Raw genomic sequence first — 144,179 nt, forward strand, 5'->3', positions numbered from 1 at the left:
AGTTGGATTGAATTTGGATCTGTACTCAAAATAAAATAATACACCACGTTCAACAAATTCAGTCCTACAGATTGTGCTTTTAAAGCTTAATAAAACGAAGAATAAGGTGTTTTAACGAAAGAGGTGACGAAAGATCACTGACGAAAAGAAGATGCGAGGACGAATATAAGGAAAAAAGAATATAAAATCTTTAGATAAATTTCAGCTTTTCAACAAATTAAAAAAAACATATAAAAATTATTACGAAATGATGCTATTTAACAAGGGATGACAGTTATGGTAACTTATTGGTCATGAAGACAGAAAGTACAAGGTCATTATTATTTGCCTTATTTGTAATGGATAATTCTTATCCATTTTCGGTACTTTTTTTCCTTTTTTATTAGCATTTGATCCCTCACTCTCTCTCTCTCTTCTTGGCTTAATGACCTCTAAGGTCAAGCCGGCCATTTATGGCTTAATAGATTTGTTTTGCAAAGCCGGACAGTCAGTCCTCCGGGAGACACGGTCCGGATGGGATTTGATACCCGGTCCTGTCGTATGGAACCGGCGCCATTTATCATATACACCCCCCCCTGTGCATAAATTATTTATTTTGGTTATTATAACCCGGTTTTTATTAATGTCATTAAAGATAGATAATGTAGGAGAAGCTATAATGCTATAACAAAATGGACAAGTTAAATAAAATGAAGCCAAAATACGTTTGCTACCTACGCACTAAATTTAATTATTTAGTTCTATATTTTTAAATAATTATTTACAATAATACGAATTATGAAAAAGAAATACCTACTGTTGATCATTTTTTTAATCTTTTTTATTTCAAGCATACGGAGGATATATCAGAAGACTTAAATGGCATGAGACATGAAACCCGCAAAAAGCTGAATATTTAAAGTCATTAATATTTATCAGCTCAAAAAAGAATGTAAACGTTTATGATCTTTAGAGAATTACAATTAGTACTAAGTAATAAAAAAACCCAAATAAGTGATTTAAGTTAAAATTAAATACGTAAATATGTACAGTAGAAGTAGTGCTGCTAGTAGAAACCACCCTTAATTCAACTAGATCTCTCTCTCTCTCTCAACTAAGCTTCGGGGGTTTTCCACGCGGTTCTCTCAACAATTCACCTCTTTCACCGCCACTACACAGGGTTCAATCAGCTATAGTACACATTAATTCACTATTTAACTACCCAGCCTCTCTCTCTCTTCTCGCTCTCACACCAGCCCACCAGGGCATAAATGCGTTTGGCGCGCATAAATTTATAGCACCGTGCGAGCGAACAGATTTTTACTCTCGTTTTCGTTTACCCTGCGCAACTAAAGTGGCCAAAGCTTTAACCAACCTTTTTTTTACAAATAAACGATCGTATCACAACCGAACTGCCGAACTGAACCGAACCGATTCGGTGTGTATGTGTACGTTTTATGGTAACCGTCAGTTTGAGATTTTTAAAAACGTGCGACGGGCCACATTGCTGCACGAGCGGTTCGGTTTTTGATCGTTGGTGGGTTTTGCGCTTTTTTTAATGCTTATGCTATACGGCTGTTGTTTCCCTCCGTGTTTTACCGCTACCCGGGCGGCGTTGGGTGCCGAAGAAGAAAACCTCGGTTCGGCTCCGTCAGACGGTGCGGGTCGTGGAAAATAAGTGGTCCGCGTATAAAACGGAGCAAACGGATCCGTTTCAGTCACAGTTCGATCTTGGCTTCTTGGCACGCACAGCGGGTGCTGAGAAACTAGACGCACAACAGCACTGCTTTCGTCCTTTTTTTCCTTTCCCAACGCACATACACATACACCCATATATCTGTGCTTTTGGTTTCCTGTGTTTGTTTTGAGAGTGATTTAGAATTTGGCGAGTGTTTGCAGCGGGCCAAGTGTTAACTAGTGCCAGAGTAGCGCGGATTTCCCCTACGTATACGACCAAGGTGAGCGGACGACAATTCTTCAAAACAAATTCTCAAAAAAAAAAACGTTAAAGTTAGTTTTGTGCACAGTAATAAAAGCGATACATGAAGTGTGAACTATACAAATCTAGAAGAACTAAAAGTGATAATTCAGCCGAGGGTGGATTGAATATAAAAGTTTACAAAAAACCCCCAATTTTAAGAGACTGCAAAAGAACAAAGCTGTGAAATAGAAAAAAAAGAAGTGTATTTGTTTATATTGTTAAAAAAAAAAATACGATAACATACGAGTCAGTGAACCAAGTCACGAGCTCAAAGTCAATGTGCGCTGTTACATTGAGCGCAGTTCAGGAACAATCCCAAAGCTGAGCAATCGCAAGGACGCCCAGAAAGCAATAAGGAACTAATTTTACGATCGAGTGCACCAAATCTGAACAACAGATTTTAGCTAGAATGGAGTACAATTTGGCGAAACATATGAAGAACATGTTTTCGGTATGCTCCATTGACCCGCTCCGGATTCTAGTGTAAAGCGGCTGAGGCTGAGACTTGAACTTGATCGAGGATCGCTGGGATCGTCTTGTAGCGTTTTGTAGCCTACATCGTTCGAATGTTGTTTGTTCATTGATGCGTGTTCGGCGGGAGTGAACTTCTAATGGAAAACTGTTGTTTCGTACAACGTGAGATGCAAACCTCAGAGGGGAAGTTTTGGGTGATCAATTTTAGCACCTTGTATGCAATTGTGCTCTTTTTGGCCAAGATGCCAAGAACTAATGAGAGCATCACCTTTCGTTGAAGGATGTGAAATATAATTTTATTGAAAGTGGAATTTTTGGTATGGAATATTTAAGTGGCAATGGCTACATTCTAGACGACATAAGAGAACTCCAAAGTCCGCTGTCGATCCAATACAATGTAGTTACTAATGTGACCCTGTCACATACAGCAAACCACGCTGCAAAACAGCAGGTTCTCTTGAAGGGAGCAGGTTTAAACCTGATGGCGGAAGTGTGATAAATTCATGCTCCTAAGTCTTTAACAACCTCAAGAAAAAGTGAAACCACACCAACAGACCGGATCTTCGTACCCGCCCCTGCTTCCGACCGTCCGTCGTACGATCGGTGTAATTTGCTGATCATCAACGACGAGTCACTGACGGAACGATTTGCTGCCACCAGCATGCCATCCGCCATCCACCTTACGGGACGGGTATGCAATCGGGACGGGCAAGTACGTGAGATGTCTGGGACGATAGCGATTACCTTTACCGTTTTCACAACAATAACACCGCAACAGATCGGCAGATCGTAGGTGGAGAAGATGTTGAAGCTTTCTCCCTTAAACTTTGGTAGCATGCGCGGCGGGGAGAAATTATATCATCGCTTTAATGACCCACTGCCTGGTTGTGTTTCCTCGATCGCACATGCGTGTGAAAATTGAAATCCAAAAAAACAAAAACAAAAACACGTTTTGACGACCTTCCTGTGCGTGGTTTGAAACGATCTCACTAGAGCTGGACTTTCGAGAACGGCTTTCATGACTCATCTGGGCAGTTGCTGTTACCGCACTACAAATCCTCGACCCAAGAACAACTTTCACTAGCATCTGCTGGGTTGTGTTCTGTGTGGAGACGATTGCCAAAAAACCGGTTAAGTGCTTTTTTCAATACTTTTCACCAAGCTGACCAAGCCGGTGTAAATGGTTTTTCGGATCATTTCCGAATCGGTTCTGAACGTTCGAGTGAAACCCGAAACCGGATGGTTACGTCGATCGACATACGGCCGCAGCGTATCATATACGCGGCCGTGCTCTCGCGCAATGACCAATCACTGTCGCGCGATCGGCCCTGTCAGTAGTAGGACCTTGGTGTGGCAAGGCCGACGCTTTTGTGCGCTTTCACTCGGCCAGACAAGTGGGTACGATGTACGGCTACCGTTGCCACCGCGTATCTTTCTCTCATTCCATTCCACCATTCCAAGGTCCTGTTCTGGAGTTTGGATATTCGCGAATTTCACAATCCATCGAAATAAGGGTTTATTTTTGTGGATTCTTATTGCAATGGTGCCGGGATTTACGAGAGTTGAAGATGTGGCATGGCGAAATGGGCTAGCGCATATTGTAAGGGTTACAATGTGGACGGCACAGTACGTCCTGAACCCGAACGTAATTAAACGCACGAATGTGGCAACCTCAAGAATGACATGTTATAAATGAGGGTCCAACACATGAAGGAGTGTAAATAAACAAACAAATTCACCCTCAGGGTGGGACGGGTTTTAATTTTTTTTTTTTACCACATGAACAAAAACCATGAACAGTTGTGCATGAGGCGGGTTCAATGTTGTTTTATTTGATTTATTTTAGGAAACGTTTTGTTAAAGGTGATTTTGAGATGTGTCGTAACCTAAATCTGTCAATCAGATAAATTATTATTCCATTAAGCACATTTTGTCTTAACTTGCACGCAACAACATTGCGTAATAGGAATGCTACTGCTTATCTCCTATCAGCATGTTTTTTTGTTGGAGTGATTGTGTCGTAAGCAACTACTCCCAGACATGCTTTATCAAAGTCTCAAAATTCAAGCAATCTTGCTGGTGTGTGAATCAAGTCAAGCAAATTCTATACTGTGGTGCATTTTTAATTATGGTTTCCCTTCTCCCGGAACGTCAAACACTGCATCTTTCGGTGATTAGGTGCTATCGCACCAAATCGTTACATTACCCACTAATAATGCTGTGCTTATGTAAAGGAGCAAAGTTGCCCGTAGTAATTTCTCACTGATTAGCCAAACTTTCTCATCCGCAACCTGGTCCACATTGCTACCACTTCACATTCCTTGGATGAATGTCAATTTGTTCAATCCAAAACATTTCGGTTCGAAACGCAACACCGTACACACGGCCGAAGGTCTATGATTTGACCGAGCGACATAATCACAGTGTCCGTCGACAGTGTGATGAAGGTACGAATGGTTTTGTAGTATGTCAGTATAAAGTATGCACCAGGGGTAACTATTTGGCCAGTGGGTTCGATAATCACTCAAAAGCCTACGCACTTTTGACAACGGATAGAAATTAGAACTGCTCGGGTCTGGGTGTAATCGGAGCACCCGGCAGTTAGCAAATCACTGTCTCTAAATGGGTCGGTGAGGATGTAGAAATGAGCTATTAGTGGAGCTTGTGGAGGCTCGCCAAACAGGACGAGGCTTTAGCTCATTTCACAATTAATGGAAACACACATAGACACAGAAGCGACACGATTGCGTCACTGGTCGTAGCGGTCGATTCTTGAACTTTTGCTGGAACTAAATGTCGGTTCGTTTCAGCAAAGCGTTCGATTTATGCGGGAACCGTAAACAAGCGTTTGTGACATCGTTCGATGCAAATTGAACTGTCGCAGGGTGGACTATGGTAAAGCAAATTGCAATGTACGCCAAACCTGGGCTCGTTACGCTCATGTCCAAACCGACTAGGTACAGATGGTCTTTCGATCGATTGTGACTTATTGGACGGTTAGGTTGCTAGGGCAAATCCTGCCTTTAATATCCAGCCCAACCACACTTAATGCTTATTCTGCTGTGTGTACGCAATCAAAATACTCGACAAACATTTTCCTACAAGAGACTACTACTAGCGCTCCTCCCCTACGGTACCAATTAAGGGACACTGCATAGCACTTGACGCCTATCAATTAGATCGTCAATTGGAAGAACTTCACCGTAACGTGGACCGCACCGCGGAAAAGATGTACCAGCACAGTTAGCCTTGGATGTGGACGGGACCTAGCCCACCGGGTTTTTTTTACTCTCCACAATTTTCATCAGATTTTGGTCGTCTCGTTGTGAGCGTACCTATCGCTTACTGGTAGCACACTCGCTTGCTCTCCTCTGCGTACGTTAGGAGTTCCCGGAATGTTGAAATCATTTCAATCATTTTCATAATAACTCAATTTGAAATGCAGCTCTAATGAACTGCAGGCAGCGTTAATTAACGAAACATTCCACCGTTTAATGTACCGCGGGATCGCATGCAGACGGTTGTGGTGGCAGATCGGTTTGGGAAGCGAAGCTGACTTGAAGATCTCCAGAGTTGCGTACAAGGCGGGAATCACTGTACAAATTGGAATGTGTTTTGTATTCACCTTTTTTGGAGAGAATCAAACGCACCAGAAGGTACACAATTTGAGGTTTGAAATCAATTTTCTTCTTCAATGCTATTAATTCTGATAATCAAGTCAATTAACGAGTGATCACAATTTCTTCGGATCTCTATCGATTTCACAGCCGATGAGGGTTCGCCTCAAAGTAGGTTAGTAGTTAACATTTTCGTAATCTTTCGAAGGCACAATAAACGACCCAGGTACGTCACGCCCTGCTTCTTCAAACCAAGAACGTCAACCACTAGCAGGTTTGTGGACTACTACATCAATCAACGATGTATGGTCGGGACCGTGCACCCGTGAGACGGAAGCATGCTTCATTTTGCTGCTAAATGCGCAAGCATTCCAAGAATTCTCGCATTCGCCCCACAGTTGACAAACTGTGTGTGCTCGGCATCGGCAAAAAAAAAATGATTGCAATTGCGCCAACCATTGGCGCAGGTTGGTCACCGCGTGATAATTACCACTGGCAACACAATTGCCCACCGGCCCCAAAGCGGGTGGGACACACTTTGTCTAATGAAGAACGGGGCCCGTTTGGCCAACCCCTCCCCGCGGTATCCTTACGGCCCCCCGGGGGGAAGGAAAAAACCGAACATTCTGGGCGGGGAACTAACGCGTTTTGCTTCGTGATTTCGTAAAGAAAAGTACGCAAAAAGGGCTCACACGAAAAAGCAAACGTAATGTGTCGTATGGGCACGCGGATTGCTTAAGATAGAAGCTGTGGCGACTCACGACGACTCCACTGTTGTGGTGTGAGCCTTTTGTCAGTGTCCTACAAAAGCGATGCGTGCGGTGTAGCACCGACACGCACCAAGATTTCCCCCCCAAAAACGTGACGTCTTAAGCAAGCGGTGAGATTGATTAACGGATTGGTTTTCTATCGTTTTGCGGCCAGAAACGTGTTGAGGGTTAGATTTTTCGGGAGGTCAGTTTGCTCGCGTTATTTCGCAAACTACACATCTATCACCGTTTTTTTCTTTAATGATCGATCAATTTATTTTCAAAGGTAAATGCTTATTCGAAACCACGTGCCACAAGCTTTCCCTTCCGCTGATGGGACGCACGTGAGCTTTGCTCGCTCGCAGTGTAAGAAAATAAGAGATCGGAGAATGTGACAGAAACCGTTGTGTAATAATTAGAGCAAGTGCTCCCTAGGTGGGCGGCATTAGTCACTCAACGTTGATCGATCCATTCAAGAGAAAAATCCCTAACTCGTTTGCTTCCTGAACCGTGCTGCAGCATAGACAAATTGTTGGGTCATTTTTTTTCTCTTCACCCCGATGATATGATTGACATGACGGCTATTCATCTTCCGTCAATCGTGTTGGTAATTGAGCAAGCAAAAAAAAAAACGATAAGAAAAAGGTAAAACTTTCACATCCCAAATCACGGTGCAGTCCGCTTTCATTATTACACACACTCACCCCCTCGGCAGTGTCCGCTCGATGGAATGCGATATGATTTATTGACTTATAAATTTTTCAACCAATTTTGCGCCTGCAAGATGTACGATTTCGCTTAATGCAGCTTTACAAATAAGACACCACGCTTGGCGCAGATGCAGGGTACAAACCTGGTTTTCCCGGTACGATCGAACCACTCAACCCTTTGGCCGTACGGTATGGTGTGGTTTTGCTCCAATTGATCTCGCAAATGTAAGCCCCCGACCTGTTACACTCTTTTGCTGCTTTGGTATAAGGTTGATGATTATGGATGCAGTTTTTTTTTCGTTTTTGCGCACTTCATACATTTTTTATAAAGCTCCAACCTGGCCGGTACCGCGTTGGGTTGGGTCAATCGAGTGACAGTGATCGCCCAAATTTGCCCATTTTAAAAGTGCTTTGCTTTATGCCGCTGGCACGAGATGGTTTAACGGATCGATGCACCAACCGAATGCCACGACATTGCCACGCGGCACCGTTCAATGTGAAGGGCGATCGCGTGTGTTTGGGAGGTGATGATAAAATAGCTAGTTACATCAGGATGATACCAACCGCATCCTTTTACCACGTTGGATGGATCAATGCATGATCATAATTTAATTAGATGCTCTCTATATTCAACCAGCAGCGTATCATTATTTATCTGCGTGTTTTTAATTTTTGTGATCATTATCTGGATCTGAGGATCAACTACTACCGCACCCATGGTGGTAGTTAATTGCTTGCTTTTGTTCATCAATTCCGTAAGAAAAAAAAGAGAGGCTCTTGTTTAACGAAAAAAAAATTATACCAAAAAACAAAAACGCGAAGCACTCTTAAATTAGCTCAATACCACATATTTAGGTTGATACTATACCCCTTCTCCATTTGGAAAATTGATTAATTCTACGCGATCACTTAACAGCTAGAATTTTTCGCCTTCAGATGCTACATTAACGTTAATTAACTTCAATGCCGTTCCCGGTACGGCACCACGCTAGACAAACACTTTCACACGACCTCAACCCAATCACAAGAAGGTAGTACAAGCAAACAACATGAGTATTTAGCAAAGCAAAATAACAACAAAAAAAACAAACAAACACACTCACACTCAATAGCAAACCACAAATTGATCGTTCAAGTTTATGTTTCAACGCGTTCCCTGTCTTTTCACGCATTGCAGTCTTTTGTAGTTACCCTTTTGTAAACCTTCAAATCATACATCGTAACAATTTACCATCACAACAAAAAAAGAACGATCGCGATTCATATCGCAATTCGGAAGAAGCTACATACAGTTTGCCATAATTTTTCACGGTTTCCGCAAAACATTGGGCGCATGGCTCGTGGGTTTGCTATTTTGGGGCTAAATTTTTGTTTTCGGGCCCCTCCCCATTTTTTGTTCGTGCCATACGCGATCATGACATTCATATCGTGCTACTAGCATCATCTCATCCGTGGATGGTGTTTTATTTCAATTTTGCGATTGATGCACGTGCTGATGCCCCTTCTTGCCCGTAACCTTTTCCATCATCACTTCCAAATGCCAAAACGGATGGAAAAAGATGCAGTTTTGCGGGAAAAAAAACAATACGCGAGTCACACGCGGAGGAGGTTAGCATCTGCACCCGTAGCTGACCGTAGCAAGCGCGAAGCGTGCTTTTTCCTTGTTACAATTCACCTAGAAAGCGTAAAACAATAAACATAAATTTTACGAATGCTATCATTCGAAAGACTGCAATGCTTCATCAAGCGATGAACCCCCGTTCCGTGCGAAGGAAATGCGATGCCCATTTCATGCCCGGAGTGTTTCGCGTGGAATAGATACGAGCAGGAACAGGGAGTGTGCGAGAAAAGCATCGCAAAATTCCGCATCGCAAATTGATTACCGGTCCCGCTGGCCGGTGGTAGCGGGAAAGTAAAAGCGTTGCGAAGGAACCTTGATTTTGAATCAATCCGCGTTGCAATGTTATGCAACTGATTCGACGCTACCTTTCCTTGGTTTGCAAGCTATTTAGCGTCATATTTTGTGTGCCATACCGGGCCAGTATAAACGCGATGGCATTAAAAATGTGCCACTGTATTATGTGTGAATTTTCTATGCTGAGGGTTGTTTGTGAAGCGGCGCTTTAGCTTCCTTTAGGTACGGGGTGGCAATAATTGAGCCATTGCCGTGATGATGATTCTGCTGTCCGTCCGGGGAGGGTTTGGATTGCTGCAATTGAAATAATAATTCCTTCCGGAGCGTTCTATGGTAACGAACAAAATGTCAATAACTGTGTTAACCAATTTAAAAAGCGAATAAAAAGTGAAGGGCACAGCTGTGATGCTCTTCGATAGTTATAAAAAGAGGTAACCGCAAAAAAAACACTAAAAGAAGAAAAAGGTAAACGATAAATCATAAAGAAATGGAATAAAAATTGGAACAAAATTGGTAAAGAAACATGATACAAAATGAAAAAAAAACGATTTAAAATAATTAAATAAAACATCAACATAAACAAACATTGACATAAGAAAGGTGTTTCATAAACATTGGCAAACAATAATTTTCCACTTTAAAAATGCATTAATTGTGCAAACGCAAAAAAAAACCATTGCACAAACACAATAAATGCGTGTGTGTGTGTGCGCGCTATATGTTGCCTTTCATAAATTTGGCTACCGAGTGGACATTTCGTTCCACCCTAAATGATGCGTGTTTTTTCGGTGGCGTAACGTCGGTATAGCGCTACCCGACAAAATAAACCCTCCCGATGTAAAAATGCTGTGTGCTAAATCACAACTAATTAAGTTCATTTCTTTCCATTCGGTTCATGATTCGACGGTGAAGGGAACTGTGATCAAGCGATGTTTAAGCCGAACCGATTGCGGTGTGTAAACGTTAACAAGCGTGTATTAAACATTTATGGTACTTTTCACCAAAAAAACTTTCATCGGGTGTATTGAACATTGGCTGGTTGAGACAGAAAACCCAAAGATGAGCAACTCCGTAATAAAAAAAAGAAAAGATTTTAACGTCCAGAATAACTGTACCAAGCAATCTAGCATAGGAAAGATGCCTGGAGGCAATGGAGAGCCAGTGTCATAAATGTTATTTAACGGTATGCACCAGTTTTGATTCGCCTTTTAAAACAAACCGTTTCATTGGGAAGGTGCGTATTGCATAATGCACTGCAAAAAACCACCGCATTCGAAACGGAAACAAAGCCAGTTGCCAATGAGTGTCTTATTAGCCCCGGCTAAGCCTACGCCGTGATGCCCCTGCTTTCTCTGCAAACGCTGCAAACGCTACTCCGTGCGGAACTCGCAGATCAAACTTTCTCTGATTTATTACCGCGTTGGGTCGCTCACCGTGTGGCACCTGCTGCCACAGTTTGTGCCACGAAACGTTCAATCGCGTACGGTGCGTGGCAACAGTATATGACACGGCCGGTAATGCGCGAAGGTGGATTAAATAATAATCGAACACAGCACACCGGAAAGTGTCTATTTGTCTCAACTGTTGCATTACTTCTTTTTGCCCTTTTTACCGGCCGCCTTTGCCTTCTTGCCCGGCTTTTCACCATCATCGGCTGGCGGTGTTGCCCCGGCCGGTCGTTGCATTTCTCCGGCCGGTTCAAACTCTTCCTCGATCACCTGCATACCACGCGATACCTTCGGCCGTATCTCATGCGCTGGGCCGCGCGGTGTTCGCAGTTCAATTTCCACCTCATTCCGTGGATTACCTTCGGCCGAGGTGCGCTTGTTCTTGCCGAGTTTGAGCACAAACACGTCCACGTTTGGGTCGTGCCAACCTTTGCGACAGATTTCGATTCCGGCACAGTCGCGTTCCGGCTGTTCCGGCAGTGCCTGTAGGCCAACGGTACGGTTCCGGTCGGGCTTTTTCCGGTAGTCTTCCACCGTGACTGGAGTGGTCTTTTTCTCAAGCATAAAATCCCCAGACCAGTGATAGGCTGGATATTTGAGGGTACCACGAATGACGGGTAGTCGACACCCATTTGCTTGTTGGGGGATATATTCTTCCTTCAAAGCGTATACTCCATCCGGGAGTGTGAGAGAAGCCTACAATGATGAACAAATCAGATTAGTTAGGATATCCTCAATAGTGAACAGAAAACATTCTCACACTTACCCAACATCCTTTCGTACATTCGTTGCTTTCCTCGCCATCAATGCTAACGGCAATATTGGCATCCTTCTCCACACGAATGCATATGGCATTTCCGTTCAACTCTGCGGCATACTCATCATACGGCTGTACTTCCGGCACTATTTCCGTCCCCACAATACTAGCAAGACTACCCTTAGGACCGACCAATTCTGGCCCATCTTGGTCCCCCATCGTCACACACTGTACGATAGGTTCGTTCTCCATCTTGTAGCACGTGACGGGCTGTTGCTGTAGATCTTGCCCACCGAACAGCACTTTTTGATTAATGGCAGAACCGAGGCAAGATATTCGGATCGTGAGTATAACCACTCCAACGACCGTAGTTTCCGCTTCCTTTACGAGTGGATACAATACCTTGAAGGTGTTGGAAACTGGTTTGTTGTTGCGTTGTGTGACAGGCTCCACTTCACGTGATAAGAGCGATTCTTTTGAGCTTTCCTCAACCGATGTTGAGACATTCTGAAGGTCGTAAGCTTTAGCAAGTCCAACCAACATTTCTTGGCTCGGTTCTTTCCAGCTGCCGATTAGTTTTTTCGTCCCATCCGCAACCTTTTCGTGAGCTGAAACTTGCAGTTCAAGTTCCCGTTCCAGTTCCATCGACGGGTTGTATGCGAATAGACAATTTTCTCCAGTTTTGCGTACCTCCATGTTTAGCGTGGAACCGAAATCTTTCTCACAAACTTCACACCGTACCAGGTTGGATAGCTGCAAGCGAACGCAGAGCTCTTTTCGTCCCGTACCGGTATCATCCTGTTCCACGGTACTTGAATTTTGTACGTCCGAAAATAGCTGCAAATCATCGACGATAACTTCAAACAGAAAAATGTACGCCATCGGTACAGAAATTTGGTGTTAGGGAGATGGCGAAAAGAAAAATGGCTACGAATTTCGTGGAATAAAAATTTGGAGAAATTTGACACAATCCACACGAAGCAAAAACTAAACTGAACAAAAATGTTTTTAGTTAACCAATGACTGCTTGATGTGAAAAATGTGAAACGCTAATTGCCATGTTTGCTTTTTTTTCTTTTTTTCAAAATAATTTCCATTTAAAAATTTAGCTCTAAAAAGTTGTTTTTTTCTCTTTATTTTTTTCCTCATTTCAGGTAAATAAGAGACAGAGAGGCGGCCGTGTCACATAATGCGTAATTTGGCGTAATACTGTCACCGTAATCACACACGTGCTAGTTCAACAAATCAACATGTCATAAATCTCCCTATCATGGCCCATGGGATTAGCTTCATACGTGCCGTTTTGGTTGGACCCAAAACGAATATAATACACCAACCGAACATGCCGGAAGATTAATCAATTATACAATCACCTCTTTTTCCCCCGGCGCCAATGATCGAACTATGCTATCCCCGAGACTTTCCCTCATATTCCCGGGCGACATGTGACATGCACACGTGAGGGATGAAATTGCTCTAAATTACCGTCTCACCTGTTACGACCAATACACGCGATATTATGCAGAGCCGTTGCTACAAAGTCTTAAAATTCCCACAGAAATGAATGCAACGCGAGCAGAGATGATGAATTAAGTCGAGAAAATAGGCGACTAAACATAAAGTCCCCTGCAGTCGATCAATTTCCCCGTTGCACGATCTGATTTGTTGCATTTCGCGAGTCATCATGCATTTTTGCATGGACGCGAATGGACTTTTTTTTACATCTCATGCCACGAATAATGTGCCGCGTCACGGCAAGTGATAGTGTGACACGATGGATGGTTAAAATTGGAGCTCGTGAGTGATTGATTTTTGCATGTCCGCAAACGGGGACATGTCGGTAAAGGGAGTTTAATTTGTTATCTTATTAAAAATCCACCAGTTGTCTTGTGGAATGACATGGGTTTTGATTTCCAATATCTTATTGTTTGTATCGATTGCAAACTGTCATATTAAACTCCTTATTTGGATGGACAATCGACATTCTTCAGTTACTTACAGCTCCCTTGACACAGCTGAACTTGTCAAAGCTTGTCTTTTGCTTTTTGAAATATTATTATACTTGATTAATGGAAGCAAAACGAACTTCCAATTTGTTGTACACTTCCTACCATTCGGGGACACATTTAATTGTAGTAGAATTTATAGTTTTTAAATCAAAATTCCACCCCATTTATCCGCTGTGAGGCGTTTCGAATTAATTCCCCTTCACAATTATGAGACCAAAGCAAAGTGGGGTGGATACTGTCGACGGCCCAACGTTCATGGAGTGGTTCACACTTAAGCGCTGTGCTGCTACTATTCTAATCACGTTTTCTCACTAACCATCCGGTAACCATTGGAGGGCGCTACTTTGTTGCAAGGAAGTGTCCAACTACAGGGTGGACCAAACTGTAGTGTCTATACCGTAGCGAACAAGATTACCACCCAGCAGAGATCGTTAGTCCGGTTCGGTCATTGAGATCGATTAATTGGTCGTGCGTAAAATGTGACCCCCGACTGGCAACGCACGGGAAACCCCCCGCTGTAGGATGACAGCTCGACAGCTTTAACAAACGTTCGCAAATCGATGATTTACATCTGCGTGGCTTCAACGAAAATGAAGCTTTCAAAAGTTTCCACCTATTGGGTTCGTGGCTTATAACCAATCTGGTTGCCTTTCGCCCTGAAAGTAAAAAAAAACCCAAGGTTAAGTTTACTTTTTGCGTACGAGGACATTGGAATTATCGTACGCCCGACGACATCATCCGTTTGAAAATTGTATCCGTTTGTCATTTGTCTAAATTTTTGTGACACAGCTTTTTAGGTTTTTTTTTTACTCTTTTAAAAAGCACTTTTTGATGCAATATTTGATGTATTTCCCTTTCCCCAAAATCGACCGGAAACCTACGGTTTCCGATGGTTCCGATTATTACGATCCGGTCCAGTTTGGGTTGAATGAGTCGAAATAGAGAATCTAAACTCGTTAGTTACGCAAAACTGAAGTTTTGATGTGAATTCAATTGAGAGAGAAGAAAAAAATAATTATTACCGGAGGCACATATAGAAATGGTGAAAAAAAAACCTTTAACCTCGGGCAATTGGTAAGTTTTCCAAGGTGTGGTACTGCAATATGCAATCGAATAGGGCGGAAGTGTGCGTTTTTTAAGTTACGCGATCGTTTGACTTGACTTGATCGGAATGGGCCTACATTTTGCCCTGCACCAAAACGCTGACTACGGTCGAAACCCTGTAATCTAGCGTTCGGAAGGAGCACGGCACAGCGATAACAGCGACGCACTGGGCCAGACACTTCAAACGGTTTGTACGGTCTTCTGTACGCGGTACATAATTACTAGCAAACGATCGAATAAGGAAACAGAGAACCGACCATCCGGTCCATGGTGAAGATGTTTGGTAGCGATTGGTGTGTTGATGTTAATGATAGACATTAGTCCGTTGATGGATAGGTTGAATTTCTTATTTGCCCCAGACGTATCACAATACATCACCGTTTGCCGTGAGTTACCTGTTGCAATTCTGCATGACTCTTACCAGCTCAGGGTGGCAAAATAAACCCACCACGCGTAATGAGATCCGGAGAACGATTGTTATGCGTGCGGCATTATATCGATATTGCATTATAAAGTTTAAACAAGAAATTATTGCGCTTATCGTACCGTTATCTATATCTTGGGCAATCTTGGGAATGGGTGTGACTTTTCTCACCGTTCTCAACGTGGCGGTTTGTGGTTCTTCTTGTGGCGAAACTGTGGCACACACCGATCATTGCACTGCGCCACAACACACGTGTGTGCATCTTGTGTGAAAGCAAATTACTTTCCACCCGTCAGCGCCTAACGTTTGAATCAAAGTTAAACAATTACCATTTGTTTCTTGGCTTGGCCTGTTGCCAAATCGTACGCACTGAACACGCGAGCATGTGTTTGATTGGTGGGGGTTTTTTTTTTGTTTAAAGACTCCTCAGCCTTCCAAATGGATTGCAATGTCTTTCGGCAACGTTTTTACACCGCGTGTTACTACTCGTTTTGTTTCAAAGGTTTGTTTGCCCCAAAAGGGAATGTTCACAATGTACACCCGGTGCAACATGAAAACCACTCCGGTTCCGAACCGGGCAGGTGGGTGGAAGCTTTTATCCGGATCATAGCGGTGTGTGTACACGGGCCTATTATGACATGGGACCGGAATGCCGCCGTTCCCGGGCCAGTGTTTGACTAAGCACGATTAGTGATTTTGTTTACATTGGCCTTTGTGCATCGGGCGCTGGGAACGTGGGCATGTGGTTTTGGCAGTGGAGAGTGTGCAACAATGTGCCGATTGCAGTACATTTGAATAGGTATGTGGCGTATGATTCGTGTGCAGGTCACTTCATGTCATTAGATGTTTTGCTAGGATTTGATTTCCGTGAAATTTCAATTTCGCGTCCTGTGGAAATGTTGCTTCCGGTACGAAGTGATCTCATTTGTGAAGTTATGTCAAATTTACAATCTTATTTGTGCAATTATTATTTACTCTTTTTATGGAAATTTATGGAAATGTTAATAATTAACTGATCAACATAATTCATCTTAAACGCCGTATATACACACAGACTTGGGACATTTGAAATACGTGAGAAGCTTCTCCGTCAAGGATTACTTGACAAAAGAGGAGTTCAATTTTTCTCCAAGATTTGAGGCACTTCACGAATCGAGAAGTAAATCAGGTCATCAGATCATGAATCACGGACCTCAGTAAGTAGTACTTGGAAGAAGCGCTGGAATAAGGAAAGAATGTCCTTATTTAAGCATTTCTAGGGATTTTTAGAGCGCCTTGGGGTTAGAGAGCTGATGTGGAGCAATCTGATCTAGTCATGTATTTGCTTGAATTGAGTTCATGTTGAGTGCGTCAGTTGTGCCCTGTGTAGGATTCCTCATAATATACAACTTTCAATTGATCCCACTAGATAGACAGCAGTAGTATAATTGTTGTAATCTGAAGACCTGGGACCCAATAACGATATCCCTTCCTTTGGTGTTGCTGAAACAACTCCACACAAGGAATAGCTAGTACTCTATATCTTTTCATCACGATCAGAGGTGATCTGTTGAACAATAACCAGTTCCACGCTCAGATTAAGTTTAAGAACCTTGTTTAAGTTTTGCCGTCAAATCTTCATATCCTTAAAAGCAAGTTTTGGGCATACTTCAAAGTAAGTGAAGTATTTTCAGAAATTCATGAACAATTTGATTTGAAGCACAAGATTTCTAAATACTTCTAGCTTACAAATTTTGGTAACGCCATTCATGAAAAATAGACGAAAACTAACCAAGAAATCGAATGTTCAAATCTTCTCTACAGAAGAAGTTAATTTATGTTTTATAAGAAAAATGAGGATTACAGAAAATCTAACAAAAGCATTCTTGAAAAGCATGATAGAAAACAGAGAATAATTTTAATATGAGAACATTTTTGTAAATCTGCTCGCAAACACAAACAAATAGAACCAACAGAATCTTGCAAAAAAACCCTCCCCCATTATTGGCATTGTGCTTAATTTCTTTACAATTGCCATTTAACCAGCAATGGCGTCACAAGACGTGGCATCCGCCACAAAACAATACGCACCCGATTTGCGGCCCGATTTTCTATTTCCACAAAGCAACAAAAAAGGGCGCAAAATTTGCACAACGCGATGCTCGACGCGTTAACAAGCCATGTCCGCCCGGCATGTATGTGTGTACACACACACACGCACGTACGCAACAATCTTAAAAGCGGCTGTCGCAAAACGGACTGCATCTTCGACACAAGCGACACAATGTTTTGAAGGGGCGTTATTGTGGCAATCCTTTCATCCTTCGTTAATTTTCACCCACTGCTACACCGAAAAACCCAAAGCCAGCTTTTAAGCTCTCGCGCAAAAGTGAACAAATATTTTTTGGGGGGCATTTTCTTTTTCCCTTTTTTTTTCTTCTTTTTGTTCGGTATGCCCTAAATGGTTACAATTGAGTGGTACCTACTGCTTGCGTGTGCATGGTGGCTTTTGTCTTGCGCAACTTGCGCAGCACCCGAAGAAATCAAAGGAGCGAAAGATCCGACCACGGGGACCATTTGAACACCTACCTGAATGGGAATGGGTCTGCTGCCCAAAAGTGGCGACCACATCGTGCTCTAATGAGTGAGCATAATTTTTTTTCTCTGTTTTATTACACACAGTGAAACGAAGGGAACGAACGGTAGTACCGAACGAGAAGTAATGCCAATGTCAGGTGGCCAATCGTCTCTAATGGCAGCACACGGGAGGTACGCTGGGTTCGATACACGAGTGCGCCCACAAGCGGAGACCTTTGGATTTTACATCGATCGTCATCGAACGTCGCTGATATTGATCTTCGATGCGATTGAAACATAAGCACCGAGCCATATCGGTGTGACGGCAGCTACCCCCAGAAGCCACGCTGTTTATCGTGGCAATTATGAAGACGATAAACATCATCACACCGTTCACCCGCGGTTGGTTGTTTGACGTACTGTTGTCGTCTTCGACACATCATTAATGGGCACCAGCATATGGGAGAGGGATGCTTGATAAGTGATTGATCGCAATTGAAACGCACCGGATGACGGCGTACTGTTTTGATGTCTTAATGGGAAGCGACCGTGACGAAGATGACATGGTTGATGTGTGTTGGAAAATTGGCACTTTGCAATAATTTACCGCACTGGCGATCGTATTCAATAAAAATGGTGGCAAATTGGAGCAGAATTTTTTCCCTTGTTACTGTACTTTTAATATTCAAATGATTTGAATACTACTACAATAACGATCACTGAACGCAAACCGTTTGCATTATTGTGATGCAAATTGAATGCGCAAAAAGCACAAAATAACGAATCAAATTTAACTTCACTGGCAATGTGTCGAGCAAGGCCGTAAGGATTGATTTATAGCTCTCTGCATACACTTGACGTACGTAGTGACCTCTCCGTACATTACAGCCCACATCGACACTAGCTCTTTGCTGTACCGAGAACCTGTTAGCCAACCCTTAAAACTCCAACCAAACTGCCATTAACATTGGTTTTATTGACGAACGAAAATAAACCTTCGTCCAGCCTCTTTCAGGTGGTGTTCACATACGCGAACGTAAGCGGTTTAGCAAAACATTCGTACCCAACATACCAGCAAAACCGACTGGCATTGGCGTGAAAGCGTTGTGCGTGGATTTGCAACATAATTTTTCTTCGTGTCCCGATCCGACCGATGGCGGCAAGGTCGTGACGAAGATTTTACCTGTCCTGCAAAATCCGGACCAGATTGGTTTGTGTAAATAGAATTTACCAATCGAGATCAATGGATAATGCAAAAAAAAAACCTTTGCCTCAAACACTCAGGAGACCGTTACTCAATCGGGTCGCTAGCGATGATCCATTTGGATCCACAACGAAGCTTGCATTCGTGATCGTGAAAATGTGCTCGAAAGTGGAGCTCAAACTGAGACATAACTAGTGAAGCGTACCGTAACATCATCACCGTTCATCGAATGTGCGCAGCATCAGTCCGACTGTCCGATGGATGGATGATTGTAGAAATTTGTTACATCAAAATTGAACAATGCACCAGCGGTGATGCAATTCGGTTTGCATTTAAATCTCTTTCGATGTGGGGGAGTGCTGTTGGATGCGCAATTGCTACTCGGTGGTTTCATCCTGTGTTCGATTGTAAAGCAACCGAAATTTGTTGTGAACTTAACATTGAATTCGAGAAAAAGGTAACATTGTGAGAAGTGAAGATTTTCCTTTTATTTTGGTCGGTGGCAATGTGGTTATTGGAATCGTTGACTAAGCTAAATTGAAAAAAAAATAGGAATAGAACGGAATAGGGTTTTTTCCGTTCCAATCGTTCTTATGTTTGCTTTTGGTTCCTGTTTTTCTCTTTCATTTCTATTGTTTTTTTTTCGTTTCTTTTCTTAAACTTTTACTCATTATTTTTGTATCATTCTTTGTATCTTTTCGTTATATTATTCACTTTTGTTTTCCCATCTTGTTTCTTTATTTTCATTTTTCATTTCATACTTTATTTATCTGTAATATTCGCTTTTTTAGTTCATTTCATACCTTTCAAATCTTTGTTTTCTTTCTTCGTTTCCCTCTTTGTTCTTTTGTGTACTTTCTACGTTTCCATTCCTTTGTATTTCTTTTGTAATTTGTTTTAATTATTTCTTTTACTTCACTCTTATCCATTTCCTTTGTCCCAGTTTTCTCATCCTTTTTCAAACCTTTTTCAAAATACTATTGAACTAAAATAAAAAAGAAAAGAACTGTTTCCATTTAAGGAAAGCAACAATGCAGACAAATTTCGGAAACAGCCAACCTTAACCACGAATCTCTACAGGGTAATGACCTGCTAAAAGAAATAGCTACAAAAAATCACCTCCAACTTGCATTTGCGATAAAAAAGAGTTGGTGTGATATTCACGCACCAAGTGTTAAGCACACTCATTACTTCATCGTCATCACCATCATCGTTCAAGATTATAACCTTAAGAGCACGACATGAAGCAAACCACCTGCCGAGGTACATGCATCACCGTACCATAATGGTGTAAATTACAGGCTCGATACTGTGTGCGATCGAAAACGGTCGAAATAACCCGGCGTTGGATCGATGATTTGTTCGCAACACTCATTAGCGTCATAATACGACACATTTAGCGGACTGTGCGCTGTGTTTCGCACAGTTTCCAGACCACCCCGCAAGCAGGACTCTCAAAATACTACAACCAATTTGCGAAGCATTAGAAACTGTCCAATACTTGAGCTTCCATCGATTCAGTTAACCAGCGAACCCACCGAACGTTGCAATCAATGTTTAATGACATGTGATAATTGGATTTAAGTGCCGCCGCAGCGATACTTTTGGTAGATACGCTCACGAACTGGTAAAAGATGGCCCCCTCGGGGAGGCGAGTAATTAATAATGCAACATAAAAATGTCTATCTATGCTCACGATACTGCCCCGCAGTCATTATATTGATGTGAATGTGCAAGGGATGGTTTCTGGCCGGTTCTTGAACGATGCTAAACCACAAACTCGTACGTGGTTCACGTACGATGTACACCAAACTGTCCGTTACCGGTAACCGCATACCATCCGTACGCCGAACAACGTTAACGATCGCGCGAAGAAAAAACATACCAGCACCCCATTGGGTTTGCTTTCGTTTTGTAAATCACTGTTCGTCACCTACAACGGTGCAAGGTTGAAGTGGTTTGGTGCGCTTCGGGCTAGCCTGAAGGTTTGTGGAGCTTAACGCTAGTCGCACCAGCTGTCATTATCATGTCCTAGAGAGGAAATTGACGGTCGCCACGGCATGCAACGCACTGCTGCTGCGTGATGTAAGCGCAGAGTAGGGCTTTGGCTATTGACTATTGTCACACTTTCGAGATGTGTGAAGACCGGGTCGGAAAAGCATTTCTACAACCGTGACATTGTTTTATATTGGTTTAATATTTAAAAGGGTTGCAGGACAAGCCCCCAAGGCATAACGGGGGCATATTATCTTAATCTGTAAATATTGTTAACAATATATTAGAAAGCTTTGCTTTGTGCCTTGATGTGAAGATAAAACACACAAAACATAATTGTACTGAAGTTTGAAAAAAGAAAAACAAAACAAATCAAGATTAATAGCATCTGTGTTGACTACCTGGATATTCACGTATATATCCTTTAGAAGCAGGTGGAGCTTGCAACAGCGCTCGGTGCGACTACCCGCTTTCCCAGCAGGTTGTAAGCAATCACTTAAACTTCCATTAGAGCTGTCAACTACTAATGGACCCGAAGGAATGAAACCGGATCACACACACAGTGCGCTGTAACCTACTCGAATTATTATCAAACTTCGATTGCGTGCGATGGAACCTTGCATGTGAAAGGATGTCTTTTAAAATTACGTTGTTCGCTATCTGATTTGTTGGACTGTTATTTTCGGTTTTTTTTGGTGCTGTAGTGTAAAGCTGCCGCTAACCGAAACTAGTTCATCAGTGATGAAATTATCTTCTTTCTATCTTTCCCTTCACCGAACAATCGATTTGTGAACAAAACAAGTTGAAGGTTAAGCTAGTGAAAGTAAACCTCCGTGTACTGTAAGTAGTGGTATTCCATTAAGAATGCATCAGTCCGAGTTCTCGTCGCTGGATGACATTAGGTAGCCTTCGTTGAGATAGCCCGGTTACTGCTGTACAGACTCCGACGCGATACCTTTCCACCTTCGTACCCGGGTGGAAAGAATCAGCTACGAGACATGAGAAAATTCAATGCCCGATAGCATCTAGAGCGGCCTGATCGTGATCAAGATTTGTGAGCAAACCGTCGATCACCATCCGTCATTGCCGGAACCCACCGGGTATTGCGGTCCAAAAGCGCCACCTTTTACTAATCTGACAGTTACTAGCTGCGATCGTATCGGTTCCACAATCCATATCCATCGGCTAATTGGTGGTTCATACCTAACTACCATCACACATTGAGCGCACATTAGCATTAGTCTCTAGACAGATAAACTGTTTTATTTCATCTAAGCTCACTTCGGAGACATGATCTCATCCAAGGTCGTAAAACATCATGCCTTATGGTCTGGCAGCAGCGCGCTGATCTACTTTCCGTGTCTCGGAAATTTGAGAGATCAATAATAACGGACTGTTTTAACTCAATTTACCAGGCACGTTTCTAGTGATCGGTATATAAGTTTGAAAAAGGCGGATAGATCTATTATATCGATTCGTCACATCAATAAAGATACAAATAACTCTATTGAATCTCCGCTTGTAGGAAGCGGAGAACAACTGAAAAAAAAAAACAATCACCACCATTCGCCCCAGGATCTCGCTGCCAAGCGTGGCCGGTGTCCGGTTCTCTTCTTTCATGCACGGTAGCGCAACCAATCCGCTTCGCTACGATTTACAAGCTGCGGAAAAACTTTAAATTAATTAAATACAGCGCAACAGAGGCGTCAACACGACCGTGCACGAGACGGGACAGTAAAGAATGCAACAAGCAGAAACAATATTCCACCATACCTCAGGCAGGGTCTAAGAAGCATTTTTTAAAATGGTGCCTCTCAATCGGTGGATTTTTTTTTGTTGTTGTAATTTTTATTGCCCTTCAGATCACCATACCGAGAAGGTCTTACACGCCAGTACGAGACCTGTAGACTTTACCATCGTAAAACTAATAAACCATACCCAACATACGGCTAAGAATGCTTTCCTTGCCTGGAGTGTCTGTGCTGCGTGTTCCCATCGAGTATTACATAATTTGTGTCCCCGCCAGTTGTGATCTCTCGGTCACCGTGCATCATTCACGATTCCCCTTCTGGCACGATTCACCCGGGCAAGGCTCTGGGTATTCTACGGCTTTGTAAGTTACCATTGCATTGCCATATTTCTTTGTCGCACACTTTAGCAGGCTTCTGGGGGAAGTTTTGCACTACTTAAGTTCGCCGAGAGCCTTCCTGAGTGCCTCACGGAATTGAATTGAACGAGCCGGGGGTGTGACAAGAGTAGAAACCATCGGAGGAAGCATTGTGCATGGGCACGAAATCGCAAGCAACCAGATCACCATCCCAACTGAACCAGAATGCCACTGTGCTGATCATCGAATGTAGGTTGAGCATGTTGGTCGCTGACGGGGTACCTTCTCTCGTCACTACATCTTGGCATGCCTTCTAGTATGCCTCCAGCGCTTATGTAGCAGGGAGGTTTCGATACCTCAAGTACCAACCTCGCGATGCGAGTGCACTGATAAAATGTTCTTTTCTCCAGACGGTTACGAGAAGCGAGTTCCCTATTTTGAGTCGCTTTAAATACATTGCATATGCACGAGTTGCACTTTTGCATTTTATGTCTCTGGTGTCCGTTCATGCTTCTCGGCATCTGACTAACTCCGTGGAGACCTTCTAAGGTTGCTGAACGTAGCGAGCAAAACCACGCGCATTTTGAATCAGTGAGTAAGGTCAGTCTAAAGTTGCAAGTTTCCTGAATTTGAAACGAACCCAACTCCGGTTGTCCGAACCGGTCAAGTAACTATTGCCAGTTGAGGTAGTAATTCTTCGATTGATGTCATTATCTGCCTAACTAATAACTTCATACAACAAAGCCAAACAAAGCATAAACCACAGGGAGGGGGAATGAGAAAGAGCATAAACAAGAATTAATCATAAAACCACAATCCCAATCATATCTAAGCCTTCGATCCAAACAAGCCAACACCCTGAGCGCAAGAATAGAACCGCCTGAACCGGACTACTCAATGGAAGTAAATATAATGGCATCTAACTAACTCTGTACACCTCAGTACGTCCTTGGCGTGATACAGTCAATACCGTACCATTATTTGGTTGTTTGCTCAGGCCTGGCAATTACTAGTACCATTCTTACTTGATGATAGACCAAAGAATCTCGTCAACGGTCAACTCTTCATCATAGAAAAAAAACCACCAACGGAAAACGGGCGTGAATCACGCAACAGCAATGAATACAAAAAAAACATTAAAATTAAATTCTTCCCTTTCCCGCCGGGCTACCTGAAGGTGGGATGAAAGTGTTGAAGGTCGCATGTACACAACAATCGCCCATATTGCATTGGGGGCTATTAGAGATAATTTTAAGTGTACGCTCCATTTAAGGAAGGAATGCGCTTTGTACCATTTTCAAGTAATTAAGCATCGAAATGATAGTCATATTGGTTGAGTGTCGCTGGTGTGTGACGACATCGTAGTATGTACGACATGCAATAAAATGTGTACATTATTGTGCACCGTGACCTTGCGGAAGCGAAAAGTAGCTGAAGTAAATTAAGATAGTCCAGTCGAACGTAAGGTATGGGAAGCTTTTCCGATGTGCTAGGTATACAGAAAAAAACGATATCTTTATGGATGTCATTTTAAACCCATTAATGGTGTCTTTAAGCTTGCTCTTAATTCGCGCTATTCGTTACCTGGATAGGTTTTAACGTAAGTCGAATTGGAAGTCTCAGTGGTTGCGTGGTACCGCTGCTAGTCGTTGCACCACCGTATCGGTACAAAATCGCAATCAGACTCACGTGTTCTCTCCTCTTACGCGCTATTATAGTTTTTGGGAGGAGCTCTGTAAAGACGAAAAAAGGCAAGAAAAGACTCAAAATTGGTGGGGCAGGTCACACATAATTCTTTTCTGAGGAGGTCATAATCAGGTCCACAACACCTACAGATGGTTTCCCATAAAAGGAACATTTTTTTGGGTGGTAAAAAAAATACACACTCACGCAAATCAATTCCACACAACTAACCTTAAAACACATAAACCGGATAGCGGCAATTATATTTCACAAACGGGGTAATTGATAAAAGCGCACGCGAACGAAAACGGTTAGCAAACGGTGAGTGTGTGTTCGCGCCCGCAAAGCTGTCGACATTGAATAAACATGAACTCCTTCGAACAAACAACCCTTCCACGCTGCTGCCAACAAACACCTTCCACGCTCTGTGACTTAGAACGAGAGAATAGGAAAAAAAATATATTCGCCTACCACTTCAAAAACGGCGGTTAGCGCCCTAAGTCTTGGGAGCCAACTGTCGACACACTGGTTGCAGCTGGTGCGTGCAGGTTCAGGTTGTGCTCAGGCAGCTTCGCAAAAGCCGGTAGAGATGAATTATGAATTTTGTTTCCATTTTGAAAGAATGCGCCAAACCACCGGCATTGGCGGCATCGGTACGGGAAGCACGTGATAGTGGAATTAGAATTGCTGCAGGTTAGTAGCGTTGGTACCCGGTTTTCTTGTCTGTGGTCCAGCCCGTGCTCAGCTGATTAGTGTGTAAAATGGATCACAGCAAACAATCAATTTGCGGCCGTGCGTGTGGCAATCATTTTGACATTCCGAGGTCAACCGTATGCTCATGTATGGGAAAACAAAAGCTTAGCAAATCGAACTCCTGCCTGTCTGGGAGCGAACTCCATTTTCCATGTAATTGTGTTTCCAATATTGAACAACGCGGTCTAATTGAATGTATTTTTTTTCTCTCTATCTCCTCCCGTACAGATGATGCTGTTTGTAGTAGCATCAGCGTTGATCGCCCTTAGCCAGGTCGATGCAGTGAATGTGGCTACCTCGTACAGTGTGGTCCATCACGATCAAACGGCCGCACAGCCGCGTCTGCTGCAGAAAGCGTCCCACGTGTACGCACCGTCAGCTCATGTCGTTTCTGCCAGCCACAGTTACAGTCATGCCGCAGCCCCACACTACGCGTAAGTAGCCGCATCTCATCATCCGTGCCGGGTATTGAGCTTAAACTTGATGATTTTTTTTTTTGCACCACTTGCAGCCCACTGGTTAGCAAAACTCGCTACACCGTACCGTTCCTGAGTGCACTGCAAGCGCAACCGCAGTGTCCGGCACCGCCGTCCTGCCTAAAGTCGCGCTACCGTACGCTGGATGGTTCGTGCAACAACCTGCAAAACCCGACCTGGGGTACTCCGAACCGTCGTTACGGTCGTCTCTTGACGCCCAAGTACGGTGATGGTATTTCCCAGCCGACGGTTTCCGTTACCGGACAGGAGCTGCCGAACTCTCGCGTCGTGTCGCTGGTTGCCTTCGGTGAACAGGACATCCCGGATCCGGAGTACACGCTCGGAAACATGCAGTGGGGACAGATCATGACGCACGACATGAGCATGCAGGCCGGTGGTACCCAGTCGAGTAAGTGTTAAACACGGTAGGTTGTGGATGAGCAGTTCTTACTCACGGGACGAGTTTTACATCTTCACAGAGAAACACCCAACCAGATGTTGTACCGATGAGGGCAAGCTGATTGGCAAGGAGCGCGCACCGAGCAGCTGCTACCCGATCATTGTCCCGGAACACGATCCGGCCCACTCGCAGACGGACACCGAATGTATTAACTTCGTCCGCACGCTTACCGATCGTGAGGATCAGTGCACGCCAACCCATCCGACACAGCCCGCCGAACAGCTGACGACGGTCACCTCCTATCTGGATCTTTCGCTCGTTTACGGTAACTCCGATCAGCAGAATGCTGGCCTGCGTGCCTTCACCGGTGGCCGTATGGCTGTGGTCGAACGTGACGGATATGAGTGGCCACCGAACAACCCGAACGCAACGGCTGAGTGTGAGAATGAATCGCGCGACGAGGTGTGCTATCTGGCCGGTGATTCCCGCGTCAACCAGAACCCTGGCCTGACGATCATGCAGATTATTCTGCTCCGCGAGCATAACCGCCTTGCTGACCAGCTGCAGAAGCTGAACCCGCACTGGGACGATGAGCTGCTGTTCCAGGAGGCACGCCGCATCAACATTGCTCAGTATCAGCACATCAACTACTACGAATGGCTGCCAATCTTCCTCGGCTGGGAAAACATGGTCAAGAACCGTCTGATCTACCGCGTGAAGGGAGGCGAATACATCAACGACTACGATCCGAGCCAGGACCCTTCGGTGTTGAACTCGCATGCTACTGCCGCCTTCCGTTACTTCCACTCGCAGATTGAAGGACGTCTTGAGTAAGTACAGTAACCATGATGTAGAACTGATGCTGCGCGAGTAACGGAGTGGAACTAATTTTTTCGTCTGTGTTTTGGAAATAGTTTGGTATCGGAGATCCGCAAACCGACTGGATCGCTGCGTCTGAGCGATTGGTTCAACCGTCCCTCGATCATTGAAGCCGGCGACAACTACGATTTCCTGACGCGCGGTCTTGCCACTCAACCCGAGGAACTCACCGACACGAACTTCGATGCCGAGATCAAGCACTTCCTGTTCCGTCGTGGACGTCCGTTCGGTGGTGATCTGCGTGCTATCGACATTCAGCGCAACCGTGATCATGGTTTGGCCGGTTATAACGATTACCGTGAGTTCTGCGGTTTCAAGCGTGCCTCCACCTGGGAAGATCTGATGGATTTGATTTCGCCACAGGTAAATCATTCGTTAGCTTTTCTCCCTTTTTTTGGGAACAAAGGTATATTGACACCAGGTGTGTTTCACTCTGCATTTTTTTTTTGTGTAGGATGTTTCGAAACTTCAGTCACTGTACGCTAGCATTGATGATATCGATCTAACTGTCGGTGGTTCGCTGGAGGCTCACGTTAACGGTGCCCTTGCCGGACCTACCTTCCTGTGCATTCTGACGGAACAGTTCTACCGTACGCGTGTTGCTGATCGATTCTTCTACGAGCGTGGTGATAAGGATTTGGCCTTCACCCGCGAGCAGCTGGCAGAACTACGCAAGGCCAGCATGGCCCGACTGTTCTGCGACAACGGTAACCACGTCGCGTCCATGCAGCCGAAGGCATTCCTGCGAATTTCCCACAGCAATCAGGTGGTACCGTGCTCTCAGATCCAGGAAGTTGATCTATCGCTCTGGAAGGACCTTTCGTACGATAACAGCTTGAACTCGTTCCACTATTTCCACAACTACAAGAAATAGGTTTGAGATGAATGAACGCGAATGTGTGTAGTTCCGCCGCACCAACTCACCTCACAAGTTTTCTTCTCACCTCCAATGTTTCTTTCGCACCCTGCGCCTGTGCTCACCCTTACAAGTGCGAACGTACGTTTATAGCAAAAACGCGTATAAGGTTTGTTAGAATGTTTTTGTAATTTTTTTTTTTGGCCAGCTCTCTATTCCCCATTTAATCTCCAAAATTGTTGTGTACTTGCGGTGACGCAACTGTTCACACGTGGGGGAACGCACGCTTTTTTGAGTGATATTGCATGTAGCGAAAAAAAATAAGAATACTCCTCCCTTTAGTGCACGCTCACATCGTCGTTGATCCACACCCATACCTTCTTACTCACATCCTTCATCGACGCACCTTAGCATACTGTGCACTGAACCCTCTAATCCGCCCAGATAGTTTATGCACCGTCCGTGATCGCATCGTGTGACATGTCCACAATTTTTGTTTTGTTGGGATGCTTACCCGCAGCATGCACGGAACTCTGCGCATACCAGTACAGTCACGCATTTTCGCACCCTCCCAATACCAAACAATCGATTGCCAGTGTGTATGTAAGAGGAAAACCACTAAAAGGAAAACATTGTTGTCGGTTTTGTTTGTATTTTTTTTGCCATATTCGTTTTTCCCGGCCGCCAACTCGGTACCTTACCGTTTCACGTTGCATCGCAATGCTCCACAATGTGCACTTTTCGTTATATCGTTTTTTTTTGTTGTAATTTTTCAAACAATCACACCACATATTATCGTGCCTCATATTATTTAGCCTCAAAACAGCATCCAACGTAAACGCGACCAAAACGCGAGTAGACTCCAATCGATGTAAAAGAAGAAAAAAACCCTTATACCATCCATTTTAAACTTCCAAACTCTACTTTCTGAAGCATTCATCTACCGATCAACCATTCTCATTCTCCTTTCTCCGCCCACCTCCTGCTCCTCCGTTTAGTGTAGTGGTAAAACGAAATAGTGTTATTTAAAAACAAATGAAATTATATTAGCTGTAGCTGTATGTTGTTTTGTGAATAAAGTTTCCTAACTTAAATTTAAAAAATGAAAAAAATATTTTTGCGTGTCTTTTTAATGTACATATCTCGAAAAGGGGTGAAATGTCACAAAATATTATACTAGTTTTTGAAAAAAACCTTGCTTCTATATATTATTGATTAAGAAATAAAATTAACAACAAATGTTATTCATTTGTAGGAGTTACACATCTCTCTTCATTGAAACTGTCATGAGGATATCCTCATCACAAATAGCTGATCTATTTTGTTGGAAATTACGAATGAAATGGGCTTTCAAGGTTTTGAAGATTGCGCTGCAAACGCGATCGTTTTAAAACAGAAAGTTACTCCTAAAATTATTTGATTTGTTCCACTTAAGCTTCTGAAATAAAATGCTTCTGCACCTTTAAACATAAAAGACTTTTACCTAAACCTAGCTTTAAATCCAGTGAATAATTGGAACCACCTTCTCAAGAAAACTAATCTACAAATACGTCCGACGAAAGGTAACAGAGAACTGTAAAATATTAAGAGACTTAGTGGCAAATTTATTGAAAAGTGCAAAACCAATACTATGATCCCATGGAAACAAGGGAATTGAAATTATTTTCCTGATGAACTTGAGTAATGCGAATTACTCGCATTGCTACACAAAGACGCATTTTAGTCCGGATCAGTCCATACTAATTGGATTATTCGAGAGAAGTTCGAAGGTATCAGAATATTCCAGGGACAGTCCGGAGCAGTGTGGAGTGATCAGAAGGATCGAAGTAATTGGAGTAGTTATTTGGATCACTTTTGCCAGCAATAAGTAGACGTGTTTTGATTTGTTTTTTCCAAATTCAATCAAAATGCACACGCTACAGCAACTATCTGGGTGCAGACACAGAAAGTACACAAGTTTTTAAAGTACAAGACTAGACATGTATTACAAATCTTTGAATAATTACCAAACATTGTTTGCAAGACACTTTGAACTGAACTGACTGATAGATCAGTGAGAGGAGTGATCGAATGCATCGACAAGTTGTTTTCTTATCAGTACCATTCCATTTATTAACGACAATACAGACTTAATAAAGGTGTTAAGTATCTAGAAACATCAACTGCTCAAACATAGAATCTGACTGGTAAGCACATAAATCGATATGAATAGCATCCACACAGAGTTCTTGATGTAGTGCAGCTAGTTGACCTTGCAACTATAACTAATCTTCATACGGTAAAAATCGTCGGATGCAGTCACCAGATTTCTTCGTTATTATTTTTTGATAAGAAAAATAATTGTTCATTAAAAAATAAAACTGTACATGAAGAAAATAATAAGGAAAGATAACATAACATTTTCGAAGACTTTCAAACCAAAATGTTCAATAATGTATCGTGTCAAATTAAAAACAACCTACTGACACGTGATGCTTCAAACGATGGGATTGTAGTCACAAATTGGAACAATTTGCAATGTTTGGCAGATAGTACCCATCCTTCAAAGGAAATCATTGTTGTGAATGTTTCCTTTACAAAACATAGCACACTTATCGCATTGCAAGCGATACAAATATGTGATCGGTGTTGAAAAAGGTGGCACGTATTTGAAGATCAATACTAAGTATTGTACTTCGCAGTAATAGAAAAATGTAACAGCTCTACACATTTATCATGCGATGCGAATGTTTGCTAATGTAACTGGAGTAGAAAATATCACATCCGTCTCATTCTTGATCACGATCAGTATAAAAGAAAGTCTTCTTCGATCGTACCGATCCAATGCTAGTTTGATAATCCTGTGAGGATCGGCACGATCAGCATGATGTGGTTCTTTGTGCGCACATTCGTTGTGTTCGGCATGGTAGTGCGGGGTGCTTTGGGACAGTGTGACGCAAGTTCACCGTACCGTACATTCGATGGTACTTGCAATAATTTACAGAATCCGTCCTGGGGTTCGGCCAATATCCCGTACGGTAGGTTACTAGCAGCAGAGTATGGAGACGGTGTGTCTACACCTCGTCGTTCACGAACCGGAACCGAGTTACCCAGTGCTAGATTGCTTTCCTTGACGATGTTCAACGAGCAGAACATCCTCGATCAGCGGACCACCTTGGTAAACATGCAGTTCGGACAGCTGGTGGCACACGATATGGGTTCGAGGGCGGGAGGTGAGTACTTAACTAAAGATACATTTAGCCCTGTTTGACCATCTATTGGGCGTGATGTAGGTGGTGATACTGTACCTTGCTGCCAAAATGGACGAGTCGTCCCGAGACCTGACAAGCGCTGTTACCCAATTCCCGTACAACCGAACGATCCTGTCCTGTCCGCCGGTCAGATACAGTGCCTAGATCTTGTGCGCACTCTCAACACCTGCGACTCTAATCCAGCAAACTGTGCCAATCGGCAACAGGCGCAGCAATTGAATGCTGCCACCTCGTTCTTAGATTTGTCTGTCGTGTACGGTAACAGTGCACAGCAAAATGCTCAGCTGCGTGCATTTGTCGGTGGTCGCATGAAGGTGGACAATCGCAACGGAACCGATTGGCCCCCGAGACATCCGCAGGCAAATACTGCCTGTACGCTAAGCAGTGCCACAGACACCTGCTATCTGACCGGTGACGAACGTAGCAATATTACGCCGGAACTGACAATCCTACACATAGCGTTCCTGCGGGAACACAACCGTATCGCGCAACAGCTGTGCAAAGCTAGACCATTGTGGAACGATGAGAAAGTGTTCCAAGAGGCACGGCGCATCAATATTGCACAGTATCAACACATCGTGTACTACGAATGGTTACCATACTTTCTCGGACCGGATCAGATGGCTCAAAGGCGTTTGTTGGTGCGGACGCGTGACTACGTAAACGATTACTCCCCATCAGTAAACCCTACTGTGCTGAATGCTCACGCTAATGGTGCCTTCCGGTACTTCCATTCCTCAATTCTGGGCAGTCTAAGGTAGGAAGAACACAAAACCATAAATATTGAGAACAGTTTAAATAACAACTTCTCTCTCAAACCCACAGTCTTTACCAGGAATCGCGATCATTTGCCGGTGCGATCAATATTAACGATCATATGTTTAATCCGACGGTTCTGGAGCGAAACGATGGCTATCGGATGCTGACCCGTGGCATGACCACACAACCGATGGGACGTAATGATCCGAGCTTTGATCCCGAGATTAGACACTTCCTTTTCCGAAGTGGGCGCTTTGGAACCGATCTGAAAGCATTAGATATCCAGCGGAGTCGAGATCATGGAATAGCGGGCTTCAATGCCTTCCGACAGTACTGCGGATTGGGACGGGCCAATCGTTGGGAGGATTTCGTTGAACTTCGAGGACCAAGAGTAACTATTATGTTTGTTCGCCAAACAGACTTATTTAAACTGTCCATACGAATGCTTTTCTCTCACAGGACCTTCAACTCCTAAACACGCTCTATCGAACCGTGGACGATGTGGATCTAACCGTGGCCGAGTTCTTCGAACGTCATCTTCCCGGTACTCAGGCTGGGCCTACGTATCATTGCATTTTGATGGAGCAGTTCCTTCGCACAAGAATTGGCGATCGGTTCTTCTATGAAAATGGCAATAGACCAGGATCTTTCACGCCACCGCAATTGAACGAAATTCGAAAGGCTACCATGGGGCGTATATTGTGCGATAATTCACCGGGTGTGTTGCAAATGCAACTTCGCGCTTTCCAACAGATAACGAATGATAATCCTTTGGTACCGTGCACGATGTTACCCGCCTTTGAGCCACGTTTATGGTAAAATTAATGAATCCGTGCCTGTGCAAGCATCGAAGTGATACTGAAGAAATGCGTTTAAATAAATAAATGTTCTTTAGTTTAAACAAAGAAAACAGATCTTGTTGGTTTTATGGATCTTCAACACAGTTGAGAAAATTACGCATTATATTCCTATTTTTTAAATAACAACTTAGATACTTGCTGGATTACTTGTAACAATGAACAATGAAGCTCGATGTAAATTATTATGTTATTATGTTACTATTTTCACTTTATCGAATAATAAGGAAAAGATTGTACAGTTTTGTTCATTAATTTCTGGTCACTTATTTCATCAAAACATTATTTTATTAATTCAATCTTTCAAAACCAGATGTTTGTTACCTACTATTAATAGGTAATAATAATAATACATAATAAGATACAATAAAGTTTCGTTATTATTTTAAAAAAATATGCAAAAGTTTTACAAAAGTATGCAAAAATATAGGTATAATTTTAATAACTATGTTTTTAAAAAAGCAAAAGGAGTTATAATTTGTTTATATTCGTATTTCAATAACACTTTTACCACGTTTATAATTGTTTAAAAATAATTCAGATGGAACAAGCACACAAAACATAACGAAATATTTTCAAAACAATTTTCAAAACCATTGTCCACATTCCGTGCGATGTTTTACAAGCGACATCACAACGGGACGGTCCTCGGACACCGATGTCCTACAGTACATATCTAAAAACAGATTTTTTACCTTGAATAAATAATAGATTACAATTATTCAAATTTTACCTCACACGAACAATAAATATAATAGTACAAAAAGAAAAAAAAATATTTCCAATTTAAAAAACAAATTGTTTCGCGGTTTTAATAACTTTAAAATGCACTTAAACTGACAAGGGAAACAATTTTTTTTAGCATTGATGTCTATCGTTCTGCTGCTCGTGGTCGAGAGACGCGAACCCTGCCCCAAATAAACCTCACCAACACATGAGCAATCGAAACATTCCTTACTGTTGCTACGCAACTTAGCACACACACACACACACTTGTCAAGCGCACGCATACAAATTTCACCCCTACTGATAGCTACGCTATAAACAATGAACGCTATAGCGTTCAGGTTTCAAAACATTCAAGCGCCGTGCAGGCGAAGAAGCAAGCGTAATTGTTGTTTACGCGCGATGCAGATGTGCAGCATCGCCGTGACGGCTACAAGCAATGAGGTTTGATCCTCTCGCCACCGTATAACGATCGTGTGAAGTGTTGCTGCGTACGCCGTTCAAGTGAATTCGGTAGCTGGGTAAAAATAAAACCAATCCCACCAACCCCGGAGGCAATAAGACATGATGTTTCTCAAGTGGCGCGTACGTCGGTCGATTGATGGACGAAGGAAGTGCACATTGTGAACAGTCGTGCAGTTGTGCCTTTCAGCTTAGTTTAGCTGACGCGTGTGCGATAGATAGGAGGCATATAGTGCAGTGCCGTGCATCATCACAACGATCCTGTTGCTTTGTATGTTCCGTTGTGCGGTTTTACAGTGTGTGGTCAACATAGCTAGATCGTTTTGTGCTTCACTGCATCCGTAAACGCTTCGATGTGGCCAATCCCGCTGATGTGCCGTTGCGTTGAGGTAATTTGCTTATCGTTCGGTGTCCTGCCCTGCAAACATCCCGCTCACAGAACGATGTACAATTTGGTGCATTTGTAGCAAAATTATGACGTAGAGCGCAGAGAGTTAGGCTCAATTGTGTAGGCAATTTCTTTATGTTTTTAAGTGCGGTTGTATGTGCGTTCATTGTGTGTACGTGTGTTCAATCAATGTATAGCAGAAGTGCAGTGTAATATTAAATTTCCGTAGCAAATAATGTGCTACGATCGAAATAGCAAGTTAATGCTTGTAGCCACTACCATCATCTCATCGACAAGAGATACTTTAGCAGTAGTAAATACAACGCAATCAATCAAGGAAGGAATCGGGTGTGCTAATCGGGAAATCTTTCCCATTTGTGTGTTTTTTCTTTTTAAAGGTAAGTGTAATATATTCCCCACCTTCTAACCCTGAACCTTTTTGAGCGCATTGGTGTCCCTGAGCTGGTGCATCCATATGCCGCTGGTGCATGTGCTGCTGAGTGTTCGGGAAAATGAATAAAACGCGCATCGAACATTGTAATGGTGTGGTGGTAGTAGTGGTGCTGCATCGTATCGCAAACAAAGAAGCGAAGCAACACATGCTCGCCTCACAAATGCTAACCGTTTTCCAAAGACGGGTTTCCTTACAGGGAAACACACATGATTTGCTGCGGAGAGCCCACTTTTGGAAATCGGGCAAGCGAATATGAAAGTAGGAAAGGTTGATACGGAAACACCCAATATGTTAGCAAATCTCCCAAAATAGATACGAAATCGCGTGCAATTGATATAAAATGTCAGATTGGCGAGGCGGATTGAATGCTGGGTATATACTTGTCGGTTCAAGAGTTGAAAAATGTAAACAAACATTTTAAAAATAATTTTTAATTATATTACGTAGTTTGTGGTACGGTGGCGGTGGCCCGCGTACCTTTCCGAGATCGTTCTTTAAGCGTGCGCATTAAATCCAACTTCGCGCGCCACGCCATAAAATTGTGTGGCGTACATTTTCCGATCCTCGATGATCGTCGGTGCGTTACGCCGCTCCGGTATTAGCTTCACCATCTTCAAGGGGTAATTGAAGCCTTTTATTTCCCTCGCTATGGTGGCACTCGCACACCGTGTTCCTGCAACAATTTTTGTGCGAGTGATTTTAGCGTCACCGTACAATCGTCGTTGATCCAGCATTGAATATCGCTTATGGCTTGCTGCGATAATATTTTCTGCCCATTGCCACCACGTTTCTTGGCTTTGACCTGAAATGCTGTTTGGTATTTTTTGACAATACCTTAAACTGTCGTTAGTTTTATATTCAGCATTTGGCTAATGGCAGCATGAGTTGCTCCATTTTCATACGTTGTTACCACGCGCTCTATCTTCGTTGCTCGTAGCTTTCGACGTCGTAGTGCTTGCACTGCCCCATTCGCACTTTGAGCTAGCTCAGAGCTTTGGCTAGAGCTCATGTTTGCTTATATAAAATTAAAAATTGCCGATTTTAGTTACAGTTAGTTTGCCTCAGTCCTTTGCTCGATTGTAACTTACTTTACTCTTACACGGTACGTTCTTGAAGCAAAAATTCATCGGCAAAGAAATTACTCCTTTCGTACTCAAGCGCCTGCAAGACATGAAAAGGCACGGAAATTTTAAACTTTTACACTATTTTAAATGAACTATTGAACTATTTTAAACGTATACATACCTTCGGGGGCATGATTGAATACACCAAAAACTAACGTACGTTATGCTATTTTGTAAATATCCACAAAGCACACAAAATTTGCCAAAGATTAATCCGTAAAACTGTAGACGCTTCGCTTTTAGACCAATATGAAATATTTTCTTTATCCCAACGAATTTTAGCCTTCTCAACAGAACAGTTTTGAACACGGGTGTATATAGGCACTGGTTTAAATCTCCAATTTGAATTTTAGCATGTTTTTGAAATACAGTCTACAGTTATAGTTCGCAATTTCAGTTTGAGTGAGATAATATTATAATTATATTATTAAACAATAATTTTGATACGATTTTCGAATGCACCAACTACTTAATTTAATTAAAAAATTATTTAAAAAATATTTGTTTACATTTTTCAACTCTTGAACCGACAAGTATATACCCAGCATTCAATCCGCCTAGCCAATCTGACATTTTATATCAATTGCACGCGATTTCCAATCTATATTGGGCGATTTGCTAACATATTGCGTGTTTCCGTATCAACCTTCCCTACTTTCATATTCGCTTGCCCGATTTCCAAAAGTGGGCTCTCCGCAGCAAATCATGTGTGTTTCCCTGTATTGCCACCGCCACCGTCTTGTTTTCCTCTCGCGTTCTCGCTTTTCGTTATGCTGAGGTTTACCGAATGCAAACCGACACGCTTGAACGGCCGCTGGCAGCTGCATGTATGTAGAGCCCAACGCATACACGAAGGCTAAGGCATGGTACGATATGCATGTTAACAGATCGAGTAGACTGATGAGGATCATGCTGTTATTAGAAGAAGAAGCAAAAAAGGACTGATCGTATCGTACGTCATGTTACAGTAGCAGAAGAATGCAAAGCAGCCGATAGTTTATGTGAGCGTTTTATGTGGTTTCTTGCACACACATTCATTTCCTGTTTTTTTTTTTGGAAACCGTTGCATTTCCACTTGTTCCACGCGCTTTATTGAAGGTGTTTTGTAAGGTAGCGTCCCTTTTCAGTGCGCATCGACGAACAGTGCTGTAATTATGTATAGAAAAAAAGAAGGAAAACACACCTATACATATAGCCCAGCGCAATGGAAGGCGTTGCCCATGACAACGGAACGTTTGCCACACACAACTACACGATGCGAAAGGATGCGCGTCTCGCGCGTAAACAAACACACACCTTTGCCGCAGTCCTGTTGCGAGTGCAACAGATTGCAGCTGTATGTGTACACCTCAGTATTGTGTATATCTCTCTCGCTCTCTCTCTCTCTCTCACTCCAAAGAATGCACGCGAATGGTATGCGGTTTGACCCGTACGGTGTAATCCTGCCTGAGCATGTGCTAGTGTTTTAGGTTCCTTTTTTTCACTAGTCTAATGGCTATGTAATGTGCGAGAGCAACTTCCTAACCTTGACTTGCTGGAGGAGATGCTGCCACTTATGGTTCCATTGCCCATGAACGGAGAGGCACAAACGTAAACCGAACAATGAAGGCAAAATCGTATCAATGTGTGCTGTTGCTGTGTGTGTGTGTGTGTGTGTGTTTTGTAAGGAAATATTGCCCCGTTTTGACCCCGTCCGGAAGCAAAAGATTTTGCACAAAGGGATGGTTTGAAGTTTTTTGCGAACTCTCCCGCTTATCAGTAACCTGCAGGAGGCATGCTTCTACCTGTCCTTGCAATATATTGCAAAGATCCTGCCTTTGTTGCAGTGGCTTGTTTCATGACCTCGACAGTTGTCGAAATGCGTTTTTGACCCACAGCAAGGCTACAGCTAAGACAAAGTCTTTTGCCTGTAGTTGAGGAAGGATATGGTTTCGAAACTTAAACATATCCTTATCGTTGCTATATGCTCTTTCCAGTGTGCCGAGTCTTTTACTGCTGATCATAAAGCAATTTATTTTTACTTCCCCTAATGGGTTACCTACTTCAAGAGTCACACATGCCTTTTTATTGAGAAAGCATTGCCGTTATTTGCCATTATAGTGGTGCCCCACTTCGTGATCGATTTATGTGCAGTAAGTGTAAAATATCTATTTTCAACTTTTCTGTAACCAAGACGCAACATAACTAAAAGTTCTGGGTTCTTTTTATTTTTGTTCACCATTCAAAAGTTCACCATTACGATGTGATAACAAACACAAGGAAAAAGTCATAAACCAGTACATTCAGTTGCTCTGGACTTTAACACCAAGTAGCACCAAGTAATTTAGCATCGGCTATGCCTAAGTAACAATAAATATATAATCGACCGTATGAACGAAGAATAGGATGGCATACCCGATGGAAAACATATTTTAATAAAATATCATCGGAAACGGTCAGGATTCAAACACAAAGATTTGAAAACTATCCAGCATAAGATAACTTAAATCATTGAGAGTCAGTCATGGCAATGTCTATGACGGGTTTCGTCCTATCTAATACAGTTTCTGTCATCAATAAACAGAGATATAATAGTGGGGCAAGAAGAGAGAAAATTATTATAAAAAATCGTCTTTTCAGTCAAAGAATGTAACAAGGAATTACGACACGCTTCGGAAGCTTCTCTACCGTATGGCTAGTGATAAGTCGTAGGAATCGGAGTCGAATGCGGTTCTATTGCCATTTTGGATCAAAATTTTTTGATTGAACTTTTTTTGGTTTTCGATATCAAAAATCGTTCGTTCATTCGTTCTTTTGAACAAATGGCTTCTAATTGCAGGCTTGAGTCATTTTCCTTGTTCTCATCGTTTTCTTTCCCATAATCATTTGAAGTAGACATTTAACCTCAATCAAGAATTATTTGTAACAAACTTATTTTATTGTCAAACTTGCTAATATTGTGTATGCAGCATGTTGAAAGCACATACAATTCTACAAATAAATGTAGTTGGGATATCTTTGCTTCCTGAGATGGTGTCAATTAAAGTACAAACACCCGTATTTTCCATTAATTTTGCCGTTAGGAATTATGTCAAAAGTTAAGAAAGATAGGTTTGTCTCTGATCAAACAATGAGCCTACGCAATTCTTGCAGAAAGTTATGCGAATTGATGAACCTATGCTCCTCAACTACACGAGCCATCGAAACATCCGGCCGTCTGGGCATTAACTCTTCGAGAATAGATTTAATTCTGGGCATATCACGCTCATCAACCTCCTCCAGTTTGTGCCCTAGCTCGTACTCCAGCAGCATCTTTGATAGATCGTAATCGTTGCAGAACAATGACAGTAGGACATGATCGTCCTGCTTGTCTGCTTGTGTAATACCCTGAATGTTGTTTTCGATAGCATAGTTAAGCAAACACTTGGCACACTCGATGTGTTTCTTCACGATAGCCATGCCAAGCGCCGTCATACCATTATGGCGCAGAAGCAAATTCGGTTTGTATTTTAGCACCAGTTCCACCAGTTCTAACAAATTGAACCCGACTGCACACTGTAGAAGGGTACAATTCATTTTGTCTACCTTGTCTATCTGGGTAGAGTCGTAATCAAGAATCATTTTAACTATGTGACATACGTTGTAGAGCCTAATACTCCCAGCAAGATGGGCTGGTGTTACACCGTCTTTGTTCAACACCCAAGCATCAACGCCAATCTCCAGCAACCGTTGTACGATATCTTGTCGAGCGACCATTATGGCGGTATGGATTAATCTGTCACCGGAATTGGGATTATAGGCTTTCCGCACGGAATAACCATTTTCATTGCGTAGATCGTGTTTAACACACTCTTCGAGCAGATACCGTGATACGGAATAGTCCAGTGTTCCCACCAGCGACATTTCGATGGAAGATTCGCCGTTGCTATTCCTCAATAATGGATTGGCACCCTTCTCTACCAATAGCTTTATCATTTCAACTGTATGTTGTCGACCGCTATGATGCAGCAAAGTTTCACCATGAAAATTTCTATTATTGACTGTATCCGTTAAATCAACACCTTTTTCTGATGGTGGAAGAATGTCGTACATGCAACTAATTTCCTTGATTTTCCAGAAATATCTATTTGCTCCATTCATCCATTCAGAAAACTTCGCATAAATGATTGTATAGTTGCTTAGTGCTTTATTCACGAACCTTAGGAATTCCTCCAAATTTTCCTTCAATGACGCTGCAACACTCATAGCAAAAGTTGAATTTTGAGGAGGCTCTACGACTTCATCCTCTGTAGTTAAAACGTAGAACGTGACCGGGGTGGAGGACTGAGCGTTTAGTGTAAACTGTTGCCATATCATCTCACCCAGCATTGCACATTTTTCCAACCGGCTGATCATATCTTTGCAGTTGTCCCATGTATTGCACATCCTACACGCGTCGTTTATTTTACCAAAACAGGTGAACACTCTGTTCCGTTCAAAGACGATACCGCCAAGAATGCTTTGCTTCTCGATCGTACGCATTTGACCTGCCCAGCTGAGCAACTCTTGTACCATTTCTTTATCATCTATCGCTAAAGCATAAAACAGCGAACCATATCCGATCGATTTTGATTCCTCAACGAATGAGATCATTTTCCAGCGCTGTAGCACAATTAAGGCGTGTCGAAAGTGATCAAGTTCAGTAGCAGGATTCACTGCACAATGATCGTTGATAATTTTCTGTATCGTTTTAAACACATTCTTGTTTTTGCTTTTTATCGCTGCATACAGTATTGATGAGCTATCGAGCCAATCGAACCCGAAAGTGCGCAGCGATCGGATCATTCGTTTCGATGCCCTACGATTTTTAACCGCCACAGTTAAAGGATGTTCTGTATCCGTACCGAACATCTCGAGCTTGATGGATTTGATTTTTGGAATCAATCCACGGCGACCATACTCTACAAGCGTAAGAAGCGTGAAATGTTTCGCTTTCAGGAAATTCAAAATAGCTTCCGGAACATCGTGCTCCAATAGTAGCTGTATGCAGTGCCACTGCTGGTTTAGTGCTGCTTGGTGCAGGATGGTATCTAAGTTGTTGTTAACAATTGATGTCGTGGGGCATCTCTCAAGCAAATGCTGCAAAATGGATTGTTCACCAATGGAAGCCGCTGTTTCGCAGCAATCCACAAATGCGTAGGGAATGAAATTTGTAAATGCCTCATTTTCCAGCAGATAAACCGCGGCGGTATAGTTTCTCGCCTGGACAGTTGTTTTGAGCAAATATGCAAATGTAAGCTGGTTAATTTCTGCTCTTTCCATCATGTTCGTAAAGATATCATCCCAGCGTAAAATGATGGCAAACAACAGTATCGTTTGATGAGGTACCGAATATGGTAACAATAAATCCGCAATTGAACGAACACAGAAGAACATCGCTTTGCCTAATGGGCCACAACCGTTCGCAGTGTGGAAGTTTTCAAAGTACGGTAGCATCTCCTGCACACCTGCTTTGTTGCCGTGCTCGATAAACTTTTTCAAAATGGTGTCCCTATTAATGTCCGCTACCAGATAGACAAACAGGTCCGTTTTGCGAACGTGAACCATAAGCTCTTCCCAATCAAACATCTCATCGGGTATCAAACAACCACCACGAGCAACTATTGTACGATCATAGGCTGCCTGAAAGTCGCGAAATTTTAATGCCATCGATAATTGATATTCAGGATCGTTGCATTGTTCGAAAAATCCGACAAAGTACTGATTCAGGTATTGTACAACTGACACATCAGCAATGCAAGGATTTATCACCTCAGGAAGTTGAACGAAACTCGTAGGCAGGTATGATGCGTTCTGCGTACAGCAAAATCTGGCCTTCACTTCTCCGCCTTCCTGTCCTATCATGTGCATCCCTTGGACGTCGTTCGTTTTGAATGCTTCCAGCAATCGTTTCTGCAGATCAACCCAGTGATTCGTTTGAGACAACGTCGGAACGTTAATATCCACCTTGTTAGCACCAGTATTTCCGAACAGTTGTATCTTGGTGTTGGAGAACACAAATGCATTAATTACGATCTTCTCCATCGAGCTGTCCGTTAGCAGATTATAGGATAGGGCGTCATGGGCCAATAAGTTGCGATAGTTTAATCCCTGTATCATAGGAATGCGACTCTTCAGGTAATGGAAACTATCGCCAAAGTAACCGACTGCTCTCAGCATCTCACAAAGCTCCAGTTGGATGTATTCGATAGCGCTTAGCATATGGGTTGGAAGCTCGTGTAACCGCGTAACCAATCCGTCAACTGTATCTAGACGATACGTTTTCAGAATTCCTCGCAACTGATTGCGACTGCTGTCGTACAGCTGCTGCAAAACTTTCTGGTCACATTTCTTCAACTCACGGGTAAGTTCCGTGTTCCAGGGTGTTTTATTTTTGTAAAACTTGTTCAGCATGTCCCACTTCTTGTCCATGGCGAAGATATCATCATAGTAAGGCTTCAAGCACAAATTGAGATCCTGTAACTCTTTTTCATCGATCTTTTCTGCGATCTTGAGATCTTGTGTCAACTGACGCGTATGCTCAATGTATTCGAATTTTTCGATGGCCTGCTGTATGATAAATCCATTTTGAAGAATACTGACATTTATGAGAGGAAAGTACTTTAGAAAACGTTTGTCGTCGCAATTCCATGTTAAACATTTCAAGTCATCATCTGACCACCACGAGCGCGATTTCTGGAAGAATTCGTGTGCCCATCTATTTCTTAGCTTCCAATTCAACAACCTTCGAACGGAAGCCAAATCGTCACTAGACAAACATGCTCTCCGTATTTTGCTATAGGTAATGTCATCGTTTTCGTTGAAATATTCGCTCATTTCGCTTACGATATCACATTGCTGCTTTAGACGCTTGTGCACTTGGTCAAAGTTTTGCGTTTTGCCGAAAGGTTCTTTTGCTAGCTTCTCGAACGTGGTTTTTGCTTCATCGTAATACTTCGTCACCTGTTTGTAGCAATCGAACTGACGCTGTTCGAATTCCTTCATATCTTCGACGTACAGTACCAACGAGCGCAGCTTCTCGAAAGAGTCACATTGGCGCATATAGCCGTAGAACGATTGCAGCACATCCTCCACGGCGATGACATAAAGCAGCTGAACTACCATTCTCAGGTTGTTGAAATTCGAACGAAACGCTTGAAACACCCATTTATCAAACAACTCTCCTAAAAGCTTCTTTTTTAAGCTGAAACTGTGCGAAAACGCCTCCCGGTAGGATTTGCTTATGATGGGAAATTGTGCGGTCAACATTGATTCCACAGCATTCTTCGTCTTTCCCGGCATATTGGGAGAGTTGGTCGTGTTCTTGATGGCTTCTCCAAATACCTGCACCGCCCGTTTCATACATGCCATTTCAGAGTAAGTGGATTGCTCGCCTTCATTCGAGTTCCGTACTCGCTCGCAGTACAACACGGTCTTGCACAGTGAGTAATATTGCTTGGTTTTGCTGTAATATTTAAGCAGCTTGCGTTTGATGCGACGATCTTTACCACGCATCAGATGAGACAGAGTGAATGTTTCACCGGACACGATGTCTGCGACGATGGTTTCAGCCGTTCTTCCCTTTTTCCAATCGCTCATCAACCCGTTCACAACATTTTGTGGATGAGACACGTAATGTAAACATTTCCTGATCTGCTCAATCAATTGCTCACTGTCCTTCTTATGTAACAATTGTACGTTCACGACCTTGTCTTTGGTCCACGCTTTATCGATTCTTTTCACCTTTTCTAGCATATCCATGATTAAGCTGTCCTTATTCACGGCATTAGCCATTTTCGTACGTTCCTCTAAGTTCCTTATCTCGTGCGCTTTGTTCGGTAGATTGGACGATATCATTTTTGCAAACAGATCCTCGATCAGTTGGTTTGCCTTTTCTTCAGTCCACGGTTGATCGAATTTATCTACCTTATCTAGCAGTTTTTTGATTAAGGTATGATTATTCACGGCATTAGACATTTCCTCTAGTTGCTCCATTACCTGCGCTTTGTTCGGCAGATTGGAACATTCGATTCTTTCCAAGAGTTTATCAATTAGTTCGTATGCCTTTTCTTCGGTCCACGATTTATCGATACTTTCTGCCTTATCCAGCATATCCTTGATTAAGCTATGCTTATTCGTGGTATCACCTCTTTCCGCACGATCCTTCAGTTGCTTGATCACGTATGCTTTGTTCGGCATATTGGACGATTCCATTTTCGCCAACAGATCCGCGATCAACTCGTCTTTCGTGATTGTATTTGACGTCAAAATGCTTCTCATTATCGACAATAGTTCTGTTTCGGTCCGTTCCATATACGTTTTCACTATTGCCAACTGTTCGCTTATCATGCGCATAAACTCGATCACCAGACATTTGTTAATCATTAGACGATACTCCTGAAACTGTTTCGGGTTGCGATAGATGGACAGAAATATGGCCACACAAAATATTGCTTGCTGCATTGGCAGATGGGCAAGAAATTGTTTGTGCTTTACAAAGTACAGATGGTTGTGCAGGGTTTGCAGTCGATGCAGGAACAGATCGTCAACATCCGCGTACAGTCCGGTATTGTACTGCAGTTTTATCACACTCCAACATTCACTTATGACGTCGATATGATTTTTCCATTCGTTTGGATCCTTCGTTCCCGACCAGTTGCCGGACAGCTTCCGAAAACCATAATCGGACAGTTTCCACAGCACGAAGTGATGCAGATCTTTCGACAGAACCACATTCTTTACATTTAGTTGAATTAACGCACTCGCTATGTGTTGAAATTCGTCTTCCTCTTTAAACTCCTTGATACGAAGAAACTTTTTAAATATCTGCAACGAGTCATGTCTTAACACCTTGTAGCAAGCGGTTGCATCATCCAATCCGTCAATTTCTACTTTTATCAGAGCTTCAACGAATTCACTATCTCCACCTTCAGCCAGAGCACACTGGAGAACGGTTTGTCCTTCGCTGTCGACGGTGGTGCTATCACACAATCCACTTGCCAATAAACGACGCACTACACCGAGATGATTCACTCCGCCGATTTTCACACACAAATGCAACGGAGATTCGCCGTATGAACGCCGGAACTCCAAGACGGTATCGATGGTTGCCTTTTCAATACAGTTTTGCAACTTCGTTTCATCACCGAAGGTGATCGCTTTGTAGATACTTTCAACCAAATTATTCTCCATCGCTAAAAAGGGAAGCACTGTGGGATAATTTTTAATTATTTCAAGTAAAACAACTTGAGAAGGCCCTATCACGCAACTTACGTCTGGAATTGTGCGTAGCAAACAAGCGACTAGTGGAGTATATGTGATGGTAGAGTTGATTTCCCCGTACGGCGATTGACAAGCATTCGTTCACAATACAGTGCGAGAGTGCTATTAGATTGAGCGCACGAGTTGAGATAATAGAAGTGGTGTATATTTATTTCTTCTCGGAACGCGAAAAGACAGAGAACCTGCGAAAAGAGAGAGCTTAGAAGACGATCTGTTTTGAAGTCAGCAGACCGGCCACTTTTAATCAAACAAAGCGGAGACATGGATGGCAATGGAAGTTGTGGTGATCGTTGCGTCTCCTCCAAGAAAAAATCATAAACCTCATAGAGAGTTCCTCGGACAATAATAGAGAGGGACAGAAGATCGAGATAACAAGATTAATATGTAAATGAAGATGAAAAAACCGGCGGCTTCGACTACCATGTAGCAACTATTCTCTCTCGATGATCCGATGACCGAAGAGAAGACTATGTTTTTTTCCTACAAAATATATGGCGCATCACCATCACCAAAGGATCATGGGGACGAATGGAGCGGGCAGGTTCCCATATAAATAGATGCATGCGAACCGATCGCTATCGTCTGTAAAAATATCAAAATTCTGAAGACTAGTTTCACAAGGGAGTTGTTGTATGATACCAAACAGAGGAAAAAGCTAAGAACGTCCAGCTTTATGTACAAACTTATAAGCTCGTCCTCGATAATAGCTGTAACATATGCAGATATCAGTAATTGATTGATCCTTTAATATGTAAAAAAGAGCGAGGATTTGGCGACACAGCAGCTTGTCGTACAGCTTCCGAGTCCGATATTTAACGCATACGGTTTGCTTTGTACTCCGTTTCGGTTTCTTTTGTTTTTTATATGTTTTTAAATTCAATCTTGCCTTGGCACGTTGGACGTTACTTCTTGATGTAACCAGTTTTTGAGCCACATCGCGAATGGAACTTTCCTTTCTTTGCTTGAACGCTTTTGCTATTTCCCGGTCCAACTGTTGATCGACAGGACCAGGATTTCGGCCATTTTTTGAAGCATCCTCGATGCTGGACTCCTCCCGAAATATTCGGATGGCGGTTCGTACGGCTCCGATACTCACACCTTCCGATTTCGCTAATTGACTTAGCGAAATGTTAGGGGTCGAGCACCATTTGTGCACAATGCTTTTGCGCTTTTCGACGGAAATACCTCGCATTTTAAAAGACGCTATTGAAACAAATAGTTTCAATGCACTAGCTAGTAGCTTTGAATGTAAACAATCAAGCATATCAAGAATTAGCTGTTTTACGTTATCCCTTTACTAGAAACGTCATTTAGAAATCGTGCTTATACTTTCGGGGTCACCCTGTAATTAAAAATTATCCCACAGTGCCCCCTTTTTAGCGATGGAGAATAATTTGGTTGAAAGTATCTTCGAAGCGATCTCCATCGGTGATGAAACGATGCTGCAAAACTGTATTGAAAAGGCAACCATTGATACCGTCTTGGAGTTCCGGCGTTCATACGGCGAATCTCCGTTGCATTTGTGTGTGAAAATCGGCAGTGTGAATCATCTCGGTGTAGTGCGTCATTTGTTGGCAAGTGGATTTTGTGATAGCACCACCGTCGACAGCGAAGGATAAACCGTTCTCCAGTGTGCTCTGGCTGAAGGTGGAGATAGTGAATTGGTTGAAGCTCTGATAAAAGTAGAAATTGACGGATTGGATGATGCAACCGCTTGCTACAAGGTAAAAGCAACAACGGGTAAAAATAAACTGAGTACGTTTTTTTCAATACCTTGATTCAATAATTCTATGAGTTACTTTCGTATTGGCGCGGATTTGAAAATCTGGCGCGGATTTCAAATGGGTTGGCGCGGATTTCGCGGTTTTAAAATAGAGACTTTTGTAACAGCCCTGCACATGTGAACGGAATGCGAAAAGAGAACTTGACGGACCTTAGAAGACGATCGCGAATTAAGATAATAGAACGTGGTTGAAATACCTGAAACAGGTTAGTAGAGGATAATCAACCCACAAACAGGAGGAAATACCTGTTTTGAAGTCAGCAGACCGGGCACTATAAACACACAAAGCGAAGATATGGATGACAATCCCCTCTCACGTGTGATAGGATACATCTGGTTATACCACGGAACATTGGAGAGTATTGGAGGTTTAAACTATCGCCCTCCACCGACGATGAAAAGTAGGATCATTGCGATTATGAAGTTGTGGTGATCGTTGCGTCCCCTGTAAGAAAAATCACAAACCACATTGAGGGACAGAAGATCAAGAGAACTAGCTTATGTAAATGAGGATGAATCAACCGGCGGCTTCCGGCAAACTTAGTTCGTTTTCTGGTGCTTTCCTTGTCGTCTACCGTTCGATTACCATGTAGCAACTATTCTCTCTCGATGATCCGATGACCGAAGAGAAGACTATGTTTTTTTCCTACAAAATATATGGCGCATCACCATCACCAAAGGATCATGGGGACGAATGGAGCGGGCAGGTTCCCATATAAATAGATGCAGGCGAATCGATCGCTATCGTCTGTAAAAATACCAAAATTCTGAAGACGAGTTTCATAAGTGAGATGTTGTATGATACCAAACAGAGGAAAAAGCTAAGAACGTCCAGCTTTATGTACAAACTTATAAGCTCGTCCTCGATAATAACTGTAACATATGCAAGTTATAGTTCTTACAAGAGATGCTGTCGCTTCTAGGTGCAAAACTCGACTGCCTGTTTTGTTCTTAATAGCAATACGTCACAAATACATTACATTTTATACGATTACATTTTATAGACATACAAATAACTAATCCTAGCGTTACGTCTACCCTCATAGAGTCAAGCGTCCTCGCTTGGGTTTAATTTTCCGGTTTTCCCTACATATTTGGTCATATTTTACGTATTTATTTCTTGAGCCTAGATTTATGGATTTTTATGTTATAATTATCTACAAAAGTTAAGTCGTTGTTCTTATTTACTTTAGATGTTTTATAAGGTTCCTTGTCTTTAGTAATTCGTTGGTTAACCTTCACGTAAACAGCTTGACCTTCAGTTAACGCAGGAGGTTCTGTTAAATTTTGGTTTGCTCCTTCAGTTTTCTTATTTTGTTTGTCATGTTTAATTTTAACATTTGATTGTAGTTCTTTAAATTTTTGGTAGATTTCTTCCGTGTTTGTTACTCCCTCTAAATTAAATACAATCGCTCTCGGTTTCTTCCCTGTAGCCGAGTGTATAGTATTGTTATAAATATCGACTATGATATTTATTTTGCCATTGAAATCTAATTCGCTATTAGTAGAGTTCATAGTTCTGTACAGTTCTATCAGTGTCGAATGAAATCGTTCTACAATTCCATTTGAATTACTACAGCTGGCATGGTGGACCTCAATATTCAAATCTTGTAGGAATCCTGTAAATTCTATTGAAATAAATGCCGGTTCCTGATCGCATACTATAGTATTAGGTCTTCCAAAAATTCTTATGTGCTCTGTAATAGATTTCTTAAGGTCAACGATAGTTCGTGTTTCTAAGGGGATTACGTTCGCAAATTTGGAGAAAGCATCAACGATTGTCAACATTTTTCTTCCCTTCATAAAGAAAATATCAATATGAATTTTTTCGAATGGTTTTTCTACGCAAACTGTTTTCTTTATCAGCTGCAGTGGGTTTCGATCATACTTGCATCGTTTACAGATTGCACAGTTATTAACTACAATTCTTACTTTTTTTTCCATGTTTGGGAAGAAATATGATTCAAGTAACTGTGCTACATTTTCTTTTATTCCCCTATGCGCGCGCTCGTGAGTTTCCCTAATTAATTTATCCTGGTCTTCCGTTCTTTTCACATCTGTCACCAACAGCGGGGAATAAACCAGTTTAAACGTTTTATACTGACAAAAATATTTCCGATATGTTTCTTGTATAGTTTGTATGATTTCTTTGGGTGCATGAATGCAGTTAGTTCCTTTTGTATTAATCTTTTCACGAAATATAGTTATAATTTGTTTTTCTGAATAGTTCCGCTTAAATATCATAAATCTGTGGTACGTAGGGAACACTTCTTCATGTGATTCGCTTTCATTGCCAATATTCAGAATAATTTGCGTTTTAAACGTATTCGTTGGTTTTTCCGTTGTTCGTATGTAATGGTCATCACTGGTATCTGCCGAGTGAATAGTATTATTAGTATTAATTTCGTCCTTGCTCGCTTCGATTTCATTGGGTTTAATTCGAGATAGAGGATCTGCCACGATATTCTCTTTTCCTGGCTTGTACACTATGTCAAAATCAAATTCGGTTAGCACCAATTTCCATCTTATTATTTTCTGATTTGCACTAGTCATAGAATATATAAGAGGTTGGTGGTCCGTTATTAATGTAAATTTTCTTCCGTATAAATACGGTCGAAAATATTTCACGGCCCAGACTATAGCTAACAACTCTTTTTCTGTTGTACAATAATTTTCCTCGGTTCTGTTTAAGGTCCTGGATGCATAGGCGATAGGACGATCCTTCCCTACGGTTCCCTGTGACAGTACAGCGCCGATCGCGAAATCACTTGCGTCTGTTGTTAAAATAAATGTTTTACTGAAGTCTGGGTATGCCAAAATCGGATCCATGGCTAGCAAAGATTTACATTTCTCGAAGCATCTTACTTTATCGGGAGTAAAGATGAATTCATTATCTTTGCGAAGTAATATTGTTAGTGGTCTAATAAGCTTGGCAAAGTCTAGAATAAATCGTCTGTAGTATCCTAATGTTCCAAGAAATTGCTTTAGTTCTTTTGGATATTTTGGTATCGGCCAGTTTTGTACCACTCCAATTTTATCTACGTTAGGTTTCACACCTTCTTTAGTGACTGTATGGCCTAAAAACTGCACCTCCTTCCTGAAAAAAATCCATTTCTCTATGTTTATTTTCAATCTAGCATCTTTCAGTTTTTGTAAAATGCTCCTTATGTCTTTTACGTGTTCTTGGAAAGAGCTAGAGAATATGATTATGTCGTCCATATAGACGAGGCAACATAATCCTATGTGTTCCCTTAAAACAGTATCCATCACTCTTTGGAAAGTAGACGGTGCGTTTTTGAGTCCAAAAGGCATCCTTGTGAACTCATACTTCCCTGAGCTTACAGCAAATGCAGTCTTTTCTATGTCGTCTTCATCTAATTGTACTTGATGGAAGCCTGCTACAAGGTCTATTGTAGAGAAGTAAGAAGCTCTCCCTAGCCTGTCCAAGATTTCAGTGATATCCGGTATGGGGTATTTATCCGAAATGGTTTTTTCGTTCAGTTTCCGATAATCTATGACTAAACGATACTTTTTCAAACCCGTTGAATCTTCTTTCTTCGGTACAATCCAAGTGTATGGAGATATGGATTCACGAATTATACCTTCTCTAAGCATTTTCTTCACTTGATCTTGTACCTCAGATTCAAATATCTTAGGATATTTGTATGATTTAGTGTGAATCGGAATGTTATCAACTGTTCTGATTCTATGTTTAATCTTATGAGTGAATGATAGCTTATCATCATCGAAATATAAAACTTCTGGTATATCTCGCAATAAATTTGTAATTGCCTTGAGTTCAAACTCAGCAAGGGAGTCGTCCTTTAGTTCGAAGTTCTTGTTAATTTTTATCTTAGGTCCTTCGTTTTCCAGGAACTCATTGTCAATTATTTCGATTTCATTTAGATTTATCTCGATATTTTTGTCCGTGTTATTCTTTAACGCTATAACTGATTTGTTTCCCTTGCTTTGTGTAAATGCCAGGTAATATGGAAAACGTACCGTATGACTTTTCTTCGTCTATAATGAAATCCCCATCAGTAACGGTGTCAAAAAATGCGTTTGAAGGGCATTTAAGGTTGTTGACGGATTTCCTATAAATTTCTTATGCAGCGCTAATATTTTACGTCCTATTTTCAGCGTATTGTTACGAGTATCCAGAACTGCGTTGAGGTTTCTTAACGTTTCATAGCCTATTAACCCATCGAAAAAATTATGGAACGAATAAACGTAGAATTTGATTTTTCTATTTATACCAAAAATGTCAAATTGTACAGATTTCAAAATTTTTTCACTTTCTTTTAAACTTCTCACGAAGACATTTTCTTCGCTCATGCAATTCTCCAAATTTACGTGTTTAGGTGAAATATAGTTTTTGTTAGCACCTGTATCAATCAAGAATTTAAGAATTCCTTTTGTAGTAAATATTGGTAAGTATGGAATAAAGTTATTATTATTCAAGTGTCTGACCTTTCTCCTAAAACCATGTGAAAATTTAATTCATCTGACTCATTATCGACCGTTTTATCATCGGTTTCCGCGTTGTTAATTTGCATTCTAGATTTGAGTGTACGCATTGATACGTCATCATTCGTTTTTTTTTCTTGAAAACTTTTGTTCCTAAACTTATCTGACCACGGTTTATCGTTTTGCGTATTTTTGCGATTACTATACGATGTTGATGGTGTTTCGTTGTCATACTTTTTTCTCCCACGTTCTTCTGTGTTAGTCTGTTCTAGCTTTCTCCGATAGGAAGCATTCGTGTATTCGATGGATACCGAATAGGCTTCATCTAGGTCGTTCGGCTTACAGCTCCTCACATACGACGATAACGTTCCCTCAAGCCCATCTATAAAACGTGTGAGTGTGATTACACCAATCAGGTGATGTACTGCTGTAGTTGAATTTTTATATTCGTCTGCAGATGCGGTAATCGACCTTATCTTTGTTTCGAGTTTTTTCAAACTGTTGTAGTACTCTGCTAGAGATTTCTTTCCCTGACGCTCGTAAAACAGTTCTTGTATGTGTGAGGTCAGATTCCTTTTGTCACCAAATGCGTTCGTTAGCACGTCTTTGATTTCTGGCCACGTTCTCACGTTTCCTGCAGCTATTAACGCTTCCCTAGCTTGACCAGTGATTTTGCACTTTACTGCTCGTACTAACTGATCATACATGGGCGATCCTTCACGATTTTTGAACAAAGCCAATGCATTTTCGGTATCCTCAATCCACGCTTGCGTTTCACTTTTGTTTCCATCAAAATTTGGTAGATTACGAACTGGATCGGGCGTTCTGTATGATAAATAGGGGTCATCTGCTTTTGCTTTTAACCGTTTCATCTCTTCCAGTAGATCATTATGCGAGTTCGTCAGGAATCGAATGTGATTTAGCAGGTCTTCTTGGTTGCAATTGGGCTCCATGTTTTGCGTTCTATTCTATTATCACTCTATTCTCACTATTACACGCTATACTCACGCACAGTCCAGATTGGTGTGTGTTGCGTTCTCTCGATGCGTGAGGCTTAGAGCTTCTTTTTTTTTTTGGGTCGATGGTCTTCCTTCCTTTTGCGTTAGCACGGCGTGTTTGGGACGTTAGCTGGAACAGCTGCTTCTCTCCGCGAATCAACTGATATTCGCTCAGTGATGGTATAAACCGGGATGAGATGACTTATGCTTATTACCAGCAATTCGACTTTCGGCTGCGCCAGTTATAGTTCTTACAAGAGATGCTGTCGCTTCTAGGTGCAAAACTCGACTGCCTGTTTTATTCTTAATAGCAATACGTCACAAATACATTACATTTTATACGATTACATTTTATAGCGATAGTACAAATACAAATATCTAAATCTAGCGTTACATACAAATAACTAATCCTAGCGTTACGTGCAGATATCAGTAATTGATTGATCCTTTAATATGTAAAAAAGAGCGAGGATTTGGCGACACAGCAGCTTGTCGTACAGCTTCCGAGTCCGATATTTAACGCATACGGCCTGCTTTGTACTCCGTTTCGGTTTCTTTTGTTTTTTATATGTTTTTAAATTCAATCTTGCCTTGGCACGTTGGACGTTACTTCTTGATGTAACCAGTTTTTGAGCCACATCGCGAATGGAACTTTCCTTTCTTTGCTTGAACGCTTTTGCTATTTCCCGGTCCAACTGTTGATCGACAGGACCAGGATTTCGGCCATTTTTTGAAGCATCCTCGATGCTGGACTCCTCCCGAAATATTCGGATGGCGGTTCGTACGGCTCCGATACTCACACCTTCCGATTTCGCTAATTGACTTAGCGAAATGTTAGGGGTCGAGCACCATTTGTGCACAATGCTTTTGCGCTTTTCGACGGAAATACCTCGCATTTTAAAAGACGCTATTGAAACAAATAGTTTCAATGCACTAGCTAGTAGCGTTGAATGTAAACAATCAAGCATATCAAGAATTAGCTGTTTTACGTTATCCCTTTACTAGAAACGTCATTTAGAAATCGTGCGTATACTTTCGGGGTCACCCTGTAATTAAAAATTATCCCACAGTGCCCCCTTTTTAGCGATGGAGAATAATTTGGTTGAAAGTATCTTCGAAGCGATCTCCATCGGTGATGAAACGATGCTGCAAAACTGTATTGAAAAGGCAACCATTGATACCGTCTTGGAGTTCCGGCGTTCATACGGCGAATCTCCGTTGCATTTGTGTGTGAAAATCGGCAGTGTGAATCATCTCGGTGTAGTGCGTCATTTGTTGGCAAGTGGATTTTGTGATAGCACCACCGTCGACAGCGAAGGATAAACCGTTCTCCAGTGTGCTCTGGCTGAAGGTGGAGATAGTGAATTGGTTGAAGCTCTGATAAAAGTAGAAATTGACGGATTGGATGATGCAACCGCTTGCTACAAGGTAAAAGCAACAACGGGTAAAAATAAACTGAGTACGTTTTTTTCATTATCAATACCTTGATTCAATAATTCTATGAGTTACTTTCGTATTGGCGCGGATTTGAAAATCTGGCGCGGATTTCAAATGGGTTGGCGCGGATTTCGCGGTTTTAAAATAGAGACTTTTGTAACAGCCCTGCACATGTGAACGGAATGCGAAAAGAGAACTTGACGGACCTTAGAAGACGATCGCGAATTAAGATAATAGAACGTGGTTGAAATACCTGAAACAGGTTAGTAGAGGATAATCAACCCACAAACAGGAGGAAATACCTGTTTTGAAGTCAGCAGACCGGGCACTATAAACACACAAAGCGAAGATATGGATGACAATCCCCTCTCACGTGTGATAGGATACATCTGGTTATACCACGGAACATTGGAGAGTATTGGAGGTTTAAACTATCGCCCTCCACCGACGATGAAAAGGAGGATCATTGCGATTATGAAGTTGTGGTGATCGTTGCGTCCCCTGTAAGAAAAATCACAAACCACATTGAGGGACAGAAGATCAAGAGAACTAGCTTATGTAAATGAGGATGAATCAACCGGCGGCTTCCGGCAAACTTAGTTCGTTTTCTGGTGCTTTCCTTGTCGTCTACCGTTCGATTACCATGTAGCAACTATTCTCTCTCGATGATCCGATGACCGAAGAGAAGACTATGTTTTTTTCCTACAAAATATATGGCGCATCACCATCACCAAAGGATCATGGGGACGAATGGAGCGGGCAGGTTCCCATATAAATAGATGCAGGCGAATCGATCGCTATCGTCTGTAAAAATACCAAAATTCTGAAGACGAGTTTCATAAGTGAGATGTTGTATGATACCAAACAGAGGAAAAAGCTAAGAACGTCCAGCTTTATGTACAAACTTATAAGCTCGTCCTCGATAATAACTGTAACATATGCAAGTTATAGTTCTTACAAGAGATGCTGTCGCTTCTAGGTGCAAAACTCGACTGCCTGTTTTATTCTTAATAGCAATACGTCACAAATACATTACATTTTATACGATTACATTTTATAGACATACAAATAACTAATCCTAGCGTTACGTCTACCCTCATAGAGTCAAGCGTCCTCGCTTGGGTTTAATTTTCCGGTTTTCCCTACATATTTGGTCATATTTTACGTATTTATTTCTTGAGCCTAGATTTATGGATTTTTATGTTATAATTATCTACAAAAGTTAAGTCGTTGTTCTTATTTACTTTAGATGTTTTATAAGGTTCCTTGTCTTTAGTAATTCGTTGGTTAACCTTCACGTAAACAGCTTGACCTTCAGTTAACGCAGGAGGTTCTGTTAAATTTTGGTTTGCTCCTTCAGTTTTCTTATTTTGTTTGTCATGTTTAATTTTAACATTTGATTGTAGTTCTTTAAATTTTTGGTAGATTTCTTCCGTGTTTGTTACTCCCTCTAAATTAAATACAATCGCTCTCGGTTTCTTCCCTGTAGCCGAGTGTATAGTATTGTTATAAATATCGACTATGATATTTATTTTGCCATTGAAATCTAATTCGCTATTAGTAGAGTTCATAGTTCTGTACAGTTCTATCAGTGTCGAATGAAATCGTTCTACAATTCCATTTGAATTACTACAGCTGGCATGGTGGACCTCAATATTCAAATCTTGTAGGAATCCTGTAAATTCTATTGAAATAAATGCCGGTTCCTGATCGCATACTATAGTATTAGGTCTTCCAAAAATTCTTATGTGCTCTGTAATAGATTTCTTAAGGTCAACGATAGTTCGTGTTTCTAAGGGGATTACGTTCGCAAATTTGGAGAAAGCATCAACGATTGTCAACATTTTTCTTCCCTTCATAAAGAAAATATCAATATGAATTTTTTCGAATGGTTTTTCTACGCAAACTGTTTTCTTTATCAGCTGCAGTGGGTTTCGATCATACTTGCATCGTTTACAGATTGCACAGTTATTAACTACAATTCTTACTTTTTTTTCCATGTTTGGGAAGAAATATGATTCAAGTAACTGTGCTACATTTTCTTTTATTCCCCTATGCGCGCGCTCGTGAGTTTCCCTAATTAATTTATCCTGGTCTTCCGTTCTTTTCACATCTGTCACCAACAGCGGGGAATAAACCAGTTTAAACGTTTTATACTGACAAAAATATTTCCGATATGTTTCTTGTATAGTTTGTATGATTTCTTTGGGTGCATGAATGCAGTTAGTTCCTTTTGTATTAATCTTTTCACGAAATATAGTTATAATTTGTTTTTCTGAATAGTTCCGCTTAAATATCATAAATCTGTGGTACGTAGGGAACACTTCTTCATGTGATTCGCTTTCATTGCCAATATTCAGAATAATTTGCGTTTTAAACGTATTCGTTGGTTTTTCCGTTGTTCGTATGTAATGGTCATTACTGGTATCTGCCGAGTGAATAGTATTATTAGTATTAATTTCGTCCTTGCTCGCTTCGATTTCATTGGGTTTAATTCGAGATAGAGGATCTGCCACGATATTCTCTTTTCCTGGCTTGTACACTATGTCAAAATCAAATTCGGTTAGCACCAATTTCCATCTTATTATTTTCTGATTTGCACTAGTCATAGAATATATAAGAGGTTGGTGGTCCGTTATTAATGTAAATTTTCTTCCGTATAAATACGGTCGAAAATATTTCACGGCCCAGACTATAGCTAACAACTCTTTTTCTGTTGTACAATAATTTTCCTCGGTTCTGTTTAAGGTCCTGGATGCATAGGCGATAGGACGATCCTTCCCTACGGTTCCCTGTGACAGTACAGCGCCGATCGCGAAATCACTTGCGTCTGTTGTTAAAATAAATGTTTTACTGAAGTCTGGGTATGCCAAAATCGGATCCATGGCTAGCAAAGATTTACATTTCTCGAAGCATCTTACTTTATCGGGAGTAAAGATGAATTCATTATCTTTGCGAAGTAATATTGTTAGTGGTCTAATAAGCTTGGCAAAGTCTAGAATAAATCGTCTGTAGTATCCTAATGTTCCAAGAAATTGCTTTAGTTCTTTTGGATATTTTGGTATCGGCCAGTTTTGTACCACTCCAATTTTATCTACGTTAGGTTTCACACCTTCTTTAGTGACTGTATGGCCTAAAAACTGCACCTCCTTCCTGAAAAAAATGCATTTCTCTATGTTTATTTTCAATCTAGCATCTTTCAGTTTTTGTAAAATGCTCCTTATGTCTTTTACGTGTTCTTGGAAAGAGCTAGAGAATATGATTATGTCGTCCATATAGACGAGGCAACATAATCCTATGTGTTCCCTTAAAACAGTATCCATCACTCTTTGGAAAGTAGACGGTGCGTTTTTGAGTCCAAAAGGCATCCTTGTGAACTCATACTTCCCTGAGCTTACAGCAAATGCAGTCTTTTCTATGTCGTCTTCATCTAATTGTACTTGATGGAAGCCTGCTACAAGGTCTATTGTAGAGAAGTAAGAAGCTCTCCCTAGCCTGTCCAAGATTTCAGTGATATCCGTTATGGGGTATTTATCCGAAATGGTTTTTTCGTTCAGTTTCCGATAATCTATGACTAAACGATACTTTTTCAAACCCGTTGAATCTTCTTTCTTCGGTACAATCCAAGTGTATGGAGATATGGATTCACGAATTATACCTTCTCTAAGCATTTTCTTCACTTGATCTTGTACCTCAGATTCAAATATCTTAGGATATTTGTATGATTTAGTGTGAATCGGAATGTTATCAACTGTTCTGATTCTATGTTTAATCTTATGAGTGAATGATAGCTTATCATCATCGAAATATAAAACTTCTGGTATATCTCGCAATAAATTTGTAATTGCCTTGAGTTCAAACTCAGCAAGGGAGTCGTCCTTTAGTTCGAAGTTCTTGTTAATTTTTATCTTAGGTCCTTCGTTTTCCAGGAACTCATTGTCAATTATTTCGATTTCATTTAGATTTATCTCGATATTTTTGTCCGTGTTATTCTTTAACGCTATAACTGATTTGTTTCCCTTGCTTTGTGTAAATGCCAGGTAATATGGAAAACGTACCGTATGACTTTTCTTCGTCTATAATGAAATCCCCATCAGTAACGGTGTCAAAAAATGCGTTTGAAGGGCATTTAAGGTTGTTGACGGATTTCCTATAAATTTCTTATGCAGCGCTAATATTTTACGTCCTATTTTCAGCGTATTGTTACGAGTATCCAGAACTGCGTTGAGGTTTCTTAACGTTTCATAGCCTATTAACCCATCGAAAAAATTATGGAACGAATAAACGTAGAATTTGATTTTTCTATTTATACCAAAAATGTCAAATTGTACAGATTTCAAAATTTTTTCACTTTCTTTTAAACTTCTCACGAAGACATTTTCTTCGCTCATGCAATTCTCCAAATTTACGTGTTTAGGTGAAATATAGTTTTTGTTAGCACCTGTATCAATCAAGAATTTAAGAATTCCTTTTGTAGTAAATATTGGTAAGTATGGAATAAAGTTATTATTATTCAAGTGTCTGACCTTTCTCCTAAAACCATGTGAAAATTTAATTCATCTGACTCATTATCGACCGTTTTATCATCGGTTTCCGCGTTGTTAATTTGCATTCTAGATTTGAGTGTACGCATTGATACGTCATCATTCGTTTTTTTTTCTTGAAAACTTTTGTTCCTAAACTTATCTGACCACGGTTTATCGTTTTGCGTACTTTTGCGATTACTATACGATGTTGATGGTGTTTCGTTGTCATACTTTTTTCTCCCACGTTCTTCTGTGTTAGTCTGTTCTAGCTTTCTCCGATAGGAAGCATTCGTGTATTCGATGGATACCGAATAGGCTTCATCTAGGTCGTTCGGCTTACAGCTCCTCACATACGACGATAACGTTCCCTCAAGCCCATCTATAAAACGTGTGAGTGTGATTACACCAATCAGGTGATGTACTGCTGTAGTTGAATTTTTATATTCGTCTGCAGATGCGGTAATCGACCTTATCTTTGTTTCGAGTTTTTTCAAACTGTTGTAGTACTCTGCTAGAGATTTCTTTCCCTGACGCTCGTAAAACAGTTCTTGTATGTGTGAGGTCAGATTCCTTTTGTCACCAAATGCGTTCGTTAGCACGTCTTTGATTTCTGGCCACGTTCTCACGTTTCCTGCAGCTATTAACGCTTCCCTAGCTTGACCAGTGATTTTGCACTTTACTGCTCGTACTAACTGATCATACATGGGCGATCCTTCACGATTTTTGAACAAAGCCAACGCATTTTCGGTATCCTCAATCCACGCTTGCGTTTCACTTTTGTTTCCATCAAAATTTGGTAGATTACGAACTGGATCGGGCGTTCTGTATGATAAATAGGGGTCATCTGCTTTTGCTTTTAACCGTTTCATCTCTTCCAGTAGATCATTATGCGAGTTCGTCAGGAATCGAATGTGATTTAGCAGGTCTTCTTGGTTGCAATTGGGCTCCATGTTTTGCGTTCTATTCTATTATCACTCTATTCTCACTATTACACGCTATACTCACGCACAGTCCAGATTGGTGTGTGTTGCGTTCTCTCGATGCGTGAGGCTTAGAGCTTCTTTTTTTTTTTGGGTCGATGGTCTTCCTTCCTTTTGCGTTAGCACGGCGTGTTTGGGACGTTAGCTGGAACAGCTGCTTCTCTCCGCGAATCAACTGATATTCGCTCAGTGATGGTATAAACCGGGATGAGATGACTTATGCTTATTACCAGCAATTCGACTTTCGGCTGCGCCAGTTATAGTTCTTACAAGAGATGCTGTCGCTTCTAGGTGCAAAACTCGACTGCCTGTTTTATTCTTAATAGCAATACGTCACAAATACATTACATTTTATACGATTACATTTTATAGCGATAGTACAAATACAAATATCTAAATCTAGCGTTACATACAAATAACTAATCCTAGCGTTACGTGCAGATATCAGTAATTGATTGATCCTTTAATATGTAAAAAAGAGCGAGGATTTGGCGACACAGCAGCTTGTCGTACAGCTTCCGAGTCCGATATTTAACGCATACGGCCTGCTTTGTACTCCGTTTCGGTTTCTTTTGTTTTTTATATGTTTTTAAATTCAATCTTGCCTTGGCACGTTGGACGTTACTTCTTGATGTAACCAGTTTTTGAGCCACATCGCGAATGGAACTTTCCTTTCTTTGCTTGAACGCTTTTGCTATTTCCCGGTCCAACTGTTGATCGACAGGACCAGGATTTCGGCCATTTTTTGAAGCATCCTCGATGCTGGACTCCTCCCGAAATATTCGGATGGCGGTTCGTACGGCTCCGATACTCACACCTTCCGATTTCGCTAATTGACTTAGCGAAATGTTAGGGGTCGAGCACCATTTGTGCACAATGCTTTTGCGCTTTTCGACGGAAATACCTCGCATTTTAAAAGACGCTATTGAAACAAATAGTTTCAATGCACTAGCTAGTAGCTTTGAATGTAAACAATCAAGCATATCAAGAATTAGCTGTTTTACGTTATCCCTTTACTAGAAACGTCATTTAGAAATCGTGCTTATACTTTCGGGGTCACCCTGTAATTAAAAATTATCCCACAGTGCCCCCTTTTTAGCGATGGAGAATAATTTGGTTGAAAGTATCTTCGAAGCGATCTCCATCGGTGATGAAACGATGCTGCAAAACTGTATTGAAAAGGCAACCATTGATACCGTCTTGGAGTTCCGGCGTTCATACGGCGAATCTCCGTTGCATTTGTGTGTGAAAATCGGCAGTGTGAATCATCTCGGTGTAGTGCGTCATTTGTTGGCAAGTGGATTTTGTGATAGCACCACCGTCGACAGCGAAGGATAAACCGTTCTCCAGTGTGCTCTGGCTGAAGGTGGAGATAGTGAATTGGTTGAAGCTCTGATAAAAGTAGAAATTGACGGATTGGATGATGCAACCGCTTGCTACAAGGTAAAAGCAACAACGGGTAAAAATAAACTGAGTACGTTTTTTTCATTATCAATACCTTGATTCAATAATTCTATGAGTTACTTTCGTATTGGCGCGGATTTGAAAATCTGGCGCGGATTTCAAATGGGTTGGCGCGGATTTCGCGGTTTTAAAATAGAGACTTTTGTAACAGCCCTGCACATGTGAACGGAATGCGAAAAGAGAACTTGACGGACCTTAGAAGACGATCGCGAATTAAGATAATAGAACGTGGTTGAAATACCTGAAACAGGTTAGTAGAGGATAATCAACCCACAAACAGGAGGAAATACCTGTTTTGAAGTCAGCAGACCGGGCACTATAAACACACAAAGCGAAGATATGGATGACAATCCCCTCTCACGTGTGATAGGATACATCTGGATATACCACGGAACATTGGAGAGTATTGGAGGTTTAAACTATCGCCCTCCACCGACGATGAAAAGGAGGATCATTGCGATTATGAAGTTGTGGTGATCGTTGCGTCCCCTGTAAGAAAAATCACAAACCACATTGAGGGACAGAAGATCAAGAGAACTAGCTTATGTAAATGAGGATGAATCAACCGGCGGCTTCCGGCAAACTTAGTTCGTTTTCTGGTGCTTTCCTTGTCGTCTACCGTTCGATTACCATGTAGCAACTATTCTCTCTCGATGATCCGATGACCGAAGAGAAGACTATGTTTTTTTCCTACAAAAAATATGGCGCATCACCATCACCAAAGGATCATGGGGACGAATGGAGCGGGCAGGTTCCCATATAAATAGATGCATGCAAACCGATCGCTATCGTCTGTAAAAATACCCAAATTCTGAAGACGAGTTTCATAAGGGAGTTGTTGTATGATACCAAACAGAGGAAAAAGCTAAGAACGTCCAGCTTTATGTACAAACTTATAAGCTCGTCCTCGATAATAACTGTAACATATGCAGATATCAGTAATTGATTGATCCTTTAATATGTAATAAATGAGCTTATTTGTCCATATTGTACATAAATGAAAGAACTGAAAAATGGCGAGAGCGTTGGTATTCTTGGTTGGAAATGTCAAAGTCTCGTAGCTATAGTATACTACCAGACCTATCAGCTTGCGATATATGCTGCATTTGGTACCTTAATGGAGTCTTCGGGATCAAAGGTGTTTGTGAAGCACAATAGTAGATACTATTGTTCGGAACAGTACTCTTGCAAATTTTGCGGCTTGACTCGGTAGTCGAAGTTACGATCGTTCCAAGGTAGCAGAAGTGCTCAACTTTCTCAACTACCTGTCAACTGATACTATGATCCCCAGTCGGGCAATATCACGGTCAGAGTCTCCGTTCAGGCAGGTATTGGTCGAAATTGATCCTCCATCCAATCCTTAAGGCCTTAAGAGTGTACGCTTGATAAAAAAAACCTTATCTCACTTTATAAATCACAAAAACCCAACAAAACAACGAATAACATTAACAACTTGCACAGTAGTGAATTACTTAAAAATAATTTATCTAGAATAGCTAATCTTGATTAATATGTCTGCTTTAATGCATAAACTCGTTCAGTATAGATATTTGCATATACAACCACAATAAACAGACTATATTGCTATAATTCCAGAAGTGAAGATCATGATACTCATCTTGATTCTGTCTTGAAGTGTAACAAGTGATTAACATTTGTATTGTAAATGATTTAGCTATACGGAAAAGCAACATGTAATGAAAGTGATTCATCAAAACAATAACCAATATGCATTTCCACACCGCCAATAAGCAACCACATCAAACTAGAGATGAGAATAACTACTCTTTTCAGTGAATCAACTCAGAGGGAATGAGTCGTTATTAGGAGTCAGCTCGTTTGACGGCTCATTTCGGAGTCATAAATAAACCCGGCATAAACGTGCAAGTTAAGGTTCGGTCATTTTACTCACTCATGAGTGTACGCATGTAACCGTGCTGAGTCGAGTTGCTAGAAGAGTAAATACGTGAGTTGAAACGAAAATGTGCGAGTGAGTTGAAACTAAACGTTTGATACACATGAGTTGAAACGGAATACATGTGTACCATACCCAAACTAGTCAAATGAATATACTCATGAGTGAGTAGGATGATACATATCCTAAAAGTATCCCGTTTCATGTCAATGACGATCAGGCTAGCCCACTTGTTCGTTTATGCATGTTTGATAGTTAGGCAGTATAGAAGTACAGAAGGGGGACGCCTGTATTTACTCTTTTAGCAACTCGACTCACGACGGATACATGCTTACACTCGTGAGTGAGTAAGTGAAAAAAGAGTCGCTAAAACTCATCGTGAAGAGTGAACGAAACTCGTTCACTACAACGTTTCAACTCACTATCTCACTCACTCTAGTTTGTATTGCAATGTTTGAATTTTTGATTTATTTTTTTTTATTTTTGATATCAAAAATCGATTCATTCGTTCTTTTGAACAAATGGCTTCTAATTAGAGGCTTAACTCATTTTCCTTGTTCTCATCGTTCTCTTTCCCATAATCATTTGAAGTAGACATTTAACCTCAATCAAGAATTATTTGTAACAAACTTATTTTATTGTCAAACTTGCTAATATTGTGTATGCAGCATGTTGAAAGCACATACAATTCTACAAATAAATGTAGTTGGGATATCTTTGCTTCCTGAGAAGGTTTCAATTAAAGTACAAACACCCGTATTTTCCATTAATTTTGCCGTTAGGAATTATGTCAAAAGTTAAGAAAGATAGGTTTTTCTCTGATCAAACAATGAGCCTACGCAATTCTTGCAGAAAGTTATGCGAATTGATGAACCTATGCTCCTCAACTACACGAGCCATCGCAACATCCGGCCGTCTGGGCATTAACCCTTCGAGAATAGATTTAATTCTGGGCAGATCACGCTCATCAACCTCCTCCAGCTTGTGCCCTAGCTCGTACTCCAGCAGCATCTTTGATAGATCGTAATCGTTGCAGAACAGTGACAGTAGGACATGATCGTCCTGCTTATCTGCTTGTGTAATACCCTGAATGTTGTTTTCGATAGCATAGTTAAGCAAACACTTGGCACACTCGATGTGTTTCTTCACGATAGCCATGCCAAGCGCCGTCATGCCATTATGGCGCAGAAGCAAATTCGGTTTGTATTTTAGCACCAGTTCCACCAGTTCTAACAAATTGAACCCGACTGCACACTGTAGAAGGGTACAATTCATTTTGTCTACCTTGTCTATCTGGGTAGAGTCGTAATCAAGAATCATTTTAACTATGTGACATACGTTGTAGAGCCTAATACTCCCAGCAAGATGGGCTGGTGCTACACCGTCATTGTTCAACACCCAAGCATCAACGCCAATCTCCAGCAACCGTTTTACGATATCTTGTCGAGCAACCAGTATGGCGGTATGGATTAATCTGTCACCGGAATTGGGATTATAGGCTTCCCGCACGGAACAACCATTTTCATTGCGTAGATCGCGTCGAACACACTCATCGAGTAGATACCGTGCTACGGAATAGTCCAGTGTTCCCAGCAGCGACATTTCGATGGAAGATTTGCTGGTGTTATCCTTCAATAGTGGATTGGCACCATTCTCTACCAAAAGCTTTATCATTTCGACTGTATACTTCCGAACGCAATGATGCAGCAAAGTTTCACCATGAAAATCTCCGTTGTTTACTGTATCCGTTAAATCAACACCTTTTTGGGATGGTGGAAGAATGTCGTACATGCAACTAATTTCCTCGATTTTCCAGAAACATCTCGTTGCTCCATCCGTCGTAGAAAACTTCGCATAAATTATTGTAAAGTTGCTTAGTGCGATATTCACAAACCTTAGGAATTCCTCCAAATTTTCCTTCAATGACGCTGCACCACTCATAGCAAAAGTTGAATTTTGAGGAGGCTCTACGACTTCATCCTCTGTAGTTAAAACGTAGAACGTGACCGGAGTCGAGGACTGAGCGTTTAGTGTAAACTGTTGCCATATCATCTCACCCACCACTGCCCAGATTTCCATCCGGCTGATCATATCTTTGCAGTTGTCCCATGTATTCCACATCCTACACGCGTCGTTTATTTTACCAAAACAGATAAAAAGCGAATTCCGTTCCCAGGCGATACCACCGATTATGCCTAACTCCTCGATCGTACGCATTTGACGCGCCCAGCTAAGCAACTCTTCTACCATTCCTTTATCATCTATCGCTAAAGCATAAAACAGCGAACCATATCCGATCGATTTGGACTCCTCAACGAATGAGATCATTTTCCAGCGCTGTAGCACTATTAAGGCGTGTCGGAAGTGATCAAGTTCAGTAACAGGATTCACCGCACAATGATCGTTGATAATTTTCTGTATCGTTTTAAACACATTCTTGTTTTTGCTTTTTATCGCTGCATGCAGTATTGATGAGCTGTCGAGCCAATCGAACCCGAAAGTGCGCAGCGATCGGATCATTCGTTTCGATGCCGTACCATTTACAACCGCCACAGTTAAAGGATGTTCTGTATCCGTACCGAACATCTCGAGCTTGATGGATTTAATTTTTCGAAATAATCGACGGTGACCATACTTTACGAGCGTCAGAAGCGTGAAATGTTTCGCTCTCAGGAAATCCAATACAGCCACCGGAACATCGTGCTCCAATAGTAGCTGTATGCAGTGCCACTGCTGGTTTAGTGCTGCTTGGTGCAGGATGGTAACTAAGTTGTTGTTAACAATTGATGTCGTGGGGCATCTCTCAAGCAAATGCTGCAAAATGGATCGTTCACCAATGGAAGCCGCTGTTTCACAGCAATCCACAAATGCGTAGGGAATGAAATTTGTAAATGCCTCATTTTCCAACAGATATACCGAGATATCATAGTTTCTCGCCTGGACAGTTGTTTTGAGCAAATATGCAAATGTAAGCTGATCAATTTCTGCTCTTTCCATCATGTTCGTAAAGATATCATTCCAGTGTAAAATGATGGCAAACAACAGTATCGCTTGATGAGGTACCGAAAATGGTAACAATAAATCCGCAATTGAACGAACACAGAAGAACAACGCATTGCCTAATGGGCCACAACCGTTCGCAGTGTGGAAGTTTTCAAAGTACGGTAGCATCTCCTGCACACCTGCTTTGTTGCCGTGCTCGATAAACTTTTTCAAAATGGTGTCCTTATTAATGTCCGCAACCAGATAGACAAACAGGTCCGTTTCTCGAACGTGAACCATAAGCTCTTCCCAATCAAACATCTCATCGGGTATCAAACAACCACCACGAGCAACTATTGTACAATCATAGGCTGCCTGAAAGTCGCGAAATTTTAATGCCATCGATAATTGATATTTAGGATCGTTGCATTGTTCCAAAAATCCGACAAAGTACTGATTCAGGTATTGTACAACTGACACATCAGCATTACAAGGAATTATCAGCTTTAGAAGTTGAACGAAACTCGTAGGCAGGTATGATGCGTTCTGCGTACAGCAAAATCTGGCCTTCACTTCTCCGCCTTCCTGTCCTATCATGTGCATCCCTTGGACGTCGTTCGTTTTGAATGCTTCCAGCAATCGTTTCTGCAGATCAACCCAGTGATTCGTTTGAGACAACGTCGGAACGTTAATATCCACCTTGTTAGCACCAGTATTTCCGAACAGTTGTATCTTGGTGTTGGAGAACACAAATGCATTAATTACGATCTTCTCCATCGAGCTGTCCGTTAGCAGATTATAGGATAGGGCGTCATGGGCCAATAAGTTGCGATAGTTTAATCCCTGTATCATAGGAATGCGACTCTTCAGGTAATGGAAACTATCGCCAAAGTAACCGACTGCTCTCAGCATCTCACAAAGCTCCAGTTGGATGTATTCGATAGCGCTTAGCATATGGGTTGGAAGCTCGTGTAACCGCGTAACCAATCCGTCAACTGTATTTAGACCATGCTGTTTCAGAATTTCTCGCAACTGATTGCGACTACTGTCATATAACTTCTGCAAAAAGTTCTGATCACGTTTCACCAACTCACGGGTAAGTTCCTTGTTCCAGGGCAGTTTACTATTTTCGTAAAACTTTTCCAGCATCTTCCATTTCTTGTCGATGGTGAAGATATCATCATAGTAAGATTTCAAGCACAAATTGAGATCCTGTAACGCTTTTTCATCGATCTTATCGGCGATCATGAGATCCTGTGTCAACTGACGCGTATGCACAATGTATTCGAATTTTTCGATGGCCTGCTGTATGATAAATCCATTTTGAAGAATACTGACATTTATGAGAGGAAAATACTTTAGAAAACGTTCGTCGTCGCATTTCAATGTTAAACATTTCAAGTCATTATCTGACCACCACGAGCGCGATTTCTGGAAGAATTCGTGTGCCCATCTATTTCTTAGCTTCCAATTCAACAACCTTCGAACGGAAGCCAAATCGTCACTAGACAAACATGCTCTCCGTATATTGCTATAGTTAATGTCATCATTTTCTTTGAAATATTTGCTCATTTCGCTTACGATATCACATTGCAGCTTTAGACGCTTGTGCACTTGCTGAAAGTTGGGCGTTTTGCCGAAAGGTTCTTTTGCTAGCTTCTCGAACGTGGTTTTTGCTTCATCGTAATACTTCGTCACCTGTTTGTAGCAAGCGAGCTGACGCTGTTCCAATTCCTTCATATCTTCGACGTACAGTACCAACGAGCGCAGCTTCTCGAAAGTGTCACATTGGCGCATATAACCGAAGAACAGTTGCCGCACATCCTCGGCGGCGATGACATAAAGCAGCTGAACTACCATTCTCAGGTTGTTGTAGTTCGAGCGAAACGCTTGAAACACCCATTTATCAAACAACTCTCCAAAAAGCTCCTTTTTTAAGCTGAAACTGTGCGAAAACGCCTCCCGGTAGGATTTGCTTATGATGGGAAATTGTGCGGTCAACATTGATTCCACAGCATTCTTCGTCTTTCCCGGCATATTGGGAGAGTTGGCCGTGTTCTTGATGGCTTCTCCAAATACCTGCACCGCTCGTTTCATACACGCCAATTCGGCGTAAGTGGATTGCTCGCCTTCATTCGAGTTCCGTACTCGCTCGCAGTACAACACGGTCTTGCACAGTGAGTAATATTGCTTGGTTTTGCTGTAATATTTAAGCAGCTTGCGTTTGATGCGACGATCTTTACCACGCATCAGATGAGACAGAGTGAATGTTTCACCGGACACGATGTCTGCGACGATGGTTTCAGCCGTTCTTCCCTTTTTCCAATCGCTCATCAACCCGTTCACAACATTTTGTGGATGAGACACGTGACGTAAACATTTCCTGATCTGCTCAATCAATTGCTCACTGTCCTTCTTATGTAACTCTTTTACTTTCTCGGCCTTGTCTTTGGTCCACGCTTTATCGATTCTTTTCACCTTTTCTAGCATATCCATGATTAAGCTGTCCTTATTCACGGCATTAGCCATTTTCGTACGTTCCTCTAAGTTCCTTATCTCGTGCGCTTTGTTCGGTAGATTGGACGATATCATTTTTGCAAACAGATCCTCGATCAGTTGGTTTGCCTTTTCTTCAGTCCACGGTTGATCGAATGTATCTACCTTATCTAGCAGTTCTTTGATTAAGGAATGATTATTCACGGCATTAGACATTTCCTCTAGTTGCTGCATTACGTGCGCTTTGTTCGGCAGATTGGAAGATTCGATTCTTTCCAAGAGTTTATCAATTAGTTCATATGCCTTTTCTTCGGTCCACGATTTATCGATACTTTCTGCCTTATCCAGCATATCCTTGATTAAGCTATGCTTATTCGAGACATCAATCCTTTCCACACGATCCTTTAGTTGTTTGATCACGTGCGCTTTGTTCTTCATGTTGGACGATTCCATTTTTGCCAATAGATCCGCGATTATCTCGTCTTTCGTGATTGTATTTGACGTTAAAATGCGTCTCATTATCGACAACAGCTCTGTTTCGGTTCGTTCCATATACGTTTTCACTATTGCCAACTGTTCGCTTATCATGCGTACAAACTCGATCACCAGACATTTGTTAATCATTAGACGATACTCCTGAAACTGTTCCGGGTTGCGATAGATGGACAGAAATATGGCCACACAAAATATTGCTTGCTGCATTGGCAGATGGGCAAGAAATTGTTTGTGCTTTAGAAAGTACAGATGGTTGTGCACGGTTTGCAGTCGATGCAGGAACAGATCGTCAACATCCGAGTACAGTCGGGTATTGTACTGCAGCTTTATAACACTCCAACATTCGGTTATAACGTCGATATGATTTTTCCATTCGTTTGGATCCTTCGTTCCGGACCAGTTGCCGGACAGCTTGCGAAAACCATAGTCGGACAGTTTCCACAGCACGAAGTGATGCAGATCTTTCGACAGAACCACATTCTTTACATTTAGTTGAATTAATGCACTCGCTATGTGTTGAAATTCTTCTTCCTCTTTAAACTCCTTGATAAGAAGAAACTTTTTAAAAATCTGCAACGAGTCATGTCTTAACACCTTGTAGCATGCGGTTGCATCATCCAATCCATCAATTTCTTCTTTTATCAGAGATTGAACCAATTCACCGTCTCCACTATTCGCCAGAGCACACTGGAGAACGGTTTGTCCTTCGCTATCGACGGTGGTGCTATCACACAATCCACTTGCCAATAAACGACGCACTACATCGAGATGATTCACACCGCGGAATTTCACACACAAATGCAGAGGCGATTCCTCGTAAAAACGCCGGAACTCCAAGACGGTATCGATGGTTGCCTTTTCAATACAGTTTTGCAACTTCGTTTCATCACCGAAGGTGATCGCTTCGAAGATACTTTCAAGCAAACTATTCTCCATCGCTAAAAAGGGAAGCACTGTGGGATAATTTTTAATTATTTCAAGTAAAACAAATTGTGAAGGCCCTATCACGCAACTTACGTCTGGAGTTGTGCGTAGCAACCAAACGACTAGTGGAGTATATGTGATGGTAGAGTTGATTTCCCCGCACGGCGAAGGGCCTATCAGTGATTGATAAGCATTCGTTCACAATACAATGCGTGCTATTATATTTGTATCACCTTCCTGCCACAAAACCAAACAACCTCGCACATTCGCGCAATCGAAGAAGTTTATCAGCGTTAAAGTTGCGGTAAAAAAAACGAGAACCGTTCGATGTGCTCCAATACGCTGTCTATACGACAATGTTACAAAGGGTCGACTACACACGTGAACGAAATGCGAAAAGAGAACTTGATGGACCTTAGAACGTGGTTGAAATACCTGAAGCAGGTTAGTAGAGGATAATCAACCCACAAACAGGAGGAAATACCTGTTTTGAAGTCAGCAGACTGGGCACTAGAAACACACAAAGCGAAGATATGGATGACAATCCCCTCTCACGTGTGATAGGATACATCTGATTATACCACCGAACATTGGAGAGTATTGGAGGTTTAAACTATCGCCCTCCACCGAAGATGAAAAGGAGGATCATTGCGATTATGAAGTTGTGGTGATCGTTGCGTCCCCTCTAAGAAAAATCACAAACCACATTGAGGGACAGAAGATCAAGAGAACTAGCTTATGTAAATGAGGATGAATCAACCGAGGGCTTCCGGCAAACTTAGTTCGTTTTTTGGTGCTTTCCTTGTCGTCTACCGCTCGCCTACTATGTAGCAACTATTCTCTCACGATGATCCGATGACCGAAGAGAAGACTATGTTTTTTTTCCTACAAAGTATATGGCGCATCACCATCACCAAAGGATCATGGGGACGAATGGAGCGGCCAGGTTCCCATATAAATAGATGCAGGCGAACCGATCACTATCGTCTGTAAAAATACCCAAATTCTGAAGACGAGTTTCATAAGGGAGTTGTTGTATGATACCAAACAGAGGTAAAAGCTAAGAACGTCCAGCTTTATGTACAAACTTATAAGCTCCTTTAATATATAAGATTGATCCTTTAATATGTAATAAATGAGCTTGTTTGTCTATATTGTACATAAATGAAAGAACTGAAAAATGGCGAGAGCGTTGGTATTCTTGGTCGGAAATGTCAAAGTCTCGTAGCTATAGTATACTACCTGACCTATCAGCTTGCGATATATGCTGCATTTGGTACCTTAATGGAGTCTTCGGGATCAAAGGTGTTTGTGAAGCACAATAGTAGATACTATTGTTCGGAACAGTACTCTTGCAAATTTTGCGGCTTGACTCGGTAGTCGAAGTTACGATCGTTCCAAGGTAGCAGAAGTGCTCAACTTTCTCAACTACCTGTCAACTGATACTCTTATCCCCAGGCGGGCAATATCACGGTCAGAGTCTCCGTTCAGGCAGGTATTGATCGAATGCTTGATAAAAAAAAACTTATCTCACTTCATAAATCACAAAAACCCAACAAAACAACGAATAACATTAACAACTTGCACAGTAGTGAATTACTTAAAAAAAATTTATCTAGAATAGCTAATCTTGATTAATATGTCTGCTTTAATGCATAAACTCGTTCAGTATAGATATTTGCATATACAACCACAATAAACAGACTATATTGCAATAATTCCAGAAGTGAAGATCATGATACTCATCTTGATTCTGTCTTTGTTACACAATTATTAACATTTGTATTGTAAATGATTTAGCTATACGGGAAAGCAACATGTAATGAAAGTGATTCATCAAAACAATAACCAATATGCATTTCCACACCGCCAATAAGCAACCACATCAAACTAATCATGCATTAATTGAGCGTACAATTGCTAAACAATAAATATTTTCCTACACTTATAAACAAACAAACTTCCTGCTACCGTGGGTCGATAAATGCACTAAACAAACCGCTATTTGCACAAGGTGCATTCTTTTCCCCGCCGAAGCAAATAAATATACCGGTAGTCGATTAGCGCCTGGTGGAGTTCGTTCACACCGTTGTGGAGGCAGCATGGTTTGATGTTTAGTCATCCCGCGTCCGTGGGTTGAATTGTGTAAAGGCGAAAAAAAAGGCATACCATATGCCCGACCTACCCCAAGCGACAACTAATCTATGGCACCACGCTACTGGAACGACCTCAAACACCGAAATCATCACCCGCCCGTATTGTACGGTGTCGAAAGTCACCCAAGCGTAAAGGCAACGACCTTCGAAAGCAGACAAAATGCATCATCATTAACACCAACCACCCTCTTCTGCGGCACCCGAGTTCCAGGCTCATTGTTTGGCCAAATGAATGCAAAAATCACAACCGGAACTTTCAGCTTTTGGGAAAAAGTCCTGTCTGCGCCATGTAAAGATATGTCTCGTGACAATGGGAAGCAAGAAAGTCCGCATGTGGGGAGATGTGTGATGTAAGAGGGTCGGTTTGCAAAACCATAGAAGATGGAACGTGGTGAGACGGTAACTGTCCAAACAAAAGCCACCACCAACAAAACCCGATTGATTGATCGTGTTACTGACCTGCCGCAAAAGCAGAGTGTGTGCAACAATGCATCAAACATCGTAGATGGGGCAAATTCGATGCTCTTACTTACGATTGGGAGAGAAGGTGGGGGGGGGGGGGGGCCGAAACGGCCAAAGGGTGAACAACCGACACAGTTCGTACATTCTTCCTGGCTTGCGCAGTGGTAAAAACTTCAGATAGAGAAAAACAAAAAAAACTAGTGCATAACCGTGACCCTTTGTCGCGTGATTCGTAGTACCGGTGACGCGCTGCCAGACGGGAGTTTCCTTTTTTCGTGACTTTTCCACGCAATCCGTACGACCGGGTAGCGCACACGAAGGTGATGGTGCGTCATCGCCGTGTGGTTGTGTGCGCCGGGAGGGGGGGGGGGGGGAGGTTTGGTGTATCATGGGACGGGACCGAAGTGATGGTATGCGTATCATTTCTTTGTGTCCAGTACACGATGCTCACCGTGTTTCCGTGGATGCGTCGTCTATCTTTTAGTTGCGGCTCGAAAGAAGGGACATGTGACGACGGGATGGTGAGTGATCGAGGGCAGGTTGAGATTGAACGTTTTATATCGTTCTTCTTTCCTATCTCTCGCTCACTCTATCTCGTTTTACTGTCAGATGGAAGTTTTATGTGACTCGCACACGGTGAAGTGAGCTACCGGTTGCTTTGAATCCTGAGCTAGTGTCATGTGCCACACGGGTGCGGAATTTGATACACCACTAAAGGAGGAAGTTGTGGTAAGCGATATGACAGATAAATGTTTGGTTTTGGTTTACTAAACGCTTAAACCACGGGGATAAAGAGGGTTCATTTGTAAAATCAAGTTTCTTTAGAATGTAATTGTAGTGGAACATGAGCATTGTTTCTCGTTTCAAGTTACAGCCATTGAATGACAACGTTCTACGATAAGACTTTGATAACTAGATTAATGGTAAAGCCACTAATTGAAACAGATCGTTGCTACATCAAGGTTATCACACATTTTGACATGCAGTAAGGACAGAAAACTACAATAAATTTATAATCTACAAAGATTAGTTGCTAAATGCCACATTAGGCATGTATTGTAGAAGTTACTTACCAGCTAATCAGCACAATTTATGAGCATGAGCAATGTTTATCTGATGACGGGACCTAAGACGTGAAACATTTTGGAACATCGTATAATAATAATAATAATACTAGTTTCAAACCACAAGTAGCTTTAGATCTTTTTTTCTGTATTGCAATATACATAGAACAATGTCTTGATCAATTATAAGGGTTGTCATAAAATATTAATCATAAACATTATGGAAAATGAGCCTCGCTAAACGAAAGTAAAAGCAATAATGGTAGCGGGAAAGAAAAAAGCGTGCGGTGGGATCAACGGTCAGTCTTCTATTGTGAGTTGCATGGTTTCTGTTTTACGTTGAAATGGAGCAGCATTGGAATAAAAATTGGTGGATAATTTTTTTTATGCTCTCCAACGTTGGACATTCTGTATTTCTAGCTTGTGGAAGGTTGTTTATCCATTGGTTCTCATCTTTGAGGTTTTAGGATGGGTTAAGTTTAGATGCTAACTATTTCGCACGGCATATACGATCGCATCGGAGCAATTTCTTGTCGAATTTCCATTAAGATCTTATGTTACACAAATGTTTTAATTAAAATGAAGGTAATTCATTCCGCAGCATGGGCGTGCGGATGAATGTTATTAAACGAATACTTTCTTTTCACCCATTCGGTTGTATCAATGTCTCACCATTCCCGGTATGCGGTTTTCCCACGCTTACCAGACACTGTGCCGCTTTTCTTTTTCACTCGGTGAATGGACAAAAGCGTACGGAACCTACCATTTACCCTAGTCGCGCTGTGCGCAAGTCTGCTGTCCTTGACAGTGGAAAAATAACTGTGTCGTCGGAGGTCGTTGCATCCGCGGCAGCAGACGGAAACTGCATCAACCATACCACTGACTTTCCTTGTTTTACATCCTGCCCGTGTGGGGTGGTTGAAGAATGAAGCTGTTGGGTGGGTGTGAGTATATGATATCCTTAGCCCAGTTCGTTCACCTTCACAGCGCGCGCAACTGGTACATCGTGTCTGTGTGTGTGTTTTTTTTGGAAAAAGAAACATCCGGGATGCACTTTTTCTCCATTTCCATGACCTGCGGATGTACTGTGACGGACAAAGAAATTTGGCCATTTTTCGGATTATATCGGTCGCCTTGATATTTGGAGGGTAAAGACCAATCATGTACTTGCTCGGAGTCGATTGCCGCGTTAGTCATCATTATGCTTAGCGGTGGCTGACTGCAGGAGAAATACAAGGCAGGAAGGGCGATCCTACACAGACAAGCATGCAGTTCTGCGCGCAGCCACAACGCTGCTCGCGTACCTTTGGCCCATAGCATCGATAAAGCTAATACACACGCGCGTCTCAAAACCAGTTCTTGACGGTCTCCTCCATGTGGTTCACACTGTGTTGGTGTGTTCGCGCAAGAGACAGCTTCGCGCAAAACCCGTTCGGCCACACGCCTAGGGGTGGTTGCGAACGCACATCCGCGGGTCTCTCCGGCCAGTTGTGTTCGCTGTGCCCTAGTGGTTGGAGCTAAACGCAAACGGGCTCCCGGTGTACCAGTGTTAGAAGCTGTACGCTGAGCTCACAGCGGCGCGGTTCGCAGTGTTCTTGCGTATTGCAATAAGTGGAATAAGGAGAGAAAGAAATAATAAAAAAAAACACACGATAACTTCTCAATCATTTAACGCGTGCTTTAGCGTAACGGCACGCAGCAAAAGACGTCGCACGATCAATCTTTATTTCGTGTTCTGTGTGGTGTTTTGTAAAGAGAGAAAAAAAACACAGAGTAAGATCAAGTGCAGTTGCTGGCAAAAGGATCATCCGGCCAAGGTGGAATTGGGGAGATCGTGAGCAAAGGAAAGGAAGTGCCAGTTTTTTTTTATGTGCAAAAGCAGTGTGTTCAGTGTGTGTCGGGTGTTTTTTTTTTGCTCTTCCCCGTATATGGTGCCCGTTTGATACACGCTGTCGGTGCAGTTTTGTGTTGACCTTCTGACAGGGCTTTGAGGGCTCTTTAAGGAGCAGCTGTTTGCGACGCCACCCCAGCGCGCATGTACGAATGGCATGATTGACTTCGGTGAGTAAAACCGATGGTGCCGACGACAAAAGTGACCCAGTCAGCAATCAGTAACCATCCAGCAGTGCGCTTAACGCACATATCAGATAGTGGTGTACCGGTGCATGGAATTTCATTTACGGAACGAAAAACATAACTGACAGAAGGTAATTGTCGCCCACTTCCATTAATGGCGCTCCGTCGCAGGGTCGGCTTTCGATATTCTTTTATCTGCGGTAACATGGCCGCTAATTCTTGGGTGGAAAATACCAATCGAGATTGTGTGTGGGGAATACCCGCAACCTAAATACCTCCGAAACCTGAACAGTGTGTATTGGGGTGATTTGGTGATAGTTTTGCTAAACTGCCTCACTCATACAACCCCTCGCTGAAGGAACTGGTTAGCACGTATCCAAAAACTATGCAAATAAAGTGCCGGACGTGTAACAGATAAGCGCTACACAACGCTTAACTTCGTCAATTGGAAGATGAAGGAGATGAAAATCAAAATGGTGGAGTTAGCGTGAATTTATGCTTGCTTCCACGAGTGACGAGATGGGTTAGTTTAAAAATAAACTCAAACAGTTCTTTTTAGCCTCTGTGCCTTTGCTTGGGCACATTCGGTACGCATTATAAACTTGTTCGTGCAGATTGTCGATTGCAACTTTTTGTTATTGCAACCATTTTGTTGTGGCGCAGCACAAGGCAAAAGCGATGATCGTTAATTAAGGTTGCCTTTTGGAAGAATTTAATGATGTTGCAACTTTTGTTAAGCTGCATAAAGAAACGGCAAGCGACACAGTTTTCTGGGGGGATTTTTCTACTATATCGTAGAATTCTTGCGCACGATGACCTTCGTCTGATCTTATCATAAGCTGTATGTGGTTTGCTCTGGTAGTGTTTGTGCTCATACCTAACTCCAGTGTTTTTATGATGTGTAGAAGCAGTGAAAGCACTTGAAGTTGATGTTTGCGAAACATGGTCTGTTTGCTGTGAGATCGTTCCTTTTGCTGTTTGAACAGAATGGAGAGTAATGTGTTCCTTTTTTTTTTGCTCCTTTCGTTGTGTTTACCGACCAACTCGATGTTGGTGTTTTTCTTTTCTGTTAGCGCTGTTGTTGCAGCTGATAAATATATCGATGTGATTCTATTCGGTTAAACACTGAACAGCGCATCTGGCATCGACGTGAGTGACATGAGTTTAAATATGGAAAATGATTTAAGATGAGATAGGAAACGAGTGCAATGAACTTTAAATGCGTAGAACGATATTGCACGATCACGCAAACAATGGCGAGAAGATCTTTTTTTTCGGAAACATTAGTACATTAATTATTAAGACATTTAATATTGTGTTAATTGGTTCTAAATTTGTGAGAACAAAAGACATTTGACAAAAAACAATTATAGAAAAAATCTAATTAAATATATTAGAAATAGTTTTAAAAAGGTACGAATGAATATAGTGAGATACGTTGCACACGATTTCTTTATTGCAATTCCACTGTAAATTTTTTTTTTTATAAGCGTCGCAATAGATAGAGATGCCAGTAAAAGACGCTCCTTGAGTCATTGCAATCCGGAGCGATTCATCGGCGTACGTGTTTTAATTGAGTTTTATTGAGCCGGTCGTTATCAAGCCGTACCGACGTACAAACGTACAAACACAGCAGACAAGTGAGAAGCGCGACACGATCGACCAGTAAAAGTGATTGAAACAGATTAAGCGTTCGCACTTCAATATCAGCGTCTATGAATTGTTGATTTTACTGACACATTAGCAAAATGTTTATTTTTTCCCTTTCCTGATATAGTTTAGCGTGAAGAAGAACTGATAATGTTAAGAAACATGGTAACGAAACACGGAAGGTCTCGTGGTTTCCCAACACACCTAGTAGTGCTTTTTCCTTTAATAATAGTTTTCATATTTTTACCTTTTTTGTGGACATAACATTTTAATGACAATATGACGTTTTGTAAACATTACGCAATTTATGTTTACATGAGTTAGTTTTACTTTCACTCTAAGCGTCGCAGTACTTGTGAAGGTTTTGTTTCCATGTAGGGCAGCAATTGCCGTTGCGATTAACCGTGAGCTTCTTGTCAGCATTGTAAAGTAAAGATAGACACAGGGACGTTTTGGAGAACATGGCTTTTAGGATCGCGTCATGTACTGCAACATAAACGGCCATGGTACACGACAAGACTAGAGAATGCGATTTTGCAATATGGTTTTGGTCGACATCGTGTAGGAAACTGCTAACCGACCAAAAACTGCTACTGAATTTTACAATTGCCAGACTCTCAGCTTAAGCCACAATTCAGTAGAAGATCTACCGGATCTTCGTTCTACGAAACATAGAGCATTCTACGAAACATGGAACATTTAAAACAAACATAACTGTATACGGTTTGAGGTCTATAAACTTTTCAAAAATAAATCTATGGCATTATAAAAAGTTAGCATTAATGTAATTGTTATTGGAGATGAGATGGTCAGCCAGAACAACGTTGCAACGTTCCAAGGAGATGGTAATTGGAAGGAAGAATGCTCAGAGTTTACGGTGGGAGGATAGAGCTTCTAAGTACGCTTTAGCTGGTGTCACAAGATGTTCATCTATAAACCTTCTTTGTTACCCTTTGGTTCGGTTTAGTAGCTCATAATAGAAAATGGCTAGCTTGTCCCACTTAATACACATTATGATCTTCACGTTGAATATTCGATTTATTTGTCAATGAAATGCATGGCCTGAGCTTCAGTTAATTGCAACCCAACAAACATGGTACTGGACGTCTATTTACCGTAGTACCTCAAAGTAATCATTTTCTTTTCGGACCATTCTCATTGCATTTTACTAATGGTAGGATGGGTAATGACCCAAAGTTTTTGGAGAATTTTTGTTGCATTTGTTAAGGATTTTCGTCGATATTAGTCTTCAGTTAGTCGTCTCTAAACTTAAGTGGAATTGCAGATTGTTGTGATCGTTTATTTCCGTAACTACAAAGCTACTCTATTGCTTTAGGTGCTAAGTTGCAGGAAGACCATGGAACAGTGTCATCAGTTTGTACTTCAGTTTAAAATTTAAAGCATGTGTTAAATCTCTTTCTGTTCCACCTGAACTCTTTTTGCTCCACATGAAGCTGATAGTTCGGGTAACCTGTTTCTTTACAATATATTCCGTGTTGAAGTTATCATTTCTAGAGTGCACTCTGTTGTCCACATTTAAGGGAAACGGCAGAAATTTAAATAGAATTCATATAGTACACTAATATCGACATCTTGCATTATCAAATCTCTACAAACTGATTGATGCACCTAGAATGACAATGGATCCATTAAAGTTATGTTTGATTGTTCTCTTTCTGTCTCGTTACAGCAATCATTGGCAATAAACACAAAGCAATAATACAAAATGAATGATCTCACCTGCCTGAAGTCCCTCAGGACGGTACTGAGGGACCTAGACGTCTACGATGTGTTGCAAGACTTTATACACCACCGTGTGTTCAACAATGAGGAATGCATCGAGATTACAAACGAACCGGATGAAACGTTTAGACTGGATCTGATGTTCATGACGCTGGAAGTAAAGCAGCGTCGCGACCCGCAAATAGTGGCCCGGTTTATGGATGCACTGCGGAACTACTATGACTGGATCGTAGAAAAATGGGAAATGTATCGCAACACGGTGACGAAGGATTACAATCAGTATTTGTCGTACAGGAATGAATCGTTCATGCCATCACAGGCTTCGATTGGTGTGTATAGGAAGAATTTACGATGGACAATACACAAACACCTGATGTCGCTGCGTCACGGTGCATCGGAACATCGGTATCTGTTCATCAATGGCAAGATCGGCACCGGGAAACAGACGCTCGTTTGTCAGGCCTGCGAAGACCTGACGGTAGTGGTGCGCATGAACTATAAAATCTTCTACCTGGATCTGGCTTACTGCAACACCAAGGAAGCTACGTTGGAAATGTTAGAAAAATTACGTGTCCAACTTGGGGATGCAGTTAAGCAGGAAGAGCGTAGCAACAATTACAGCTATCCTTCGAACAAAATCGACTACTGGAAGCGCACCTTTACCCAAGCGTTCGAGAAGGAACTCTCGGAAAGTTTGCTAGTACTGGCACACGTGCGCTATGCCGAACTGATAAAAGATTTCGATTTCAAGTGTAAAACCGTTGTGATCACAAGCAACAAGGATGTGGTACACGAGGTAAGCGAATCGGAACGATTCGTGGTGGAACTCCCGCAAGGTTTCACCGAGGACGAAGGGCTGGAACTGTTTGCGAAGGCACTGAAAAAGAAAAACACCATGTTACCACCGGAAGCAACGGAACTCTGTCGTGCGTGTCAGGGTAATCCATTTCTCATCAATCTGATCGCACTGCGGATGAATGAGGAATGCAAAAATGAGGTACCAATCAACTGGCAGCAACACATCGACAATCTGCAGAACTTTAGCATTGGTAGATCGGAAAGAGTTTCGCGAACGATCGCTTCTACGTTGGAACAGTTCACCGAGGAGGAGCAACAATGTTTTCACGATTTGGTGATCTTCCGGGACAACGTGCCACTATCGCCTCGCGTAATGATTTTACCTTACCTTACTATCACAACTAAGGCTTACTAGCTACTAGCTCTCTATTAACCTAACTACAGCGTCACTGTTAATGTTACACTCGGCTAACAAGGCCTTTCACACTGTTTCTTCTTTGCACACCGTTTACATGTATCTGTCTAGGTGCTGGAGATGTACTGGGGGAAGGATAAGGAGACGACCGAATGTTTCCTGTCGAAGTTGGAACGGCGCGGTCTGCTGGAGAAGCGTGTCTGTAAGAATAAGATGTTTTATATGATGCAATACATTTGCTATAACGATATCATGCATCCACCGGGCTCAGATATGACCAAACTTCATCGTCGTCTGCTAAAAAACTATAGGTATGCACGCTTGTTCTAATGCTCACTCGGACAAACAAATCCCTACCCGCACATGCTCTCATCTAGGTGCACGTGCAACCGGAATGTTTTAGATATTGCTAGTTTTGGGGCTAGAAAAAAAAATGTTACCACAACGGTATTAACCTTCACTTTTGGAACTAATGATCTTTAATCAACGAACGCTAACAAAACGATGGTGCAGATTCGTTTGGGAATTATTGCTAATGTCCATTTCGCCACCTCTAATATCCACAGCATACGCGAGAATCTCACCAACCGTAGGGAGCTAGAACTGACCAACGAGTTCCCAAATGATGACTACTTTTACTTCTACATTGGGTACCACATCGATCAGGCCGTTGAGCATGATTTGTTCCCCGAGCTTTATCAAGACTTTGGCTTTCTGGAGCAAAAGCTGCGCATCGCTGGGCTGGCAAATACGGTCGGCGATCTGCGCAAATATCAGGACAAGATTTTTCCACACGTCGATGATGAAGAAGCCATCATTGACACGCTAATTGAGTTTCTGATGGTGGGCGAATGTTTACTGTCGGATGATTCACGACTTCTGCAGAGGGCGTTAAATTTCCCGGGAGAAATCGGTAACATGGCGAGGGTGCAGGTGGAGAAGTTTAAAAACCGTCTCTGGTTCTGTGATGTGTAAGTTAATGAAGCAAAAAAAAAGTATGAAAAAACCTTAAGTTAGGTTGTTAATGGACTCTTTTTTTTTGTTTGTTTTGCAGGTCTCATGGGTTTGAATCATCGGTCATTAAACTTTGCCATCGTCCGGATATGGTGCGTTTGCAGGATTCAACCCATGTGTTCGTGTCACTGGCGAACAATGATATCCAGCTGTGGAATCTCTCAGTAGACTACGATGTGCCACCGATGACGTTCAAGGGCTGCCAGGGTGAACAGATCAAGGACATGCAGAAGACGGACCAATTTTTGGTGGCTCTCAACAGACGGGGTTTGATTAAGGTGTGGTCGACTAAAAATCCACCCGATCGGCCCGACTATCGTGTGCGCGATGCTACACCGCGTGAAGCCGAAATGACACTATCGATAACGGGCGGATTTAGCTGTTTCTGCGTGTTGAAGCAAAGCAAACACACGGAACTGATCGCGATCAGTCATATGGGGTTGCTGTGCGTGTACAAGGTGTACAATATTGTGTTCCGCACGGAAAAGCCAGACATTAAACACCAAACGGACATACGGAATGCGTACATTTTGCTACCGTTGCGAGATTTCAATAACGGTGATGGTGGTGGCGCTATCAGACGCTGTCTGTTTCTGGTGGTGGTTGGAAACGTACCGATGGGGATTGTTTTCAACATGATGTCGACCAGCATCGAGTCAAGGTTCGTCGAGCCGGTAGCGCTTAATGTCCATCAGCTGCCGGAAGGATTTCTCTTCGTTAATGAAAGTCAGGTGCGTTTGCGGGCACTGCAACCGTACGGACTGGATGAGGCAAAAGTCGTGTACGAGATCAAACATTCCGTCAACACGTGCAGCGTAGTGACGGAGGACAAGCGGTTCCTGGTGCTCGGTACACAGCGAGGCATTTCCATCATCAACATCAGCGAAGGTGTCGAGGTACGGCGCATGAACAATAGCCACTCGATCGTCGATCTGGACGTGTTGATGATGGAAGCAACTTTGTCCCACGTGCTGCTGGCGTCCATCTCGAAGGATGGGGAGAATGCGATGAATATGTACAGCTTATCGCTGGACACATCGAATCAGTATCAGCTGGAAGGTACCACAGTGTTTCTCGCTAGTCTGGAGGATGATCCGGTCCTGCTGAATACCGTCGATCGGCACTGCCGATTGCAGCAGACTTTGCTGCAAAATAATGAATGGGGTGTGCCGCACCAAAAAACGTTCATCAATGACAACATCAACGCACCCGTACTGTGTCTAATCAAAACACCATCCGCGTACTATTTTGGGCTTGAAAATGGCAAACTGCTGAAGCTGTCCGAGTGGCACAGCGACGCGACGATGGTGAACGTGGCCGAGCTCGGTACGGAGGTAACATATTTGGATCATTTTGAACGCGCCATGGAATCGGGGAAGGTGGAAATTTTGGTGGTAGCAGGCAAAGGTATCTGCAAAATCTACGTAAACGAATTTGAGGAAATTGAACTAACCGATACGGTACGGAAGTGTTACATGCTTTACGATCGTTTTCTGCTGCTCATTGGTGATCGTTGTTCGATACAGGTTAGTAAGGGTTGAAGTTCGTTTTTTTTTGTATAGCATTCCATCAATAAAGCGGCGATTTTTTTCTACCTTCCTATCCCACAGATATACGATTTGGAACACAGATCGCTGGAATTAGTACAAAAAGAAATCGAACGTTCGTATGGTGCTTCCGCTTACCAGCTACTGCCAAGATCGGCACTCATACTGTGCACAGCCGATGGCATCGTTTACCATCTCGGGTTGCATCAGTCCGCAATTGAATCGTTCGACTTGGCACCGTTCGACGAGATGCTAACGGTGAAACCGGCCCAAAGCAAACACACTCTGTCCGGTACCGGTACTACCACCAACGTGATCTGCAGCTGTGCCTTATCGGCGGACGGAGAGTTCCTGGCGGTCGGGTGCACCGATGGCCGGATCATACTGCAACAACTTCTGGATCCCATCCGGCAGCTGGGTGTGCTGGAATCGCACCAGTTTCCGGTGGCAGAGTTGTACTTTAGCAGCTGGAACGAACCGGGCGCACCACACATTTTGGTTAGCGTCGGTGATCTGATCGTTTTCTGGAGCGTCGACAGTTTGGTTAACAATCAACCGCGCAAGAGCGTATCAAGCATACGGCTGTCGGGTCGGTTTACTCCTCGCAAAACGGCGGATTCATCGAACGATAATCGTCGTTCGTACGGTAGCAATCAGTCCGGCTTTTCCACACCGATCGTGGGCAGTCCGGTGCAGAAAAGTTTCCTAGGCGATCGGTTCGAGGAGTCGGCCCACTGGTGCAATAAGCGTGGCTCTTACAGTAAACCGCACCTGCTGTCGTGCATCAAGCTAATAGGACATGCGAAGCGATTGATCATGAACCGAGAGTTTAATAAATTTCTCACCATGGACGATGAGGGTTACATTCACTATTTACGATTTTATCGTCCATCCTCGAACCAGCTGCTGTTTCCACCGCCCGCCACCTTCGCGATGCGGCCAACCATCGTACCGACGATGATCGCACCGCTGGATAGCAGCAGTAGCGCCAGTAGCAATTCGCGTGCCGTCCATCTTATATGACGGTTGTTAGCAAACGAACGAAACCTGCGGGTTGGCTGCTGTTACATCCTATTGTACATACTGTACACTGCCTTTTTACGGTAAATAAGAACCAGTAAAACGTTACTATATCGGGCAATGCAACGCTACTCGTGTAACGGCGTTTGTTCGTTTGCTAGTGAATAGGAATTCATTTGTTTGTTTGTTTGTGTGTCGTGTTTCTACTACCACTTAATAGCGTCCAACTATCCCTCCTTTAACTGTGCCAAAGTAGCGTACAAGGGTTTGGCTTACACAGTCTTTCATAGCCATTTAAGCTTTACTCTTTGAGCAAAGCGTGTACACGACGCGCAAAAGACAAAATCAACCAATCGCACACATTAAGGGAAATCGTTCCGCAAGCATGTGATAGCGGGAAAATCGAATAGTTTCGGATTAGATGAATATTTCATAAGGAAAGATAGCGAAGCCACGTTTTAATAGTAATAGTAATTTGTCGATTATCGAATATTCTAATAATTAGGTACAATGCATGACTGAGACGGTGGTCGTAGAATAGCAGAAATGTGTGTATAAGACTTTCGAACGCATTTTTACCGATTGTACAGATTTTAGCCTAATCTTCGCTCATCCTTTAATGTGCTAGAAGTTAGTACATTAAAGCCAGGCTGCGGTTGCCTGTGCCGGAAAGTGTTACTTGCGATAGTAGATAATGTACGACACGTTTATAACATTCCTTAGATGTAAGATTGAATTTATGAAAGGTTTTTTTTTTACTTAATAGCATACCCAACGAGATAAAATAAATTCTACGAATGTTTAATACAAACAATCATTTGTCGGTTGATCATTGTTACATATGTGACGACAACCCATTATATAGTTAGTGATCATTTAACCGATCAATTTAATCGCAATGTTGGACGTTGATTCATTACATTACCTTCAGATTCAGTTTTATCCTGCTGAACATGGTACCCTCTTTTCATATATCCGTGTATATGTTGATTCTTATTTTATTATCATCCACGACCGCTATCTCCTCGTTGGTGATAGATTTACGTATAATCGTCGTTGATGGATTATCTTCAGAAGGTGTTAACTTACTTGAAGGATGCGTTGAGAACGTGTTCGATAAGTCGGTTAACTCATCGAGAATGACTATTAAAAACAAAACCCATTCGTTAAAAAGAGGCTCAATGTGCATGACAAATAACATTACGAACCTGTAATCTCCAAATCGATGTCACTTTTAATGCTCTCATACATTTCTGCCGTTTGATCACGTTGTTGCTTTTTAAACATTGCCACACGAAGGCTGTTTCCTGTAGGAGAAGCATTAAGATCAGCGTGAGAATAGTGTTAAATAAATATCTATAAATTGAACCATACTTCTTAATGGCTTCTTTCTGATCGAACCCTTCTCGGGAGACGTAACGGCACGATCCCTTCGGTGAGCAATAATATCGGAAAATGTGTTAAGCTCAAGCAAAGATGCTGCTTCTAATCTTCTCTTTCCCGGTTCACCACGACGGCTGCGGTACAGTATGTTGGTGGACGACATGCGTACTTGGCTGGCAGAAAACAGTTCCTGCAAGTTTGCTTCAATCGTGCGTCGTTCCGGGGATGGTTCCGGTGTATTTGACGATACATCATGCCTGTGCGATGTAACATCTTCCGCGGGACCGGTTTTTACATCCTTGTCAGTGTTAATTGCCATTTGAATTTTGCGCAATTTCGCCTGAAGCACTCGGAATCGTTTTATAATACGCGACGGGTCAATATTTGCGTCCCGTTCGGCACATTTTACGATAGCTCGGCATTCCAGTACCATCGTGCGATAATCACCGTAATGGATGTTAAGTATTTCATCCTGCAAATTAACATCGATAGCATTGATTTCGAGATGGTGTTGAAATATTTCCGCCTTGCGGATCATTTCGAGCGCTTGTGGTAGGTTAAAGCTTTGCTGCAATGCATCCAGTGCTCCATCTAACAGCTCTATTAATGATAAAGCAAATGCATTGGTGTCGATTATTCTATGCACCAGCACACACAACGTTGCCGATTCTTCGAGCCAGTGTTTTTCCAGCACCATCGAATTGCTGTCCGTTCCTACGTACAGCGAGGGAATAAGATACGAATCTAGTGCTTCCAGTGAAGCCAGGCAGCTACGAATTGCGGCCGAAATTTTCATATTATCGGCGTACGATATGGCGAATAGCCCTATTTGCATCAAGCGCTCGACGAAATTATCGAACGGTTTCGTAAGCTCATCAATTTGTTCCTCGCTTACGCTGGAACTGATGTTAGTTCTTAGTTGCGTGAGTAATCTGCGATCGTTGTCACCGAATGTGTCGTACACCAGCCGTATGAGGCATTCGTTGACGTGATTTTCCAACTGATAGATGGCACTTTCAAGAATGCTTACACGCAGCTTTTTGTCGCTCGAATCCTTCCCATCGTTTTCCCGCTCTAGTGCTATACATTCCTTGAGAACTTTTTGACAAATCTTAGTTATGCGTTTTCTATCATCGTCAGGCAGCACGTTGCAAAACCCGAACGTTTGCGATATTAATGCTTCAACGACGGTACGGATTCGACCACTCTCCACGATGACTTCGTTGTACTTCGTTTCATATTCATCCTCCGGACACACTGCATCGCTGGCAACGGTTAGAGGAGCTATCAGGCTGAGCGCTAAATCCAGATAGCTGACAAAGTTGGAATCAGAAATACTTTCGGGTGAAATTTCCGTTTCCAGCACAGATTTAAGCCGCTCCAGACACCAGATAATGCGGTCCAGGAAGCATTGCCTTGCTTGTGCTAAGCCTTGACGTTTGCTTGCTGTATTCAGTTCAGTTGAGATCGTTTTCTCCAGCCAACGGATGCACATGACGATCTGCGAGATGCAAAGGAAGCACGCCTCTAGCACTCCTACGTTGCCGTTTCCATCAAAGATGAGGTGCTTGTGCACGATCCGCAGAAGACGGTACAAATCAGCGCATACGGACTGCAAGGATATGACCGGTACGAAAAGTGTAGTACAAAGAAAGCAAAATCAAAAAATCCATTCTTACATTTAGCCATTGAAGTCCGCTTTTATCCGTCGGTATGAAACCATGGTACAGATTATCCTGTACCGTTTTAATGCACTCCTGAAGTTCGGGCAACATTTTTATTGCAAGATTTTGTACGAACAACGCGCGAAACACGACGCACCTTATTTCAAAACATTCAAACTGTCAACGGTTGCTTTGGCGCATTGACGTTTGCGCTGCACGCTCCGTTTCTGAAGGGAGTGCATTTGACAGCCGACAGGTGTTTATTTATTTACCAAACACACACCGTGCAATTTTCGCTAGTTTTTGTGTACCGGCTAAACAGAAAACGGGAAAAAGATTGACGCGCAAGATGGGTTTACTGACGAACCCATCGATTTCACAAAAGGCAAAGTATTGTCGCAAACTGGTGCGTTACAATACGCTCATCTGCTTAACGTTGTATCTGTTGGGCGTTGGCTTTTTCTGTGCCCTGCCGGATACAAACTTTAACTCTGCCACCTACTTTTCGGAGAATGCGCTACTGCCGGGATTGGTCAATTCCGAGCTGGAGATGGAAACGGTGAATCTGGTAAAGTCACTGTCCGCTGAACTGCAGCGTGAGCGGGAAAGCTATCCGAAAAGTTTGCCCTATCCTTGGCTTCTGGCAAAGATGCGACGGTTTGGGCTGGAAACGCACACACACAACTTCACACTGAACTATCCCTTCGGTGGTGGCAAGGTAAGTTGGGTTAAATCACTTTAAAACTGTATCAAATAGTTATTATGAACCCCCTTAATTATTTTAGCGCTTCAAAGGTGAAAACGTGTTTGGAATCCTTCGTGCACCTCGCATTGCATCGACAGAATCGATCGTTATAAGCGTCCCATACCGACCACCCGAAACTGTTCACACGGACGTATCTGCTGGCGTTCCGTTAATGTTGGCTTTTGCAGATTTTGCCCGCAAAAAGAAATACTGGGCAAAAGATATAATTTTCCTCATTACCGAGCAGGAGCAGCTGGGAATGCAGGCCTGGCTGGAAGCGTATCATGGCGCTGAGGATGGACGCATTCTCGATTCGGGCATGCTGCGTGCACGGGCCGGTTCCATTCAGGCGGCCATTAATCTGGAAGTGCAAAGCTTAGACATCAGTCATATAAATCTCAAAATTGAAGGACTCAATGGACAGCTACCTAACCTGGACCTTCACAATCTGGTGCAGAAACTTTCCTCCAAGAACGGTATCATCGCCGGGTATAAGCAAACATCATCGAGCCCGAAACGGTCCTTCCGGTATCAGGACAAGCTGTTCAACGTGCTGTCGATGGTGTTCTCGCAGGCCAGCGGTGTACCGACGGGTAACCATGGGCTTTTCCACAAGTACGGTATCGAAGCGCTAACGCTGGAAGCTGTAAAGCGTGACAAGGCACAGCAACAGTTTCAAGAGATCGGTTCAATGCTACGAATCATTGAGGGCATAAGTCGCAGTCTGAACAATCTGCTGGAGCGGTTTCACCAGAGCTTTTTCTTCTATTTGTTGGTGTCGAACGATCGGTTCGTTTCGATCGGTGATTATATGCCCAGCCTAGCACTTATGGCTGGATCGCTGCTGATTAAAGCGTTTATTCACTATCTGTCGATGTACTACTCCGGCGATGAAAGTGATGTCGACGAAAAGGAGGACGCCGAATCGAAACAGAAACAATCATCGGAAATTGGATACTTTTCCGTTGGCATTGTTCTACTAGTGGCGCACTCGATTGGAGCGTTGGCCGTATTTCTACCGCACAGCCAACCCATCAACCAGTATTTGTATGAGGCTAATTTTTCCACCCAGGACGCACTGTACAGTCTCTTCCAGTGCATACTGACTCTAGCCATCACCCTTCCGGTATTCTGTGCATTGAATGTCATTAATGGGGAAGCACTACATGTAGCCGTTTTGCTCGAACTAGGAACAGCCCTGCTGGCCGTGGGAATGTTAAATTTTTCCCTTGGCTTTAGTCTTTGCGTTTTTCTCGTCCCGTTTATTATTCTAATTCGACCAGGTACATCAAGAGCCGCACAGTTGTAAGTAAAATTAAACATTAATTCAAATAATGATGGACAGCATCAACTTTGTTCCGTTCCGTTACTTTGTTACAGAGTGTCCAGGCTGTGCTGTGTGGTGATAAATCCTTTGGTGGTATTGTACTGTGTGCTGATTGGCCTGACATGGCATCTATTTCCGGAGCTATCCTTCAAACCATTGCTATACAAAGCGCACAAAGCTACAACGGATGCGCTGACCTATTCCGTCGTAGATTCCATGGTAAATGTATATTTTTGTTCTATTAAAAACGGTTGTCTAACGTTTGGCTACCTTCCTCTTCAACTAGATCTATGGAAACTGGCTGTTTGATATGGTAGCGCTCATTTTCGTCCCATGCTGGATTCTGCTGTGGGTGTTCCTTTTCCCTAAGACTGAACCAAGGAACCGTTAAGGCTGGTGAACCAAATACAATATGGTGATTGAGTAGTGAACTACAAACAGTCAAACATGAACCACATTACCGAAAGATTTAGTCTGTTAATTGTGTGTATTTAATTAGGGTTGATCAACAAAAATCAACTAGTATGCCATTAACTTTTATTTTTTTCTCAATTTTCTTGTTAAAACACTGTAACTTTACGAAGAAGGCAAGACATTGAATACAATTTACTGTTAGATTGGGGCAAACATTAAGCTAGTTATGAACCAGTTTGAAACAATTTAACTATGTTTGTGTATTTTTTTGTAAAAACTGTTTATTTTTTATATAATCCAAAAATTGGTAATGCAATTGCTCAACTCTATTGATGTATATCAAAAGATCTGGGCAAGTAAATCCCGACAGAAGAGAGAAGAGTTCATGTGCATATTTTAATATTAAATTTTCTACTTCCTTCTGCCTAATACAAACAGTTGGTTACGGCCAAGAAGCTTCTAAAGCTTGCCTTTCAGCTTCACCAAGGAGCTCCTTGCTCCTTGTTTTGGTGGTAAGCGCTTCACTATTACACGGTTTTCCTTTTCCATAAGTATGCTCCTTTTATCTGGGAAGTAGACGCAACGTTTCGTTACGATTTGCCCGCAGGTTTTGTTCTTCTAACGCACGGTTGCAGTTGCATGCCGGAAGACGTGTATCATATCTGAGGCAAAAGTGGAAAACTTGCGAGCAAAAGCAAACATAATCCTACCGTTAGAAGTCAGCTCGTACCGAAAACCCCGACCGTTGTATGAAGTATTGCATTGCTGTGAGTGGTGTGAGACTTTGGTCCTGAGTGCATAGAGCAGCATCACACACACATACTGGATGCTTGTATACCGTCTGGTGGCAAGAAGGCAACGCTTCCTGTACCCTTGGAAACGTATCATCGGCCTTTTTCCAACGATACGTTACGTACTAACGAGCTGCGGTTGGTTGGTTTGGTGCGGAGCAAAAAGGTAAAATTATGCTAATACCGAGGAAAATATGAAAATTGGAATTCTTCTCGCCGAACTTTTCGCCGTACGTGTGCATGCATGAGGATGGTGCAATTCCAGGAAACGCAGTGGCACATGCGTAAGCAAACATTGAAAGGGGTGCGAGCAGTGTGTGTGGGGAGCAGTAATCAGGGTACCGTTTTCACGTTCTAAGAAAGTGTTTGTAGTAAGAGCCTTCCCCGCGTCATAAGAAATGGAGATGGAATGTACGGACGACCGAACGAGAGCCGAATGTCCCGTTTCGTCAGATTTCGACAGATTTATACATCTTCGTTACCCATTTGTCTGTGATTTGGTCCGTTTGCATGTCCCCTTCGTTGAGTTAGATTTTTGTTTTTTGGAGTATTTTTGCTTGATATGGAAATATTCCGAGATATTTGGTTTGGTATGAATATTGGATGGAGATAAGGAAACTAACGCAATGTTGAACAAGCTATATGTCATAACCATAACCTAAATTGATTGCAAAATATTGGAGTAAACGACACTAAGATTATTGTAAGGAATGTCCGGAAAAGTTCAAACGGAGCCCCTAAAATATTGGGAAGGTCATGAGAATTTTATTGAGTTTTCGCATGGATATGAACGGTTTACCGTTTAGTACAAAAGATAAATTGGCGATAACAAGTGGACCTATTCCACTATTTTTTAAAGAACGAAGTTACGACAAAACGAAATGTGTAGCGAACGATACTCACGCTTTGTATGTGGTGGGACCTGCTCCGCGTTATATATTATGAGCTGCCGCTTGTTAAGAAGTGGTTTGCAAAAGAAAAGGTCCTTTAAAATGTACATATGGAAGGTCAAATAAGAAGTTTGTTTGAGATCTTCATGATGTTTTTTTTTAATTATTAACCGCTTCAATTCCAAATGCACTTTCTGTCTGATCGGTACCTTTCATAAGGAAGCTAACATTTGTCACAAAGATGCGACGAGTTAATACATTAAGCAACGAATTTGAGACAAGTTTTTCAATAATATTTCTATACTTGCAAGTTTATTAACTAAATAATTGTTGTTCCTTCAACAACGCGCTATCGAATGAGGATAAAAAAGCTAAAATAAAAAAAGCAATAAAATACATTTTCCATTAAGCTATGCTGAACGATACTTATCAACAGATATGTGTTTTGATTTTATGTGGTGTAATGGTGAGATAAGTAAGTTGTGTGATAAGTCGCACACTTCAGTGATGGAACTTGCTGTTTGGATAAGATAGTGCCAGGCGTAGCGTTAAATGAAAACGCTTTCGACTATTATATTGTTTCCCTGTTTGTACTAGCAAGTATTACCGGGTAATGGGTTTGAAGTGAGAAACAATATCTTTGTTCAATTATCGAGCGGTGAACAGATAGTGAAATTTGGCATGAGGTTATCGTGGAGGTGATAAAAAAGGATCTGTTAGGCTTCAAAAGTTATTGTCAAGCAAGAATCTTATCAAAGCCTTTCATATTCCAATAACTTAGCAAATATATTTTTTACCCTTCTTAAAATTGATGGTATATATTATTTTCCATCGTGTAACTGCTTACATTTATGCATATCACTGTATTTTTAAATAAAAAAAATATTACAACAAGTAATTTAAATGCTTCATCTACACAAGGTGACGAACCCTGCACTAGCCACAGCAAAGAACCGAAAGCCAATCAAGATCACTGCCGCTGGCAGTAAAGATTGTGTTGCGTTTGTGGGGAGAACTCAGTGAAGCGATCAGTCCGTCGGCACCGAGCTTATTTTCGTCGTTTCTTTTGTGCCGTGCGGTTGTGTTGTTCGCAATCGTTGCCGCGTTGTGACTTTGGTTTTGTGCGTACGGTTTACAACTTGCAGCAAACCCCTGCCACCATAACTGTGTCCGAGGTCATATCTGCACCGTTTTGTCACCGTTCATAATCTTCATTACATCTCGGGCTTCCGATTATCGCATCCATCATGAATCCTGCCAAATCATCGTCCAATGGGTCCGTTGGTGGACGGTCAACAGGTAAACAGAAGAAGAAAAAAAAAGCAAAAGTGCACCGCGTCGTGCTGGGTATGTGGCCAACAGCATGCGGCAATAATTAACACACCTCAAAAAGTAGCGTCATCTTCAGCATCAACACATCGCACCGATAAGAAAAAAAACATTGTGATCGCGACTAATGACTGAATGTGGCGCAGTTCCGTGTTGACTGTTGGCCGATTGAAAAGCCTTCCCTTCGGGACGGTACCAAACGCTCGGCAGATTTTGGGATAGTGAAGAATCCTGAATATAAATCACGTGATTCGTACGACCAGCACGCACAGCACCAAGATCGAGTGTAGAGGTACGCGAACACGAGACAGCTGGAGACTGCGTTCGTGGCGTGTTCCAGTTGCTACCACTGTGGCTCTGTTGGCGAGATAAGGTCAGAGCGAAACGGTCTGGGGAGGTAGCTGGCTGGTCCGATCGTGCGGAGGTCATCCGAGCATTGTGCCTCATAGAAAGAACGTTTCGAATTTGTGGTGAATGTGACTTTGGGACAAGGGTAAATTCGCACACCGTTGTACGGCGATAAAGCGGGGCGCCGGACAGCATTAGTCACACGTCATGTGGAATGTTTGTTGGTAGGCGAAATGTGTGTGTGTAGAGGAGCGGAACCGTGGGAAGGGCGGGAATGGAACCTGGGAAAAGGGTGACACACCGGCAAGCGTAATCTGCGCGTCGTGCTGCGTATGGTCGGCTCAAAGTGTGCGTGTAATGGATGGGGTGTACACATAAGTGCTTGGTGCATTATTTAGAGGATCAAAAAACCCCAGAAAAACAGAAAGTTTGTTTTTTGGTTTGCACAATTTTCATAAATAGTTCAATGGAAAAAAGTACGAAAAACAAGAATTTTTTTAAAGGGTCTTTTACCAGTTCCTAAAACATCATAACTTATTAAGTAGTTTTCAATGTTTTTAGAAGAATTTTCGAGCATCTTCTACTTGGCTTAAAGATCTCCAGGGTTATGCCAGCAATTTATGGCTAACTGAACTTATATTTAGCACGTAGCTGGATGGGTCGAGGTCCTGTCGCGGGGAATCGGCGCCGTTTATCACATACACCACCCCCAAGTTGGGAGCATTAATAGTTGAGTTGAATGAATGGAAAAGAGTTTTATCTCTCTTATAATAAATAATTAAAATAATTCTTTTGTAAATTTTTTTTGTTAGTGAGTTTTAGCTGCGGGAAGCCGATTAAGATGAGATTCATTGGCAAGCCTTCGATTTATTAAACTGTACGTAAAAGTGCTTTAGAGTCAGCTCTTAAGGGCAAGAGTGCAGCCTTTATTTACCCATAATTACCCCTGTTCATGAGGGAACGGTCCACATAGGATCTGATACGTTTTCCATTGTGTGAGGACAGATGCTTCCACCACTAAACTATCTCCCCTAATGGTTCAAAATTTACTGATCTTTGAGATATTCTTTAGAGCTCTTAATTTTTGGATTTATTACCCTTTTTTTAATGCTAAGAAATAGTTAAATAGTTCTAGTTTATTTTAACTAGAAATAGTTAAAATATAAAGCAACTTATTTTGGTATTTATTTAAGCACGCACAGCGACCCCTGTACTAACAAAACTTATTTGTACACCTTATAGTCGCCGACAGGCATGTTGCGTAGCAACGCTCCCTACATGCCTGATGGTGTGCGTAGCGTCCTACCCATTGCTTATGTTTACGTTTCAGATCCCCCCCCCCCACCATCCAAATTCCACCCCAGCTATTCTCACCCCTCCGGCCATGTCTTGTAACGTCTGCTCAAGGCCAAGGGCTTTTAGATGGATGCAATTCTCTCGGCATTGCACGATTTTTGCTGGATTAAGTTTAATTTTCGAAAGTGAATGGATCTTCCGAAAAACACTCCTTGCGGGACAAGTATTCGAAACGTCAGCAAGGCGATCAAACTAATCGGTTCGATTGATCTTGTTATTTGCAGGCAACTGTAGTAAGCAAACTAAGGGTCGTCGAAGGTTAATGCATGTGGCTACATTGTCAGGCACTGATGTGCAGTATTGGCTTGAAATATCCGACAATGTATCACCGCGGGAACACAAAGATCTAGTTTAGCTCGTTATGTCACTGTATTGATTGTTGGGCGTTGGTAGAAATGCATCTTCGCTGCTGCTGTGTAGATGTTACTTTCGATCATTAGCAAGATCACTATGATCGTGGTCAAAGATTCGTCAACAAATCATTTGGCTGGTTTGAAACAGATTATATCAGCGATTTAGTGGCTTAACAAAGAAAATAAAATATTTGACAATATTTAATTACGATACAAAGTCATTTTTTATTAGACGACTAGCTTTTGATTTAAAACTCGCATTAATTTTTCTAAAGTAAAAAAAAAACATTTGGTTACTAGTGACCCGACTAGTGATGAGAACTCCAGAGTGGAAAATTTTTTGTAATTTTTTTAAAAATTACATTTTTCAGATTTTTGCATATCTTTGGGTCAGGATTGTTTTCGCCAGTCGCCAAGATTTTCACATCGTTTTTAAAGGGGATTTTACGAACTGGAATTTTCGTCAGGTGTCCTCAAGGTTTCAAAAAGGATTTCTCTGGTGTTTCCATTGGTATTTTCCAGCATTTTCAATTGGTATTGAATATCAATATTTCGAAAGCTTCGTTGTCATCAACGACTATTTTTTAAACAGTTTTTATGGAAGCTTTTCCTACACTTTTGATGAGTGTCCAACAGTTGGATTGTCGTAAATTAGTATGAAATTTTATTGCAATATGATTTTGAAACATTTTTAAGTCATTAAACAAAAGCACCTCCTCCCCCTATATCGCAGTTGATCCGGAGTCAAAACACAACTTCGGAAAATTTAAGATTTTACCCATCACTAGATCCGACAGATCTTCGAGTTTTACCTAATACACCGAACGATCACAAATCTAATTTTGATTGATATCTCAATCATCTAGCCATTCGAATACGTGGTAAAAATTAGATTAATTAGCCAAAACGAAGTTTTTTGAACGTCTTTTTGAATCGATCATTAAAGTAAAATGGCTTGAAGGGACATAATACGCTACACACACGTGTGAACATATGTTACTAATCACACATACATGAACCAAATTTAAAATGGTATTGACGTCACGGAAATAATGATCGAAAAAAAACAATCCAGTTGAAGATATACTAACAATGATTTGCTACAACCGGCTACAGGTTTTTATTTATTTGATTTTTTATTTATTGTCAAATACACACAGACAGACACACTCCAAACGGAAGGAAAATGGTCATCCACCGCAATCGGTGACGATGTTTGTTGCCAATATTTACCTTGCACGAGAGATTGGTCCAGACCGTTGGAAAATGACTAGCCAGTTTCTGAACGGCGGCACTCAACTTGCCGCAGACCGTGTGTGACGGGCATGTGTCCGGGCATTGTACGTCGTTTCAGCAATGTATTGGTGGTGGGTTTTTTTTACCGTGTTTTGCTAATTTACGTAATTTTAAACTTCAGTAAATGAGTTTTATAAATTAAGCAAAAAAAATAATTCTCATCGTTACGTCACTAAACGGGAGGTTAAGTCAACCAAACGCAACCACTCGTCGGTGAACCTTTGCATCGGGACGCACGGGTAAACAAACGCACACAAAGACGCATGCTCTTTATCAGCAGAACACGTTGTAATGGTTAAATGTGATCTTCAATTTGTGATGCGTATACGCAAGTGAAGCGTGCCTTACACGTGACTGAAGCGGTTGACCGAAAAGAAACCCGTGCGAAGGTAACATGATATAATTCTAATAATAAAATATATACATATATAACACTTTGGAAAATTATTGCACTGTATATGGTTACGGTGCTACATAACGGATGGTGGGGATAATTGTATGACCTTTGCGTTACATACCTATGGATTCCACACTTTCATGGCTTGAGACGATCGCTCGGCTAACACGAGCCGTTCGTTAGTCGATCGTGGTGAATTGCACCGAACGCAGTGTAACACTGATTTTTTGTTCTTTTTATTTGAGTGTGCCCATTTTTTCCCCTTTTTTGCTATTCCGAGCTCGTTTTTATAGCATCGCGAAAGTAATCGTTTTATTGTCCAAAAAAAAGAAAAGAAAAAGATTTTCCTTTCAATTTCATAAATCACTCAGTGGTAAAGATTCGATGAGCCAGTGACAGTTTGCGAGATCAACATGAGACGCTTAAGTACCTGGCTGCATGCTCGGTTCCGTGCACGTACCGATTCCACGTCCAGCGTGCCAGATGAGCTAGCCGAAACATCCTGTAAGTGAGATATTTTTCTCTAAGAAAACGAATTCCTATCACTAGACATCTTGTTGCTAAATTTTGTGTTAAAAACAAAAATAAGATGAATTTATTTTTTCCTTTACCACTACAAGTTTTTGGTGGTGAAAACGTTTCCACTGGAAGGAGTGAATGGGGCTACACTCATTGCCGTAACGATGTGGTTACTTTACGGTTTGACGATTTCCGATGGTCGGACATCATCCGATGTTTCACGGTGTTTGTGTGATTGCGTGCCACGATTCGCACACCGCGTCCTCGCGCTATCGAATATCGGGCTTCTTCATTTTAAGTCAACATCACAAAAACGCATACGCGATACGCGCGTAACGCGCGAATGCGCGCGCTAAGACAATGCGCAAACGCGACCGACCTTAGTCGCGGTACGGCCGTACAAGTGTGTGGATCGATTAAGCGACAAACAGATCGTTGGTAGCTTTGAAGTAGCGTTATTGTTTTTTTTGCCTCACAAAACCACAACCGGGAAGGGTCGTTAAAGGGTGGCCTGGACACCGTTTTTAATTACACGTGCAAAAATTATCCCGTTCGGAAAATCGTTCGTTCGACTCTCACACGTGCCTGGTTTAATCGTCTCGTTTCATGATTCGCGGTTTGTCACGATCGCGCTTTGGCAGCACTGTCCGGTAGCAATCATCAGCTGAACAGCCGCAATTTCGACGGTGAATCGTTGGACGGCGAACAGGCGCTGGCCATCATCCGGCGGAACCTGAAGTCGAGCGCAATGGACACGGAAGGTACACACTTCGACTGCAACTGTCCGCACATTTTTGTTGTGTTTGGCGCATCGGTAAGTAATGGGGGTAGCTGTCAGCTACTGGCACGCAAACTTTAGACCGACCCTTAGAACGTTTTTTTTGCGCCGTTTCTTCGCCGGTTCAATTGGGAGCAATAATTTATGGTAACAATATGTACGTGTTTTACCTTTCATGGTGGTAGAATAAATAATGGAGCAGTTGTTTCATTTTGTTTTAAAGTTGCTACTGCTATACATTAGTTACATCGCTAGTTTATTTTAATTTTATTTTCAAGCAATATGACTTAACTAAATTAGTCGCTTAGAGATATTTGTTTATGTTGGAATTATTAATTAAACTTGCAAATTTAACTTCTGTAAAAGGAAAAAGAATATTTCTTGAAAGTGCTACAAAAATTTAACAATTTTTTTGAAGCTTTTAATTAAATACAATATTTTACTAAAATTAGTCGTATCAATTTTGATTCATTTTATTCCAATTAAAGTTTTTTTTTAATAGTAAAACAAAAATCGTTACGAAACCCCTACAGACAAGTTCCTAACCGCTAGTGTATCATGTATCTTTGCGGTTACATTACAACACACTGAGTCTTTTCTACTGTTTAATTTATTTTACAGGGAGATTTGGCTAAAAAGAAGATTTATCCTACCCTGTGGTGGTTGTTCCGGGACAATCTGCTACCATCGGACACTAAATTCATTGGATATGCCCGCAGCAAACTGTCAGTGGCTGAGTTGAAGGAAAAATGTCGTCAGTACATGAAGGTAAGTTTTTGAGTAATTGTTTTATAATTTGTAGATTATTATTAATCTGAAGCGAACTAATTAAAAAGAAAAAATGGAATCTTTTCGATCTTTTTTCGACTCTGACTTTTGAAAAGCTTTTATTACATTAGATAATAGAGCTTTTTTGGGGCGATCCGGTAGTGTATGTGATAAACGGCGCTGGTCCACACGGCAGGACCGGGTATCAAATCCCATCCGGACCGTTCCCTCCCTATCATGGATTGGCTATCCAGCTACGTGGTAAAATAGGTCTCGTAAGCCAGAAATGGCCGGCATGTCCTCAGCGGTCGTTACGCCAAGAACAAGAAGAATAGAGCTTTTTAGACAACCAAAGTCCCAATTTCTTCAATTTTCTCAAATGTTAATTATATCTCTTCGAACACCCACAGGTAAAGGATGATCAGATGGAAAAGTTTGAAGAGTTTTGGTCAGTCAATTTCTACGTTGCTGGCAGTTACGATTCGCGGCGTGATTTTGAGCTGCTCAACCAGGAGATCAGCAAGTTCGAGGTGGGACGTGCCGCAAACCGGCTGTTCTATCTGGCATTGCCACCATCCGTGTTCGAATCAGTTACGGTACACATCCGCAACACTTGCATGGGCGCGAAGTAAGTAGAATGAGAAATGATCTTTTTTTCTAGTGTTTTTACTAACTCTTTTTAATGCTTTTTTTAGGGGATGGAATCGTATAATTGTGGAGAAACCGTTCGGACGCGACGCGGAAAGCTCGAACGTACTGAGCGTTCATTTGGCGAAATTGTTTACCGAGGATCAGCTGTACCGTATCGATCACTATCTCGGCAAGGAGATGGTACAGAACCTGATGACGATACGGTTTGGCAATCAGATATTTAGCCCGACGTGGAATCGGGCCCATGTCGCATCGGTACTGATCACGTTCAAGGAACCGTTCGGTACGCAGGGCCGTGGTGGATATTTTGATGATTTCGGCATCATACGCGATGTGATGCAGAACCATCTGCTGCAGATACTGTCGCTGGTGGCAATGGAAAAACCGGCCACCTGCCATCCGGACGATATTCGTAACGAGAAGGTAAAGGTGCTGAAAAGCATCAAGGAACTTTCGATCGAGGACGTTGTGCTTGGGCAGTATGTGGCGAATCCGACCGGTACGGATGAGGATTCGCTGATGGGATATTTGGACGATCCGACCGTACCGAAGGGTTCGGTAACGCCCACGTACGCGTTGGCCGTGCTGAAGATTAACAACGAACGGTGGGACGGTGTGCCGTTCATACTCCGTTGCGGTAAGGCACTGAACGAACGCAAGGCGGAGGTACGCATCCAGTATCACGATGTGCCGGGAGATATCTTCGATGGGAAACCGAAGCGTAACGAGCTGGTGATTCGTGTGCAGCCCGGCGAAGCACTGTACGTGAAGATGATGACCAAATCGCCCGGCATTACGTTCGATATGGAGGAAACGGAGCTCGATCTAACGTACGGCCATCGTTACAAGGACGTCGCGCTGCCGGATGCGTACGAGCGCTTGATACTGGATGTGTTCTGCGGTTCCCAGATGCATTTCGTGCGTGCGGACGAGCTGAGTGAGGCATGGCGCATCTTTACCCCGCTGCTGCACTACATCGAGCAGGAACGGCCGGAACCGATCAAATACATTTATGGTTCGCGCGGACCGAAGGAGGCGGATCGGAAGTGTGACGAGAATAACTTCAAGTACTACGGTTCGTACAAGTGGCATCAGAAGCATTAAGCCGTGCATGTGCAGCCACACGCAACGGTATGGTGAGGAAGTGCGTTTAAACTTTCGAATTTAAGCGAATAGTTTCGTAGGAAAGATTGTTATTTATTTATACACTGAACGCTAGACATTCTTCACCCAACCATTATTTACTACCTACTACTACTACTACTAATCATTCCTGTGGTTTTGTTGTTAACTCATTTCGGAAGCTCTTAAGGCAAAGAAAAGCATTTTTGGAACCAGTTTTTTTTATAATAAAAAAATATACCTCGAAAAAAGCAAAACTCCCCATTTGTACGGAATCATATCAATATACAGTGATCAATATTCTGCTTTTACACAGAAGCATACATATTGATTAGACGGCTTTTACGAGTTTCAATGCACCGAATAACGCTTGATTGACTAACGTTATGCGTTACGTTTTACGCACAATGTCTTGTACCGTATTTTGGGCAAAAACGTGCCGTTAAGAAAACAAATCAATACGCTACATTTCTTCGATGAACAGCCACGGTTTGTGAAAGGCTGTGAGATTGTCCTTACACAAAAAAAACAAACCGCCCAAGACTCCACATCCTCATATTTGGTCAGAAAAGATAATTTGAAAAAAAGAGTGATCTGTCTTGTCATCATCATGCGCAATTTTTCAATGTGCTTTTCGGGGTTGCACATAATACGAGCCACTCGGACCTTATAACCCCGAAACGAACGGAGCGGTTCGATTCCGGACTTTGTGTGTGTGTGTGTTTTCTAGAAAGCGGGAGGCTTTCTTTCGCCGAAAACTTCCATACCGGTTCCAAATGTACCGGCATTGGACAAAAGGGCGTTGTGATAAATGGAAATGAACCCGGTCAAGGCATAGAATTATTGATGTTGGGCAATATTTCGTTTATGGTTTCCCGCCACCGTTTTCAGCCACGCCACGCCAAGATGTGGTGGAAAATTACTGCACCGAATCGCACGAACCACGAGATGGGATGACCTTCATGGCAAATGACAAAAATTGCGAAAACAGCCTCGAATCATTCAATAGACCATTAAGCATTGGAAGCGTCGAGCAGAGCAATGGTACAGTGTGTAACACAATTATACATTGAATTGTTGAAGGTAAAGACGAACAACATAAAATTCTAAAATATTATGCGGAATAGATAGATAAAATAGATCTAGACAAATTTTTATTTTGTTATTACCAATTTTACATTTTTATCCTCATGAAATTGATTAATCCGTTGAAAGTAAATAAACAAAGAGGCCTTAGGATAGTTTTCTTGTATATCTTCCATATATTGCACCAATAATATATAATGTAATTATTTCTTAAATTGTTGTTTGTTCAGAGTTATTTTGAAAACATTTTTGTGTTAACTTTGAATTTTTCTGCGATCGAAAAACAATGCAAAAGAAATCTTAACACATAAATTATCGTAACAAAATCGTTACAGTTGTGTAACAGCGGTTTTTAGTTACGTAAAATTGATCAAACAGAAATTTATTGAAGTCGAGATTTTAATTTTTTTTATTAATACATTTTTTCACGTATTGTTATATGGTTATTTAATTTTAAAGAAAAATTTTCTTAAAAAAATATAGTTTTTTTTTCAATATCGTGGAGATGGGAATAGTCAAACGGGCTTCCTTCAGGGAACTGAATAAACTGTGTTCTCCGTGAAGCCCGTTCTCTTAGATGAAACATTAATAGGAGTACCAAAATTTACAAAATGTTTTGGAAGATGTTTAATTTTTTTTTCACTCACTCACTAAAAAAATGTTATTAGTTAACTCTTCAAGATATTATTTTATAATAAAAAACTAAACATTCATATTATTATGCTACACACTGTACTACGGTTTGATCGCACAACCGTTACCTTTTTTTGTGTCTGTGATGCTGAGATTTGTGATGATTAATTTAATTTTTATTCCTATATAAGCATTCTAGTGTGGTTCGGTGAAGTTCCACCGGTATCGCATCTACTCGGTTGGTCAATTATAGTGCAATTTAGACGAACAATCAATCATGAAGCAAAATTATGCGCTTATGAATTGCAGTTCAATGGATGACTATTTAAAAAAAAAAAAGTTTTTGTGATAGTAAAACGTTTCGGTTTCTTTTTTACATTAAATATTTGCACTGCAAGATACAAAATAGTGGAAGGTTTCCAATATTGAAGAAGATTTTTTTGGATAACGTTTTTTTCTTAGCGTGACGTTGATGCGACGTCCGTCGTGCTACCACGATGGTCACGAATTCGAACGAGCAACGCTCTCATTATGCAGGACGGTTAGCTAAAGTGACTTACGGGACGAAAAATGGAAAATAATTGACAGCAAACGAAGAATGATGTGACGAAGTAGAATGGGCAAGACCCCAAAAAAAAAAAAATAGAAAGAAACGATCGTGAACAAACGCACACAATATTCGTCCATCCGTCCTTTTGGATACTTTGGATTTGGTGAAATTCGTTGACCGAAGCAAATTAGTGAAGCTTTTCTCTTTTCGCTCGGGATACGGTTTTCTTTATTTCCATCCATTGTCCATTTTTCCACGACCGAGACAAAAAAAAACTAAAACGGAAGAGTGATACGGCAAATGTATGGCGTTTAGCATTGTTCCTACTTTTCTGACAAGTTGACTGTGGCGGCGAATCGTTTCCAAGGAAAAGGATCCCTTTTTTCTCGCACTCCCCGCACTCCTTCTCGTCCTCCTTCTCCCTTGCACCATACCAGCGAAAAACTCATCAATGATTAATGGTGCGCGAACGTTGTGCGAATGGGAACGATCTTCTTGCCCAAAAACCCGGGAAAGGAATTAAATTTATTAATGATGCGACGCGTCTTGCCGCATCGGCCGCTGTGTGAAATGCATAGCGCTTCAACGTTTGGTGTGTGTGTGTGTGGGGGGATGTGTATTTCGGGTTTGTTGTTTGTTGTTTTTTTGCTTCTTCTTCTCCTCATTCCGTTTCACCAGCATCCAGCGAACAGACCGGTCAGCCGGAAAGGTATCCCAGGCGCATTAACGCGACCGTATCGGTGTCATTTGTTTTCCACTCGTTTCTTAATTAGATAATAAATGACTGCGAAGATGGCACGGGTGTGCGATGAAGCAAATGCGGCGAACGTGTACCGATGAAATTAAATGTCATGGTAAGATAATCGGAGAAGCAAATTGGAGCTCACAGTCTACACATTAAACATGGATGCGTGGCTGGCGGAAGATGTTTCCTATTCCGGTTTGCGGAAGGTTGTTGGCAGCGCTGGGCGGTAAATGGAGACGCCTGGTTAGTTTTGCGGTTTTGAAGGTACGCCGAGTGGCTTACGGAGATTGATCTTGAAATGGAATCGTGAAATGAATCGTTGGGTTGGGCAATTGTATTTTTAAATAAATCATAGTTGTGTTTCTTCACGAGTTTAGGTTTTGAACTCAAATTAGAATTAACCTAGAACGCTAGAAACAATGTTTTTTTCGATCTTTATTGGTCTCTTGTTCTACATATTGTTCTTCTGTTCTATATTAAAAAACAGGATTAGACTGACTTTTTATAAATTAGTTGTATTAGTATGTAGTGTGTAGTATGTAGTATGTAGTATTATGTTATATTTTATTTATGCTTCAAATGTTTTAATGGGAAAAATTAGAAAAGCTCTGTGTGCTTTTGTTTTGATGTTTTGGGGTTTAGGTATTTATTAATCATGCATCGAATTAAATGCCTCACGCACATGCGGGTTGGTCAGGTTTTAATAATGACACCGGACAACCAAGGACGTAAAGAAGCTTTAGGTGTTTCACACGGGAACAAAGGTTTTGTGCTTTTTATGCGATCGCCCTCAAAACACTTTATAATATGGAATGAGGTTGAGTGATGGCTTTGTTATACTAGCAAAAATGACCGGTATTAGTTGGGGATGGCGTCATTTTTTAAATATAATACCGAATTTTAATAATAAATAAAGAGTTCTAAGTAATAGTCACGTTATACAAATAGAGAAAAGATATTTCTTTCTTATATTGTAGCAAAAATAAAAACGTTCTTCTTCTTCTTCTTTTTGGCCTGCTCAGAGTCTATCACATCGCGAAAACATGGCCAGGTCGCCGTCTTCTGGAAAATCGGTCCAGGGCTGCAGTCCTCCATCCACGGCTGCATGCTATCTCCGACAGGTTTGACTCCACTTGATCCAGCCAACGTGGTCGCTGTGTTCCTCTCCGCTTCGGAGAGAAAATAAACCTCGCAGACGTGTTCCAGAGTTAGCAGAAGCCAGTACAGAATCCTTGAAGTAATCATCTGACGAAACGTAAAGCTTTCGATTTCTTCAAGAGATAATATCGCTTAAATAACATATTAAAACAGTAGCTCGATTCTTCAACATCAGCCTCGGTTATAGCCTTAAAATGACACCGGACAACCCAGCTTATAGCCTTACAGCGCCTTAAGGTATGCAATGTATAATATTAGTGAGATAACACAAATATGAAGAAAGCACATCTGAAACAAAATTATTCATTATTAATTCATTGATATTCCTTCATCTCGGTGAAAAGTGAAAAAAAGTTATCAAAACTTTAATAAAATAAAGATTTTATTTGTGAAAGATTTGTGATGATATTTTGTTTTTAACGTTCATTCTCATTTTACCAAAATTGGTTTCAATATATTCCATCAAAAAAACAACAACAAACTCAAACAAGAAATTAATAAACGCACCTCACGCAGGGAATATCATGCGAACACAAAGGGGGCGATTTTTTTGCCCCATCCGAACGCATCAATCCCCATCGTGCTTTTGAATCCACGGCTCCGTCACGGTTTATCGCGGCTGGAAAATTGCCGCGCAGGCAGCAGCAAGCAAGCAACCCCTAGGCGGGATGATCGGCTGAATGGCGGGATTTTTAATTACTATGGAAATATTAAGCCCATATTAATAAATTTGCACCGATGGCCGACCGACCGATCTCCGCAGCCGACCGATGAATATTGCCGTTAAATTCAACAATTATTTGAATCGTTGCTCACCGCACTCACAGGGGGTTGTGTGTGTGTGTGTATGCGTTGCACGTGTTTCGATTTGCCTACTGACAATGGGGCAGTGGCAGATTCCCGGGAACTTGTACTGGCTGTGTCGCGCAAGTTTGTTATTTAATGTGCATCAAATAGAGCGAAATGAGCGGATCTGAAGCATAAGTAGAGGATAGTAAAAGGAACACACAAAAAAAAATCGCACACACACATTTCACAAATGCAGCAGAAGAAAACATAACATCCGATTAATGGATGAGTTTGATACCCGTGAAAAAGCTGCAAGCTTACCGGCCATTTTGTTGTACCTTTTTTTGTTCCTCCTCCGCTTTTCAGGCACACTTTATCATGCAATGGACTTTTTTTGTTGTTGGGTTTATCATGTTGCTGTACGAAAATGCAAATAAATGAGATGAAAAATTAAGTAAAAGAAGAAAAAAAGAGATCTCACACCCATCGAACACGAAAGGACGATCCAATGCGGTATAAATGATCGGAAAAGAAAGCAAGTAAACAACAAAAAAACGAACCTCCGAAACGAATTTCCCAAAAACTTCCGCAAAACCGGCTAAAAAGCGAAAGCAATGAAAATTAACGTACGCTCGAAATTCAAATAACTGGCATGCCGGTAATTATTTTCCTCTTCGTTTAATTGGTACCGGGATGAGCTTGTTTTTTTTTAGTTTCTTTGTGAGGTCGAATGCTGTTCTGCTTGGGTTTAGGGCACGTTTTCGTGCCAATGTTTCGGATCCATTTTCGGTGGCAATCGACTTGGTCGAGCTATCGCTATTTGATCAGTTGTGTCAGGAGGGGTGCGTAGTGTGCGTTGTGAGCAGCGATAAAGAAGCCACCAGCCGAAAGTAGAGTGTAATGTACTTTTTTTTTATTGCTTCTATTGATAACCTACATTAATAACGGTGATATGTGCGATTTCGTGCTGTCCTTTGGGTAAATGTAAAAAAAAAATCAAACGAACGAACCCAGGGTCCGCTTTGCAGGTGTTCTGCCGCAGTGTTACATTTTAATCATGAGCATTTGCCATTAATCAGCCACCGGATCCGGTACGGTGCGTTATGGTTTTTCTACCGTGACACACCGTCTCATTATCGGGTCGGTCCGCTGCGACATAATCGATACGTGATTATCCGTTCATCTGTTCAACTGTAATGGTCACCGAATTGAAATTAAAAGGAACGATTCGGTAATTTGTTTGAAACATAAAAAAACGAAGGTTTAAACAGTCCTTTTCTTACTTTGTGTATACATATATGTGTTATACCGTATTTTTGGTTGAATTTATGAACACAAAATGGTTTCATTTCAGTTTACTTCCCTGGAAATGGCTTTCATGAATATTTCTTCATTAAGAACCATTTTCTTCGAATTAATATGATTTCATCCTGCTGGGAAAAGCTCATCAATCATTGTCACCATAATTGTAAGTGATACTGTTTACAAACAAAGTATTAATGTTGCAATAATGCTAGTTGAACGTAATGTTTGATAGTTTTCCAGACGGCCCCCTCTCTAAGTTCGGCCATACTTTCCGTGAAAGTCTTTGGATGTGGCTGAAATAGATAAAGTATATTAAAAGGAGAAAAAAACAACATTATGAACATTAATTTATGCAAACATTCCTTAATTGATGAATTGGATAAATAATTATATTATAGCACCCTTACGTTACGTGTAAAATTAATATAAAATAATGAGTATACATAAATCATCCGTCAAAGATCATCCTCAAGAGCGCAACACTAATTATCTTTTAATTCTTATCCGAACATTCACTACCGGTTGTAAGGGTTTTTTTTTTGGGTGGGTGATTTAATTTGCTTTTCCAGCTGCAATATCGTATGCGATGAAATTTATTCTAACCCATCAAACTGTCACTTTAATTCCTGCCACAACGCTCCGCACTACGTCGATGTGCATCGCCATCGCTAAAACCTTTCGTAATCCCATCGTAACAAAAATCAAAGGAATGTCTCCATACTTACCGACGACGGTCAGTTTGGCCTGCGCCCTAATTGGATGGTTGTGTTTCGCCGGCCCAACCTGACACTGGTACAGGGCCGCATCGTCGTAGGAAGCGTTGGTGATCCGCAGATTGTAGACACCGTCGCTGTGGTTCTGGTTCAGGGAAAACCTCGGATATCCGACGATTTCATTACCGAAGCCGAGCGCAAACCCATCCTTGGTCCACTGGACCCGCCCGGCAAGGTGTTCTATCTCGCAGCGCAACACCACCTCATCGCCCTGTACCGCCTCGATGTCGTTCGGCGTGATGCGGAAGGTTTGCTGCGGTTCGCCATCGGTCGACGTCGCATATCGACCGCACACTAGGCAGCGCCAACCGAACGCAGGATAATCCGGTCGGTGATAGACATGTGGACATGTGGGTACCATCCCGTACCCGTACCCCGGACACCCCTCAAACGCAACCGGGCGATTTATCCCGGTTTTGTGAGGGTGAGGTTTAGTACATGGTAGAAATTAATGGAGATGAAGAAGGTGCAGCGAAAAAGCAAAGAAGGTAGAAGAAAGGACACGTTAAAGGACAGTTAAGATGCTCGTAGCCATCTGGGTTAAAGTGATCTATAATGTTACAAGGTAATTTCTTGTGGTAGTTGAAACGGGTCCAAAACACCTCACACCGAATGTAACCGTCCGTGCACGGAAATAAATCTTTGGTACAATTAATTTAAAATCAATTTACTTCAATAATGGGAAGGATATAGTTTTAGCCGGGGTGGAGGAAGTATAAGCAGGTAGATAGGTAAAGGGATAACGGGAGATACATTAATTCCCTGTCTTGTTGAGGTATTCTTCATTCTGGATGAGCTAGATTAAAGTGTAGTCAATCCCCTTATAACGAGTACCCCTTTTAATGAGTTTTTCGCAGAACAAGCAAATCTCTATGTTACTAATATACTCATTAGTTACTACATAACGAGTGTTTGAGTTCGAGGAACTCTTTTGGTTTTTGCTGTTTGATGATGAAATCCAAACATTGAAGAAACTATTCCCTGTTATAGAACGTTCGGATATTGCACAGATTAAAACTACCAGAGAATCAACTATTAATGAACCTGGTGACGTTGGTCAATAGTTGAGAATTGGAAGTGGAAAACAATAACATCGAAGAGCTTCCAACGGAGGACATGGCATTATATATTGTTTCTTCGTATGTAGTATAATTCACCTAATCCTGGAGTAAGTGATGCATTGCCTTTATAAGTAAACTACTGCAAGAAGAATTTCGTCACGAAAATAAATTATTCTTAATGATCCAGAATAAATGAAGTGATTATGCTTTTTTAACTTTATTTTCATTTCATCAGGTTGGTAAAAAGAATTAATACATTTTTATTGAGAATTAGGCGTTTGATTTTGAAGCCTTACTTCATTGACTGACAATTCGTTTAAAATAAGCTACATCAGGATTGCACGTATTGGGTCGTCTGGTGTAATTGTAATGACGTACTTAGACCACCGAGGCCTATAGTAGTGGTGGGATTCCAGAGTGGATTCATGAATCTGCTCCACCTCCGACGTATAAAAGCCGGAGTATACTCGGAAGTAATTTTTACTTCCGGAATAACTGCGGAGTAATTACACAGGTTTAATCCTGAGTAACTCCGGATCAATATTGACTCTGAACTATTCCGGCGTTGGTACCGGAAAACTCTCCGGAGTTAACTCCGGTACTGGACAGGATGAGACTGGACAGAAGAGACAAGACAGGGCAGGAGAGAAAGATAAAGATTAAGAAGAATAGAGATTGCACACGAGATTGTTCTTCATAATAATAAAATAATAAATGATAAATATGATTAATAATAATTAATAAAAGATTATTTAGGATAATAAAATAATTGAAAGGAAAAGTCAAAGTCTCGCCTATTTTTCTCGTTTAAAGTTCTTCGGAGAACGAAACCTTCTAGACGATACAAAAAACGGTACAAAAACTTACCCAACATAAGCAAAGATAAAACAGATTTAAAAATTTCCTCTAAGCGTCCTCTAAGGAAGGACGAAATTAGTAAACTATCAGACAAACAACTACTGAGTGTCTGTCATTTCCCGTTGAGAAAAGTCTCAATATTTCTCATCATCCGCAGGGATTTCCGAACAATCACCCATTTCGTCGGAAGTTTATGTTTGAATTTTTCTCATCAATCAAATGTCTTTTAATTTTTAAATGCTATTACTAGCTTGTTACTTTTATTATCCTTTGTTTAAATAATGCTTGTAAAAACATGTTTAAATTCAACACTAGTTGCCAACGGAAAAACTCTTGTGTAATTTTCAATATTTAACTTTGTTCCGGATGCGCACAAATTATTTATGTGTTTACTTGCATCACGATCCCAATAACGATCCCATTAGTAGCTGGATCATTTCCCAGTCGAAAGGATAGATTGGATGTACAGGGATAGTGCCATGGAGAGAGTGGGTCTGTTTTTACGATTCTCTATTCTCTACAGCAATGTAAGAGCATTGTCACGCTGGAAAACTACGTTTTAAACCATCCTCCACGTTAAAAGACTTGTCCGTAATGATACAGAAGAGTAAAGCACATGAAAAAAAAACGCTTCGCGTAAAAGTACGTGAGAAAATAGAGGAATCTTTCCCACCAAGCTACGATAGGGGGATAGTGTTAATGCGAGCAAATTGTAATTTATGGCTCAATCAGAGTGTTGTGGCTGCAGCGTGTTGTTGTTGCGCCTGTTGGTACCATCGTGCCATGTACCACATCGTCGATTGACTGATTTTCACTGCTCCACGTTCAATTGTGGCAGATTCACGATCGTGAAAAATCGTTTCCATCTTCCTCGTGCTGGTAATAAAATCGCATTACATCCGGGGTGAACGATTGTTTTATTTGACAGTAATTAAACATTGAAATGCACGGATTTTTCTCCACCATTGCGAAACGAAATGACAACGCTGGACGAAATGTTTCCCCAAAAACGGTTAGAAAATTAAAAGTGAACGACAACACAAATCAATGCCATCCGGATACGGTGATGTATGTTGGCTAATGTTTCTGGGGCTCAGTTTTTAGTTAGATGTGTTTGGCAAAATGTTTCGAGACATTGCATTTCCCATTGGCCATTGCAATAGATGTCGGGTGTTGATTTCCAATTAACAAACACTGTGCTAAATTACTGGGTGTTTTTAGCAAGAAGTAAAACACAAAAAATCAAAACCACCTCACCGTCAACGAGAGCAATAAATCTCGTTCCGTTCCATCCCGGGACAGTGGAAGAATTGCCAATTTTGTTGGCAGTCTGTGTTTTTTTTCTTCTTTTGCTTCTTCGTCCACCAACAGTCCCTCTAATAATTCACTATGTGCTGTGGTTCTGGTGGTCTGTTGGTAGATCTTCAATCCGATGATATAGAAATCCTGTGAGTGTGCGAACTCGGTGAGTCGTACTGTTTGGCGCCAATTAGTACGGTTGTGGAATATTTGATTCGATAGCAATGCTAATCAACGCAACGTAGAATTTAGTGATGGTTTTTTTTAAATACCATTTTGGAAGATATATTTCATCAAGCCGCAGCAGTCAAGTGTTTGGTTCGGTGGTACCTTTCAAGGATAAATATGAAGCCAATTTATGAAGCAAACCGATCACCATCGACTTCTAATTCAATGATACCCTGATTCGGATTGCCAAAAGGGTTTCCCCGCTTGTCCGAGTGCACTGAAGTGCATTTGTTAGCAGAAAGTGTTTTCTATTTGATTTGGATAACAGATTGGACGTTAGTTGATTGAGCTGAGGGTGAGTTGTATGTCTTGCTTGAAATCTATCACACCTGATAGGGTTAAAGGTATGAATGTTTATTTTAATTGATTGGTGGGGATGGTGGGGAATCGTGATGATTTTACTTGGAGAATTGGAGACTTATTGCTGATATTTATTGTTGCTCTTTGGATCAACTCAGCACGTTTAGATATTTAGATATAACGAAAATAATTTAAATGCTGCAAAGATAGATTCAAGAGACACATAAAGAGAGACAGTACAAGTAAATCGCTGGAAATTTTAAACATTCGAACTCGATATCTTCTTCCTAAATCATTCTTTAGCTTCTAAGGCAGTTATAATTTCACAATAATTGGCAAAGGTCACAGAGAGAAAATATTGATTAAAATTAGTTGAGGTAAATTTCCTTCAATGTTTATAAGTTTCTTATAAGGTGATCTTCATTTTTAACATTTTTTCGTTTTTCTCATATCTTCAATACTATGGCCATATTGATACTATCAATACAACCCATGGTTGTTTTGGCCATGGCTGCTCCGAAGGTTTCGTAGCGGCACTACACGACAAACTTGAGATCAAGTGCCATCCAGACCGTAACCCCCGTTAGCAGGACTCACTTTTTACCCTCTTTGGGTAAATAAAATTCAGAAAAGCCAGTAATGTCAAGCTAAGACTTTTCGAAGGAATATGTATGGTTTTTGGCTAAAACTAACCAGCTTAATCCAGCTACAAAGAATACCATAATACCTTCTCACTATTATTACTACTAACACTAATCCAAACACTAACACCTAATCTTCGTGTGGCTCAATTATAGTATTTTATGCGATGCAAATTGCCTAATTATAGGCGCCGTTTTTAAAGTAGTGTCCGTGATTTACCACTTAACGAAGTAGTAAATGTTATTACAAATTCGTTCCGGGTTTAAAACTAGTTTTGAGCTACGCAAGACTACCTAGACAGCATTTAAAGGATGGGAAGGACATTAAAAATCAATAAAAAAATATAAAAACAGTGTTATTAATCCAAAATTGAATAAATAGCTTTATACTGCTCGCTGAAAAATTAGCCTTAAATATTTTTATTAAAAATGGCTACCAAATGTTCACCATACAAAACAATTGGTAGCTAAAGCTGTAGAAAGATAATAAAAAAAAGGTTTATATTGATCCAGCACTTACCAACATTTAAGACGATGGAAAAGCAGAACAACTTCACCGCCAAATACATCATTCCGCTTCACCCTGTCGAAGCTTTGCAAAACCGGATCGGTGTCAGAGGCAGACCACAGACCATGTCCGGATGCCGGAAAGATTGCGATCGGAAAAAGGATGACACAAAACAAAGCGCACGATGAAAATTGCGACAGATTATTTTTCCAGCTGATTGGTAGCAAGAAGATCCCAATTTTGAGGAGATAACGGACAGAGATGGTATCAGATCGGCTTATGTGCGCTACCAAGGGGAACCCATTTTTCGCCAAGACGACGACGACGACGACGCACGCCCTGACGCCTGACCTCACTAGCACGGGATCAGACGATCTGCCGTTTGGAGTGTGTGTGTGCCTCACTGCCGGCGAACCGTATGAACGATGATTGGGTGTTTATCGTCCGCTTGGTAATCGGATTATATTCGAATCCCGGATGGGGTGTTATTCTCCGCCCGCTTTTACGTGCCAAAAGGGTTGACAAATTTTACAATCCAGTTCATTGCGATGGTATTATGAAAAGAATGCAAGTCGTGCCAAGCTTTGGAGGAACGTCATATTGTACGGATTGGTCAGATTTCATAAGCAATCGGTATCGTTTTTTTTGTTTTTTTTTGGTGTATAAATAGGGCCCACCACTATTATATGTATGCGAGAAGCCACATGCATCAAACGGACCGTATCCTTCCGAAACGTGTGGATGTGGTGTTGCCTCGCTGCGGCACAAAACATGAAGCCACATACGACCGTAGGCTTAATGGATAGTAGTGGCTTTAAAAATGTTTGCATGATTGGCCAAGGATTATGCTTTCTTTTGTCGTACGGGAACGATAGGTATCTCTTGACGCACGGAGCTGCATCATTTAAGTGGGGCAAACAAAAGCAAACACACACGAAAGAAAAAAAAAGTCGAAACCTGTGTGTGTGTGTGTGATAGAGAGAGAGAGGAAGAGAGTAGCAAGGCAAGGGAGTTTTGGGTGATATCAAGTAGAGGTTTTACTGCGTTGCGGTAATCGTAAAATTAAAATGGAAACGAGGCAGTAAATGTGATAGGATGTGATAGGAAAGAAACCGTAACGCGTTTGCTGATGCTTTGCGAAATATGCAGACAGCATCAATTTTTGGAAAATAAAATTCTATCTGGATGTGATTTTAACATATCATCTTGGTGGAGGGAATGTAAATTATTGATTGGTGTTGTTAACACTTTCGCATTTGTGTCTATATCACAGTTTTTTTGTGGTAAGAGCAGATTATAAACTACTGTAAAAAATGAATTAGGCTCAACTTAAGAGCGTACTTAGTAGAATAGGATCTTTGGATTAAAATCTAATTTCATGCATTTGACCGGAATCTGTTAAAAAATAATATTTCCTAAGAATTAATAAAGTTAAATTTTTTACACAACAAACATGAGATAGAGAGAGATCATTAATTTTTTCCAAATTTTCGACCAATAACCTAAGTTATGTCAACAACAGAGGATCACAGAGGGTTGAATGTTGGTGTTGTATTGAGAATCTCAAGCTTTATATGTCTCGTGTTGTCATATGCCTTCAAATTCTCCTTCGTTACCTTGGTGTCCCGCGTCCGGAAATCGTTCTTAAATCAGGATATCTCCAACACTTCCCAATCGCTCACTTTTCCCTTATTCTCCCGTCTAAGCTAGCGTGTAAGTCTAGTGTAATAATTAAGAATTATTAAACCGTAAGGAACAATAAAGATTGGCCATAAAAATTATAAAAAAATATAAAAAACCAGAAATGGCAGGCTCTTGAGGTTGCAGTGCCATAAAGAAGAGAAGCTGTACCCTAGCTATTGTGAAATGTTCTTTAGCTTGTGGGAGTTCATTTTTCGAATTCGAAAAATAGTATCCAAAAGTAAATTTTGTCGGATAGACTCCTATAACATGCTCGCCAGATTTATACTTTTCTGCCATCCTCGTAAAGTTAGTCTCTAGCAAATACCTTGGAGTTGGAGAGAAAGAATTAACCTTAGTGTAATTTAATACTGGACTCTATGCAAAAGTGTTAGAATTCTTAATTAATCTAATCAAAAAACTCGTTCGTAATGCAATGTTTAACAGTAGAATCCTTAACAAATCCTTGACAAAACCCTTGACAAATGAAAGTAATCATGAAATCATTATAAATTCTTCAATTTACAGTTCTGAAAGCTTTCATAGTTTTTGCCATTCTGTCATTAAAAGTGTATTTAGGTTACAAAATAATGTTGAAAAAGATTTTTTTTTAATTTTATATCGTAATTGACAAATAAAAAAAATGTTCAAACTGCTTTTTAGTTGAATAACAATTAATTCCAATTTAAAAATATTTCACAAATAAAGTATCCCTTCCTTCATAGTTAAAATCAGACCTTTACCATTACAAAGCGTACGTGCCTATCGTAGCTAAAATAAGCAAAAAAAAACCTTCATCGTAACATCTGATATTATGTTGTCCGTTGTCAATATTGACGGCAAACCTATCATTTTCCGATGCTGCTCAGCTGTACGATGTGTAGATCTACCGAGTCGCAATCTCGATAATTTATTCCAACCGATGCCGGACTGAGGGACCGGGAACAAATTCGTCCCAAGAAAATATAGGTTTTCCAAGAAGTCACAGATTGATATTTCTTGGACGTTGAGCAAAACGAAATATTGCAAGAAACCCAAATCCAAAAACTTGGTTTGAGGCATAAACACTAATAAGGTTAGAATTGTTTAACAGCAAGCACACATTCCACAACTAGCACAATCCTTCCCCCCCGAGCCGGTATCGTTCGCTGCTTATCACATCACTGTTTGTGTCTCACATCATCTTTCTTTTCTCACTCCGTATCACACACCGTATCACTTGGTGTGGTGCAATTCGTTTACATTGTACCGTTTTTTTTGCCTTCTTTCCACTCTCCCACAGCACTAATGGGCCGTACACCAGTGTGGCTGGATGCTTTTCTTTTCTATTTTCACGAAAAGGATGCTTACCTTTACCGCTGAAGGAAAGCTGCTGGAAGCACTGACCGTATGTCGCAGCACTTGTCCACTTGTCCGTGTTTGTGTTGTGCCTGCTGGATGCTATTAAGAGTGTCAAATCTTCGACGTCAAGCGACGTCACGGCACGAAGGGCATGCGCACTCGGGATCGACTGTGAAATATTACCCCTAAGGTAAAGTGCAAAAAAAAAAACAACTGACTTTCAGCGTGCATTTAATGGTCAAGCAATTGGGTTTTTGGTTTGAAACTTTTTTTTTCAAAACAAATTTCCACGAAATTGTGATCAGATGAGTGTAGATTTCCGAAGAGCTAAAAATAAATGGCTATAATTTGATGGAATTTTCCTATAAAAGATACCTGATTGCGGATCTTTTTAATTGATTTTAGGATGTTACCGCTACACGGGAACGGGCGGAAGAATGTGATGAGCTTTGATGTTTCGATGCACGTTAGCGCTTTTTGGATCAAATATTATCCTTTCCTCAATCTCCGTTTGGTTCCTCCGCTGTTTCGCGTTAAGTTTCAACCGTTTCATTTCCGTACTGCGGTTGATGCACGTTCTACCTACGGGTTAGTGGCAATACTGACAGCATACGAAAATTGTACCTATTGTTCAATCAGTAAAATCAATTTATCTTGCACCAAAAATACATTCCCAGGCCCAGTGTTGCATAGCCCAGTATCGGAATGGCCCGGAATGTATGGGAGGCAATTGCGAGGACATGCCGGATGCGTACGACGTGCGCTTCGACGAAATATCACACGAAACACTAATTAATCAAAGCCCAAAATTTAAATTGACACCATACAACATACCGCGTTCGCGCGTGCGGTATTTGTTTTTCGCCATTCCTCCACCAGAGTGGCGGTGCCGGAATAATGACGGACGACTTTTCGGTACGTACGAATTGGTATTTTGGGTGAGCCGTGTGCGTGTTTGGGTGACTTATAACCTTAATTACAACGCAAACAGCATGCCATCGATAACGGGTTAAATCAGTAATTATGTAAATTAAATCATTGCTCACACAGACAGAGCGGAATGTTGTGAAGGAAAGAACTTTTTTTGTGCATCATTACTGCAGTGGCAAAGCTTAAAGGGCACACCGATTCGGAGAAAGATCCTGGATGGGGGATAATACTCATTATGCAGCATTCAAAGATGCATGTCTTTTACTAAGCATAGGGGGTTTGCCTAATAATTAGATGTCAAGTTTGAAACTACTTTACGGTAATGAATATCACTAGAACTACGAGATCAGCCATTTTGATTGAAACGTTTCAATTTAGGAGTTGTAGAGTTTTAAATTAGTTAATCTAACAGAAATTTCATAGAACGAAAAACATTGAAATATAATGGACCTTTATGAAAATGTTCATAAAGTAAGTACGAACAAAAAACGCTTAAAATACTTGATGATTCTAATTTCGAAAAATAACAGTTACCGCTTTACTATATCCGTTCTAGTTGTGATTTACAATTTTTCCACCAAAAACTTTCCCAGAATACGATTGATATCAAATAGGTACAATTATTTCATTGCTAATGATTGCGGGTCAATGAATTATGCGGAACCATGCCATGGTGATGGATGTAATTAGTTTTGAGTTGAGAAAGGCAGATGGGTCAATTATCGATGCCGTAGGTTAGCGTGGAATTAGGTGATTCTCGTTTCTTAATGGAATGAAATTTATAATGCACGATTCTAGGCCACTTAGAATGTGGGCTTGCAAATGCAGTAACATATGCAGCCTGGGTTTGGTAATTAATTTAAGAATGCGTCTACGGATGTCGTAGCTAATGATCGTTATTCTAGAATGAGATTTTCATAGTAAGCGTTTTGTTTTATCGGATATTTTGAATTTGGAATTAAAAAAAAAATCGTTTTATTTTTCATTTCATTTTGTTTATTATTATTTGTTGCAGGTTTTAAATTTTTTTAGTAATTTTTTGTATGTAAGCACCTTTCTATTGCGTTAGCGTTCACTCAATTATTTTTTTTTATTTTTACTAGAGCAATAAATTAATCAGCTACACATAAAAGTAAAGGTAATTTGGTAGCATATAATTAAAAAAAATTAATTTATTTTATTTACACTATACAGATAATAGTTTTCTTTTCATAGATTAACAGATGTGTCGATTGACTTAGTGTAGTAAATTGAAGAAATTCATTTCGGCACTGATTAAAGCTAAAAGCTCTCTTGTATTCTCTATTATCTCCTCTTTTCCATTTGATTACTGTAAGTTACTTTTTCCGATCGTTCCCAGCGTTGATGTCTTTGATTCCCATATACCCCTGAAGGTATGCAAAATATGGGTTTTTTAAAAGACCTTAAACATGCTACGTAATATTGTTATTTTTATCTGATTTCCTTTTTAGTTATTATAAATACAACGCTAATGCTATTTTTTGTGTTTTTTTATTAATTTATTTTTATGTTTTAACTTTTTGTTTTCATTCTTCCTGCACTACTTCTGCGAAAATGTTTATTTCCTTCACAAACTAATTCTTATTTGATCAATTTAAACGCAATACACAACCACTAAAAGCACTTTTGTTTTACTTGCTCGAAGTGATCACTACAAAAGGTAACCGCATGGACCATTTGCATTGGCATCGAGCGGTTTTAATTGGCATCCAACGGTACCAACTATAAAGAAGGCCAGTTTTGCAAATTTATTGGAAAAGTTACATCAAAGCCTGTGCCGTCGATGAAACTAATATTTCACCACAATAGAAACGATGAGCGATTGTGGTGGTTGATGTTAAGCTGCAGTGAAAATCTTTTACCATAATGCAACCCACACATAATGTGTACCAAAGAAGCATCGAAGCGGGGTTTTTTTTTCGCTGACTGTCGTTTTGCTGAAGAGACGCTACAATGCGTTATAAGTTTTTCAATTTATGTTTATTCTTTTGCGATATGATATTTAAAAACTTATTCAATTATACCGTGCCGCAAGGATGCCACTTGCGAAAGGATCACTTTTCACTAACAATGGGAATTAACAAGCAGTGTTTCGAGGGTAGTTTTTGTTTCTTGCGCGTTGTTATTCAACGATTTTCCTTTAATAAGCGCTTAAATATGAGAGCGATTGAGTTTTCTTAATTATTGTACATTTTAATTCAAATAATAAAGTTAAAATTCGCAAGCGCACAAGCGCAAACGACAAACAAAGATGTGTCTAGGTAATGTGAAAAACGAGTTGCTCTTGGCTTTGCACGAATATCACATTACAAGTTACTTTTCCAGTGTTCAGATATGCAAAGGAAAAAGACAAAACAATTTAATTTATTATATGACCACCCACACACACACACATAAACGAAATCTATAAATGCTGCTATGCCATGCGGTTGATGGAGAATGAAGCTTCAAATCCTTTTCCGTATGTGGCACTGTACCGTTTTATGGAAAAGTTTCGGAAGGAATTTCTGGCCAAACGATTACCAGCGGTGCCTTATCATTCGAGAACCAGTGGCAGTGGCTAAAACTCGCTTTCGCACGGGTAGATGAAAGCTGTCAAAAGTTTTAGTCACGGTCAGTTGTAATGTGCGAGCGTATTTGTACCCAGAACTGGGTACAGCTAGCTCGATCCTTTTTCGAGAGCTTTCCCAGAAATGCATACGAGCAACTATGATAGGGAACGTTTCGCATTACTTTGTGCGAGACTGAAAGATGGGCAATTTAATTGCTAACATTTGAAAACGGATGGTTCGCCGGGTAACAGCAAAGGATGATGGTCCAATTTGGGTGATTATTATTGCATTAATGTACAATGCACAATTATAGTATGCGTTCGTGGCCCTCACGTCCACTGCTCCGCCCACTGCTGGTGTGTAAAGCTTGTTTTTGTGTGTTTCCATCAAAGCGCAATGTTATAACGCAAATTGTGTATCGGAAAAGTGGGAAATGTGTGAAGTTAGCTCGAAATCAAAGTGAAAATTAATTACGTCATGTACGTAATATCAAATATTAAAGATAAGAGCAAAAATATTCAAAGTATCCTCACTAATCGATGGTGTTGCACATTTAAGTTGGTATTGACTCAATTGAATTTATTAGAAGGCAAGATTAAAACAATAAATCTGTATCTGTAAATAAATAAATATATAAATAACACGGATAAATAAAATAAATAAATAAAATAAATAAATAAAACATAACACATCAATTAATAGTTGATTAACAGAATAGATAAAAATGAAGTAAAGATACTATGGAAGTTTTTATTTCCATTCACAAGTAATGGCATTATGCATTAGAAAGAAATGCATTGTGATAATTGTACATTTCAGCATTTTTATGCTGGCAATAAGGTTAAATGCCATAATAATTACTCATAAATAAATAAATAAATAAATAAATAGTGACATTATTATTATTTTACTAATGAAAGTAATATGTTATGTGTTGTTACAATGACGGGCTTTCGCGGAGTTGTCGATTACATATTTTTAAATTAGGTATCTAATTGTTGTAATCATACAATAAATAAATATTGTTTCAAGAAGTCTCTTTTTGTCACAAAATCATAAAAAAATCTGTAGAACTATCAAATTTACTTACTAAAGCTGCTTAATTTTAATGGAAATATCAACTTTTGTAATGATCATAATTTTTTTTCAACGCTAATAAGTTTATTGCAACCAGTAACACAAATAAAAACTTTATCAGAGTTGTAATCGCCGTGCCTTACATACAGTTAATAGGATTATTACATTAAAAGGTAATTAATAATCTTGTAAAAATTGGTCCAGATTGGTATTTTAATTGGTGCTTATTATTAAGTATGAAAAACATTTTATTCGAAGCATACTTTTCGCTTGTATGGTATACAATTTAAAGCAACAAAAGAAATAAACAAAATTAAAACATATTATCACCCTGGAATTATTTGTACCGCTAGGTTTGTGACAGCCCCAATTTTCAATTGACCCGATTTCACAACGGCTGCAGTATGAAGGGAAAGGAAAGAGTAGCAGATTTTGCGGAAACGCAAGCATGCTGGGCAACAAATGACAGCGGCTCGAAAATCATGTTGTTCAAATTGTGCTTATCCAGCTTCCGGGACAATAGAAAAACTTTGACCAGCTCACAAAACGGGACCGGAAACCGGAATATACACACAGCACCAGACTGGCCGACGACCTTTTTCTGCTAAGTTTTGCAACGGCAGAGCTGTGGTACCAACCATAATGGCGCATTATGTTGATGAAGCTGAACCGTACGGTGGCAAAAGCGGCAAGGGGTCCGGTTGCAGGTGCAGCGGTACGGGCCCCGGACGCGCCCGAGAGTGTGTCAACGAGCGTTTGTCCGTCGTCAGTGTCGTCATCGTGCTACGAATGGATTTAGCTTTCGCCTTCGCACGGAAGCTTTAGGTTACGATTTTCGAACGAATAGACTTCAGAAGGACTACGAACCGAGGCCGAGGCACTAGGTGACCGAACACGAAAGGCAGTCCGCAGGTCTTGTATAAGTTGTTTTATCTTCGCTTTTAGGGTATTCATTTGAATAAACATTATTCACCGCTAGGATCTTGATTAAAAAGTACGAAAATGGCGAGTTGGCACCGTTGCATTCGGTTTTGCTTGGTCGCACTTTGGAATGGAAAAGTTGGTCCATTTTGTCGGGCTTGTATCGAAATTCCATGGTACCGAAAACGATCATTTCGAAACTCGACCACCGCGGCGTGTTTGTTATTTTAATGTCAAAAAGTTGAACAAATTTTGTGCGGTGGTTTGTGGGTACGCAAAGGATTTTTTTTTGTGTGTACGTTTTTTTGTTGTCGCTTTGGTTGTTCATAGAATTGTATGAAAATTGTAAAACTTTCAAAATTGTACCACCGCACAGAGGTTGTAAGGAGATCGCGAACAGAACACAAATGGGGCTTTGGAGTTTCCCAATGTCGTTCGCCCTCAATGGAGACGCCTGGTGGCTGGTAGATGTATGGGCATGGGTAGGTTAGATTGGAATTTAATGATGAATTTATTTTATTGAAGTGTAGCGATTAATACAGAAGGTTAATTAAAGCGGAAGAAGAACGCTGGAATGCAAAATAAAATAATGTTGCTTTATTCAATTCTGCTGTAGAAGGCGTGGAACAAAATGTAATCGCAACATCGCAATAAATAAATTTTAATAATACTTTTTTCATGAAACTACTATTTGTGTACGTAGACTTTGTAGCTTTGCAGTTAACACAAAATTAAAACATGAAAATACCTTAATTGAGAACAGAAAACATGCAAGTTAAATAGAAAAGTTAGGAGCTAACGCTACGTTTTATAGCAACATATTTAGATAAAAAAGCTCAAAAAAACAGAAAACATAACACGACAGCAAACAAAAATGATATTTATTTGTCCAAACTAAGTTAAAATATGGAAAAGTTAACAGAAATATCGGATAGATAAAACATAAAAATACTTTAAAAAGGCATACCTACGTAAGAATAAAAACTAAACAATAAAAATCAACTAAAAGCTTCTTTTTTGAACTACTCATCTCAAATCTTTAATAACAAAACCTAGAGAAAGTAATACTAGAAGGAAAACAAGGTTAATATAAAGAAAAAGTATTAGAAAAGGTTATTTTATGTAAAGAGATATTAAAACCAAATGTTTCTGTATACTAAACTTTTAAAGTAGATAGTGTAGTAAAAATATTCTTTTATCCTAACAAACTTAAATATAGTTTATATCCTTCATTATGTAAATTTTCATTTGTTCATGTATCATTGAGAAGAACAAAGCAGACCGTACAGACCGTACTGAACCGAGAATGGATGCAGTCATTTACTAATGCAGACCAAGTTAGTAAATTTGGTATATCTCTTATCACAGTTTGTCTTAATTTTAGCACACTTTCCTGGCATTCACCAAAGGGCAATGTACCCGTAATATGCGACCGTAAACGTAATGAAGGTCTTTGGCTAGAGTTGAATAATTAAAATTCTTACAGCGCAACCGAACCCCGAGGGCTGATTGACATGAACTGTGACCTTTATCTTATTGTGTCGACCGATTGTAACAGACGGGCATCAGACGGGCACAATACGTGTCGTAATTGTCGTGTGATGCATAGCGATGGTGGTTACGCTGCCATGCATGATTGAGAGTAAAACATTATTGCTAAAATTGATTTGAATTTACATATTTACGAGCTGAACGGGCAGCTGTGACGCGTGTGATGGATTGATGTGATGATGGTTTTTGGAATATAAAAGTTAATAAAGTTTCTTACCCTTTCTGTAAGGGAACATTCGGTACAGTTCTAAACACAAATCGAACACGAAATGTGTGTGTGTGTGTGCATGGAATGTTTAATATAATTAGTATTATATTAAGAAAATTTCCCAGCACGAACAATACCAAATAGAAGTGATCCGTGATCGGATCCGAAGCGATTATCGAGCGGTCAGTAATTAAATAAATGCAAAATTCATCCACAATCTCGGTTTTCGTTTGAAGTTGAGCATGTTTATTGGCCTGTTTTGCATAGTGATTGGTTTTTGCTTATCAACGGGCAAACATTGTGTGTCCGGGGGTTTCAAAGCGTTATTGCACATCAACCGGTGCGTCACAATTGGTAAATATTTGTGTTTATTGAGCAAAAAAAAAATAGTGATCGAAAACAAAATAGAATTCGAGTTTTTGTTTGCTGCTGCTGCTGCTGGGGGTAGCATTATTTGCCGCAATGCCGGTAGATTAATTTATTTATGGAACGAAAACATGCGTTCCTTTCATGTGACGTGATTTAGCACATAGGGACGCACTCGGCACATTCACAAAAAAAATTCGAAAGGCAAATTGTATTTGTGTATGGATGTTTAATTTCTATTTAATAAAGCATCAATCAGCAACATCAAAACTGTGGGTTTTCGGAAAATTTATTAAGCTTTACAAAAAGTAATATGTTGTTTTTGTCATCGTTTAAAAATTAATCAACTATAAATTATGTGATTAGCTTTACTGTTCCTCCATGTATCGTTCATCAAGTAATGATGATCGTACTGTAACTACATTTGCACAATTCCACAAATCATGGTGAATGCTTGCTCGGTTGACCAAAAATTACACATCAAGCTGGAAAAGGTTAATAAGAAGGTCAACCGGAAGCGATTTGAGTCCTTTTCCCAAAAAACACGCAAACCGAGATAATAATGGCCATTGTGCGGTTGTTGAAAGTATTATATCGTCTCAGTTTAAGTCAACCTTCCGGGTGAAGTTTCTCGTTCCTTTCCACACTCACATAAGGCACTTCGCTGCCTTCAAGCTTACCTGCTCGCGAGATGCCGAAAAATGGGCAGTACGGAAAGCACAGCCGGTTACCGGCCACCGAAGCGGTAATGAGTGGTGTGAAAATTTCACTGCTGTCATCGCCACTTTTCCACACAATTTATGAGCCACCGTTTCGGGGAAGCTTTTTGGGGACCCGAAACCGTTTCGTCTAATTTGTATTTAAGTTCCAGCTTCTGGCCGGGTTTTTGGTTGTGCTCGTGTTCCAAAAACCATTCGGCATTACTTTTCCGACTGCCTGTGCGGCATGTCCATGTTTTTCGCGGGTCTACTGTAAGCAGGGTTGCACGAAAATACACGAAAGCGGAAAAGGCTGGAACGGGAGGCGGCCAACCACCAACTTTTTGGTCATCCTCAAAATGTCCGCAATCGTTTCGTTTCGTTGCCTTCGTGCACTTTTCTCGGACAGTAGGCAATAAAAGCACTCGAGACGGGTAAGTTGAAGTACCCCATAAGTAAGCTGTATATTCATGATCATAATCCTTGCAAATAGAGTCTTCTGCGTTTTATATCAACCGTTCCACGGGCGGTGGTGGTATGAAAATTTTGCGGGCCCTCCTGTTAGACACAATGGATCCACGCATCCACCCAATTTCCCCTGGACCAGGTCGGTACGGTCAGCTGGGCCTTGCCGTCCCGCAAGGAAAAACGGTCGCCACAAAAGAAACGAAGCCGCACGAAGAAGTCGCCTGCAAACGACAGGAACAGATGAGCCGGCGGCTTAGCTCCGCCGGGGGGTGGTGGTTTGTGCTTTTGATAATAATAAACAACGCATACTTCATCGAGGAAAATCCCGCCCAGTTATTTTAACAAATGAAATGTAAAACGAATGCAATGAGGTTGAATTGTTTCCCGGCCGGTTTGTGTAATGTTTGTTGGATTTTCTTAACATTCGCTCGGCGGACGCACATCCACATGTACCTCGGGTATTTCGGGTGAAAAATAATGCGCTTTCGGCGCAGGAAATGGTTGGTTTGGATTACTACCACCATGGCACATTGGTAACATTTGTAACGATTATTCTTCGTTTCGAGGTTAGTAAGGTGATGGAAATGGGTATGAAACACGTCACGAAATTAATTGTGATTGGAGGTATTCGCCTCCGAGCGAATGGACTCCGCGCATTGTTTCGATAAGTTGAAATTACCGGAAGAGGATAAGCGCTCGAAAGCATGGCGGAAGTTTTTTGTTTTTACTCTATGAATAGGATTAGGAAACATTCATTGCCGTTTTTGGGGAATAATGTTTTCGGAGCAAATTGAAGAAACCAATATGCAGTACATTTGTGATTGTAATGGAAACAATTATTCTCGTTTCGTAGATAATTGTTACGGACTTACAGTTGATTAACAACAACCTTCTACCATGAAAGATTTTTCCATATCAAAATGAAAGAGAGATGCCTGAGATATGTTTCCATCAATTTGGACGATGCAAATTCGGACACTTAGGTGTAGCATGTGTCTACTTTTACTGATCAGAGTTTGGACAGGAATGTCGTGTAAAGTGAAGTTTAGACGCAGAATTTTTAATAATGCTTTGCAATGTCTGCAATAGGGTGCTCCACTTAAGTTACTCTAGAATATAACCCAATGGAAGAAGGGGTTGAGATCCATACTAGCTGATGGATTGATTTCACGATCACTTATAAGTAATTTGAAGAGATCTATAAATTATTCGCAATCAACTCAGCTGAAACATCAATCATGTTTCATCAATTCACCAGAAAAATAAACAAATGAATGGATAAGTAAGCAGAGAGTACAAGAAAAGATATTGTTATACAATGAATGGAAAGTTTTTTTTTGCTCGGTTAGAACGGCCTGGCCGTATCAAGACTTATTTTACCACGTAGCAGGATAGATAGTTCATGCTACAGGGGAACGGTCCGGATGGGATTTGAACCCGGTACTGCCGAGTGGACCGGCGCCGTTTATCACATGCACAACCGGGCCGCCCCAATTCAGATTCAATTACATAGATGGAAAATACAAAATAATAAATAAAATAGAATATAATAGAATAAAAAGAACGATTTTTGTTTATAAATTATAATTCGAATTAAATAAAACGCACAAATAACGAACCCTTTGTGAAGTGATATGGAATTCAGATAGATATATAAAATTCAATAAAACTCCTTAAAATAAAATCAAAAACACTTCCAAACCTTTTACTTGCAACATTCTTCCATTGCTGTCCTTAACAACATAAAAAAGAACGATAAAATCCTTTGGCAAAAAAGTCGAACTTAAAAAAAAGTACAACCATTTCATTACATTTGCAATGAACCAATTACGTTGAAATACACTTCTTTATACAATCTTGATTTATTAACCTCAAAGTGCAATTGACGATTGTAAACGGTTTAAGATTCCGTACCGTAACCGCATTGAATATGAATAGCGATGCTCTTTATGCTCTTCATCCACATAGCGCCATACTGTACTACGGTAGTAAGTGAAAAGCATCGAAAACGCCTGGGGTTCGTGTCCTGTGAGATGGTTATGTTTGTGTCCTGTAGCTCGTCAACGCTCACATGGGTGAGTGTGTGTGTGTCTCTCTCTACAGTGAAGTGCAGTTAAATTTACGATGTTTTACGACCATAAAACCCGTGTCGGTCGGTTTGGTCGGTCTCCCAGTACTAAACGGTGTGCGGTGCGGACATGCGTGGAATGGTAAACTTTACAGTCATGAGCTAACATAAATTAGTGTGGTGTGTGCGATTTTTATACCGCTCATAATTTGGCTGTTGAGGTTAAATGAAGTATGCAATCCGGAACGCACGGTCTCCATACACATGTTGGTGTGTTACTTTGGCGGGAAAATGATGGGACGAACATTCAGTATACACACCAGTTAAGAAGCCACTCTTCTTTTCCGATGAAACAAACGACTTTAAACAGTATTTGATACAATAAAAATCAATTTACGAGTATGTGCTGCGCGAACAATTTAACAATTAATATTGCCAATGATGGAGTCGGTGGCAAATAGACAGCGACAATCGTTTCGGCATTATTTTGGTTCGGCCATATTTTCCACATCGTGCCAGTGTGCCGAACGGTGGTGGAAAGTTTTGCTGTGCCATGGGTTAAGAATGAAATTAAATTCAACATCTGGTTTCGAAACGGGTTAAAATCTGCCCGGAGGTTGGGCGTGCTTTTGTGTGTGTGTATGTGCTGTGGTCTGGATGCTGAATAGTATGTGCTCGAGTTGTTGTGCAGCTTTTTATTTAACTTTTTCGACCACGAAACTAGTGAAACAATGCGAACATCGCAATACGCAAGTTGCTAAACGCAGCCTCCGAAGTTATGCCGTCCCTGTGCCCGCTGTGTGTGTTCGTGTGTGAGGTAGTGTTAGCGTACCGTGTGTTCCCCCAACGTACCGTTGTGGGCAATGTGGTAGAAATTAAATTAAAACTGAAATAAAATTATAATTATCCTTCGAACGCTTCGTGTTTGGCAATAGGAAGGAAGCAGGTGCCCTCGATAGTACGTGGCAGTGCTTTCGTGCTTTCACCGGCATATTGGGGATTGTTTGCAAACGGCACACGAAACGTGAACAAGCCGTAATGGGAGGAGAAAGAAATTGTGTGTGTGTTTTTTTTGTGTTTTACTGTTAAAATGTCTACAAAACAATAAAAAATGGGAAAACTATCTTGTGCGTGTTTCATGCTTTGCTTTCATGGTGCAATGCCGAGCGTAAAACTATCAATTATAGAACTGATAAATTGTCGAAAATTGTATCACATGTTCTAGTTGATTGGATTAATCAGTGTGATTGATTGCATATAATTCATTTTAAGGTTTGTCTTTATGAGAAAGCTACAGTATTGAAATCGGCATTGGAAGGGTAAGGTAATTATAAACTGGCAACTGGGTAACTTTCAATCCAATGATATATGAGCCTGAGCTAGACTGTCGTAACGATTTGTTGTTCCGGTTATGATCTTGAGTGGAGCAAAGAGGTTTGTTAAGCAAATTTGCCGAAAATTTACTAAAGCGTCTCTTTGGACACGTGAAACAATGTATAATAGTTAATAGAATAATAGAAAAACTAATCTCCTGAAAGAAATCCTACCATAAGCAATATTTAAACTGTAGTAAAATAAATAAATTTTGCAAGATTTATTACCAAACACTTTTGCAAATCTGATGCTTTTTTATGTGAATGTGTAATATCTACTATAAAAGTGTAATGTTTAAGATAAATATGCACGTTAAAAACTTTTGAACTAGTCACGCTATCTTGAAGATATCCACAAACTATAAAATGCAGCTCCAACTGATTCAGAACTGATGAAGAAAATCAGTATCTTCAGTATTCCAAGTTCTATTATTTGACTTTTAGAAGAGTTAGACATCCTAACGACCATAGTGAAATTTTGAAGAACATGAGGAATGTGCACTGCGAAAGGCGAGGAGAAAAAGACGGAGAATCCCGTAAATTGGATCGAATGGCCTGGAGGAATTTTCCCGGAGACTTTTAACGTTCTTATTGGGAAGTGATCAAACAAAATTGTCAGACAAATAGTAATTCAAGACACAACTTTACAATTAGATTGAGTTAAAATTATACCTGGCCACAGTGATGAGTGTTTTGAATCAGGGAACCTGCCATAACCTCAAATTAAAATACTACCCTATTTCTAATTCGTTCTTTCTACGGGCGTCTGCGTTCGTTGATAAAAGCGAATGTCTAACAGAAATCCAACAAAAGTTTCTAAGAATATTGATTGAAGATCAATCGAGGTTATGTCCATGATAGGACCCAACAGAAGAATAGCTGGCGATGACAATCTTGCTATAATGACCGTACCTTTATAAAATAATTGAAAATTTATTGTTGACATTAATTGAGCACACTGATATATGTGTCCTATAAGTGCTCTTTAGACATGAATCTTGTACTTAGGCCACGGTGGACACATTTCCGATAGGATCATATCGTAAGGATATCAAAATCTTTATCTACTATCAAAGTACTTGTTAGTAACTCTGACCGAGATTTGATTATTACTAGGCAAAGTACTCAACTGTGAGCTCATGATAGCTTGTGGTTCAGTTTAGGCAGCAGAGTCACTTAAGAAGATGAAAAGACCATCTCTTGGCATAGAATTAATAGTTATTATTTCATTTAAGAAATCTCCAACAAAGCTCAATTATAGTAACTCATTTCTTCTAGTGCGCTTATTATTTTTACTAAAGATGTTTATGATGTTTTACTCGTTGACATCTTGTTATCCCGTTTACTCGTTCCTGTAATTCTATAGCATATTCCTATTCCCTTACTAATCAGCGAGAGTTTTAGCAACACATCTCATTGATTTGGTCATTAACTCAGCTCGACAAATTGTTGGATTTTTGAAGCGCATTACGCGTGACTTTAGTGACCCCTTATGTATCAGTGGACTCTTCTGCTTGTTGTTCAGGTCGAGGCTCAGGTCGAACTCTTCCACTAGATATGTTTTCCGCATAGGCTCTGGTGAACTTTCCTCTGTCCTATCCGGCTATAAGTCCAGATGTCGTGCTATGGACCTATGTAGAAACCTTAGAAGACCTCCGTTCTGCTGCACAATCTTCCCTAATTGCTGGTCTCCTTTTGGACTGTACCGATGATCTCCTTCTATTCTCTGCTATTCCGTTGTACACTTCTACTCGCTCCCTCCGTTCTTGCCCCCTTTCAAATATCCCCATATTTCGCACTCCTGTTGCAGGCAATAACCCTTTGTTACGTGCCTGGTATGTTCCTCCTGCCACCTGTTTGATTTTCACCTTTCTCTGTCATCCTATCGTGTTCGTTTCCGAACCTCTCTCTTTAACTGCATTTTATCTTTCCTTCTTTTCCGCAGTTGCCTCAATTTAGGATAGTTTCTAAGCCTAGTTCCTTAAGCCGTTATTTTAATGTTATTAATCTAGGATGCTTAGCTATAAGTCATGTTTGTAGACAAGCACATAAAGGAATAATAATAATAATAATAATAAGAAGAAATTTGTTTTTTTTTCCAAAATTTCCATCTCAGAATCTTGAAAATCCTTTGAAAACTAAAACTGATTCTTTGACCAAGGTTATTTGAATTGAACGAGTAAAAATATTGAAGCATATGTTAAAGATGTACCTTTTGAAATGTACTATCTCACATTGTGATGCGGTCCCATACTCCTTCTGTTTCCAAGTGGTCGTATCGCAATTTGTCAACGCTATAAAGCAAACCACTAATATCACCAACAGGCGGCAATAAATATCGGTCTGGCAGTGGGTAAAGAAGAATGTTTACTGTACAAAACAATTCGTTTCTGAACAAGTCATTCATTTTGAAAACAACTCGCTTTTTATGGCAAACGCTCCCGCGCTCGCACCGGCCGTTTTGCTGTGTGGCCGATCCGAGATCTTCCGAGCATATGCACACGGTTGTGCGTCTACAAAACCACATACTGTGTCACCACGGCAAAAGTTTCCATTTGGTTTTTTTTGCGGTAGCGGTGCACCGTGCCCATTTTGTTGAGGTGGGAATCACAAAAACGTCTTGTGCGCGGGCAAATAAAAATGTAAAATTGACTGGCAAAGGGTTGTTTATTGTTGTTATTTGCGATGAAATATTCAAATTTAACGACCCCCTTTTCACTGAGTATGCGTGTAATAAATGGTTGCGACGCTTCGTTAGGATAATGGAATTATGAGTTGTTTGAATTATGAGTTTGAGCTTTCGGTTTTGTGCGCCAGTTCGGCATTGCGGTGAATGGCATTGCACTCCGGCAAACCCTGGGCGGTTCCTGCAGATTGAGAGCTGAAACGTTTGTTACCGGGTTTCGGGGTGGTTTTAGGGGACCGGGTACAAATGGGAACCGGTGTACGCATCATATGAATAAACGCTAACGGTTGTGTGTGTGTGTTTTTTTGTTTGTTTCGAGTGTAATTTTTCCAACTGTCCTAGTACCTTCCCAGAGTACGTTTGGTAAGGTGAAGGTTGGAGTTGGTAAAGGAAAGTGAGATAAAAATAATTGGAACCCATTTTCCGGTCCGTGGCAATGCGCCTCTCAGGGCCGTTGCTCCGTTTAAAACGGTGGATCATCCCGGAATATCCTTTTCTCCATCCATTGCGGGATGTACGGGGGACCAGTTTTTGGGGGTTGGGGATGCTTATGTTTGCACTTCTTGTTTGTAAGTTTCCTTTTTTTATTTTTCACTCTTTCTCATACGACCTTTACTTGCAACGGGAGGGGTAGCTTTTTAGCAATATTTCGGACCGTTAGCGTTAGCGTTAACAAACCCCTTACGAATGTGGTACGATTTGAAGGTTGGGCTGTGTTTTTATTACTTACCGGTTGGTTTGGTTGATTTTGTTCGGCACTGCTAATGATATGAATATTTCAAACAATTGCAGCAAAACTGGTGCCCCACCAGAACTGGATGATTGTGTTGTTTGTTTTGTTCTGATGGGGGAGTAAAAATGTAACCGGTGCGTAGAATTGGGCTATTTAAATTGTGGAAGAATGTTGTAGTGCAAATTTTTACGCAAGTGTGTGGAATAATTTAAAACTGATTTACTGCCGTTTATTCACCGGTTATCTTTGCGGTTGTACAGTGTAACGATAATTTGTAACTACTAAACATTTGATTTTGCGGAAAATAATCAGTAAGGAAAATTGACAGTGAAAAGATCCTTTTTTGTACGCTATGCTGATGAAAAAATTCTTTTAAGTATACTATTCGTTTGGTTTGTAATTTTTTTGTGCTGCTCATTGTGGTGCCAAATTTCGCTCCTGGAAGCGCACAGCACAATCGCTCCTGTGTGCAGCGCTCCTTGACTTGCGCCTTAGGAAACTTTGAAATTTTTAGATTTTTTTAATTTTTTTATTATTTTTTATTTTTTTTTATGTAAAGTATTATTTGAGTGAAACGAAATTTATTTCAACCAATTCGCATTAAAATAAATCAATCTATAAAATATTGCTAAATTACTCAAAAAAAAACTAAGGCTATAGCTGCTCCTTGTGGTGCGAATCTTCGCTCCTGGGAGCGCATCGCACAATCGCTCCTGTGTGTAACGCTCCTTGTGGTGCGAATCTTCGCTCCTGGGAGCGCATCGCACAATCGCTCCTGTGTGTAGCGCTCCGTACGGTGCTACCTCTTTTTCCCGTGAGCTGTGCGGGAGCGCGCACAATAAGATAAGCGGAACGATTGAAGTACCTCTTTCGCTATTGACCCAACACTAGTTATGACAGAAGCTATCTATGACAGATAAGATTTATCTTGGAAATGGGAAATTTTCAGCTGTATGTTATCTAGTCTATTTATACACAAACATTTAGTTTCATGGAATTGCTGCAATGAAGGCTACAATGAAATCTCATTATTTAAATTTAAATAAAAATCAATATCAGACGATAAAAGAATTATTTTTACTTAACACTATATATGTAACCCGATTATAAAATAATTTAGGGCATACCAAATGAGTAAGCGGAATTGTTTGACATCAGTAACATGCGTTGAGAAAGAAACGTAATAAGCCACAAATAAGAATTGGCATAGATACAGATCACACGGAAGGAGCTTTGGTATCATTACGCATCCATCTTGTGAATAAACATGGCAACTCTTTGCGCAACTAGCATCATTAAAAGCTAGTTCAATGATATGCACATCGAGTTTGGGTTGTTCCGATGATTTTGTAAGCGGTAACGATTCCAGCTACACATCATTATTCGCATTGAAAGTTGTAAGCTCAGGTTCGATGTGTGGGAAAGTGTGACAAACGGCATCAGTTTCGCTAATTACTGTCGCATGTTTGTGCGGTTGTATGTTTGAAATTTAATTACTTCACCCTGTTTGATGAACAAACAGTAGACCACGATCAAGCGTCCGCTTGCGGGATGGTTATGGTGGTTTAGGATAAACAATCTTACCGGTTTCAGCTACCCGTCCGGGGAAGACAGTTTCTTCGAATGGCACCATAGCGATAGACCTCCGTTTGCGCACATCCATCATTTTCCAATTAACATTGGTTCAACAAAACATGCACAAACCGAACACAAACTTCTCTGGCGTATGTTGAATTCTTCGAATGAAGTGCACTGGTACAATCGCACCAAACTGTGTCCCGTCTGTAGTTGCATTTTGCGAAAAGACCGCTTCCGGTAGTTGGCAATTGGGTGATAGGAAAGGTGATTCGTTGGACTGCCGAATGATTGAGAATAAAGTTTGTTTGATTTTAATCAACATCGTATTATGAATTTTCTTACACAAAAACAAACATAACGTTTGCTTTGGAGCAAGAGAAATGTAGCCAAAGGAAGATGTAGCTATTGCTTACGATACACGAGACCATTACATCCATTCTAAGCATCCCCGTGTACGCAGTATAGTGGCTATGTCCGCTGTGGCAGCAGCAATGATTTGTGCCGGTTAGCAACACGCTGAAGTCACTATCGCACTAATCTGTTGTCACCTGAGGCGATAAATCTGAGACATACTTGTATGGTGCAAACGGTGGTACCATTACTGGCGCTTACCAAATCGCTTGCAAGTGCTTTTTCCACCCGCAGCTAAAGGAAGCTAAAGGATGCGACGATCCATTCACTTTGTTGGTTGTAATCCGAGTTTCTTACCTATGTCGGTGTATTGGCAAGGCATGAGGAGAGAGAGAGAGAGCTGTGTTGAAAATGGATAAATTTTGACTTGTGGTAAAACATATTTGCCATGGTTCGAAAAGTTTTACCACAAATAGGGGGGGTGTGTTCCGATGGACACGTAATATGACGCTACCAAGGGAAAACGTGCTGGAAGATGGAAACAGTTATCAAGGGGTGAAATTGTTTGACTTTGTAAACTAGTTTGTTGCATTTTAGTGAAAGTATGATCGTGTTTTAATCAAATAGATACTACCTAACACTTTGAAACAAAGTGAAGAATGAAGTTTGTTGATTTGTAGATTGGATCGTTACACTAAACGCCTAAAGTTATGCAAAATTTAAACCATGATCCTTTCTTTGTAATTTTTACATTTGTTTCATGTACAATTAAATGTAATGTATTTTTAGTTTAGCCAATTGATCTTGAGCAATCAATAATTATAACATGAAGCCAAAGATGGCATGATACCAATAGGGTTTGTAAGACAATAATTAAATGAAAAAGCTTTTAGCTTGAAAAATGAAAAAAGTAGATTAAAACTAATGTGCAATCGATATGAGTATAAGTAAAGTTAAGTAGCCTTCGTGAGAACATTACACGATCGGACTACGAGACGTCTATGACGTCTATCCTATGACGTCTCTATGACGAGATTTGTTTATCCAAAACCTATTTTTTTTCATTTCATGAGCTTTGAATGTCCCCCTACGTTAGGTAAAGCAATAATGCCGCCAACGTTCATGATAAATTGGAGTAGCCCGCTGGTATATGTGATAAACGGCGCCGTTTGCATATGACAGGATCGGGTATCAAATCCCATTTGGACTGTTTGCCTGTATCACTATCTGGCTACGTGCTAAAAATAAGTCTAATAAGCCAAAAATGGCCGGCATGACCTTAGAGGTCGTTATGTCAAGAAGAGAAAGAGAGAGTCCCAGTAAGGGAAACATCATCCAGATTTCCAAATGATCGCCTAGACGATCGAGTGGAAGCCGAAGGCAAATTCATACTTTTTAGCGTTTTTTCGGTTAATCTTTTTTTCAGTAAGCTCATAAAAAACAACCCCTAGTTCATTCCACCAAATGTAGAGGTGGGTACTATGAGAATGTGTTATGATCTACTTTTTTCACTATTTTTTTTGTGGTAGTACAACCACAGAAGGTCTTCGCATGCCATTTCTGGAATCATTTCTTTTATTAATTTTTTTTATTTGTTATTGCTGTTGTCATGTAATACCAGCGTTGTTACCATCTATTTCTTTAATTACAGTTTTACAAAATTCCATGATAAAAAAGCATCATTTTGGACATGACATTTTGTGTGATTATAAACGATTACGAGTACCACATGTGAACGCTTATAAAATTAAAGTCACTAAATTAGTGCTTTAGTTCGAAGTAATATTAATGTTTTTCATACAAGACACATTTTTATAATGTATTAGGTATCTTAAAATAAAGTTCTGCCCGTACCTAGGTATATTCAATTTCTTGGTGTATCTTTTAGAATAAAAAACAAGAAACTATGATGTAAGAAAAGACACATTGCAAGTTTTTATTTGAATGACATTTTCACAGAAGAATTTGTAAATATTTATTTGTGGTGTTAACACATGATAAAAGAGTAAAGAACGACTAGCATGATTTTTTTTTGGAAGCATGAATGTTTTCCAATATGAAATGGATTTATCTTGTGCATAATAAAACTACAAACAACTATAAAAAACTGTACTTCCAAGATGTGAGAAATTGCAACCATGAAACCATGCAGAAAGGCAGCTACGCCGCATATCCGCCTGCACTTTCAGCAAAATGGTGAAGCTCAACGCGTTTTGCGTAAAGCACACACTAGCAACAATAAAAGTAAGGTATTTAAGTCGTGTTATCCGTGTAAGAAAATACAGGTCGCTGGGAGAAGAGTTTTTTTCTTTCTCCATCGCCCAAGTTTTGAGCTTCCGGCAACGCTGCAGCATCAAGCATGCTCGACATCTTACTCATTGGCAACCCGGGTGCGGTGTTACGGTGCTGTGTGATACATGGTACCGAAGCTGGAAACGAATGCAGCACGGTGGTTTTGTTGGCAAAACCATCAAACAAACCAAGGATGTGTGTGTGTGTGTGTGTGTCTGCTTGAAGGTGTACCGTTGGTGTACTCAAGCAGTGCGTATGATGAGGAATTGTCCTTGCCGTTTGTGCAAATGCTGGACAATGGGTGAGGTAAACGGATACGTCGTGCTTCAGTCATGGAAAGAAAAGGTAAAATGGGCGAAGGAAAGTTAGCAGCAAGGGTTTTGAGCTCCATTCGCTACGGCTTAAGGCGGGTGGGGTGGGGTGGGGGCGCAGGTTTTTTGTGGGGAGGTAGAGAGTGACTCACCTTACCATTGGGACAGTTTTCTCATAGTTGCAAACAACCCCGGAGACGCTCTTTGTTATTCAAATGTCTTGGCAAACGAAATTCCAACCGTAAAAGCTACCTGCGCTACCAGTCCAACTCGCTACCACACTTGCTTCCCATTTTGTTCCTTTTGCTACTTCCGTACGGTGAGTTAGCATTTCCGCTTGAAGGTGGCTGTGGGTGTGTGTGTGTGTGCTTCGACTCGACAAAATTCAGTTGTTCGTTGGTAGTAGCTTTTCTTCGCGCTGGATGGATTTCCCTGTAAGACGCATTAGTGCCCAGATGGGTATGAGTGTGTATGTGTGTTTCCAAGGGAAGAATGTTGGCAGTTCGACCTGCTCGATTTAACTTTTCGGTCGGTACCTCCATTGCTCGGATGCTTGGATAGCTTCATACCGTTCCGTTACCAGGGATATCCTTTTACCTCAGTTTTAACATACTTCTTCTCGATCTAGCTGGGCGCGTTTGTGAGGAGTTTTCCAGCAAGCTGGAATCGGGATGGTAGCTGCTAGCAAAAAAAAGGGTGTTAAGGATTGTGAATCAATTGTTGCATTTTGAGCTCCATTGTTGCCGAAGTACCGCCTTTTCTTCTCTTCGGAACTTTTCTTCACTCGAATAGAGCCGGAAGATAGGAACGGGGGTAGTTCTTTCTTTTTTTTGTTTGTTTGCATGAATCGCTACTTCTCTGAGGCTCAATGTTGCGTCAATCTTATATGCCACCGGCACATGAATGCCATCCATCCATTTCGCTATTTTGTTCCTGCTAGGGTGTACAAACGCTCTTAAAGTGTCACTTTCGGCTCGCGCAAATCAACCTCCGCACCTCCGTTGGTACTGTCAATCTTCAAACATTGATCTTCAATGGATTTCATCGAAATAACGTTGCCATAGGAAGGAAGGGTTGGCTTTTTACTTCAATCCAGTTTGTTGCTTTCTTGCTGTTAGCAACGTCGTTCGATTGAATGACTTCGGCGGAGGTGTGTGAAAGGTGCTTCAAATTCTGCCGGCTCCACTATCATGACGTGCTTGAAGTTGCTTGAGATTATAGGGAAATTGTTGCACGCAATAAGTGTATGCACCTGCCGCTTTCTGTTCCGCAAGATCAAACTGGATATGTTTTTGGGTTTGGTGTAACGATTGAACCATCCCACAATAACGAACGTTTATATGCAAGCGAGTTAAGAAATGTGCCCAGGAACGAGAGTGTATTTCTATTCATGGATAAGTGTGTTAATCTTTTTTTTTCTTTTCCTTTACATTTATTTCATCACTTAGTTATTGTTTATTCTTTTTGTGATTTCTTTTCTATTGTATTCTTTGTTTTGATATTATTAGTTTAGTTTTATAGTATTTCCTTTCATTATTTATTTTTAAATTTATTTTTAACTTTTTAAAATAATGTGAAGTTTTCAAAAGTCTCTACAAACGTTCTTAGAAGATAATTTTCTGTTGAATAGAAAATAGAAGATTTCTATTCTATTCCTTCTTTTTCAATTATTACCCTTAGAAGCTTATTTCGTATTGAAATTGCCTTTACCCAGATTATTTTTAACGTATATTACAAATGAAGTCCGCTTAGCAGAACGCTCATAAGGTCGAGAAAAAATATTTTTTCAATTTTTTTGAAAGAAAACTCATAAATTGGATGTCTACTGTGTGCAATTGAAAATATACTAATTCTAGAATAAGTTAAAACAGTTTAGTTTAGAAAATACACAAATTATAACGTTTTTATAGAGCTTTCTCCGAAGCACTGTGTAAAAAAAGAACAAAAAATACGCAAAACAAATAAAATCTCTGATAAGAAGTTATATGAATATAATATTTTCCCGAGCGAAAGCTTTTTTGTTTAGTACAAAATGGAGCACATGGAAAGCTAAAATAAAATTTTTTATCGAATTTGTCACTATTTTGCGAAAAAATAATGTCAAGTAAGTTTAAAAATAAAAATCTACCCAAATACTACTGAATTGCGAAAAGAATATCTGGCAAAATAATCATTGAGTTGAGGAGACTCCGAGAATTCAAAAAATTCTGGGTATAGAAAAGCTAAACGTTGTTTTCAGAAAAACACAACGAATATTGAACATCCAACTCTGTGGACTGTCATTTTTATATTTGTCGATAAATTAACCTGAATTTTTTCTCCAGACGTTCTAGACATCTTGAGCTGGAAGAAAATCAAAAAAATATAATTCCCTCAACCATTACTTTATTTCCTCCTTCAAATGACAATTAATGATGTAGCTCATTTTGGACTATTTCAAAGCTTCTCTTTTCCAAATGAAGACTAGCTTAAATCGGAAATAGTTTATAAATATAGTTGAGTGTAAAAAGCAATCTAAAATCACTCATTGCACTCATTTTGAGGTGCATTCTTTGTGCCCATCTTAATGCAATTCTTCAACTGCCACTCGTTACTGACTAATTGTTTAGAAGAAAGTAACTATTTTCCGGTTTGTTCGCAAAAGTTGCTCGGTAGTTATTCGTCACAAAGTAGACATGTTCATTAACATGCAGGAAAACAAAATGTAACCTCAGGAACGTACCAGCACCATCGGAATCACCTCCAGTTGGGATTCCGGTTTGTGAAGAGACGTTTGATTACTGTGTGAAAAAGTTTACTGTTTTCTTCCAAAACCCCACCAGCACCATCCATCGCCGGTGATGGCGATGTGATTTTGAGGTCCCGAAACCGAAACCCACAGGAATCTTTTCCAGGGGCTTTTTCTAAGGTTACGGCTGAGTGACAGTGGTGAAGTTTTTGGGATTTTGTTTGCACTTTTCATTTCGCATTGGTTTCGCTCGTTTGCATGCGTGATGTTTTGGGCGAGAGGGTGAGACTTTTTGGGATACAAAGCACTGGGTTTTGCTTGCTTTTTTGTTTCTTGAGAAGGCAATATGTGAGAGGAGATATTCCTGTTCGTTGCTGACTGGCACTCCACCGCCACCGAGTTTGTCTTTTCGTTTGATGTAAGGCAAAGGTTTTGTAACATTCTTTCAGGCAGAAAAGTGTTGATTACACGATTTCGTGCCGCCTCAAACTTTGGGCTTTCGGTGGTAGCCAAACGTTTCCCTTTTTGAGGGAAGAAAGCGCATTCTGAGTGAAAAGTTTCCCGTACACCCGGCCTGACGAGGTAGGGGCCTGATTTTGTCTTATCAAAGCAGCTCGAGAACTGGCAAGAGTACGATGGGGACGGAAATTTTAATCAGTGAACCGAAGTCGTTGGACATCGTTATCTGCTTTTCTGTGCTTTTTGTGGACGGGTTTTTTTTGTTCACGTTGTTGGATGGAATGTGTGAAAGGATGATGTGAAGGAGGAGAGGAAATGTTGTTTGCATATCAATCATGTGTTAGGTCTTTTATTCGGAAAGCTTTCCGGGAACTTTTGTCATATGTTTGGTTTATTATGGGAGATTTCCTAACGGATTGTTGTTCATACCTTAGAGATGTAAAATATGAAGGAAGTTTTCGTGAGCTTAAAATGCATGAAATAGAATTCAAAAATAAATGTCTATTATTATAAAATTTTAAATAAAATAAAAAAGTTTCACTGTTAATTCATAAAATTCGATAGTTTAAGAAGTTTTTAAATGTGAATATGAAGTTTAATCTTGTATAAATCTTATATATCCAGACATGCTATTCGACTTGATTCTTTACATTCTTACATTCTCAAATGATGATTTGTTTACATTCTTACATTCTTCATTAGTTTACATTCTTATATCAGTTTACATTTTACACAAAAAAGAAGTTGCTAATCCCTGAAATAATCGTTTAAAAAAGCCTTATATTTACGCCTAAAAGTATGCAACACGCAGAACAATTTCGAGGAATTATTTTTCGCAACTATTTCAAACGAATTTTCCTTATTTAAACAACAAATTTGACTATATTACAAGTAAAACCTACAATTTTTTTTTCTAACCAACACGGCTAGATTGATAAGGCGGGATTTAGTTAAATTAATGTTATTCTTTACAATTCCCAAAATGCATATTGACATAATCCCCGGCCAAAACCATTGTTTATTCACATGGCGGTAGAATCGACTTCCATCCGGTGATTTATAAAGTAACCGCATTTGTTATTTGTTAATAAAGAACATTCCTTTGGTGGAGTAAATATTGCTTTTGTGCTTCAAAACCACATCTTGGCAGATAGGGCAGCGTGCTCAACTGTAATTCAGTCTGAGTAATGCACTCCGTCCACAAAGCCTGCCCGCTATCATCATCATCATCATCAGCAGGAGCAGAGTAGCATCAACAACAGAGTACGTGAAACTTTGAAGGAGAAAATTCGCAAACAAAAATTAAACCAAGCTGCCCTGGGAAGAAGTACGGCAGTAGTGAGTAAGAAAACAATACAAGAAAGCAAAAAAAAGGAATATAGCAACCGTAAAGTATAAACAAATAAACAACAAACCATTTGAACAGTGTGCGGTGGACGTTGGAATCGGCTCGGTTCTAATTAAATTTTACAGTTTTTGGCCTCTCTTACACAACCGAGCGGACACTAGACCATATTGACGGCGAACACTGGAAAGCGTGCGGTCGCGTGCGTCAGCCGCGTTTTCATAATAAAGTCAACTTTTTGGGGCCAGTTCAGTTCCCCCCTTTATTGTGTGTGTGTGTGTGAGGCTTTCCTTTTTTTTGGCTCAACCGCATCCGATGGTCGTTCGTTCGTGCCGAATCAAACTGAGAAGTTCTCGGTCCACTTTCCATTTCCATGGTGGTTTTTATACCATCCCTTTTCCATCAAGCAAGGGCAAGAAGGGTAATGCTGGAAAAGGGGAGCGAGGTAGGGAGAGGCGAAGGGCAGAGTTTTTCATCTCACAGAGCATGTGCCTGTGTCGCTGCTGTAGGAATGTGACCCAAACAGAAGATGGATGGATAAGAAATGCGCCACATTAATTTGCTGGGAAAACTTAAATTTCTTCGCGCATACCACCACAGCTTGTCGTTTTCTTTCGGCTTAGTAGCTGTTGTACCGTACCATGGCGCAAGTGAGCGTAAGGAAGTGTCCGTGCGGGTGTGGAAGATATCAAAGCAAGACAGGGAAATACTGGAAGAAAATGACCTGCCACGCTACTGACAGCGCACTGTGTGTGTGTGTCGTGTTTTTTTGTTGCTTGTTTTGCTCTGTGAACACAACCGAGATCCTCCGATGCTGGTGGATTGTGAATGTAAGGACGACTCACTTCCGGCGCTCTTGGTACCCGGTGGCATTGGAAACACCATCGGAAACATACCGTTTGCCGTACGTCCGCGGGGATATGCGAAGCGGCACATGGCTCAGCATCAGTTTTCGCGCAATGAAAATTAAATATTTATCTTAGCCCGCCTCCCGTTTTCCTACCACGCCGGGGGCATCGGGTGGGTGCTTCACAAAACCCGGGACGGCGCCACCCGGACAAACTTTCTGGCCGATCAAATTCATCCGTGCACACGTACGCGTACCATACGGATAAGGGCACACATGTGTACGTACGCTGCAAACAACGTTTCCGCGTTTGTGCGGAACGGTTACGTTTGAAGCAAAACTTATTTAACGACTAGCAATGGGTAATTCGCTGACGGAGATTTTGGACAGCATACTTTATTGCTTGGTGTAGTGCCGTGACGGGTTTTTCCGCTGGTATTATTTTCATCGAGAGATTAAGACCGTGATTTCAATCGTTAGCGAGTCATAAACAGTCAAAAACGTGTTAACCATTTGTTTGCGCTTAATCATTCTATTTGCTCAGTGCAGCTTTGGCCATATGTGCTAGATATTATGTTAGGGAATGGTCACTCTTCGGAATAGTTTCAGCGTTGACAGTGGCAAAGTATTATAGGAATGTTTTTGACAGTTGTTAACCGTTTCCAAATTTTAAACGCCTGTGAGTATGCAATGTGAAATACAAAAGAAGTAGTATTATTGCAAAAAAGGAATTAGTAATGCATAGGATAGAGATGATAGTGTTAGGAACGATATATGTTAATGAATAAACGTGAGCTATTTTTAGGTTTGCAGGTGAACTTCCTAAATGGAGTTATGGTAATCATTGGTTATTTGGCTTTTACAATTAAGCTTATTTTGACAAAGCATGTTCTGATGGGAACGACAAGGTTCTTTCACTCATAAATAAATATTATGCATCATGTTTACGGGATCTTTATTATACGGCAATTTTATACGCATTTTAGTATAATTTTGAATGATTTTCTTATCTACTAAGCATATTGTTTATATATCTTTACATTTAGTTTAATAATACTACACCTGACAAGTGCTTATGTTAATAATGCTAACTGATAGCAGTTAATAATTGTAGAAAAGAAAGCAAATTGCATACTTTTAGGCTTGAGTGAACAGAGATTTTGTGAACTTAACTAAATTGTATGGAAAAGCTAATTTACTTTTTTAAATGAAGTTCAATTATCTATTGTTGAGCTGCAACTTCAAATTTATGTATAACACAAGTATTAAAATCACTAAAACTAACTAATAATTAAAGGTCACGCATTAAGCGTTATAAGCTTGAAAAGGTTATTCCTAAAATATTTATTATCCACACAGGATGAAAATGTTACATCTTAAATGCATCCAACAATAATAATGAGTGTTAATTGTTTTTTTTCAACTTCACTTTAGGACAGATTAAGTGTTACTATATGCCTTTGAACATGGATGCAATCAATGTGAGAAACTCTCAGAACTTTCCTTTATATCTCTTCCTACCGATTGGATGCTTCGTCAGCAACAGACAAGCTTAAGTTTAGTAACTTTGCACATTTCTTTCCCTATTAATGCGTTGTCCTGTCGATTTTCGCGAACTGTACGAACTTTGTGCTACGGAATGGCCGGATGGGAAAGTTTTAATGCTACCGCGTATCCTAGACATTCCGCCGTAGTAAACGGTTAGGCCGGTTTGGTTTGGGATCGCTTATTTTTTCTTCTCCTTTCGGCCCTTTCCATCTTTGGGATGCGTTCCGCATAAAAGCTTCAGTGTATATACACCTGATGGGAAGTCTTTTTGTGCCGCGCGATAGTATACCGCTTTCGCTGACGCTGTCGATTGAGTATCGTTGGTGTCGGGATTCCGGGAACACGTGGCGACAGACAGCATCCCGCGAACGGTTCCTGTTAACCGTCTCTGGTTGCGATGGTTTGGTTTTGCAGTGGTAAGGATGCTTCCGTTCTGTTTGGTGAATATCGCTCATCCAGCCCAGGGAGTACGGGTAATTTGTTGGGGTTGTCTAGTTGCTGGAAGCTTTGCTTCTTCGTATTTTGCTCAGGAATGGCCGGGTGCTAGTGACAGTTGCGATGCGTGTAGAAGATAGCGCAATATTTGTGTTTGGTACGGGAATACAACGAGAGATGGGAATTGTAAGGAGGGTACAATGTTTTTTTTCCGGCAGCATATCCTGTGCCATTTCCCATTTGCTGCACGCACTGAGTTTATTGAGACGGAACGTCGGGATCGTACGGCATTCTGGCGGTCTGTTGTTTGTTTTGGGTAGCCCGTTTTACCAGAAAACGCATGTGAGCTTTTTACGTCGGCATGGTGAGAGGAATCCGGGTGTTAATTTGAGACCTTCCGTTCGGAGACTGGTGCTACAGCTTACAGCAACTATTTTACAGAGCAAAAAGTGAACATTGTGTGGTGCAGTTGATTGAAGAGCAGAAAAGCTCAGCATGGGGATTTTCGCATGGTTCAAACTGTGCTAAATTATTTGTTAGAGGGTTTTCAGAAATGCTTCTATTCAGTAACTATGCCATCTGCAAACTTGGTTCTAGGAAATTGGAGGATATCATGTCGGGAAATGGGTTGCTACAGAATAGAGTTGATGTAATTATATTGCGCATAAAGTGTTGCAAAATAATAAGCCCACTGGAAAAGCCACACTATTCTAGGTATAGAACGAATTTTTACTTTTTTTATTATTCATGAAATATCAAGCTACACTCACAGTGTTCATAAGCTTCATTACAATACGTGTAGATCGTAATATTTTGAGAAAAAATATTTAAAAACGAATTCAGCGATTTATAGGTATTGTTTACTGACCTGGTACAATATCCAATATTTCAAAGGAATTTGTGAAACACCAATTTTGCGAAATGTAATTTTTCAGTTGTGTTCTATTTCCAAAATTCTGTACATATCCTTGCAAAACTGCCTCGATTTTCGCAAACTTGCGCTGAATAAATCCTGTGAGGTATATTCCACGGGTTAAGTTTAAAATCAAACTGCAGTTTTTCTAGGAAAGCACGAAACATTGGGAAACAGAGAAAAATGAATTCGAACTATTCTGCAAAAATCGTTACACGTGTACAGTAACGTTCATGTGAAGATCCAAGAGGTTTTATTTAGTGCCAGCTTGGACAAGTGGTGTGCACTGATTTTATATGTAATCTTCAGGTGATCCAATTCAAAAAGGTAATTAATTAACTAACCCACAAAGACAGGAATTGAGGAGTATTTTTTTTTGCATCTAGAATTTCAAGTGTTCTTTGAAGTCGTCAAACATTGCAGAACTTTAAATTATAATTCACTTCCAGTACTAAGGAGATATCATTGAAGAGACATAAAAACCCGTATATAAACGCTGCTTTTCATCTATTTGAAACAATTTGTTCGAATCGGTTTGTTTCGAAATGCAAACATCTTCAACATTATTCACTCGACTTGTATAAGTGTCTATAAACCAACCATCAATTGAATTGAAAATTCAACCGGTAGTAAACATGTTGTTCAATTAAACTTTCATACATTTCTAAGCAACGTTGGACATTAGTGTGGTTAAACAATAACCATACGCAAATGCAAGATGCAGCTTAACGCGGCTTGTGGATTGAATAATTTAGTTACACAATAAGATACAAGAGGGAGCGTATGCAAAATAACAGAAAAAGAATCCTTTCTCACTGGGTGTTAGTTATTTCCTTTCCGCTTGAT

At 40.9% G+C, this 144,179-nt stretch overlaps 9 protein-coding genes across 16 annotated transcripts; 5 read left to right on the forward strand and 4 right to left on the reverse strand.

Annotated features, from left to right (window-relative positions):
• Positions 1–1,643: 1,643 nt before the first annotated feature.
• Positions 1,644–28,400, forward strand: LOC125766988 (peroxidase-like). Its single transcript, XM_049433167.1, has 6 exons — positions 1,644–1,937; positions 25,694–25,899; positions 25,977–26,350; positions 26,421–27,171; positions 27,256–27,583; positions 27,675–28,400. Exons 2-6 carry the CDS (start codon positions 25,694–25,696, stop codon positions 28,092–28,094), a joined length of 2,079 nt encoding a protein of 692 aa, XP_049289124.1. The 5' UTR covers positions 1,644–1,937; the 3' UTR covers positions 28,095–28,400.
• On the reverse strand, positions 10,812–12,810 carry LOC125767036 (uncharacterized). The gene is made up of 2 exons (XM_049433266.1): positions 11,640–12,810; positions 10,812–11,569 (listed from the first exon to the last, which is right to left on the reverse strand). The coding sequence occupies exons 1-2, from the start codon at positions 12,510–12,512 to the stop codon at positions 11,015–11,017; spliced, it is 1,428 nt and encodes a 475-aa protein (XP_049289223.1). The 5' UTR covers positions 12,513–12,810; the 3' UTR covers positions 10,812–11,014.
• Positions 28,401–30,853: 2,453 nt separating the features above from the next.
• Positions 30,854–33,118, forward strand: LOC125767011 (peroxidase-like). Its single transcript, XM_049433221.1, has 4 exons — positions 30,854–31,288; positions 31,349–32,084; positions 32,153–32,477; positions 32,546–33,118. Exons 1-4 carry the CDS (start codon positions 30,940–30,942, stop codon positions 32,903–32,905), a joined length of 1,770 nt encoding a protein of 589 aa, XP_049289178.1. The 5' UTR covers positions 30,854–30,939; the 3' UTR covers positions 32,906–33,118.
• Positions 33,119–33,760: 642 nt separating this feature from the next.
• LOC125766955 (uncharacterized) lies at positions 33,761–84,602 on the forward strand. Of its 4 annotated transcripts, none has more exons than XM_049433084.1 (6): positions 33,761–34,917; positions 78,942–80,162; positions 80,319–80,518; positions 80,774–81,178; positions 81,262–82,747; positions 82,832–84,602. In XM_049433084.1, exons 2-6 carry the CDS (start codon positions 78,978–78,980, stop codon positions 83,789–83,791), a joined length of 4,236 nt encoding a protein of 1,411 aa, XP_049289041.1. In that variant the 5' UTR covers positions 33,761–34,917; positions 78,942–78,977; the 3' UTR covers positions 83,792–84,602. The 4 variants fall into 4 exon arrangements, with proteins under 4 accessions (XP_049289041.1, XP_049289039.1, XP_049289038.1 ...); XM_049433082.1 differs by lacking the exon at positions 33,761–34,917 and adding an exon at positions 74,906–75,732; XM_049433081.1 differs by lacking the exon at positions 33,761–34,917 and adding an exon at positions 74,906–75,586.
• On the reverse strand, positions 63,377–69,910 carry LOC125766947 (uncharacterized). The gene is made up of 2 exons (XM_049433056.1): positions 68,728–69,910; positions 63,377–68,553 (listed from the first exon to the last, which is right to left on the reverse strand). The coding sequence occupies exons 1-2, from the start codon at positions 69,853–69,855 to the stop codon at positions 63,769–63,771; spliced, it is 5,913 nt and encodes a 1,970-aa protein (XP_049289013.1). The 5' UTR covers positions 69,856–69,910; the 3' UTR covers positions 63,377–63,768.
• Positions 84,572–87,012, reverse strand: LOC125766994 (serendipity locus protein alpha). The gene is made up of 4 exons (XM_049433176.1): positions 86,851–87,012; positions 85,163–86,783; positions 84,997–85,095; positions 84,572–84,931 (listed from the first exon to the last, which is right to left on the reverse strand). The coding sequence occupies exons 1-4, from the start codon at positions 86,944–86,946 to the stop codon at positions 84,756–84,758; spliced, it is 1,992 nt and encodes a 663-aa protein (XP_049289133.1). The 5' UTR covers positions 86,947–87,012; the 3' UTR covers positions 84,572–84,755.
• Positions 87,013–87,085: 73 nt separating this feature from the next.
• LOC125766998 (glycosylphosphatidylinositol anchor attachment 1 protein) lies at positions 87,086–90,138 on the forward strand. The gene is made up of 4 exons (XM_049433190.1): positions 87,086–87,553; positions 87,621–88,885; positions 88,961–89,126; positions 89,194–90,138. The coding sequence occupies exons 1-4, from the start codon at positions 87,185–87,187 to the stop codon at positions 89,296–89,298; spliced, it is 1,905 nt and encodes a 634-aa protein (XP_049289147.1). The 5' UTR covers positions 87,086–87,184; the 3' UTR covers positions 89,299–90,138.
• Positions 90,139–91,997: 1,859 nt separating this feature from the next.
• Positions 91,998–101,731, forward strand: LOC125767020 (glucose-6-phosphate 1-dehydrogenase). 3 transcript variants are annotated; one of them, XM_049433239.1, is made up of 5 exons: positions 91,998–92,301; positions 97,242–97,414; positions 98,000–98,146; positions 98,557–98,774; positions 98,842–101,731. In XM_049433239.1, exons 1-5 carry the CDS (start codon positions 92,250–92,252, stop codon positions 99,899–99,901), a joined length of 1,650 nt encoding a protein of 549 aa, XP_049289196.1. In that variant the 5' UTR covers positions 91,998–92,249; the 3' UTR covers positions 99,902–101,731. The 3 variants fall into 3 exon arrangements, with proteins under 3 accessions (XP_049289196.1, XP_049289197.1, XP_049289195.1); XM_049433240.1 differs by lacking the exon at positions 91,998–92,301 and adding an exon at positions 92,340–92,623; XM_049433238.1 differs by lacking the exon at positions 91,998–92,301 and adding an exon at positions 96,152–96,585.
• A 4,040-nt stretch (positions 101,732–105,771) lies between these two features.
• LOC125767103 (irregular chiasm C-roughest protein-like) lies at positions 105,772–115,664 on the reverse strand. Of its 3 annotated transcripts, XM_049433367.1 has the most exons (5): positions 115,250–115,664; positions 114,884–115,059; positions 111,866–111,937; positions 106,911–107,252; positions 105,772–106,478 (listed from the first exon to the last, which is right to left on the reverse strand). In XM_049433367.1, the coding sequence occupies exons 3-5, from the start codon at positions 111,915–111,917 to the stop codon at positions 106,438–106,440; spliced, it is 435 nt and encodes a 144-aa protein (XP_049289324.1). In that variant the 5' UTR covers positions 111,918–111,937; positions 114,884–115,059; positions 115,250–115,664; the 3' UTR covers positions 105,772–106,437. The 3 variants fall into 3 exon arrangements, with proteins under 3 accessions (XP_049289324.1, XP_049289323.1, XP_049289325.1); XM_049433366.1 differs by lacking the exon at positions 115,250–115,664 and having other exon boundaries at positions 114,884–115,068; XM_049433368.1 differs by lacking the exons at positions 114,884–115,059; positions 115,250–115,664 and adding an exon at positions 113,470–114,047.
• Positions 115,665–144,179: the final 28,515 nt, after the last annotated feature.

The sequence above is a fragment of the Anopheles funestus genome, chromosome 3RL, assembly GCF_943734845.2.
Source record: "Anopheles funestus chromosome 3RL, idAnoFuneDA-416_04, whole genome shotgun sequence".
Classification (NCBI taxonomy): Eukaryota; Metazoa; Arthropoda; class Insecta; order Diptera; family Culicidae; genus Anopheles; species Anopheles funestus.

Bases quoted from the DNA above. Each gene is read 5' to 3' on its own strand.
- LOC125767036 (XM_049433266.1), bottom strand. From the start codon at position 12,512: ATGGCGTACATTTTTCTGTTTGAAGTTATCGTCGATGATTTGCAGCTA. The intron at 11,570-11,639 runs GTAAGTGTGAGA...TCATCATTGTAG, and splicing joins AATGTACGAAAGGATGTTGG to GCTTCTCTCACACTCCCGGA.
- LOC125766988 (XM_049433167.1), top strand. From the start codon at position 25,694: ATGATGCTGTTTGTAGTAGCATCAGCGTTGATCGCCCTTAGCCAGGTC. The intron at 27,172-27,255 runs GTAAGTACAGTA...TTTTGGAAATAG, and splicing joins CAGATTGAAGGACGTCTTGA to TTTGGTATCGGAGATCCGCA. The intron at 27,584-27,674 runs GTAAATCATTCG...TTTTTTGTGTAG, and splicing joins TGGATTTGATTTCGCCACAG to GATGTTTCGAAACTTCAGTC.
- LOC125767011 (XM_049433221.1), top strand. From the start codon at position 30,940: ATGATGTGGTTCTTTGTGCGCACATTCGTTGTGTTCGGCATGGTAGTG. The intron at 31,289-31,348 runs GTGAGTACTTAA...GGCGTGATGTAG, and splicing joins TATGGGTTCGAGGGCGGGAG to GTGGTGATACTGTACCTTGC. The intron at 32,085-32,152 runs GTAGGAAGAACA...TCAAACCCACAG, and splicing joins TCAATTCTGGGCAGTCTAAG to TCTTTACCAGGAATCGCGAT.
- LOC125766947 (XM_049433056.1), bottom strand. From the start codon at position 69,855: ATGGAGAATAGTTTGCTTGAAAGTATCTTCGAAGCGATCACCTTCGGT. The intron at 68,554-68,727 runs GCATATGAACTA...ACTGAAGAAAAG, and splicing joins AATCGTGGACCGAAGAAAAG to GCAAACCAACTGATCGAGGA.
- LOC125766955 (XM_049433084.1), top strand. From the start codon at position 78,978: ATGAATGATCTCACCTGCCTGAAGTCCCTCAGGACGGTACTGAGGGAC. The intron at 80,519-80,773 runs GTATGCACGCTT...TAATATCCACAG, and splicing joins CGTCTGCTAAAAAACTATAG to CATACGCGAGAATCTCACCA. The intron at 82,748-82,831 runs GTTAGTAAGGGT...CCTATCCCACAG, and splicing joins GTGATCGTTGTTCGATACAG to ATATACGATTTGGAACACAG.
- LOC125766994 (XM_049433176.1), bottom strand. From the start codon at position 86,946: ATGTTGCCCGAACTTCAGGAGTGCATTAAAACGGTACAGGATAATCTG. The intron at 86,784-86,850 runs GTAAGAATGGAT...ATATCCTTGCAG, and splicing joins GCGGACTTCAATGGCTAAAT to TCCGTATGCGCTGATTTGTA. The intron at 85,096-85,162 runs GTATGGTTCAAT...CTTCTCCTACAG, and splicing joins CAGAAAGAAGCCATTAAGAA to GAAACAGCCTTCGTGTGGCA.
- LOC125766998 (XM_049433190.1), top strand. From the start codon at position 87,185: ATGGGTTTACTGACGAACCCATCGATTTCACAAAAGGCAAAGTATTGT. The intron at 87,554-87,620 runs GTAAGTTGGGTT...TAATTATTTTAG, and splicing joins ATCCCTTCGGTGGTGGCAAG to CGCTTCAAAGGTGAAAACGT. The intron at 89,127-89,193 runs GTAAATGTATAT...CTCTTCAACTAG, and splicing joins ATTCCGTCGTAGATTCCATG to ATCTATGGAAACTGGCTGTT.
- LOC125767020 (XM_049433238.1), top strand. From the start codon at position 96,495: ATGAGACGCTTAAGTACCTGGCTGCATGCTCGGTTCCGTGCACGTACC. The intron at 97,415-97,999 runs GTAAGTAATGGG...TTTATTTTACAG, and splicing joins TTGTTGTGTTTGGCGCATCG to GGAGATTTGGCTAAAAAGAA. The intron at 98,147-98,556 runs GTAAGTTTTTGA...GAACACCCACAG, and splicing joins AATGTCGTCAGTACATGAAG to GTAAAGGATGATCAGATGGA.
- LOC125767103 (XM_049433367.1), bottom strand. From the start codon at position 111,917: ATGATGTATTTGGCGGTGAAGTTGTTCTGCTTTTCCATCGTCTTAAAT. The intron at 107,253-111,865 runs GTAAGTGCTGGA...GGCGCTGCCTAG, and splicing joins TTCCATCGTCTTAAATGTTG to TGTGCGGTCGATATGCGACG. The intron at 106,479-106,910 runs GTAAGTATGGAG...TATCTATTTCAG, and splicing joins GGCCAAACTGACCGTCGTCG to CCACATCCAAAGACTTTCAC.